General features: G+C 52.5%; 1 protein-coding gene across 1 annotated transcript; it reads left to right on the forward strand.

Moving 5' to 3' along the window:
• Window positions 1–8600: 8600 nt before the first annotated feature.
• On the forward strand, window positions 8601–118651 carry Cacna1i (calcium voltage-gated channel subunit alpha1 I). Its single transcript, XM_032918103.1, is given in 40 exon segments — window positions 8601–8755; window positions 19064–19314; window positions 41439–41550; window positions 42315–42448; window positions 57313–57410; window positions 68960–69119; window positions 75838–76153; window positions 77326–77418; window positions 79972–80284; window positions 83113–83522; window positions 89651–89802; window positions 90584–90769; window positions 91217–91334; window positions 91480–91635; window positions 92059–92152; window positions 92756–92958; window positions 93444–93917; window positions 94178–94278; window positions 94770–94893; window positions 95190–95258; window positions 95719–95903; window positions 96393–96519; window positions 96765–96890; window positions 97832–97921; window positions 99379–99571; window positions 100240–100391; window positions 101636–101745; window positions 102319–102452; window positions 103518–103588; window positions 109373–109451; window positions 110001–110122; window positions 110676–110941; window positions 110943–110984; window positions 110986–111051; window positions 111053–111068; window positions 111284–111430; window positions 112368–112490; window positions 113122–113287; window positions 115172–115368; window positions 116555–118651. Coding segments are annotated over 39 exon segments (6597 nt in total). The 5' UTR covers window positions 8601–8755; window positions 19064–19084; the 3' UTR covers window positions 117197–118651.
• The last annotated feature ends 23123 nt before the right edge of the window (window positions 118652–141774 follow it).

Genomic DNA, 141774 nt, shown 5'->3' on the forward strand with positions numbered 1-141774 from the left:
CTATGGGCGTTTATAATCAGGTTATATGGGCCTAGGCAGGCTGGGGAGAGTGGAGTTGGCATAGGCTTGGCTTTGGACCTTGCTCTCATCCCTCACACTCTCTGCTGGGTGATCTTGGTCCAGTTTTTGCTTTGCATCTGTCAGGGCTATGTGCTGGTCCATTTCACCTCTGCAGCCTCTGTGTGTGTGTGTGTGTGTGTGTGTGTGTGTGTGTGTGTTTGTGTGTGTGTTTGTGTGTGTGTGTGAGTGTGTGTGTGTGTGTAGCTATGTGACAGTGAGGACACAGCGGCCACCTGGAACACATAAGGCCTCTCGTCTGGTATCAGCTTCAGCATGGGATGGTCCGAGTTGATTCCCCGCTGCCTACATCTGATTTGCACTGATTTTCAGGCAGAACCAGCAAACGGGTTTCCTTCTAGCAGGGCTTACCTTCCTCACTGAGGATGAGGATGGTCACTTGAGCTGGCAAAGCACATCCAGCAAGCGGCACTGCAGGAAGCTGCCTGGATCACCCCGAGGGTGTGCATGGCCTCCTCCAGGAGCTGCCTGTTCTCTACACTCCCGTGGCAGCCTGTGCGTGCCTCTGTGATTCCTGGAAAGGCCTCAGGGAAGGCGTGTGTGTGTGTGTGTGTGTGTGTGTGTGTGTGTGTGTGTGTGTGTGATAAGAGATGGATGAAAGGGGCGAGGCAGATCTGTGGCTGGCTTGAGCCCCAGCCTCTGCTCCTTCAGCTAGTTAGGGTTATCTGTGGTAGAGGTTGCTTGGCAGCAAGTACTCAAGAGCAGGAGTGTGTGTGTGTGCACGCATGTGTGCATACATGTGCGCACGTGCATATGTGTGTGAGTGTGTGTGTGTGTGTGTGTGTGTGTGGTGTGTGTATGAGAGACATGCTTTCCCCACTCTCTTCATGGGAGTCACAGCCTTTGTTAAAAGATCAGAGTTTCATCGGTGCCTTAACAATTGCATTTAAAATGACAACCCCAAGGCTGGGGGGTGTGACTCAGTGGTAGAGTACAGGCTTAGCTAGCATGCGTGAGGCCTTGAACTGAATACTTAGTAATTAAAACATGAAAGGAGGACAACCCTGTTTTTCTTCCCTGTCCATTCCCCTTGCTTTACTTTCCCCTATGTGCTGGTCACCATCTGACTCACTAGATGTTTATTGTCTGTAGTTTCTAACCCCCTCATTAAAGCAGGAGCTCCCCTGATAAAACTCTGTTTAGTTCCATACTGTGAGCCATCACTCCCTTCTTGTGATCATTGGTCATCCATCCATCCATCCATCCACCCACCCATCCATCCATCCATCCATCTATCCATCCATCCATCCATCCACCCATCCATCCACCTCATCCATCCATCCATCCATCCATCCATCCACCCATCCACTTATTCTTCAGGCCTCCTAGCAGCAACTCTAGGCTGAGCTCTGGTCTGAACAGACAGGCTCTCCTTGTAGGGCCTGAGCCTGGCAAGGTATAACAGAGGCAGGCCAGCAAGGCAGAGCCAGGAAGACTCTGGTGACTAAAGCAGGGTCTGAGGGAAGAAAGGTCCTTACTAGATGGTAGCCTCAAGAGTGGCCTTTACTATCTACCAGTAGACCAGAGCTGGACAGATGGCTCAGCGGTTAAGAGCACTGGCTGCTCTTCCAGAGGTCCTGAGTTCAATTCCCAGCAATCACATGGAAGCTCATAACTTTCTGGAACTCCTGGGGGATACACCACCCTCTGCTGGCCTCAGTGGGCACTGCATGAGCACTGTGCGCAGACATATACTCACAAGGTGTGTGATGTGTGTGATCCTTGATGAGAGACTTCCAGGAGCTGCAGGAGGCTGGGTGACGCCCACTCCATCTCTGAGCAAAGCCTGAATGTTCCCTACAGTGCCCAACAGAACTGTCAGGGGTGAGAGGCTGCAGGGCTGGGGGCAGGTTTAATGTTCTGGTGATCATGCCAATGGCCATCGCAGGGCCTGCTCCCACCGGTGCTCCATTGTCTCTCCTCGACGGTGGCATCCGAGGCAGCTTCCTGCAGGTCTGATTGCTGGAGCCAGCTTTTGTCCATCCAGGATAAAAGGGAGAGTTGCCAGCTCTTTTATTCTTTCTTTAAGCAGCAGGAGCCGCGGAGAAAACAGAGAGGAGCCGCACGTTTGTGTGTGAGACTCACACACACAGTCTTGGGACAGGGAGAGCAAGTCAGGCGAAGCCCGGGAGACAGATGCAGAGGTGGAGAGAAGGGAGGGCCTCTCTGCAGCATCCGTCCTTCTGTGGTGATCCTTCTCCTTACCATACCGTAGTAGTCCTGAGGCTTCATCAATCCTGCCCCTCCCCTCTCCTCTCCTGGGGTGTCAAGATGCTGGCAACTTCGTGGGGTGGCCTTCCTCTACTCAAACAGGCTCATCCAGGCCACCGAGCTGTCATTCTGCCTGCTGTGACCTCCCTCACCCCTCACATCTCAGGCTCTGAGCTCTCTTCTACAAATGCATTTTCAAGTTGTTTGGGCATGGCTGCCTACCTGCTGGACAGCATCTTTGTGTACCAGGCACCTGGTGTGTGGGGAAAATTCAAGAAACAGTACTGAGCTGGCTTGTCACATGATGTCTCTCTTCTTAATCTGCTTTTTATTTCAAAGTTTTTTTTAAATGGCATTTTGACTGTGTGTGTGTGTGTGTGCGTGTGTGTGCGTGTGCGTGCGCACGCACACACACACATGCACGTTTGAGTTTGTAAGTTGTGGGAGTTGGTTCTTTCCACAATAATTGAACTCAGGCATCAGTTGGGCCATCCATCTCCACTTCTTTATCAGTAAAAAACGAGCTTGAAAATTACTTCTACAGGATCGTATTCAAGGAAGGCAGAAAAGAGGGCTGGGGAATGTGGCTCAGTCATCCAATGTTTGACTATGTGCACAAAGCTCTGGGTTCATCCCCCCAGTACTGCATAATCCCCACCCCCTGTCCCCCATATGGTAACTGTGCCTGTCATCCCAGCTATCTGCTGGTTGAGGTGGGAAGACCCTAATTCAAGGTCTTCCTCAGCTACAAAGCAAGTTTGAGGCTAGCCTGAGCTTCGTGAAACTCTAAGAGAGGCACCCAGCAAATATGGGGTGCCTACTGTCTGCTGGAGCCTAGGAGAGACAAAAGGGAATGGTGCCAACTGTCAAGTGCAGTTTTCAGGGGATAGTTCTGGTGGTTTTCGGATGGCTGTCAGTCTGTCAGTCCTTCCCCTTCTGGTGGCAGGTCCTGGGTGCTGGGTAGCTTTTCCAGTTACGTCCAGACTGGATGTTTTACCCAGTGAGCTTCCAGGGCATCAGCTATCCCTTCTGGCTGAGTGTCAGGTACTTCCCACCTGCAGGACCTGAGGTCCTTTACAGCTGTCCCCATTTGCCTTCTGCCCCTTCAGTCTTGCACCCGGAGGAGGTAGGAGACAGATCGCTCTCCCCGTACCTGCACACACTCACCCTTGCTCACTCTGGCATAGAATCCAGTTTTTGCTGCTCATTAGCGATGTGACCCCTGGCAATTCACTTAATTTCGATGGGCTCTGGCTCTCTCGATCATATGTGGAGGTGCCCAGGCCTGTGACCTTGGGCTGTGGTGGGTTAAGTGGACTAATGAAGCAAGTGGGCACCGGCCAGAGGAGAGGGGTACTGCTTGTTCCTTAGGGGGGTGAGCCAGCTGCACCTCACCCTCTCTGGGCTCTGGCTCCGAATCTTTGAATCTGCTGGCTGGTCCATTTAGGGGTGGGGTGTGCTGGCTGACTCACCCAGAGCTGTTCTTGGTCATACCGGCTTGGAGGGGACTTGGGGAAAGCACCACTAGACTGACCCTTGCATACCCCCATGATCTTTTTGAGACTTTGTGGGATGGGACAATACTGTAGTTACATAAATAGTTACAAGTCTCTCATCTGGAGCTTAAAAGTCATGGGCCCCTTTGGGGTTCTCTTTGGGCACACCCCTCCCTATGACATTGCCTTCTCCATCTTAAGTCTCTTCCCTCCCTGTACCCTATGCTAGATTTTAGGCCCCAAGGGCCCTTGTGGGCTCCATGAGATGTCAGTTCAACCTGCCCATCCCATAAGGGAAGCCAGTGCTTCCTCCTCCTCCTCCTCCCTCCTCCCTCCCTCCTCCTCCCTCCTCCTTCCCTCCCTCCCTCCCTCCCTCCCTCAGCATCTTGCTCCAAATCTCCTTTTTGTTTCCTGTAGTCAGCATTTCCAGGCTTTTCCCTCTGCAGTGCCCTCTACCCTGGCTCAGGTCCAGAGCCCAGTAGGGGCTTTGGGAAGACTGAAGATCAGTTTCCATTGTGAATTTCTTCCTGTGTGTTCCTCCTGCGATGAGCAGCTCCCAGGGACTTGCTAGTGGGCCCCAGAGCTCCTGTCTGGATCTTGCTTTTCTGTGTCAGGCTGTATCTCTACTTGCAGGATAACTGGGGGCACGGGGACTGAGCAGAGCTGGCGAGGCCAGTCTGTCCTCACATCCGTACCCCTTGGGCCAGCTGCCCCCCTTCTTTGGCTGTCAAAGTCACTCTTGGTTTGGAGTCTTGGAAACCTTGGTTGTGGGAGGTTTTTTTTTTTTTTTTTTCTTTTCTTTTTTTTAGGAGCTGGGGACCGAACCCAGGGCCTTGCGCTTGCTAGACAAGCGCTCTACCACTGAGCTAAATCCCCAACCCCGGTTGTGGGAGTTTTTGAGTTTTAAAAAGCGCTGTTTGTCTATTTATTGTATGTCACAATAACTTTATTGTGTGCCACAGTATGTGAGTGGAGGTCAGAGGAACTTGTGGGCGTTGGTTCTGCCTTCTGCTCTATGGGGCCTGGGAATCGAACTCAGGTTGTGAGAATTGGCAGCAAGTGCCTTCACCTGCTGGGACATCTTGCTGCGTTTTTGAGGACTTTAAATTCAGAATTCTAGTTAAGAACACAGATGCTCCAAATTTGAGTCCCAAACATGACCTCAAAAAGGACACCTCGCCTCTGTGCCATCTGACCTGTAAGACAGAGCAAGGGCTGTATACGACTTCTGAAAGGCTTACAAGGGTGAGTCCTTCCAGGGGCTCCCATCAAAGCCAGACAAATCAGAATGATAGTGAGGATATTGAAATATGTGTCTCCATGCCCTTATGATCTTTAAGTCCAGAAAGATCCTAACTTTAGATTCTAGGGTCCGAACTCTGCCCTGGCTTCTTCCAGCCCCAGTTATAGATGGTCCTGCCTCTCTGGTTCCTATAGTTGTGAGAAAGTTCTTCAACAGGGTGACGTGTGTGTGTGTGTGTGTGTGTGTGTGTGCGCGCACACACACATGTGCTCCGTCTAGTGGCACTTTCTCAGAGTACTGAGAAAGTTGGGCTTTGTCCCTGGGAGCCAGCTTGTGCAGAAGCAATGAGGACCTGCTGGCTGTCAGGTGGGTGTGTTGGGGACTCCAGGTCTCCATCTACCTCACCCACCTCCTGGCAGGACTTGGCAGACTCAGTTCCCAGGGCATGGTAGAGCCTAATGAGTGTGTGCGGCTGATGCAGCCTTCTGCAAATACCAGGCACAATATAAATAGCTGTAATGAATAAATGAAGCTCCCGCCCGCAGCCAGCGAGGCCTCTGAGAGGGACCGCCCCAGCCTTGATTCTTGCAGAGACCGGAGTTGCACACCCAGCTTGCAGCAGTTGATGGCTCCTCTCACTCCTTCCTTCCTGGCCTTTATTTGAATACTCCATTACCCTCCAGCTCAGTTACAGTCCTGAGGGGGTGGGGTAGGATGGGCTGGGTGGATTGAAGATCAAAGATGCCCAGGCAAACAAAGGAGTTGCCTGGAAGGAAGTGAGGTGTCACCCTAGGGGATGCATTTTAGGGCTGGGTATCCAGCCCTTCAAGGGACGGTACTGAGGGCCTAGACCTTTGAGCTTACGCCCTGGTAGGTTCTCACGAAGTCCTGCAGAGCCTCAGGAATAGCCAGTGTGGTGATGAGAGAATGGCTGGGATGTTCTTCCCACCCTGAAGTCTGTCTTTCTCCATGCCCTGTTCTTTTTAGCCGTGCATCCCGCTGGCCAGGGTTGGGCATACCTGCCCTACTCCTGCCTCAGTGTCTGCCCTTTCCCTTGCCCCACCCATCTCTGATTCAGTTCTGCATAGGTTCTGTGGCCCAGTTCATGTGTCTCACCTCTGGTGAGCCATCCTTGGATTCCACTGTGATCTGAAGCCCGCCTGTCCAACCTGGGGCCTCTGGCTGGCTGGCTGAGTTCACACTACAGGAGGCCTCCTAGTTTTGTGTGCACTTACCAGACAGTCCCTGGGAGTCTTTATAAAAAGTTGTCTCACCTCCACAGTCTGGACACTTCTGCCAGAACAACCAGTCTCTGGGGCAGCTGCTGTATTTTTCCTAGAGACCCAGCCTCTGGAAGAGACCTTGCCATACACTCTCCATGGAAGTTGGAAGGGTTGGGCAGGGTGTCTCATCTTGCAAGGGGTGATGATGGCGAGGAGCTGGCTAGTTTTTGTCAACTTTTTTTTTTAAGGTTTTTTTTTTTTTTTTTTTTTTTTTTGTTTTTTTTTTTTGGGGCTGGGGGGGGACCCCAGGGCCTTGCCCTTTTTGGGCAAGCGCTCTACCACTGGGCTAAATCCCCAACCCCTTTTTAAAGGTTTTATTATTTATATGGGAGTTCGTTGTCGCTCTCTTCAGACACACCAGAAGAGGGCATCGGATCCCATTCCAGATGGTTGTGAGCCACCATGTGGTTGCTGGGAATTGAACTCAGAACCTCTGGAAGAGCAGCCAGTGCTCTTAACTGCTGAGCCATCTCTCTAGCCCACAGGTTTTTTTTTTTTTTTTTTTTTTTTTTTTTTTTTTTTTTTTTTTTTTGTTTTGTTTTGTTTTGTCAAAAACTTGACACAAACTAGAGTCACCTAGAAAGAGGGGAGCTCAGTTGGGGAACTGCTTCCTTAGATTGGCTTGTGGACACAGCTGTGGGGTATTTTCTGGATTAATGGTAACCCACTTGTGGTGCCACCCCTGGATAGGTGGCCCTGGGTTGTATAAGAAAGCAAGCCAAGCAAGTCACCAGGACAAGTCAGTCAGCAGCACTCCTCGGGTGGCCTCTGCTTCAGTTCTTACCGCCACAATGGGTGTTTTAAAGCTGAACAAACCCTTTCCTCCCCGTGTTGCTGTTGGTCAGAGCTTCAGTCCATCATCCTAGCATTGGGAAGCTAAGACAGACAGTGGGTGCCGTTGACAGCAAAATGAGGTGCCCTGTCACAGGATCACAGGGAAACAAGCATCTGACTGGCATCTGGCAGGATTTTGATGCTTTTCATCTGCCTATATCCACACGAACCAATGAAAAGGGCTCATACTCCTGCACACTCCTTCCTGGAGTCCATAACCCATAAGAGGGTTGGGACTGGGAAGTTGGTACTGCAGAAAGCAAGGGAGGTGGGTGCACATTTCACGGTCTCTCAAGTTGCCCAGGAGTGAGGCTGAAAACTGACTTGCCAAGATGGGCATCTGCCCACCGAGGGGGGGGGGAGAGAGAGAGAGAGAGAGAGAGAGAGAGAGAGAGAGAGAGAGACAGAGACAGAGACAGAGAGACAGAGACAGAGAGACAGAGAGAGAAGAGAGAAGCGGGGGCGTGTAGGTCACTCAGAAGCCTTCTAAAAGGAGGTAGGGTTTTTCTTTTTTGAGATTGGGTTCTCATTATATAGGCCTGGAACTGGCTTTATGGACCAAGGATGATCTCGAATTTAGAGATCCGCCTGCCTCTTCTGGGATTACAGACATGCAACACCCACTACTGGTGGTCTTTGAGTCCATCTTGAAGGGCAGGAAGAAGTGCGACCAGAATGGGAAGCTTGGTGGGAACCTGGGTTTCTGAACGACCTTCGGAGACCCGTTCCACCATTATGCTGGTGACCCCCTCACTGGGCGGCAGAGCAAGCAGCCCAACAGGAAGCCCAGTGAGAATCCGAAGTGTAACAAGACCAACAAGCATTCTGTACCTGGGCTGCTCATTCAAAAGGTCTCCCGTTTTTTACGCATGACGACGAAGCCCAGTGCCAAAAGGGTCAGGACCCTCCCCAGTGGTGCGACCATAAATTGTCAGGAGGTGGCTGCACTCCTGGGAGCTCCCGCCCCTCCGGAGGGGACTCAGTCGCGCCACCGTCACTCAGTCTGTCGCCCGCACGCCTCCCCCTCCAGCGCCCTGAGCCTGCAGCTTTCCCCGAAGACATTTGGTGTCAGTATAAGGACGGCTTTTCCTCGCACGCGGCGCGGCTCGGTCTCGCCGCCGCCGCACGTCCCCGCACCGCCTGGCGCTCCGGCTCCTCCGCAGCCCCCGTCGCGCGCAGCTCCTTTGCGCCTCGAGTCCGGGCCAGGGGCGCCAGTGGCGCCGAAGCCGGGGACCCGGGCGGCCCGACCCCGCGCCCCGCGGCGCCTGCCGCCCCGCACCTGCCCGCCGCGGCCCCGCGCCCCCGCCCCCGGCCCGGAGCGCCGCGCGCCCGCCGCCCGCCGCCCGCCGCGCGCTCCAACTCCGCGCGGTCCGCCGCTCGTCCGCGCCACCCGCCTCGAGCCGCGGCGACCCGCCCGCCATGGCCCGCGCCCCCGGGCCCGCCGCCCTGCATGCGCCGCCCCCCTCGCCCCGGGGGCGCAGCTGATCCCGGAATCCGAGGCGTGGGGCTGGCGGGGCGCGGGGTCCCTCTCCACGCCGGCTTCGGGGACACGCGTCAACCCCGCGTCTCTGCCCGGGACGACCCCGCTGCCCGGCCACGTCCATGCCAAGGTAGGCGAGGTAGTGGCAGCGGATGGGGAAGGAGAGGATCAGTCCCTCGCTCGGCTGCTTGGCGCGTCGGGCTTTCTTTACAGAGGCATTTCTGTTTATTTATTTATTTATTTATTATTTCTGGGGACTGATCCCCCTCACCCGCCCGCGCGTGCCCATCAGGTGGGCGCCACATCTCTTGCTTGGGGGTGGGGTGGGGGCCCTGCGTTGGGACGAAGGACGGGGAACTTTGACCGGGGCCCCTCTCCAAGGCCACGAAAGTTCTCTTGGTGCCAATACCGAAGCCCAAAGCCGGCTCAACCAGCGCTGCAGAAATTTATTCAACAAGTCAGGTTGCTGGCGGGGGCACGGGCCGTTTGTCTGTCCGTCCTGCTGTCCCTCTGCTGCGGCTCTGCGACCAGCTGGATCAGGGCTGGTGCCAGTGTCCGGCAAGGCTGAGCTGGGAGTGTTAGCTTGAGAGGGAGAACCACGGGATTGAGTGAGAGAACCCCAGGCAGGGTTTAACTTTCCTCCAGGCCGGGTGTTGGAGGGCCCTTCCTTGGCCAGTAACCCTATGCGCCCACCCAGGTCGCACTGCATGAAGCCAGGTCGGGTGGAGCGGGCAGTCCAAGGGGCCAAGAGGAGTCTTTAGCTGCCAGGGAGATGGTTATATAATGAGTGTTTGTGGTGATTGGGATTTAATTGTCTGTTGGATGGTGTGCGTGGAGTGAAGGGTCAAGAGGGCTTGGCAGGGGGGTGGGTAGGTCTCTTTTCCGGGAGGTCATAATGCCTGGGGGAGGGGGCTCAAAATAGGTCCATCGGAGACAGCCCGTCAGTCCCTGTGCTGTGTCCTTTCTCACTCAGATCTTAGGCTTCCGATGAGATTGGGGTCCAAGGAGAGACCCTTGAATGTACTCTGGCCTTTGGAGTCTGGGTTTTGAGCTGTGTGTATGTGTGTGTGTGTGTGTGTATGTGTGTGTGTGTGTGTGTATGTGTGTGTGTAGGTGTGAGTGCGTTTGTGTGTGTGTGTGTGTGTGTGTGAGTGTGTGTGTGACAGAAAAAGGGAGAGAGGCAGAGAGAGAGAGAGAGAGAGAGAGAGAGAGAGAGAGCTCGAGCGAACTAGCTAGCTCAAGCCTCTCTGTGTCTGCGTGGTGTGACAGGGTCTGCTTCGCATGTGACTGGTGTCCTAGACTGGAGGGCTCAGGCTGGCCTGAGCAGTCTATTAGTCCTTTCCTCATTGTGTGGGAGATTTGTCTCTGCAGATTCGATCATTGTCTGGAGACTCAAATGTCATACACAAGGGTGTGGGTCCGGGGGCCATGGGGAAAAGGTTTGCTGAAGGGGTTCAGGCCTGTCTTCTGGTCCTCACACACAAAGCTGGAGTCACTTCATGAATCAACACCCGGACTCAGCTTCAAGGACTCATTCAAAACTCTTATCCACCCCCAGGACAAACTTTCTGTTTGGGTTCCAAGTCCAATCCCAGGCAAGGGGTATCAGTGGGAGATATGAGCTAGAACCAAGATTGAGGCAGCAGTTCAGAGGTAGATGAAAAGACATGAAGAGAATATTCTGGGGACACTGCACTGGCCTGGCACCAAACTGGAGAACCTTTCATACCCTCGGAGGCCTGAGTGAATCACTATGGCTGCTCAGAGCAGTGCCTGGGAGCAGGAGGCTCCTCGGGCAGCTAGAACAGCTTGGGGGAGGGGCTGAAAGCCTGTCTGCAGCCCCTCTTATCCTCGACTGACGTCCTCCACTCTTCTTACCTGAGTTCTTGTCTAACCTCCTTGCCTGGCTCTTCCACTTCGCTCTTGAAATCAGTAGCTTCTGCAAGACTGGGCCAGAGAGGGTATCTTCTAAGCCCGCCAGAGGGCGCCGGGAAGTCTCCATCCCCGCAGGTTGACTCCCCTTGACCTTGGGCAAGTGGGTGGGGTTTTGCTGTAGGAACCTCCCGCTCACTCCTTCACCCTAGTAGGCCCTCCACCACAGGGGACTTGCCTGTCACTCACCCACCCTGGGGAGCAGCTACTGTAAAAAGCACCCTGAAGCCTCTAAGCCCTTCTGAACTCAGAGACCTGTCCAGAACACACAGTCTAGTCACATCTCCCTCTTTGTCCTCACTGTTCATCCCATACCCCAAGTGCAGCTCCCAGGACAGACTCTGGGCCATGAAAGGCTGCAGAGGCGGGCTCCCACCCCCAACAGATTAGAGCTCTCTTTCCGAGGCGAGGCTATGAGAAAGACTAGCATGGTTTCTGTCTCTCATCCTTGTCTTGTTCTCCGACTCTCTGGCACTGCTTTTAGGGTGCTTCAAAACGGCCTCCAAAGAGTGGATGCTGGGCTGGGGGTGAAGGTCTAGAGGAGAGAAGATCAAAACCCATTTTCCACCCTTAGTTTTGGCTCCTCCATCCCGTCTCCCCCCTCCTCCCTCTCTCTTTTCCTCACTTCATCTCTTTCCTCCCTCTCTCCTTTCTGGAGAATATTTTCTACCCACATGTTCCCAGAGTGTGCCTTGTGTAGTACCCTCTGTTCACCCTGGTGTTCTCTGGAGTGTTGGGTCTGGGCCGGGGCTGTTGACTACACAGATGTGTGGGTGGGTACATGCTCCTGTGTGAACATCTGGGAATCCCTGGTCTGCAAGCCTCTGGGTCCTGAAATCTGAGAGATGCCGGGCAACTCTTCCTCATTCTAAGCTGTGGGCTGGAGAAGAGAAGAAAATAAACCTGGATTTCTGATTCAGTAAAGCACCTACTGAGTGCCAGGCCTCATTCTGGTCTCTAGAACCCAGAGGTGAGAGAAGGGAACAGGCTAAATGGGACTTCCATGCCTTGAGGGAGGGTCTGGTTTCCCTGGTGAGGTCATTATGGAGACATAGCTGCAAATCTCCATATCCTCCTGTTCTCTGGGAGTGAGAATCAGGCTCTGGATGACTCATGGGGGTGCTGGACACATGGTCATTGGATATCCCTAAGCATGTGCTGGCAGCTTGGGGTTCTTGAACAGAAGAGAGGGAGGAGAAGTGTGTACTTGAGAGCAGAGGGGCCTTGGAGCCAGTGTCTCTTCAGGGTTGGGATGAGAAGAGACCTTTATGTCCAGGGTTCTCCCTGGGCCAGCTGTCCCCTTCTGCTGGCCTTGGCTAATGGTGCATCCTGAGATGGACATCGGGCTCTTGTCCTACCTCCCTGCTGTGCACCCTGACCTACTGAGCAGCAAGGGCTGGGGTAAGGCCTTAGCTTCTCTCCCTCCGAGCTTTTATCCCAGCCGGGAAAGGAATAAGCAGGTCCTTGATTGGGGGCGGGGAGGGCCAGGCCACTCAGCGTGTGGAGCTCAGCTTGTTGTAATTGGGATAATGCTTCCACCTTAGAGGATTTTTTTTGCGAGACTTAGAAGTATCTCTGAGGTACCTAGCATGGGGCCTTGGAGGGGGAAGCTGTTTACCTTTCATTAAAGTACTTTCCAAATCTCTCCCCATTTGTTATCTGCTTTGAGAGGGAGAGCGGCAGCATCCTCCGCGTTTTTTCACAGGTGGAAATGAAAAGGGTTGTGGGAAGGGTGCTGGGCTCCGCCTGGGCTCCTGGGCTGGTGTTCTTTTTCGAGGGATCCACCTCACTCCCATCAGCGACTACCTGCCCCCCAGTTGTTAGTTGAAGTGAGACCCTTAAGCCCTAATTACTGCAAGAGTGAGTGAAGCTACCAGCAAAGGCATCTGCTGGGAGATGTTCAAATGCCCTGTGGAGATTCAGGCCTAACTTCACTTGTGCATACTCAGCTCAGGGTCAAGGGTCACTGCAAACAAATATGATGATGTCTGGAGTCAGGTCTAGGGACAGGGGGACCTGGCCAACAGGCTAACTCTTAATCTGAAGTTGGGCCTCCCATATCCTCCACTAAGTGGTTTCTGACCTTGAGAGAAACCCCTTCCTCCTTCCATGCCTCAGTTTCCTCACCATAGAGAGAACAAATACACTTAACTTCTCTGGATTGTGATTGGGGTGCCTGGCATGCCATACGTGCCCACAAACAGTGTTGGCTGGGACACTTGTTAGATGTCACACCGGGACGGGTGGCCGAGCTAATTCTCTTGAGTGTGCCGCAAAGCTGGGAAGACTAGCTGTCGATTTTAGTGATGGAGGAGTTAGGATGAGTAGGCTCAGCTAGCCAGACCAGAGCAACTTTGGTGTGAGTTCATGCAATTGGAGGGCAAAGGTAAGCCTTACCCATCTGAGCAACTACACAGCAACTCAGAAGACCTGAGGGGACCACATGAGGCATAGGTGCTTAGGTCTGGATTGTGTCTGGGCTCTGGAGCTCCAAGTCTGCATTGAGAGAGGCCTCGCCTGCAGCAGCAGGAAGGTGACCTGCTACCTCAGTGTGATTCTAGCCCTGTCCCTGCAGAGGATGTTGGGTAGGCTCATGGAAGACCAAGAGGGAGTTCTGGGAGATGGACGATTTGGAAATTGTCATTTGAGGAATGGTTGAGGGAGCTGGTGATGAGAGGCCTGGGGCAGATGAGGCCCGGGGGTGGGCGGGCTGTCATCATGCGTCAGCAGGGCTGTCATGCAGAAGAGGGAGCAGACAGGATTCTAGGGGCTCTGAGATGATGCTTGCAAGATTCTGGGAGGCAGTCTTCCCAAAGCCTCAGTAGATTTCTCAGTGGCCCCCAAATCGAGCTTTGGCCTAGTTTGTATGCACGAGGGCTGTGTAGTTGTGTGAAGTCCTAAACATGTATGCATGTGCCTGTAATTTCTTTCTTTCTTCTGCTTCCTCACCCTCTTTTTTTGAGACAGGGTTTCTCCGTGTACCCCTGGCTATACTAGAGCTTTCTCTGTAGCCCAGCTTGGCCTCGAACTAAGAGCTCTGCTTGCCTCTGCTTCCCAAGTGCTGGAATTAAAGACACGTGCCACCACATCTATGGTGCGTGTGATTTCTGTGTGTGTGTATGTGAGCATGTGTCTGTGAGTGTGTGGTATATCGGTCTGCGTGGTTGTATGGTCTGTATGTCTATGACTCTATGTATATGTCGTGTGTGTCTGTGGTATACACAATTAATGTGTTTGTATCTTAAGTACATGCCTGATTGTGAGATTTATCTGCATTTTAGGGGATGTTTGCATGCATCTCCGTGTTACATGTTATCCATGTCTGTGGTTGTGTGTGAAGATATGCGTGTATGTTGTATATATACTATTGTGTATTTGTATATTGTATAGTTCTGTGTGTAACTGTATGTTATACGTGTGAGTATCTGTGCCAATGGTCATTGTGTGTCCATAGGGGAGTATGTCTTAAGTGTAATAATGAGCGTGTGTGCCTGTGCTGTGTGTGTGTGTGTGTGTGTGTGTGTGTGTGTGTGTGTGTAGGTGGGTTGGGACATTCTAAGTTCTGTTGGTTTCCAGAGTGTCCCTCTGTGAAGACCATGAAAACCTATGAAATTACGCACTGTTTCTAGGGCCCCAGACTCCTGGGACTGTAGAAATCTGTGGCTGCTGCCTCTGTGGATCATGCTGCCTTGGGTCTCACTGTGTATGAGCACTGTGCCTGGTGGGGTTACCCCAGCTCACCCCAGTAGCAGCGCTACCTCAGAGCGATCTTCTTATTTCACAGGCAGGTAGCAAGCAACCCCGGGCTGTCATGTGCCAAGGTGGGCTGCGGTCAGAGCTGGCACTTGGACACAGTGAAGGGTGCCATTACCATACTGTGGGCCTCTCTGGTTCTAATGAAAGCAAGACCCCATGATTCTGAGATTCCCGAACTCGCATCTTATTCCCCGAATGATTTTTTTTTTATTGCGTGTTGGAGCAGTGACATCGTCTGCTTTGTGGCTGTTGACTGAAGAACAAATAGATTACTTGATCCTATAAAAATGTCCCTTCCCCCAATACGGCTGGCCTGGCCCGGTCCCAGGTATCTACTAGGGCTGGAGAACTCTTGGTGCTAGCTGGTATATTCTGAAAGGCAGGCTTCCTAATGCTTTGGGAGCCTGAGGGTCTTGTCTGGACCAGCAGCTCTATCTACTGCCACTTGCGTCTGCCTGGAGGGGAAACCTGTTTTCAGGGCACCTGCTGAGCTGTTGCTGCAATAATCTGGTGTTTGGACGAGGGTAGACTTGAGCTGGGACTCATCTCTTCCGCCGCTGCCCTGTGTCAGCTGGGTGACATTAGGCACGGCTGCACTCCTTTGGGTCCTAATCTCTTCCTCCAAGAAGGAACATATTCACGAATTGTGGGACCGGCCCAGGGCTCTTTGATCATTGCCTGATGGTGAGGATGGTGACAGTGGTTTGGAGGTGGTGTTGGTGATGGTGATGGTGGTGATAATGGTGCTGCTGCTGATGTAGTAATGGTGATGTGAGAATGGTGGCGGTGGCGGTGATGATGACGATGATGGTGGTGGTGGTGATAAAGGTGGTGAAGTTGGTGGTGATAGTGGAGGTGGTGATGGTGGTGTGGGTGGTGATTGTGATGACAATGTTGATGGTAGTGGTAATGGTAATGGCAGAAGGAGGGCTGGGGTAGCACCCCTACACATGGTACACATGGGCATGCATGTTCAGACACTTCACCCCCATGGGTTCCACTGAGCCGTCCATCTGTAGCACAGGGGCTTGCTGTAGGAGGCAGGAGGAAGGCTGAGCTATGTAGAGAGAAGCTGAGGCTCCAAGGGACCAGTGGGACCAGCAATGGGAATGGGGTTCCAGCACAGTGGGCCTTTGCTACTTCTCTCCTCCTGGTTTACCGCACCACCACTTGGAAGGACAGTGGGGGGAAAGAGGGTCAGCATCAAACCATAGAGAGTCAAGAGGGAGATGCTCTGCGGGGCTGGAGGAACTCTGAATCTACTGCTGTCTTGGGTGGAGTGTGTCTCTGTCATGGTGAGGCTTGACCTGCAGAGAGCTCAGGTGTCAGTTCCTTGGGGGCTTCTAGCTACAGCGCATAGGCAGCTGGAGAAAGGAGTCAGGCCACAGGCATGAAGGAGGGGGGATTTTTGAGCCAGATATGGGAGCTTTAGGAATGGAGGGTGGACCAGAGAGTGGAGGCTTGGCAGTCACTGGGGAGCAGGTTAGAGAGTGGTTGGAGGCTGTGTGGGCGCTGAGGACCAAGTAAAAGAAATGGAAGCTGGATGAACCCCGGACATCAAGTCAAAAGGTGGAGGATGGGCGGGTGCCGGGAGGCAGGTCAGAGGCTGAAGGATGGGTGCTGGAGATCACGTCGAGGATGTAGGCTGGGTGAGTGAGTGTGGGGAGCAGGCCAGAAGCTGGCTGGACTGAGACGTCTGGCAGGGGGATGAGGATGGAGGATGGCAGCTTAGTGTGGCTAAACAGGGGCCAGAGGACCAGGCGGTAGGTGGATACCACTGGGGTCAAGAGAGGATGTAGCTGCTTTAGCTGCTGTGTACCATCTTTAAGCCCAGCAGCTCGCCCCTCTGTGTGGCTGCACGGAGGGCTTCCGGGATGGGGAGAGGCTGCCATGGGGATGCCAGACCCAGAGCCTTCCCTTGCGTCCACCTAGGGCAATTTCTCCAGCTCCCTTTGCTCACTCTGTGCCACAGCTCACTTTCCTGAATAACGCTTGCCTGTAGAGGGCGTAACATCCGGCTCAGGGCATGCCGGTTCCCAGCCTCAAACCCTCCAGTGACTTCTGTTGCACTTGGAGTCTTCCTTCAGGGGCTCTCCAGTTTCACTCCCTTCTCTGCTCCATTAGCCACACTGGCCTCATTCTTTTCCTCTGTTCCTTAGATGCACCCAGCCACTTCCAGTCTCCTGGCCTTTGCACCTGCCGTTCCTCTTGCCTGGAGTGTCCCTTCCCCAGAACATTGCTGCCAGTGCCTTTTGATTCTCACCGTGTTGCTCTTAAATGGCCCTTCCTTTAGAGAAGAAGTGATTTATTACGCCTCGCACACATTATCCCCCTTGTTTATTTGCTTTTCAATGCTTTTCATTTATGTATCCAACAAATATTTATTGAGCATCTAGTATGTTCCAGGCACTCGTTGTTCCAGGGGCTGGGGTTACAGCAGTAAATGTAACGGGCCAGTCTGTGCTCTCAGGTACAGGCTTGTTGCAGGCTGGGGAGACAGACATCAAATTGCAGAGATATAAGAAACAAAAAGTCTTACGCTACATTTGGAGGGTGACTGGGGTCGTCGGAGAGGGAACTGAGTTGACTGTCTGCCTTTTCTTACGCTGTTGTATGGGCTGATTTAGGGTTCATGGAAATTTACCAGCATAGCCGTGGAGCCCGCACACAATGGGTGCTCAGAACAATCAGGACAAACAGAGTTATGGAGGCCAAGGGGCTATGCTCCCTCCAGTGAGGGGATAGTGTAAGCTGAGGCCTGGAGAGGCAGTGCTGCCCCTGGGGACTCAGGAGGTCCCATCCGGCTGGAGGGATTGCTGGTTGAGGGAGTGGTGGGCTCCAGTACTGGCTCAGTGACTGGGAGACCTAGAGCCACCCCAGGGAGGGTGCCGTTCTACCTGGGTGGTTGATGTGTGGCCAGCCAAGGTGCTTATGTAAGGCTTGTGCTGTTTTTCTGGAATTGGGAGCAAAACTTGGAGCTCAGGAGAAAACACTGCGGCCCTGACCAGCCGGGCGAAGCGGCAGGAAGTATCCGCTCCTGTCCGTTGCCTGTGGGAGCAGAGAAATGTCTGGATCCATCAGCTCAGGGTGGTTCAGTCGCTAGGCTCTGCAGCTGCCAGCAGCAGCGAGGAATGCAGGCTTTCCTACCCCAGCCGGTCAAGCTTGGATACGCCTTCGGGAATGTACAGTCTCAAGGGTGAGGTTATGGAAGGAAGGCTAGGCAGGCCAGGGTCAGCTGCACTTGTCCTAAGTGGATCTGGAGGGCCAGAGCTGGAGTTCTGACTTCTCATCAACCTCTGGTTCTACACAAGCCACTCCTTATTCTGGGCCTCAGTTTCCTTTTAATAGCCTCTGTGAGGTAATTGGGTGTTTCTCAGTAAAGCTGGCCTGTAGTGGAGTCAGGGCCAGAGTGTGATTGGCAGGTCAAGGATACTTCAGAGCAAGGGCTCTGCTCTTACTTAGCTGTGTGTCTCTCCTGGGCCTCAGTTTCTCTACCTGGAAAGCAAAGAGATTATTAGTCCTGTAGATCTCTGGGTTCTCATCCTTACGTGTGTACGTATGTACATGTGTGTGAGCATGATGTTCTTGGCCTAAGAGCACACTGGAGGTCTCAAATATCACTTCCTCAAGGAACCTTTCCTATTTCCTCCTTGTTCCATAGTAACCAACTTCTCCTCTGTGACACATTGCCCTGGGCCTTGAGCTTGTTCACAGTAACATTCCCTCATTCTCCTAAAATATTACTTCACATTTGATGATTTGATAGATAGCTCCAGTCTTTTATATGTTATTTTAAAAAGATTTATTCGATTATTTTAAAATCGTGTGTGTGTGTGTGTGTGTGTGTGTCTGTGTGTCTGTGTCTGTGTATGTGTATGTGCATGAGAGTGCAGTTACCTAAGGAGTCCAGAAGGGGGCATCAGATCCCCTGAAGCCATAGTTCCAGACAGTTGGGAACTGCCTGATATAGGTGTTGGGAACTGAACTAGGGTCCTTTCAAGAGCAGCATGCATTCCTAACTGGTCAGCCACCCCTTTTAAATTTATTGTTTTATTTTATTTTATTTTATTTTATTTTATTTTATTTTATTTTATTTTATGTTTTAGAGACAGGTTCTCTAGCCCAGGTTGACTTCAAACAACCTTTGTAGTTGAGGATGCCCTTAAACTTCTAGTTCTTTCCACCTCTATGTCTCTACGAAGGTGTGCCACGTGCCTGCTTAATGTGGTGCTAGAGATCAAACCTAGGACCTTGTGCATGCTAGGCAAGGTCCTATTACCTGAGCCACATTCAGCCTAGACTTTCTTCATCACCACCATCATCATCGTTATTGTTGTTGTTGTTGTTATTATTATTATTATTATTATTATTATTGGTAGTACTGGGAATTGCACCCAGACCTATGCACATACTAAGCACACTCTCTACCACGTGTCACACTCCCAACCAGAACTCAAGCTCACACTACGGAAAGAAAGACATATTTACATTCTAAGATTTTATTTTATTTCTTTTTAATAGCTGTCACTTGCCGGAGCCCATAGTGACTCAGCTTGCCGGATGACCGTCTGGCTGAGCGATACTGACTTAGGTGCTGCCTCTCTCCACTAACTCATGTAACTACATGAGAGTGAGGGGTGGCTTTCTGGACCCGGAGCTAGGCTCTCTGAGCTGTGTCACCCACCCTGGGGGAGGTAGACTGGGGAGTGGGTGCAAAGCCAACACCCACCCTGTGTCCTCTGCTCCCTAGGGCTCCCTGCTCCACGCTGACATGGCTGACAGCAACTTACCGCCCTCATCTGCAGCAGCCCCGGCCCCTGAGCCGGGAATCACTGAGCAGCCGGGGCCCCGGAGTCCCCCTCCGTCCCCTCCAGGCCTGGAGGAGCCATTGGAAGGAACCAACCCTGACGTCCCACATCCAGACCTGGCTCCTGTTGCTTTCTTCTGCCTGCGCCAGACCACGAGCCCACGGAACTGGTGCATCAAGATGGTTTGTAACCCATATCCTTTAGAGGCCGGCGTGTTTGCGCCCGGCCCAGGGGACGGGGGCGGCAGGGGAAGGCAGGAGGGGTAGAGTTGCTTCCTGGCCTCTGACCTGCCAACATGGTCCTCTAGCCAGCAGAACGGAGGTCTGTAATGAGCTTCTTGGCCCTTTGTGAGTGGGCACAGATAACCATCTGGGGGTGGGTCAAGGATGGAGACTGGACCTGGGGTCTTGCTGCTGGAAGCTGCTGATGGTTGCACAATCTGATTTGCTGCAAAGAACCAGGTCCCTCAGCAACAATCTACACAGGGCCCTGAATCCCTGAGCCCTGATTGCTTCTGAAAAGCCACAGCTCTCGTCACTGTCGAACTGGGGATAGGGTTTCCAGTTCATCGGCTTTGGGACACACATTCAAGGTCCTTCACAGGTTCCTATTACCCCCAGGGTTCAGAACCCAGCCCACTGGTCCCTTGGAGCCCCTTTCTCCACACTCTGCATCCCCTGGGCTCGCCCATGCTCCTGGGCTTCCCATATACCATTTCCTCTATCCAAAATGCTCTTTCCTTCCTTCTTCTCCTGGCCAGACTCGCTGCCATATCCTTCAAATTACAGCTTCAGTGTTGTCTCCTCAGGCAGCCCTCCATGTGGCCTCACATCAAGCCGGGCATTTTTGTTTTCTTTTTTGGATGCAAGAGCTCATATAGTTAAGATTAGCTGTGTAGCAGGACAACCATGAACTTCTGACCCCTCTGCTTCCACCTCCTGGTACTGGCAGGACCGTAATGGTAGAGTCTGGATGGGCAGTATCCTACAGGGCCTCCATAAAGATTGAGGTGTCTGAGCGGGGCTCAGAATGGGCACAGCAGGAGCTGGGGCCCAGGGAGGGAGAAGCTAGGGGTGTGGCTGGAGTAGGAGGGCAGAGTGAGCCTGGGGGATCACTAAAGAGCCATCTTGTGGTCTAGGAGCTACGTTCTCAAGCACAGACTCCAGGGCTGAGCTGTGGCGTGGGACTGGGTATCAGGGATGCTAGTGGCTGCGGACCAGTGAAGAGGGATCACAGCTGTGGCTCTGTGACCTGTGACAAAGACCCACGCAGGGCAGGTGGGAGCTGGTGCATCAGGTAGCAGGGCTGAGATCATACCGAGTATTAGGGACGTCTGGGAAGTTGATGAGAGCCAAGCTGGAGCCTCGGCCTTCTGCTAACCCTAGCTGAGGGCCCGAGGTGATGATTGTCCTGTATCCTCTGAGCTCTTAGAAATCAGAGGGGGTTTTACTAGAGGGAGTGGACCCAGAGGATGACCTTGGTTACGACAAGGACCTGAGTCTCCACTCATGATAGATACCTCAAGGGATCTTGGGTATGACATACCCTGGAATTCCTTTTTCTTCTTTTTGTCTGTCTTTGTCTCTAACCACACTTGTCCCTTTGGGATTTTTGAGATTGGATCTCTTTAGACAGACCTTACTTTTCTGGGATTTATTATGTAGACTGGTCTAGCCTTGAACTCACAAAGATCCACTTGCCTCTGCCTCCCAAGGTTGGGATTAAAGTTGTGCGCCACCGTGCCCAACTCTGCTCTGTAATTTCATTCGATGACACTTTATTTTCTTTAGGTGCCCAGAGGGAGACAGGCCTTTCCTGAGAAGCCCCAAGAAGTGGGGAACAGACACCATGCACACAAACAATTTTTTTTTTTGGTTTCTTTTTTTTGAGCTGGGGACTGAACCCAGGGCCTTCGCTTCCTAGGCAAGCGCTCTACCACTGAGCTAAATCCCCAACCCCACACAAAAAACAATTTTAACAAGTGTTGAAGGAAACTTAAGGGCATGCAGCATGTGAGCAGATGGAGTCCAGGTCAGAGAAGAGGTGACTGTAGGAGGTTTGATGGGTCTTCCTTCCTTCCCTCCCTTCTTAAAAAGGAATTTATTTATTTTATTTATATGAGTACACTGTTGCTGTCTTCAGACACCAGAAGAGGACATTGGATGCCATTACAGATGGTTGTGAGCCACCATGTGGTTGCTGGGAATTGAACTCAGGACCTCTGGAAGAGCAGTCAGTGCTCTTAACCACTGAGTCATCTCTCCAGCCTCCCCCCCCCCCTTTTTTTTCTTTTTAAGACAAGGTCTCTATGTAACCCAGGTTGTCCTTGAACTCACTATGTAGATCAGGCTGGCCTTGGCCTTGAACTCATAGAGATCTGCCTACCTCTGCCTCCTGAGTACTGGGATCAAAAGTGTGAATCATCATGCCTGGCTGGATTTGAGCTGTCAAGGAAGAGAAGGCTAGAGGACCAGGGAGACAGTGGAACAAGGTTAGAGGGTTATCTTGGCAGGTGTCAGAACATTTTGGATGCTGTATGACATTAAGTCACTGGGCCTCTCTGGGCTTCTGTTGGTAGGCTGGTCACCATGGCTCTGGCCTGTGGAACATCTCAGCTTAGAGTCTGATTCTGGTAGGTTCTGGTAGGGCTGACTAGGCTGACATGGCAATGTTGTCCCAAGGAGGGACCAGTGAGTGTCCTGTGCATTGCGTATGTGTGACTTTGTGTCAGCCCTTTTCTCTGATCCCCAGGGCCTCCATCTGGAGAGGAGGGGCAGGTGAGAAGTCTCCTTCCAGCAGGCTTCCAGGCCAACCATGCTTACCCGGTGGGACAGTGCCTACTGGAACTCAGGCTGTCACCTAACTAGACTGGGCAGCTACACTGCTGACCTGTTGGGTAAATAGGCCCTCCAGCCACTCTGCCCATTGACTTCACCCTCCCTGTCTCCTCTGCTCAGAGAGTCCAGTTTGAGTAGGACACAATGGGGCTGGCTCAGGAGGAGGGAAGGGCCCGTGGCAGAGCTGGGTGAAGGTGGCTGAAGAGACGGCTCAGTAGTTAACTGTGTGTCCTCTCTTCCAGAAGACCCACGACCGCTCACAACCACATCCAGCTCTTCCTGGCTAGATTTTGTCAACTTTACACAAGTTGATATTTGGGAAGGAGGGGACTCGACTGAGAAAATACCTCCATCCAAAATACACAAGCCTGTGGGGGCCTTTTTCTTTTCTTCTTCTCCTTTCCTTTCCCCTTCTTTCCTTCCTTCCTTTTTTTTCTTTTTTTTTTTTTTTCTTTTCTTTTTTATATTTTCTTTCCTTTTCTTTTTTTTTTTTTCTCTCTCTCTCTCTTTTTCTCTTTCTTTCTCTCTCTCTCTCGCTCTAACCACTGAGCTAAATCCCCAACCCCCCTTTTTTTTTCTTTTGAGACAAGGTTTCTATGTGTAGCTCTGTCTGTCCTGAAACTCACTCTGTAGAGCAGGCTGGCCTTGAACTCTGAGACCCATCTGAGGGCTGGGATTAAAGGTGTGAGCCACTATGCCCGGCTGGTATTTTCTTGATTAATGGCTGATGTGAGTGAGCCCAGCCCACATGGGGTGACGTCCTCCTTGGCTGGTGGTCCTGAGATGTATAAGAAAGCAGGCTGAACAAGCTGTGGGGAGCAAGGCGGTAGGCAGCACCCCTCCATGGCCTCTGCTTCAGCTCCTGTCTCCTGGCTCTTTGTTGACTATCTTGACTTCCCTCAGGGATGGAGTGGGACCTAAGAGCTATAAGTCAGATTAACCCTTTCTTCCCCAAGTTGCTTGTGGTCATGATGTTTAGTCACAGTGATAGAATCCCTGAGTAAGACAAGCCCCAAGGGATCTGACTCCTTCTTCTGGCCTCGGCAGGTCTCTGAACATGTATGGTACACACATGCAAAAATAATAAAAATAAAGTTCAAAAAGAGAGATTGAAGCTGAAGGGTAGGACACAGTTCAGCTGCACTTCTGTTCTCCCCTCTGCTGTCTTCATTCATCCTCCTGCCTCTCCCTGCATCCCACTCCTCCCTCCATCCTCCTGCCTCCCACTCCTCCCTCCATCCTCCTGCCTCCCACTCCCCCCTGCATCCCACTCCTCCCCCATCCTCCTGCCTCCCCCATCCCACCTCCCCCATCCTCCTGCCCCCCTGCATCCCACTCCTCCCCATCCTCCTGCCTCCCCCTGCATCCCTCCTCCCTCCATCCCTCCTGCCTCCCTCCATCCCCCTCCATCCTCCTGCCTCCCCATCCCACCCCCCCATCCTCCTGCCCCATCCCACTCCTCCCCCCATCACCTCCCCCATCCTCCCCTCCCCCCTGCATCCCACTCCCCCCATCCTCCTGCCTCCCCCCCCTCCATCCCCTCCTCCCCATCCTCCTGCCTCCCCCTCCCTGCTCCATCCTCCTCATCCCACTCCTCCCCCATCCTCCCTGCCCCTGCATCCCCCCCATCCTCCTGCCTCCCCTGCTCCCACCTCCTCCATCCTCCTGCCTCCCCCCATCCCTCCCCCCCCATCCTCCTGCCTCCCCCCCTGCATCCCACCCTCTCCTCTCCATCCCTCCTGCCTCCCCCCTGCCTCCCCCTCCTCCCCTCCATCCTCCTGCCTCCCCCATCCCCTGCCTCCCCATCCTCCCCTCCCCATCCTCCCCCATCCTCCTGCCTCCCCTCCTCCCCCATCCTCCTGCCTCCCCCATCCCTCCCCCCCCATCCTCCCCCATCCTCCTGCCTTTCCCTGTATCCGACTCCTTCTACCCTCCTCACCCTTCATCCCTCCCGTCCTTTCCTCGTCTTCCCTCCATCTTTCTCCTCCCCTCTCCACTCTCCCTTCCTATATTTCTTCCTCCACCCCAAGATCTATTCCTCCTCTTCCCACACTCTATCCTCCATCTTTTCTCCCTGCTCCTCTCCCTTTCTTTTCTCTCCATCCTCCTCTTCACCCTCCTTTACCCTTTCTCCACCCTCCTCTTTTCCCCTCCTCTTGCTTCCTCTTCAGTCCCCCTTCCCTTTCCTCACCTCCATCCTTCTCCCATTTGCTTCCCCTCTTTTCTTCTTCCTCCTCCATCTTCTGTGCCTCCACCTCCCCATCTCCCTCTCCTCTGGCACCCACTTTCTCCATCTTCCCTCCACCTCCTCCACCTTCCTTCCATCCTCTCTCCTTCCCAACCCATCCTTCCCCTCCCTCCCTCCCTCCCTCCCTCTCTCCTTTCCTTTATTCTCTTTCTTGGGAGAGTTTCCTCAACCCTGGCCGTCTGCTGCTGTTAGTGGAAGCAGCTGCTGCTCCTGTACTGGGGTGGGGACCGAGTGGGTGAGGACTGAGTCCCCACCCCACTCCGTGACACTTCAGGTCACAGTTGGGGTCACAGCTGGGTGGTGCCAAAGCAGAGTGAGGTCAGGGATCCCATGCTCAGAGAGTCTAGATGCCTCTGTGACTGGGTCTAAGAGTTTACAGGTAGGATTTGAGGCTAGGTGACAGGAGAGCTGGACACGTCAACAGTGCAAATTTTGCAAAATTTATGCTCCAGATATGTGAACTGGGTAGCAGGGACGTTGCCTGTCTGGGGTCCAGGGACCTGGGACTTTGGGCTGTGGTCACAGAGCTGAGGCTGGTTTCCTAGTAGACAGGGTGGGTGGGAGCCAGGAGACTACTGTTGTCAACAGGGGAGTCTGCCACAGGACTCGGGGCCGTCAGAGTAGGCGTCCCGTGCTCAGAGACAGCCTGTCTTGGAGACTTGGCTTCTATTGGGTGTTGAGATCCGACATGCTTTCCTGGTCGGAAATGTCTCCCTCCCACAGTCCGTGGGAACAGTGTCAGGCAGCGTCTAACCTAGTCCTCCTCAGCGGGAGGAAATTAGGGTAGTATTAAAGTGGTGCCCTTAATGCTTATGTAGTACTGAACTTAGTTCTCCTTGGTGGGAGAGCACGGTGGGGAGATGTTTAACCTAACCCTCGTCAGGGTTAATCTAACTCTGCTCATTAATGGAGCCCTGCTTGGATTTCAGGCTGTTGGTGTTTGAGGGTCTGGACTATGTTGGGTATTGTAGGATTGGTCATTCCTGATCTCGGGCATGGACTGCTGGACTGTCCCCTTGGTTACCGTGACTACCGTGACAACCCTTTGCATGTGTAATCTTTGCAGATGGTCACCTCCCCACTAAAAATTGAACCCAAAGGGTGAAGGCCTGCAATGTCAGGCCAGGCAAGTGGGAGCTGCCTCCTCATGACCAGTCCCAGGCAGGGCAGGGCAATGGGGCTCTGCCCCTGACAGTCCATCCTGAGTTCACATCCCTGGTTCTTGGAGCCCTGGCCCAGGGTTTTCTGGAACTTGGTGCTCCTGACTCAGCTTCTTGCACGGCTTAGAGCAAGCAGGGCCTGAGTCACTGCCTGACTCACAGTGAGCCACCAGGTGGTGGGGACCCTCGTAGGCGGGGATCCCGCTCACCCAAGCGTCAGCTCACTCCCTGCCTGGCCTGGGCCTGGACCACTCGCCAGCAACTGGAAGGCCTCTGGGTTTGGGATGCCAGGAGAAAGATGGGGCCGTTTGACTCATGGGGAGAGAAGAGTGGCTTGTGGAAGTGGCTGGCCACCTGAGTCACACAGCCTGGGACTGGTTCTCAGGCTCATTGCTGGACAGACATGGCCAGAGTTCCCCCGAGGATAGTGTCCCCTTCACAGACATGCTGAAGACGAGAGTCATACGTGAGGGGGATGTTAGCAGTGGAGTGGCACAAAGGGGCAGGGCTGATATTGGGAGTCTTGGGGTGAACGGGCTCTCATGCATGGATGCATAGCCCTGGGAACACTTTGCCCACAGGAGATTCAATAAGATGCCAGGCGACAGGTCCTGTAGATGGAACCTCACACCTTCAGAGGACATTGTTCCCAGGGAAAATCTGATTCGATCGCTGTTATTAACACGAATCAGTGCGAGTCTGGCAGCTCATGGCCAAGCCAATGTCAGGGCAGACATTAGCCGACCATGGCATCTGTCACCTGCTTCCCTCCCCAAGCCATGACTAATATGGGTACCCCCCTTTCTACCCCCTGTAGGCTTACAAAGCCCCTCTTAAGGGTAAGTGATTGCATTTGCTCACAGTCACCGTCTATCCTGGAGACCTACTTTTTCACCTCTGTAATGGGGCCGTGACAGAGGATTAGAGGTGGCTCCTGCCAGGCCTCCGGTGTCTATCCATATGCCATCGGCTGGCTGGAGGGTTCTACCTGCAGCATTGTCTTTAGCTATCCTAGCCATCTTTGAAGACAGGTGTCTTCATAACCCCATTTTACAGATGAGGACAGTGAGGCTCCTAGAAGTTGAGTTTCTTTTATCCAGTCAGGCTACATAGCCAACATGTGGCAAAGCTGGCATGAACCTGCCATTCTGTTACCCCCCTGCCCCAGCTTTATCCAGAACTCTGGATAAAAAACTGCCTGAACCCAGTTCTCTACACTCTGCCTGGGGGCCAGAAGTTTGCTTGGCAGTTCCGGGCAGTATGGTAGATCAGAGTTCCCAGATTCTTGGTGTATATCCTCAGGAACCTTCTGGCTGTGGCCAGCTGGGCATCGGCTGGGCATTGAGGCTGTAGCCCCTCCCCTTCCTGTGTGCTCCTGGGCCAGTGACAGCTAGTACTGAGGAGAGTAAACATGGCCTCTTCTCTACTTGGGATCAGGCAGGTTCCACCAGCCACTTGGTAACCTTGGATAAGCCCCCTCCCTCTGAGACCATTTAGTCTCTTCCTGGTTGCAGAACGGCAGGACAGGCAGCAGTCGGTCTGGAAGGGAGAGCCAGGCCTCCATTCCTCTGCTGCCATGTTTGTGGGGCTCCAGGCAGCTGTCTGCTGGGGCTGATAAAGTGGCCAGGGGCTGATTCTGGTATTTGCCCTGACTGAGCTGGCCCATCTCTGGGTAGGAGTGGGGCAGGTTTTGTTGTGGTTACAGCCCAGGAGGCTTATGGTGCTCATGAGAGACTCAGAGCATCTATCTATCCATGGAGTATGGGAATCATGGGACCAAGGTCAGCCACTGACTGCCAGGTGTCTCAGGTCATGGTGCTGGTCACTGTGTGGCTCTAGGAGTGAGGACTATGAGACATACCAGAAGAAGGTGCTTGGGGACCTTGGTGACAAGTGGCAGATCCTAGTGTGTTCTGGGGTCTAGAGAGGGGGGTGGATGCTGGGATGCTATAGCCTTTGGTGCTGATGTTGGGCACAGGTGACTCAGAGGTGATGCCAGGGTGTCTGTATCTCCGTGTCTGAGTAGAAGACCTGAGCTTGGCTCCATGCCCGAGTGGCCTTGGGTGAGACCCCTTCCCTTGCCGAGCCTCTGCTTGTGTGTCTGTGTAATGGGGCTGTGGCGGAACCTGGTGGGGAACACTGGGATGGAACAAGAGTTCCAGGGCCAGCAATGGGCACACTGCTAAGTGCTGAGTGTTCCTGTACACATTCAGAAGGCCTGGGAGAGCTACAGGGCCTGAGGTAGCTGGCTGGGTACTGAACACTGGTGATGGGCTCAGGAACCCAGGGGATGCAGGTGGGAAGTGTGCTGCCCTAGGGGAAGAGAGAGCATTGTGTGTGTGTGTGTGTGTGTGTGTGTGTGTGTGTGTGTGTGTGTAAGGAGTGTGCTAACTGTCCATTAGCTGGGAGCAGGGTGGGGAACCTAGGAGAGTGTAATTCGCTCAAGACTACCTGTTGAATGTGAAGAGGTAGAGTCTCTTATATATAATTATTATATACTATATATTATATTATATAGTACAAGCAAGCTGTTCAGTTAGAGCTCAGCACTATGGACCCTCTGTCCAGGTTTCCTGGCTCATCTCCTTCTGAGTAGGAGGGGCTCCCGACAGGGAGCTGTCCCCTCCTCCTCCAGTCCTGGCCTAATGGGACAGTCCAGACGGTGGCGAGTACAGCCCGGAGAAGCAACACATGCCCGGGAAATTGTCCGTTTCCTCCATCTGGTGTGGAGAAAGTTGTTTTTCTCAGAGATAAAAGTCAACGTCAAGTACCATCCCCCAAGATGCAACTGGAGGCCGGAGGAGAGGCTGCACTCCAACTGGTCACCAGGGTCCCAACAGTCAGTTAAAGGAGGCTGGTTGGGCTAGGGAGATTCTGATCCCACCGGGTGGCCTCAGGGGCTGTGTTGGAGAGCATATTTGCATTTGCATTTGGGAATTGCTCGGGGGTGGGGGTGGGGTTGGGGTTTAAGGCTGCCTGTGATGGAGTCCTGGGGTATTGGTGAAACTTAACTGCAGGAAAGGGTTTTTCCAACTGGGTCTTGCTGCATGAGTAGGAGTTTCCGGAACAGTTGAAGGAATATGTTGCTGATAGAGGAATAGTGGGGATTTGTGGGGCTGGTATAGTGCACTAGGCAAGGGCCGGAGAGCAAGGTCTGACATAACAGGGCAGGACTTGTGCTTGTCACACTGGGAGGTGTGGTGGGGTATGACAGGTGACCAGCGGGGACAGACCACGGGCACACCCACTTTTCTTCCTTTTCCTTGTCTTTTTAAAAAATTTATTAAATAATGTCTTTTATATGTGTGTGCACGTGCATATGTGCATGCGCCCTGGCATGTGTGTGGAGGGCTTCTGAGAGAGAGAGACAGCCTGAAACCAGCCAGGAGGTTCCTGCAGTGACATTGTTTGACCCCATTGGTTGTTCATTCAATGGGAGTTGGAACTTGCTGGCTCGGAATGGAGGTGCCCATGGCCACCAAGCAAGTCCAGGTACTCAAGGTGTCTACCGAGCTCCTGGTCAAATGTGAGGGGCAACCAAGTCCAACCCTTTAGAAGGAGGGTGGTGGGAGAGCTGGGAAGAGGAGTCCTGGGACCACAGGGATGAATGAGATCATGAGGTCAGCTCATCCTGACTTGGGAGCCCAGCAGATCCCCACTGTGTGGATCAGGAGGAGGCCAGGGATGCCATTGCTAGGTAGGACCACCCAGCCTGAGGTGAGACTGATGGAGATGACAAGGAACACATGAACATGACATGGACTGCCTGGGAACTTAAAGCTGATTGGTTTCTAGTTCGCTCTGGAAGCCTCTAAGCTGACCCTGACCTGCCCCTTCCCTCAGACCATCAGGATCCTGTTGGGAGACAAATAGCCCCATTTGTTTTTCCCTCAGTGAACAATAGTCTTTTTAATCAGTCAGAATGTCTTTCTGCTTATCTCCCTGCAAGTTGCGGAGGGGAAGCCTGTCTTTTGTGGCGTGGCCATGTAGAGCTATGCGGTGCTGGGCCTGTACCTTAGCCTCTCTGGGCTTGGTGTCCATGTGAGGTTGAAGCTGCAGTGGGAGAGGTTCCGAGACCTACTCGGATCACTGCCAGCTGCTGGTGGTGATGAGACCCGACTGTCTGTCCCACAGGCCAGGTCTGTTCTCTGTAGGGTACAAGCATGGTGACCCAGAGGGCAAACAACTCTTTCTCTGGGCATCAGTTTGCCAACCCATACAATTGGGAGCTGGAGGTTGCTCTCAGGCTAATTTTGCCCACAGGGGACATTTGACAATGTCTGGAGGCACACCTCCTCCCATGCATAGGACAGCCCATAGAGAAGGCTGCCTTGTCCCCAAATCACTGGAGGTGAGGTTAGGAAGTCTGGTGGGGAAGGAGAGGACAGTGCGAACTGGGTCTGTCAGAGCCTGAGGATGAGTCTCGGATGGGTGGGAAGGCTAAGCTGGTCCCGAGCAAAGGGTTTCCTGGACCACCTGGGCCTCATTCCCTGGTGGAACTGCCATTGCCCACAGTGTCACATGTCCAGCACCTTCCAGGAACCCATCTGTCCATCTGTCCTCTGCCCACACACCTACCCACGAATCCATCGTTTGTTCATTCAACCACTCACCCAGCTACTCATCTATTCATCCATTTGTCAGTCTGTCCATTCATCTGTCTGTCTATCTGCCCATCCATCCATCTATCTACCCACCCATCTATCATTCATCTACCTACCCACCTATCATGCATGATTCATTCACCTACTCATATCTACCCATTTATCTACCCACCCACCCACCCATCCTTCCACTCAGCCACCCAACCATCCATCCATTCATGTACTCATCCAACTACAGGTCCATCTCTCCATTTGTCCATCCATCCATCCATCCATCCATCCATCCATCCATCCATCCATCCATCCATCCATCCATCCATCCATCCGTTCATCCACCTACCCGTCCTCTTACCTGTCTTCCATCACCGGCTCTACCACAGCCACCTACAGCCTCTCACATGAATGCAGCATCCAAATAGATGCTTCTGCTTAACCTAACCGTCTCTCATGTTTCCTCCGTGAGGAGGTCCCTCCCTTCCTCCTACCCACACATGCTTCAGCCCTTCCACTCATCTGACGGTTCATATCTGGTGAATGCTAGTTGGCCACACCTGTCCCCATTTTTAATGCCTCCTGTCACCTGCTCAGTGCCAAGACAAACCTGTGTTGGGACACTGTTATTCTCCCCACAGATCCTTTTCAGAGTCTTTGGTATGCAATGTATGACTCCCCTTCTGCTAGTTAGAGAACTTCTTGTATTCAAGCTCCATATTCTGTTGATGCATGCTGCTTTCCCAGGCCTGGACCCACATCGCTGCACAGAGCGGATGTGTAGGGAGGCTTTTGACAGAACGCCTCTTAGCAGGCAGGGTGAGGCGGTAGAGGTTGTGTAGGCAGTGATGAGCCTCAACAGAGGTGAAGACAATTGTCGCCAAGTACCCAGCCAAGTGTCGAGGGCTGAGAAGCAGAGGCTGAAGGTGGTGTGGTGTGGGGCATTTAAGACTGTGGTTTCGGAAGAGCTGCGGGGCCACGTGTGGATGATGCATCTTGGAAGGCCAGGCTGAAGGAGAGGGCTGTCCAGAGACAGTGGGGTATGAGGAGTAGGAGGAAGGATGGCTCTGGTGGTGAAATGGACACATTTTCAGGGTCACGAACATGGAAGGAAGCTCAGAGGGCTGTGGACAGTTGCCTGTGGTGGAAGGAGGCTCCAGAGGCTCCAAGGTTGGTGGAAAGGTAGAAACACACAGGAACGTGTTCTGGCCAGAGGAGAGGGGTTGACATGTCCTCATGTCATGATGTGTGATGAACATGGTTGACAGAAATCTTTGGTGCAGAATCTGGGGTTCTCGCTTGGGCTGACAATGAGTACAGTCTCGGGATAACCTTGGACTCTATCCCATGGAAGGCTGTCAGCGCTGGGGTCAGGGAGAGGAGACACAGGACCCAGGACTGGCACCTGAGACCTGATATTGGAAGATTAGAGTCCAGGAATTGGGAGGACCACCAGACTGGGGACTTGGGGCGACTTCTCTGGCCTGGGGGTTCCTAGAACAGGAACGGTCTTAAGCTTGGGCTCATGAGCTCTTGTGGGGACAAATTGAGTTTCATGGACCTGTGGCTCAAATTTAGCATTTCCTTTTATAAACAGTGAGGATTAAAAAGACAAACACTGGAGCCACCCCCTCTACTCCACCCCCTCACCCCCGGCACAGCCATAGTTCCTACCACCTGGGAGAAGAGTCATCAGTGTTTCCTGTCACAGCAGGGATACTGCAGGGCTCTTGGATTAGCAGGTGCATCCATCATGGTGACAGAGTAACACAAAACCTCAGACCTACCACTGGACTTGGTTACTTATTGTGTTGGTAACAAAACGTGTAATTGATTTAATTAATAAGCATATTTTTCTTGGTGTGGAGTGTCTTCATGCCTTCAATCTCAGTTCTTGGTAGGCTGAGGCAGGAGGATTTCAAGCTTGAGGCCAGGAGTTAGGCACCTTTAATTCCAGCACTCAGGAGGCAGAGGCAGGTGGATGTCCCTAGGCTCAAGGCTAGCCTGCTCCATGTAGTGAGTTCTAGGACAGTCAGAGCTACAGACAGAGACCTTGTCCCAGAAACAAGAACAAAACAAAAACTGTTAAAAGTGTGGGCTAGCCTGGCCTCACAAGTAAGACCCTGTTATAGTACCTATACATCTAATCCTATATCTATATCTTGATATTTTTGATAATTATTTTAGTATAGCAGTTCATTCTCTATTCCTATGTTTTTAGGACATTTGCATTCAAAACTCTTTTTGAAGCCAGGTATGGAGGTGCACACCTATAATTTCAGCACTTGGGAAACAGAGGCAGGCAGATCTCTGAGTTTGAGGCCAGCCTGGTCTACATAGAGAGTTCTAGGATGGCCAGGGCTGTTACATAGAGAAAGACTGTTTTGAAAAAACCAAAAATCGAGCAAACAAAACCCAAACTAAAGAACCATCACCACCACCACACACAGTAGCAACAAAAACACTGTTCTGGGCTAGCAAGATGGTTTAATCTGAAAGGTGCTTGCTGTCAAGCCTGGGAACCTAAGTTCAGTCCTTAGAACCCACATTGGTGGAAGGAGGGAATAGATTCCTATAGTTTGTCCTCTGACCCCGACACATATGCCATGCCCCGCTATGAATAAATGAATAAAAGAAAAAAAATCCATTATTTCTGTGTTTAAGACAGAAAAGAGAAAGAACTTGTGTTCTCAAAGGAGTGGGGTTGGTCAGGTCTGGAGCTACTGGCTGGGATCAAGGGAGAGGAGGTTGTGAGCACACCATGTGTGTCTGTGTTTGTGTGTGTATGCATGTATGTGTATGTATGTATGTATGTGTGTGTGTGTGGGTATGTGTATATGTGTGTATATGTGTGTGTGTGTATGTGTGTGTGCTGTGTGTGTATGTTGCTGTGGGAACACACTGGTGAATATTAACAGGCATGCGTGTTCTGGGGCAGATGTGGTAAAGGACAGGTCACTGGAGGAGGAGCAGCATTGTTTCTACTGGGTCTCTGGTATCAGGGACCAAGTGTCCTTCATTCTGGTTTCTAGGCACCAGGCCCAGAGGGAGGCCTCAGCAGAGGAGTGTTAGCAGAGTAATGAGCCTCGGGTGTTGAATAGGGAATGGTAGATGTGACAAAGGAGAAGAGATGGCGTTCAGGACGGGAAACTGACCTGCAACACCCCCCCACCCCCAGCCTCCATGGTGCCTCCTCAGAGCTGCTGCCGACACCCTGGGTCCCAGGGAAGACTTGCGGGATAGGATGGTCTTGTTCTGTCATGAGGAGCACAGGGTGGCTGGGGTGAGGCACCCAAGTCTAGTCAGTAGTGCTAGTAGATGCCAGCAGATGCGTTCACACTCGGCTGCTGAAAGTCACGGTGAAGTCTCCTACTCTGTAGGTACAGTTTCTTTGAGGTGGGCTCCTAAGGCCATGTTCATCTCTGCATAGCTGTGGCCCTGGTGTCTGCCCCACCCTTTCTTCCCTAGTAGCCAAGTGCTATGTCTGGCAAGTCTTCTTGGCCAGAGCCTCTTTCCTGTGGGCTACTGTCCCTGAGTTCTCTTCCAGACCGGCATCTTTGCGTACTGTTGCCTCTCCCCCTCTGGCTGACTGTGCCAGGCGCCATTGCTTGCCGGGCATATGGGAGTCAGGGAGTCATAGGTGGGGGCTCTGAGAGGGAGTTGGGGATGGGAAGGGAGAGAAGAGGGTAGACTCGACTTGTCATTATTTTAAGGGACTTCAGGGCTTGTATGCAGAGTCAACCAGGCGAGGCTCTCTGTCCTTCAGGACACTTCCTGTCACTGGGAGCCTGCAGGCTGAGGGGAACCGGTAGCCTGTATATCAGTTGACTTCCTGGAGCAGCTTTCTGCACGAGCTCAACTGCTGCGCCATTTGTATTGCTGGGCCAGTTGCACAGTCTCTAGATCTTCTTTTCTGTGACGGGAAAGTGAGTGTGGCCGTCTCCCTGTGGCACAGTGAGGGTGGTGAGGCCCAGGGGATTTACAAACACATACCAGAAGAGGTATCACATGGGGCCAACCCTAGCTAGTACCTTCCTTAGCTGGGACTGCCCATAAGTCACTGAGCAGAGGTGCAAGGGCTGCTGGGAAAATCTCATTGGATGTCAGAGCCAATGGGAGCCCCAGCATGAAGCTTGTGAGTTTGTTCATTTATCTTTGAATCAGGGCTTTATATATTCCGTCTGGCTTTGAACTCACTAGGTAGCCAATGACGAGCTTCCTTGTGGCCTTCCTTCTGTTGGGATACAAGGATATATATATATATATATATACACACACACACACACACACACACACACACACACACACACACACACACATACACTATATATATATATATATATATATATATATATATATATATATATATATGCATGTATGCTTGGGATTGACTCCAGGGCTTCGAAATTATGCTAAGCAATCACTCTACCACCTGAACCCCAGACCGTTTGTTTAAGATTTATTTTTATTTTGTGTATGAGTTTTCATCTGCACTTATGTCTGTGTACCACATTTGTGCTTGATGTCCACATTGGCCAGAAGAGGGCATTGGATCCCCTAGCACTGGAGCTACTGTGAGCTTCCATGTGGGATCTGGGAACAGAACCCAGGTCCTCTGGAAGAGCAGCCATTGCTCTTAACCACCGAGCCTTCTCTCCAGCCCCAGCTGGTGTTTTAATTGTATTTTTATTTTTCCATGGAGAGATCGTTCTTTTTTCTTTCCCTTCCTTCCTCTTCCTTCCTTCCTTTTTTGTCTCCCCCCCTTTTTTTTTTTTTGAGATGATGTCTCAAACTTGAGATCCTCCTGCCTCAGCTTCCTGAGTGCCAGGATTGCAGGTGTGGGTGCCCCTGCCCAGCTTCTGTTTTGCTTTCTGTTGACAGGTGAGACCACACACCACGGGGTCTAGACAGGTCCCTACCATTGTCTTCTGTGGCCACCACTCCCATGAGACTGTCTCAGTCTTTGGAGGTGACCTGAGCCTCTTCATCTACAGGATTTCCCGCCTCCCTGCTGTTCCGAGAGTCTTTGCCTCAGTTCGAACTTCATCGACGGACTCACATGATCTCTGTGTTTTTCTTTTCACCCAGCAGAGATCCCTCCGTCCTGTGTATATTGGATGCTCATTCTCTTTCCCGATTGTGTAGTATGCCGCTGCAGAAGTATCCCGAAGAAGTTTCTCAGCCTCGACGTTGTTGACCACTGGGGCTGACTGATTCTTTGTGACAGGGGCTGTCCTGTGCAGTGTAGGTGTTGAGCAGTGTCCCTGGATGTCACTGCTTGCCTCCCAAGCCTGAGTCTGTGCTTAACTGCAGTAGACATTGTTAAACAGCTCTTCAGAATGGCTATTGCCCATAGAGATTAGTTGAGGAGATTAATAGATAATCAATGAATGAATGAATGAATGGTCTTTATTCTCAGGCATTCAAACATGGCGGCCACCGTCCTTATGGTGAACACAATAGGACCACATGTCAGGAATGGGGACATTCTGGGGACCTCCAGGGAATGAAGTGAACTTTCTTTACCTCAGTACACTGATACACAGCAGGTACACAGCAGGTGTTCCAGAGAGGCTTGGGGACCTGACCTTAGGGAAACAGAACTGGCTCAAGATCTGAGGTGCCTGGGGCCTGAGCTCTCCACTGTCCTGGAGACAGACCAAGAGAGCTTGACAGGGAGACTGACTGTCTGCTGTGCCTGCTCCCCATCATGGAGGACTTGGCCCCAGCCGCCTTCTTCCACTTGACATATTTAGACAACTGAGTAGAACCCTGGGAAATGGATAGATTTCAGATTTGGCAAAAATAAAAACAAACGTGGCCACCCCCGCCTAGCCCAGTGTCCCTCCCCAGCCTCCCCTCCCCAGCTCCCCCCACCCCAAGTACAGAAGTCTCTCATCAGCAATGCAGGAAGGAGGGTGGTGGTCGCCATGGTAACCATGCAGGCCTCTGGCAGCTCTCTGAGAGGAGGCTGCCCTGCAGGGCCTGTTAGGGAGAGTGGCACTGTCCCTCTACTGGGTCACTCTTCTGCCTGGGCCTGGCAGGTGTGTGTGTGTGTGTGTGTGTGTGTGTGTGTGTGTGTGTGTGTGTGTGTGTGTCCCCCTTGTATGGTGGTGGAGTCCCTGAGTCCACCTACCCTGACACACATTCTGGCCTCCTCAGGCCTCAGTGCCAGGCTATGGAGTTTCATATTGATTCAGCTTGATCTTTTATGGCTGAGGTGGCAAACACAGCCCTGTCTTTCTCTCCTGAAGCTGCCAGTCAAGAATGGTAAAGCAGGGTCCCTTAAACACTCAACGTCAGGGAGCCCCGGGTCTGAGGTGCTGAGCCCAGTGTGGCCAAGATGTGGTTGAGAACATGGGATCTGGAATCAGCAAGAGGCCATACAGATTCTGCTATGACACTTGCCACGACGGTGGCTGCCTCAATTCCCTTATGTGCCAAATGGCCGCAGCCGTAGTGTCTGCCAGGTTAAGGGACTGTCCAGAGACACCAGGTACTTTAATCTCGAGCTTGGGTTTCTGTGGGCTGCCTGCTTCTTTTCTTGTCTTTGTTTCTGAGGCAGGGTCTCTGTAGTTCAGGTGTCCTCTGACTAGTGGTCCCCCTGCTGTAGTCTCCTGAGTGAGCACTGAAGTGGCAGGAGTGTTCCCTCACACCCAGCCAGGCTGAGCCTCTTTGAAAGGCTGTGTGTGAGCTATTGTAAAGATACCTTCAGCCTCCACGGAAGGCCATATTAAGAGAGAACACCTGTGTGTGAGAGAACCCTGGCTTTGTTGTTAGGCTCCTCCTTATAGACCCTGCTGTGCTGGCTCTGCAGGCTGGGACCTCCTAGCTCCTTACTGCATGTGGTGACATTGCAGTTTTGTCTGAGGTAGTATGTTTGAAGCCCAGGCTGGCCTCAAACTCACATTCTGCCTCTACCTCCCTGAGATCAGGATCACGCGCAGGCCTATGCCTGTCCTCTCGGCTTGATGTCTGGTTAGAAAGCTCATTAGCAGATACTCTTGGTCACCTGGGAAGTGTTTGTGACTGGCAGGTGTTCACGAGACACCTGGTATACAGCAGGCGCTCCACATGTGCTCATTAATTCCCTGTGAGGCCTTGAGGACTTTGGGAAGCAGTGGGAGTGTGGAGAGCTGGGAAGGGTCCAGGATTCTGGAGAATTCCCCCCAGGTCTGGCTGATGGTGGGTTGAGGTGTTGGAAGGTCCCTGCCACCCACAAGGGTGCTAGAGTGTCTTCTCTCGAGCCTGCTGAAAAGCCAGCTTTGCTACTAAGGCAATTGCATTGATCGGATGGACACTGATTTGCCCTGCAGGTTTCTCAGGGGTTCCTCGGGTGGTCACCACTCTGGGGCTGTTCGGGGTGACAGGTAGTGTTGGGAGAGGCAAGAAGCTGTTTTGACTCAGGGGTCCCCAATGGTCAGGGTGCTATGAGTATTGTTGCTCTTCTGGCCAAGTCTCTGTCCCCATTACCCATCATGCAGTGGGGTCATGGATCCCATGCTGTCTTGGGATTAAAGGAGGCTACTCTGCTCTCAGCCCTACAGGACTGAGAGTCTCCAGGCAAGGAAGGCAGAGTGGTTGGGGGTCTTCTTTGCACATCCTTAAACACCAGTCCAGGGCTTTGTTTCTGGCTGTGAGGGGCAATGGGGAGAAATTGATTACTCTGCTTTCTTGTGGAGACGGCATTCAGACCCCACCCGTTTTATTGCCTGACTTCCCCCGTCTTCCTTCTTGGGGGTCTCCATCTTCCCATCCATTTTTCCAGAACTCAGCCCGGCCTGCTTGAGCTCCTTGGTACTTATGAGTAATGGTGGGAAAGTGGGTATCGGACCAGGCCACCAAGCAGCCCAAGGCTCTGACTGCTCTGACAGCTCTTACCCTCGCTGCATGCATGGCCTGGTTTATCTTCCAGGACGCCTGGGGCCTTTCATCCCTGAGCCAGCGGGAATGTGTCAGGAGCCACGGGCAGCAGTGCCACGCTGGCCTGACTTCTGAGTCTTGGAGTTCTTGGATGGGACCCAGGCCTTGCCATCTGGGATTTCCCCTTGCGCCTGAGGCCAGCAGGAGCTGAGGGCCCAGGGGCTGGACCTGCTCTGCCTGCAGGGCCTCTGTGCCACGTTCAGGGTGGCTGAGCTACAGAGGAAGCGGTTGGAGCTTTGAGTTGCTCAGCCTTAGATGCAGTGTGACTTTGTAGAAAGTCATGTAGGCTCTCCAGACCCACTTCCTCGTCTCTCCCTGATGGGTGGTGGCGACAGTTAAGGTCATGTCCCTAGGGTGCCTGGCATGAAGCAGTCATAGCGACCGCCAAGTTCATCACAGTGGTATGTGCTAGACCGGGTGGGTGGAAGGCTGGGCACCAGCCTGAGAGGGGCGGAAGGTGGAAGCTTTTGGAATGCGTGGCACGCGAGTGAGGTTATGAGGGGTGGGCAGGGTTTGCCTTGGAGGAGAGATAAAGCTATGTAGGGGGATGCTTGCCCGTAACAAGCTAATGTGCGCCAGGGCCAGCAGAAGGTTCGGGCAGTGAACTCACGGAGATCAGAGTCCTTGGCTTTACCTTGGCTTTACCTGTCAGGCTCAGGGGTGATGGAGAATCATGGAGGCTTTTGAGCAGGAGAGAGATTAACCTGGAGGGGACAGACTAGTTTGGGGGCCAGAAAAGACAGGTATAGTTGCACATTTAGGGTTGCCTCAGCAACTGCTTACTTCCCGCCAAGACAGGACCTCACGCAGGCTGAAACAGCTTCAGACTCATCACGTAGCTGTGGACGACCTTCATATCTCTCTCTCTCTCTCTCTCTCTCTCTCTCTCTCTCTCTCTCTCTCTCTCTCTCTCTCTCGCTCCCCCCCCTCAGTTTTTAGGGTTTCTTTGTGTAGTCCTGGCTGCCCCTGTAGACCAGGCTGGCCTCGAACTCAGATCCTTCTGCCTCTGGTGGGATTATAGGGTTAAAGCCACTGCCCTGGGACTTTCAACTCTTGATCCTCCTGCCTCTGACTCTGGAGTGCTGGGGTTACAGGTGTGTCCTGTTACACCTGGCTAACTCTGTTCCCTTTGTATTGCATTTAGTTTTATTAAGGAGCCTGAGGATTCAGTGCCTGGCATCACGTGGGGCCCACTGGGGAGGCAGGAGCCAGAGCTGCAGCTCCAGGGAGGCAGGGGCTCTGCAGACACAGGACCAAGGGCTGGGAGGGGACACTGGCCAAGCTCCCACTGATGTCCACATGATCCAAGGAAAGGCCTTGACTTCCCCCACCTGTGAATGGGCCTGTCAAGTGCACTTGGGTCTGGGTCCCCTGGAAGGACAGAGGCAGCAGAAACTGGGCTATGAGAGGGAGGTGGGGAGTGGGGGGGAGGGGATCAAGGGGAACGGGGATGCTCGCTGGTAATTAGAACGTTTGAACTTCAAAAAAGTTAATTAATGACAAAGCTACTGCTAAAACAAGGCTGGGGCTCAAAGGGGGCCTGGCAGTGACTGAAATTAATTACAGGCTATGGCGGGAGAGTGGCAGCTAGGCCAGGGACAGGAAGGAGCAGGGCAGGGAAGAGGCCATGGAAGGCAGCTTTCAAGGTGAGCAGGGTCTGGGGAGCAGAGGGGGTTGTTGCCATGGAAACTAGGTCAGTTCTCTTAGCAGGCAGGAGGGGTCCAGTCTGCTGTGGTTGACATCTGTCTGTGGTGGGCTGGTGTGGCTTCATGGGTTTGGGGTTGAGCTGGTGTGGCCAGAGCCTTCAGAGAAACTCATGTAAATCTCTTGGCAAGTCTTGGTTGAGCATCTACATGCTGTTATGGTTAGAGCTGAGAGCATGGATCCCAGGGACCCAGACACTGCTCAAGAGTGGGCGGAGACAATGAGTCTTAGACTGCTTAGGAGGACTGTTGGGGGAGGGGCTTCTGGGGAAGAGGTGGGTGGGACTGCCTGACACCAGACTGGGAAAGCGGGAGGCCACAGGCTGGAGGGAGGCAGTCAGGGGAAGGAGAGGAGGAGGGTAGGTCTTGCTGGCCAGCTTTGGGGAGAGCTTCTGAACTTATGCCAGGAGAAGCCAGGGGCCAGAGCAGTGGCTCTGAGAAGAGATGTCTCCCTGATTTTTTTTTTTTTTCTTTTTCTTTTTTTTTTTTTCGGAGCTGGGGACCGAACCCAGGGCCTTGCGCTACCTAGGCAAGCGCTCTACCACTGAGCTAAATCCCCAACCCTCTCCCTGATGTTTTTAATGGCTCCCACGCTATAAGGAGGGGTCCAGACAGCCTCTGTGAACCTGTGAGGTGCCCCTAGGCTCCAGTGAGGAGCTGCTGTGAACTTAGAGATGGGAAGGGACTTGCTTGAGACCCCAGAGCCACAGGGCTCCAGGGACTGGAGTTCACATTCAGGCCCTGGTCTCCGGCACGGCTGGCTGCTCTGACAGCAGGTGGCAGCTCTGTACCCAGATGCTAAGTGCTGGAGTCAGGGACAGGAGTGTGGGTACAGCTGGTGGCAGGGGCTGTCAGTCTCCTTCCTGGTAGATGAGAAACTACTAGAAGGGAGTGAGTCATCTGACAGGCTCCTTAGTCTGGCACTTCACCCCCGAGTCTGACCTCAGTCATTTATGCTGTTGTGTGGTTTCCCTTCTTCTCACCATGATTCACTTTTTGGGGGCACAGATCTCCTTAACCCCAAGGACTTGTGTAAGAGAGGAGGGGCCATTTGGGAGGATATAAGCAGGCTTTAGCTTTCTCATATGGTGACAGCTAGGGGCGCTGTGAGTGACACAGCACCAAGGTCCCTTTGAGTTTTAAGCTCTCCCATTGGGTAGATTGAGATAGGCAAGAGTGGATGGGGTCAGCCCTGGCCTAAGAAGGGTTGCTAGCAGGGAGGTGGGTGTTAGGAGGTTCTCCTCTGTCTTGCCTGTGGGATCCCTTTATCCCACTGGGCCTGCAGCTGATCGAAGAACTGATCTCTAGATGCCCTGGCTCCAGGCTGCAGCATTTTGCTGCGGCAGAACCTGGGAAGCCAACTCTCTGGGTGGGGCTGATCCGGGGACAGCGGTCAGAGAATGACTGTGAGGTTCAACCTCACAGAGATGGGCAGGTCAAGAGAATGCGTCCAGTGGGTCTCAGAAGTGCAGACCCATACCTTGGATGAGAAGCACGAAGCCTCTGCAGGGGGATGGGAGGGGGAGAAGAGAAGGCTAGCATCAGAGGTATTGAGGCTGGGGACCTTTCTGGGAGCTACTCCTTCCTGGGTGGGACTGGAAGCATCCTCTAGTGGGATGCTTCAGTGGTTTCACTTGGTTCCTTGCAGGGCATGGCGTTGGTCATTCCCAGGTGGCGGGGCAGGCCAACTGCGTGGTCTTTGAAAACTTGGACCTGGGCCGTTGTTGAGGGGTCCACAGGGGTGGGGGTAGGAGTAGGAATGGTCTGTGTGTCTGTTCCTGGGGTGTCACACATTCAGGAGTGTAGCACCCTGGGCCACGCTGTCACCGATTCGCCCTTGACTCCATACACGTGGTTCGAGTGTGTGAGCATGCTGGTTATTCTGCTGAACTGTGTGACCCTGGGCATGTACCAGCCATGTGATGACATGGAGTGCCTGTCGGACCGCTGCAAGATCCTGCAGGTGAGTCTCTCGGTTGTCTCCGCCCTCCCTCCCAACTGGTGCTCCCTTCCAGGCTCTGGGCTCCACTGTAGCACAGCTCCTCACCTCTCCTGACTAACTGCCCTCCAGCCAGCTTTGGTTCCCAGCCGAGGCTCCTCACCCCTTCCCATTCACACAGCGGAAGTGTAGTAGCCTTGGCTCCCTAGTGCCCTCTTCCCTATGGCCTCTTGGATTTCTCCCATCCTTCTCCCGGGTAGGTCCTGATGTGGCATCTGCATGGTTTTGGGCATGGTGTGAGGGACCGTAGAGCAGGGCTCTGAGATGCAGTAGAGTATTTGACGCCCATCCCTGGGAACCAGACCAGACTTTCATTTTAATCCTGGCACAGAGTTGCTGTGTGACCCAGGGCAAGTGGCTTGACCTCTCTGGACTTGTTTCCTTAGCTTGTAAAGTGGCCTACCCCATGTGTGCCATTGCGAGAATTAGGAATGAGAGTAGTTCTTGTCTGTTCTAGTGCTTAGTGATTATTAGAGATCATGAGGGAGAGCCTGGTGCTCAACCCCAGGGTCCTTGCCATTGCCTGGGCTAAAGCCATGAGGAGAACAGGCTGTGTAATCCTGGGCAACTTTATCCCTTTCACTGGTCCCTGGTCTCCTCTTTGTGAAGATATTGAGTGGACAAGGGCCTCTGAGCTTTTCTTCCTGTCCCATGTTTGACAGTAGCTCTGACTTCCACTCTTGCCACAGAGTTCACTCTGCCCTGTCTGTCTTCCTCCTGTACCTCAGGTCTTTGATGACTTCATCTTCATCTTCTTTGCCATGGAGATGGTGCTTAAGATGGTGGCCCTGGGCATTTTTGGCAAGAAGTGCTACCTCGGGGACACATGGAACCGCCTGGATTTCTTCATTGTCATGGCAGGGTAGGTAATGACCTGGTTTTTGGTGCATGCCAGCTTTCATATAGCTAACCAAGGGGCTTCTGGGAGATGATGCGGATGCTGTGTGAGAATGGAGGGCCCCTGGCCAGGGGGCAGGAGAGACAGTGCTCTGTGGAGATGGCCTAGACAGACAGCTGTCCCTTCCAGTGGCTGCTGTAAGCATCTGTTGTGTGATGGGCAGCTTAGACTGAGTGTTTTATGCTGATTCATTGCATGCCTTTGGGAAAGGCAATTAACTTTGAGAAGCCTCTATTTCCCCATCTGTAAAAAAGAAGTAAAGATCTCAACCTGGTCAAAATGCGCATCAAGGAGTGCAGGCTGTCACCAGCAGCAGCTGCAGCACCAACACCGTTATCATCATTGTTATATCATCACCTTCACCACCATAACCATTGTCACTGTCATCACCACCACCATAACCATTGTCACTGTCATCACCACCACCATAACCATTGTCACTGTCATCACCACCACCATAACCATTGTCACTGTCATCACCACCACCATAACCATTGTCACTGTCATCACCACCACCATAACCATTGTCACTGTCATCACCACCACCATAACCATTGTCACTGATATTACCATCACCAGTCACTGTCTCTGCCACCACCATAACCATTGTCACTGTCATCACCATCACCATTATCATGGTCACTGTCATCACCATCACCATCATCACAGTCACTCAGCAAGTCAGAAATGGAGGGCAGACTTAAGCGACATGTCTAAGGAAGCCCTGATGGCTTTCAGTGGGAGGATTGGTTCACCTAGGAATCCTAAACAAGACTTGACTAAAAAAAGAACAAAGCCACAGGCCACAGGCCGAGGAGCCAGGAGAAACTAGGTTCCACTTTGCCCATTTGGAGCAGCGCTCCAGGCTTCCTCCCTGCTCCCCTGGAGTCCGTCCAGCAGCCAGGGATGCAGAGGGCTCTGTTGAGTATGGGTACTGCCCTGAGGGCCAGGTGAGAAGGAGAGGCCATATGCGGGTCAGTCCTGCCAGACTCACCGTCTAGGACAGTGTCCAGCAGCTCTGCTGGGGTCGGGGTCTGTCCACACAACATGCTGTGTTTGCCTGAGAGCATTTAACCCAGGAATCCCATGGAACCAGACTGGGGACATGGGACTTGACATGGGAGGTAAAAGACACACAGGCACTAGCCATGCCTAGTGGTGGCTCAGCAGGGCAGGAGTTAGAAGAGAAGGCGGGTGGCCATGAATGGCTGTGTGCCTGTCAGTGTGTGGGGGAGCTCATGTATGTATTTGTACTTGAGTATTCTGCCATCCATAAGGGGCAGCAAAGCCACCTGCAAGTGGCTGAGAGGGAACTAGAGACACCGAGGCCCTGGAGGACGCTGAGTTCTTGGGCTCTGTCCTGAGATGTGATGGTTTGTCCCATTGCTCTGCCTCTGGTGCTGCCATTCCGGCTCCCGGCCTCTTGTCCCTAGGGATTTGGACCCTGCCTGGAGGCAGGAAGATTTCAGATGGTTTCTTGGGTCCCAGGTCAATGATGCCTTTGTCAGGTCTGTTCTCATTTTGGGCTGACTGGAGAATACCCTTAAGTAGAGTTTCAAAGAAAAGGGTTTGGAGAGTATCATTTTTTAATCTTGGCTGTGCAAACCCATCCCTTTGATCTCGGAATGGGAAGGACAGTGTGTGCCTGCTCTTCATAGATTGTGATTTTACTCTCTTAGAACCGGTGACATTGTACCATGTGAATTGATAACACGGGGCTGCAGGGGACCAGTGCCACCCTGCTCCCTTTTCTTGGAAGCCCAAAGCTTTGTCTAGCCAAGCTGGTTGTTTTCCTCCTTGTCTCCAGAATTTGGACTTTCTCTGGGGTGTCTAGAACTCGTAGCTCTAGTTTCAAGCTCTTTGTTGGCTCAAAGTGCTTGTCCAGCTTCTTCTTCGGTTTTCTAGCTCATTCTCCTCATGCTCTGTCCTCTTCAAATTCCTGTTACCCTCCTCTCTCTTGTCTCTGTATCTGTCCTGGGTTCACTGGATGGGAGGGAGTTCTAGTCTTAGCTTTGTGAGTCACCCCTGGGCTCTCAGCAGGGTCCTCTCTCCCTTCCCGGCCTCTGCTAGAACGGTGCCCTCCTCTGTCCTTCTCATCCCCTGGACGTCTTCTTGCTCTTGTGTTTTTCTGGGTTTCAGGACAGTTTGTGCCTGTTTTTGTTTTATGGCTATGCTGTCTACCCTCTTCTTCCTGGGAATACCAATGATGCCTCCCTAAAGCCCCTGATTCTGGAAGGAACCTCAGATCAGTGCGTCATTTTCAAGTTAACACACACACACACACACACACACACACACACACACACACACACACACACACACACACACACCCAATGATGAAGAAAAGTAGCCCTTGTGTAAAATCTTAGAGTGCCCCGGTGTACTGCTGGTTATTATGCTAAATGAGGGATAGGGGAGATAGTGGCCTGGCCATAGCGTCTGGGAGTGTAGAAGAGGGCCTTGGGGGACCACTAGAGCTAAGGGTCAGCCTGGTGATGGCCTCCTATAAAGGCACCACAGGTTGGTGAGGGGCAGAAGCCTTTTCTGTTGGGCAGAAATGGCATCCATCTCTGCCTGGTAAAAATCTACAAATTAGCTTGCAACTTGCCAGCATCCACACCTTTTAATTAACAGGAAAGAGTAAATCAAACAAAGGCATTGTCCCCTAGATACTGAAACACTATCAGGTGAGTCTGTTAGCTCACGCTAACAGGGCCTCCCTGTGTAGCCTTGCCTGGCTTTGAATTCAGAGCTCACCCGCCTCTGACTTCCCAGGTGAATGGCACACCAGGCGCCTTTCCCTAACTTGTCCCAGGGATGTCATTCCTTTGGGTCTACCCTTCCCACCTCAGGCTCTCTTGCTCTGCCCATTAGACCTCAAGCTCAGCTCTGTTTCTTGTTCTGCTCTTGTCTGCTGGCACACCTGGATCTCCAAGCTGGAGCAGGGGGAGGACTGCCAGCCTCAGCACCCACTGTCCCGTGACAGGCTCTTCTGGCCACAACCCTCAGTATCGGGGAAGGCTGGCATAGAGCTGGTACGGAAAGCACATATTCAGAGTCTTCCCGTAGGAACAGGATTGGTCAGGGAGGCCCCATACTGTCACTTTCATTGGGACCCCTGGCAATGCAACTCATCTATTGACTTCATGGGGGACTTTCTCCCAGAGTCATGAATACCTGCAGGTCTACCCCTGTCTCCAGGGTCTTCACTACAGTGGGAGTGGTGTGGTGGAGAGGACAGGGTGAGGGTTATAGCTGGTACTCCAGACCCCACCCTTCTCACTCCCACCGAGTTCTCCCCACCCCCAGAGCTGCCCACCCATCCTCCAAAGTCCCATCAGTACTGTAACCATTCCGTTTCCAGAGTAACAGGCCTGACATCCCCAGGATGTTCCCTCCCTTCCCGCCCCACCCCTTCCCCAAATTACTGGCTGCCTCTTCCAAGCCCCGGAGGTTGACACAGAACCTCTGAGTTGCAAGGTTCCTTAGAGGTCACAGCGCTTTTGTTTCCGACTCAGTGGTGCTGAATCGAGATCAGAGGCCCCATCCCTACACTGCCCCTTCGTGGAGCTCACTAACACTCGAATTAGAACAGAATGGAAGCGCTAGAAAGTTCTTTCCCTGAGCTAAAGTGTGTCTTTCTGTGGCCCCCACCTGTTAGTACTGTTCATTCCTGGAGGCAGAATTTATTGAGGAGCTGGTACCAGGCTTTAACCCATGAAGCGGGGACACAAGATAATGGAGCCAAATGCTCTTCTGACGTCATGGAGCTCAGAGAATAGACAGAAACAAAAGCAAAGCAGACATCGCAGGTACAACCTAAGTGGTTCTGCAGTACGACCTAGAAGGACCAGGCTACCGCAAGAGCCATTATCCATCAGGGTTGGAGTTAAGTGGCCCTCAAGACCTAGAGCTGAGGTGGGAGCTGTCCAGCAGAGGGGAGACAATGGAATCTTAAGAGGAGGGCCACAGGCTGTGGAAGGAGAGTAAAGGGAGTGTGGGATGCGTTGGGACTGAGAGATGAGGCTAGGAGACAGGTCTGGGGCTTCTCACATGGGGAGAGGCCACAGGGAGGGGGTTTATGTATAGATCCTCCCCAGGCCTCCAGAAGCCTAGAGACGGCTTCATTTTCCCTTCAGGATGGAATGTCCCAGGCCCACCCGCCACTTGTCCAAGGACAGCAGGTTTTTTGAGTGCCTTGCTGGATTCTCAGCAAGCTGTCTTTCTTGCCTGGAGGACAGGATCCCAGCCTCCAATGACAATGGCTTTGAGGCCGATGGGAGAGTACCATCCCAGTAAAGTGCAGGCTCTGCTAGCTTGTCTTCTGGTCACGTTTGCCCTTTAAGCCAGGTCTCTCTCACCTTGAGATGAATGGCAGGTGACTTTTAAACTCAAACAGCAAACTTGGCCCCTTGCTTTCATCGCAGAGGAGTCCCTGGAGGAGGGACCTTAGCTGTCTGTTCTCTGTGTCACTTCCTATGTGTGCTTGGCCTGGGCTGAGAGCCCTGTCATCCTTGTTTTCCTCCCTGTGACAGAGCAGGCAGCCACCTGCTCTTCAGGTATAGCCGAGCTACCCTATGTCCTTTTCACTTAGGCAACTCTCTCCTGCCTAGTCCGAAGGTCTGAAATATTCAGTTATGTACACCATGATGAATTCCCTCCCCGCCTCCATGGCCAGGCATGAAGTGACCAGTGCCAGCAGCAAGTGGGGAACGAGACACCTCTGTTAAAACTTAAGGGCTTGGTTGGTTCTTTGGGAAACAGGGGCCTGGATGGGGTTCTTTGGTGAATGAGAGCAGGGAGCATATGTTAGCACTTTGAATCTGAAGCCCTTGAATCCTAAGGACTATGACATCCTGGGAAGGGCCTCTGTGTAGGAATGAGTGCTGCCTGAGGGACAAGGGCATGTGCTACAAAAATTCCTTCCCAGAGGAGCTGCAAGCACTGATTATCTCTTTTCCTCAGGTCCCACTGACAAACTGAGGGTTATCCCAGCTTTCCTTAGGAAGGGGTGGGGAGGGTCAGGTCACAAGACCCTTTACCTGAATATCCAGCTACTCGGCACCACTTCTGTATGCGTCTCTGCCTTAAATACATGTGGTAGACCAGGGGAGACTTGGGAGGAAGTTCTAACTGCTGGCTACAGAAAAGCTCACATCCCCATTGGGTAAAGGCTCTCCAGGCACGATAGGTTGAAGGAGGGGGATAGTCACATACAGCAGCGTGCAAGTTGGGATGGGTGATCTCCTCAACCTTCAACCACAACCTTCACATCTCTCCAGGCTTCAGAGAACAGCAGCGTCATGGGGGCAGCCTCTTGGGCTCCACTCCAGGGATGTGGGCCTATCAGGTATGGTGGGACCTAGGAATCTACATTTACACAGGGGTCCTGCTGTGGTGGTCCGATGCTCTCAGAGAGCGAGCTCCTGTGACCTCCATAGGAAGCGCTGAGAGATGGAGATCTTGACTGCCCAGCTCTGGTTATTCCTGATAGTCCTACCATGCAGGAGCTAACATCCTTGGGGTTTTCCCAGTCATTTCTTCCATGGTCACGAGGCAGTGGCTGGAGCTCTGGATATCTGAATCGAAGGCCACATGGAAGGGCGGAGAGAAGGCCATGCCAGCCCTGCCTGCTTACTTAGGTCAGAATCCCTACCTTTCTTAATGCTCTCCACGAGAGTCAAATCTCACGGCTACTTTTGGCTGCAGGAAGGCTAAAGGAAGCTGAGAGCACATTTGACTTTGGCTCAACCTCACCAAGGGCAGCTACTCCGTGGGGGTGGGGTCATGTGAGATCGGAGAAGAGGATTCTTGGCGGGCAGTGTCCTTGTTGAAGCTGTGGTCCCTGGTTACCACTTCCAGCTCTGTCCAGGCTGGCTGGGCAGGGTCTGCACTCTGCTGAGGAATCTGAAGTTGGCACCAACTAAACAAGTGCCACAGAGGCCATTGCTTGCCAGTGGACCCAGTTCTACTCAGTGGTCAGAGGGCCATTACTGGACTGTCTCCAGAAGCCTATGGAGGAGCCTTCTTTCCATGTGACTATGTTTGCATTATGTGCGGCTCAGGGAAGCTCCAGAGTTGTCAAGAGGCCCAAAAGGCCCTGTGGGCTGTGTTACTGGCCAATTTACTTTTGGGCTTTATAAGCCTTCTCTCTGCTGACAGGTCCTGAGTCAAGGACAGGGGGAGGTGCTGAGACGTGAGGGAATGATCTATTATTGGGTGGGTGTGGACCCTGGAAGGTTCTAGTTAGAATCTGAGTGTAAATGTTGGTTTCATTTGCATCCACGGCTGGTTAGAACAGGTGATGGTCACTGTGTAGGCCCGTTTCCATGGAAACAAGATGGTAGCCACTGTGGAGGTTGGGTGAGTTGCCAGAGATCCTCAGACCTGCCTGGTGAGTCACACTGGTCAGGTGTGAGTCAGGCAGGAACCTCAGCCATGTGGCGATGGGATTCTCCCAGCTCTTTTGCCATGGAAGAGCCTTACCTTCCATGAATGCACAAGGACGTCCCCGTCTGTGCTGCTATCTCTTAGCTCTGCTGTTCCTTCGGTGCTAACTTTCCTCACCGGAGTTTGCTGCTCAGTGCAGAACGGCAAATCGGCAGTTCCCCACTTACTCATCTGTCCTCTTCTGCTCCGCCCATGAGGTCCAGAATGGAGCCTTCTTGGCTTGGATTGGCTGGACCGGGCTCTATGTTCATTCCTGAGCCAGCCTTGGTGGGTGTCAGCTCCACCTGTGCCTCATGGCTGGAGAACAAGGAGGGCACCTCAGGAGGATAAGAGAGGGGACCCCCAGCCCTGGGCTCCTTGGAGCACAGCCAGAAGCTTGGGCTCATGGGTGATTTGTTGATGGGCTCTTTCACATTCACCATCTTGTCCTCAGCCCCAGGATCCCAGGTTAAAACTGCTCTGCATGTGATGAAGTGGATGCTCACAGAAGCCGGTAGCCTGCTCTAGGTCACCACCCTACACAGGGGTCCTGCGGTTTCTCAGATATGGCTGAGCCCATGCTCACTCAGTGTATGAGGGACTGTCACCTTTTCAGAGGCCAAAATAATCCATTAGCCTGTCCCAAGGTCTTGGGAAGTCTCACTGACCCTCAGGAAGCTGTGAGGTGAATCCTCTGAGAGCAAATGTTTCCTCTCGCCCTTCTCCCACTTGCCTGTAGCATAGCCCTCTTCGGGTGGTACCGAGACCAGCCTGAGCTCACTCAGGGAGGCAGGCAGTGTAAGTGGTGGCACTGGGGATAACTCAGTGCATAACATGCCCACCTTGCAAGCCTGGTGATTAGAATTTGGAACTCTAGTACTCCCGTAAGAGCCCCGTGGGTGTAGAAGCTCACCTGTAATTCCAAAGATCTCAAGGCCAAGACGGAATTCCGGGAGAAAGCTGGTTAGCTAGACGACTACTCATTCTTATCGGGGAACTTTTACGTTCAATTAGAGAATTTGCCTCAGTGAATAAGGATAGAGAACTATCAAGAAAGAGTCCCAACGTGAGGCTCAGGCTTTCAAATGCACACGTGCACCCCACACACGGGAACAGAAACTCACACTACACAAAGACATCGGGCATTACCGAGTGGGGCGTGGGGCTCAGCTCATATCCATAAGACTGAGCACTGAGAGCCACAAAGGAAGGCTCTGTTTACGAAACAAAACAATGCCCATTTCTCCTGAGCACCGTGCATTTGTCGCCCACCCCAGCTAAGGTGGAATGTTTCTTAGAAAGATGTCTTGTAGCATAGCGCTGAGTGCAGACCGACAGTGAGCTGATGGGAGTCTCTCCACCACCTTGGTCCCCGCCCTCCAGGGATCTGTTGTTGTAACCCACCCTAAGACTGCAGCCATTCTTCCCGGTACAGGATCCCCCCTGAACTCTGAACGCAGGCTGACAGCGGTTGTACTCACTTTCCTCCTCAGTCAAGCGGGCTAACCAACCTCCAGCCTCCTGGATGGGGAGGCTTCCTGTGAGGAACTGTGGGTATCTCAGTACAAGCATGCAGTATGGAAATGCCACAGGCTGGCTGGGTGCCCAGAACTATTGTTATGGACAACAGACATCATGTTCCTCATTCTGAAGGCTGGGAGTCCAAGGTCAAGCTTGTCCATGAGTTTTCTCGATTTGTCCTCACGGGATGAGGGGTGAATAGTTGCCTTTGGTTTAATTTACAGGGGCACCAGTTTCACCCCAATGAACCCCAAGGACCCCACATCCTCGTCCTGAGTTTTTGGGCATTAGAATGTTAACATACGACTCTGGAAGGAATAAAAGCCAACTACAGTAACGAGTAAAATGACCTCGACCGGTTGAGGAACTGAGTCAGGAGCCTGGCTGTCATTCCCACAGCTGCAACTCCATCCTTTGCCCCTCCCTCCCCTGCACTCCCTCCACCAAAACCCCTCCCGTGTGCTGGGTGTCAGGCTATCGTCCCAGGCTGATGGTCTAGTTGTCACGTCCAGTCGCCTCCTGACAGATGATCCGCCATCCCCATCCTGTTGTGCCTTCCATGCTGAGAACCCCACATTCTACTACATTTTAAGAGAAAGCCCCACAGCCTCACCAGAGACTGAGGAGGCGAGAGCGAGCACAGACACCAGCCCTGGATGGGGTATTTCCTAGGAAGATGCACCCCAGGCTCTCCATGTTGCTTCTCTGGCTACACAAGTTCTTTTATTCATTCTGCCCTTCAAGGGGCTCATTTGACAAGCTCTCACACGGAGCCTGCCTGGGCTCAGGGCCGAGGGCTGGGCTGGGACCTCGAGGAATCTCTGAGGATCTGGGACATGCAGAATAAGCATCAGAGGATGGAAAAGAGTGGGACCCCAAACAGGAGAGCTCAGCTCAGCGTGGCGGTGGGCCTGGGAAAGCCAGGAAGGGCTCTTTAGATACAAGGACCAGACTGAAGGGGTCTGGAACACTCTGAGAGCTGGAGCTGCTGCCTAACATTGGAGTACAGCAGGTAGTGGCCAATACTGGGGATGAGACCAGAGGGCTTCTAGAATTATGGCCCGGCCTTTCTGCCTGGGTATATGTGAATTTCTTCAGGGTACGTATGGCTTGTAGATAAGGCCAGACTCAAGAAGCTGAGGTTTATACTTATTGACCCTTCCTCATGCCAGATCCCATTTTAGGCCCTGAATCTTCTGTTAGAATTCATTTCTATTCTCTCTCTCTCTCTCTCTCTCTCTCTCTCTCTCTCTCTCTCTGTCTGTCTGTCTGTCTGTCTGTCTGTCACTGGGTGTACTGGGAGCGAGCTGGGACTGGAACACCCAGTAACACGCTCTCTCCATTGCACCACACTGCCGCCAAGGATGCTGGCCACCTCCTCCCACTTGCTGTAGTGGGTTTGGCCACTGAGCCAGCTGAGGAGGGGAGCTCTTGAGCTGTGATGAGATGGGGGTAGGGATAGGTTTTTCCATACATGGCTGTGCCCTCTGAACCCCGGTGTCCTCTTCTGCACATAGTAATCCAACTGTGGGAGAGTTTGCCAGGGCGCATGAGTGTCTGATTGGCAGCTACCGAATGCTTAGGAGGTCCTTCCCAGCTGCCAGGACTGAGTGACAGGTGGCAGGAACCCAAGGCCTCCAGGCTCCCTAACCCTCAAACCTCCAGGGAAGAAACTAGGCAGAATGGAAGGCAGGCCGCTCCAGCCCAGGACCCTGCCCCTGCAGCTCCTGCTCAGCCTTCTGTGTTTGTGCAATCCTCAGGCCACACTGAGGCAAAATGGCCCTCAGCACCTCTGGGTTCCAGGCCACATATCCAGGGAGGGGAGGGTCCTCTCAGCAGTTTCAGTTCAAGGGCTGTATTACCCTCAGGGACAACCTGGGGCTGCATGCCCATTCTGACCCCATGATAGTGACCAAGCCAGGAGGACAGGCCTCCTCTTGAGCAGTCCTGGGCTTCTCCTCAGAGCCAGGAGTTACTAGAAGGAGGCTCTTTAAGCAGGAACCCTAGGGGGTGCCCTGAAGAGTCCTCCTCACGCCCCTCCCTGCTTTCTCCTGACCTGGCCCGTACCTCAGCCTAGCCACTCGGGGGAAACAGAACCAGGCTCAGTCCCTCTTCTCTTGGGTGCTTCCAGGGTAGAAGTGCTTCTTTAAGTTGCTTTACCCAATTAGGCACTTGGGAGCTGGCAGGAGCTGGTGGGGGGTGTTGATTTTTTTTTTTTTTAAAGACTTTTAGCACCGAAGCTGTGTGATAAAGTAACTGTGTAATTAGGAATTAATTTCTCACTCTTGAAACTGATGTCTTACTTGGGGCCTGAGGGAAGTCAGCCCCGTGGTTACCCACGTACTCGGCCGTTTCCTTTTCATCTCATTAGGAGCTAGGACAGGGGCCCAGAGACCACTTTCAGGGTGACGGGGGGGGGGTGGCTTTTGTCATCATTGCAGGTGGCCTTGGGCACAGAGTGGGTGGTATTATTCACATTTAGGTGGGATTCCCCTGAGTGTCTCCAGGGTGTGGGCAGCGGGGGAAGCTGGGTATGAAGGTCAGAGGCGGGGAGATGGACACGCCCAGTGCCACGGTGCATGTGTGGGGCGCTGTTGCTGTCGGCCTACCTTCCTGCACCCCATGCTGAAAATGGATCCCAGGGTCTTGCACGCTCATGCTGGAGAAGCTCTCTGCCCTGTGCTGCAGCTCAGTGGTGCTACTTCAATTCCCAGATATCCCTATGGTCTCTTGGGGCTCCTGGATTGGGTCATGGACCACCCCGAGCAACCCAGCCTTAACTGTTAACTTCCCCTCACTTTCCATGTTTCCCGGATCAGTTCTTGAGTAATCGAGCACTCTGAGTCCCTGGCCCTATAGAGGGGAACCCATCCCGGCCATGACGTGTGGACTGTGAGGACAGAGTCCAACCAAACAGGGGGTGATAGTGGGATTTTGTACTTGGTGAGAAGCAAGAGGAGCCTTCAAGGAAGAGCAGAGGAGGGAGGGGGAGGCTCCGCTACCAGAGAGTGTGTGCCTAAGATGTCCCGAGAGCCTGGATACCTCGAGTCCCTGAGCATAGGAGCAAGGCCAGACTGTGGAGGGCCTTCAAGGCTGTGGTTGGGGGTTTGGGCCTTTTCCCGAGAACAGTAGGAGTCACAGAAGGTTTTAAGCAAGCACACCTCCACCCGAGGCTTAGGTCTGGTGATGCGGTAGGGTTGGATCGGGGGAAGGGAAAGCAGGAGCCAGGAGAACAGAAGGGAGGCTGTCGCGGCTGTCAGGAGACAGGGAGGGTGAGATGCTGTCTCAGCAGGGACAGTGGAGATGTCAGCAGCTGTCCCAGGTTGGACTTGCTGGTGCAAGAGTCTCTGTCAGGACAGCAAGGTTCCCGGGGGCAGAGACTTAAACACACAGTTCCCTGCCTGCCAGTCAAGTATTCTCCTGACACTCCCAGGACTGTCCGGCATCCTTCCTGACATCTTCCCCTCAGGGAAGAATGAGAACCTCGGGGTTCTCCATTGTGCACCTAGTGTGTGCTTCTTATCCACCAAATGCATTGAGATCACTGTGCACCTAGTATGCGCTTCTTATCCACCAAATGCATTGAGATCACTGTGCATCTAATGTGTGCTTCTTATCTACCAAATGCATTGAGATCACTGTGCACCTAGTGTGTGCTTCTTATCCACCAAATGCATTGAGATCACTGTGCACCTAGTGTGTGCTTCTTATCCACCAAATGCATTGAGATCACTGTGCACCTAATATGTGCTTCTTATCTACCAAATGCATTGAGATCACTGTGCACCTAGTGTGTGCTTCTTATCCACCAAATGCATTGAGATCACTGTGCACCTAGTGTGTGCTTCTTGTGCACCTAATGTGTGCTTCTTATCCACCAAATGTGTTTAGATGACTGTACACCTAATATGTGCTTCTTGTGAACCAAATGTATTTAGATGGTCCTTCTCCCTGAGTCAGGAAACAGGTGCAGCAGAATGTTCCAGTACACAGAAGAAGGTTTTGGAGAATCCGACTGTGGGAAGCCCCACAATGTCGTTAGTTCATGTTGCCAAGAACTTGGTTCCATCCCATTTCCCCCTTTCCAATTGGCCGCCAGGAAGCTTGAGATTCAGATTTAGATATTAAATTCTATAAGATCTTCCATGGGGGTAGTTTTATTGTTGTTGTTGGTTTTTGTTTTGTTCTGTTTTTTTTTTTTTTTTTTTTTTTTTGGTTTTTGTTTTATTTTGTTTTGCTGGGTTTTAAATTGGAGAGCCTGAGGGATACACTGATGGGGTCTTTGCAGCTGACGTTAGAGGGTGTATGGCTGCCCGAAAACCTGGAGGGTGAGGTCCATGGTGGAGGGAAAGGGCTGGATTAGTGTTCAGTGTCTCTCTAAGTCTGTTCTCCCTTAGCTTTGAGGGTCCTCATGTCCTACTGGGCTCCAGCTGCTTTGGGTCGTCTAGGGAACCAGAGTTTCTCTCCAAGATGCTGAACCTCCCAGGTCAGCCTTATCCCAGGCCCTGTGCTTTGCTCAGTACTGATAGTCAGGCTGTGGACCTGGGGGTTCTGGAAGGAAGACGGTGGTGTGGGGGGCCATGAGAGGCCCTAGAGTGGGGGACTGAGGTGTTCTGAGGATCCCCTTACTGAGGCTGCTCTAGAGCAGGGCTCTCTCCAAGGTTAACAGACACAGGTTCAGAATAGTGGCTGCACTCAGATGTGGGGGCCTCAGGCAGATGAACACAGAGAATTGGCAAGACAGAGCCCTCAAGCAGCCCCCACCTCTCAAGCCTGCATTGTTTGTTGCTGTTGCTTGATATTTCACATGGGTGAGAAGAGCTCTATGTCACCTCTGTCCTGAGCCAGGCAGCCGTGTCACGTGGGTCTTCGGCACAGTCCATGGGAAGCCCCTGTTTCACACCCTCAGCAGAAGGTATCCTGCACCTCCCATGACCACACCCAGAGAAGAAGGGTGGGCAGGAAGAGGGTCTCGGGAGTGAGTGCAGGGTGACTCCCCATGCTCAGGGTGTGTGTGTGTCAGCAAAAGCATTGCAGGGTGAACACCCGTGTGTGTGTGTGTGTGTGTGTGTGTGTGTGTGTGTGTGTGCACACACGAACGCGCGTGTGTGCGCGTGAGCATGTGGCCGCCCCCACAGTGCCTCCGTCACAAGCATCCCCCAGCTGCTGGGAGAGCTCTTCTACACAATATGAAGATGACAGTTTGGCTCACCCACGCATGGAATCCTCACGAGGCCCACTCCCTACTGCCTGCTCAGCCCTCTTGTCCTCTCCCAGCCCAGGCCTCAGTCTCATCCTCTCTGCTGGCTGCTGCATTGCGCCTTCCCCTCTTCTTCCTCCTCCCCTCCCTTCCCTTCCTCAGAGATCGTTGTCTCTGATTCTAATCTCTGAAACATTTTTGAGGTCACCCCATTTGAATTTAGGCTAAAGTAGGAGCAAATTGTGTGTGTGTGTGTGTGTGTGTGTGTGTGTGTGTGCGTGTGTGTGTGTGTGCGTGCATGCTCAAGTGAGTGTGTGAGTGAATGAGTGAGCTCAGGTGCGCACATGTGGGGGTTGTGCACACAGAGAGGAGCCTTCCAGAGGTCGGGTATGGACAAGAGTTGTGGGGGATGGACCGGGGCATCTCAGGTGAGGCAAGCGACAGGAGGGGGCGGTGGCTCACAACAGTTGGACAGGTTTATTGGGTATGTAGGAAAGCCTTCATTTCCCACCCACACTGGTGACAGGTGGAGCTGGCAGCCTTGCTGGAGCCAGGGTGGGATGGGGGAGGGTGTACTGAGCGACGCCAGAGGTTAGTTGTGGGGGGGTGGGCAGCGGTGTCTCAGCAAGTAGCATCTGATTGATGTGTGGACCGTTGCGTGGGTCATCAAGATCAGCCCTGTGGGAGATCTGGGAAGGCTCCCTGGAGGAGGTGACCACCAGCAAAGCACTGCAAGTGGAATGGGAAGACGGGTGTGGGGGTGAGGCTGACAAGGGGATCAGGGTAGCTCCAAGGCTGTCTCTTTTGTTTGAGTCACCTTCCCTAATAAGTCTAAGGTTGAGACATTTTGAGTCCACAGAACTGGCACTGGTCTGGTGCATTCTGAACTCCATGTGGAGAAGCTTCTGGGCTATGTGTAGGACACATCATGATTCCATCGCAGGATTGGGGCAGCCTCTCCAGGCAGAAGTGACCTGAGGAAAGGTCTTTGTCTGCAGAGCGTCTGAAAGCCTGAGGTGGTAGTTAAGCTGTTCAGGGCTTCCCAGAGTCCAGAGAACACAGCACACCTGCCTTCTCTTGGATTTGTGGCAGGAGATGCCCAGGCTGATGTGAGGTGTGGTAGAGAGGAGCCCCATAGGATGTTTGGTTCTAGCCTTATTCAAGGTGACCCTTAGTATCCTCTGTCGTATCTTACTGGGGCTTTGGCCCCTGCAGTGGTGGTCCCCTCTTAGGTCCTTATCTATGAAGGAGGCTTTATAAAACCATTCTTTGATGTTAGTGGCACCCAGTTTCTATGCAGGGCCAGCCTGAGGCCCCTCACCCCTCCAGGTTTAATCTGACAGACAAGCATCCACATTGGAAGGGAAGTTTCTGAAGTGGGACTGACACAGGTCATGGGGTCAGATGGCTAGGGCTTAGAAGGTGACAGCCACCTCGCCTGGTGCTGGCTGTGCAATAGGGACCCGTCTCTGTTCCTTCCACTCCTGTCGCTGTGACAGATGGGGTATTGCTTTCTCTTACCTTGCTCACAGCGGAGACCGGGGCCTGGGGAACATCACAGCTGGATTTTGGTCCTTTCATTATTCTTCTAGGGAATGTGGGTGGCTGGGTGGCCCCAGCTTGGGACCTGGTCCTGCGTCTCTTCTACACAGTCCCTTACACTCTCCTTTCTCCATAGGATGGTCGAGTACTCTCTGGACCTACAGAACATCAACCTGTCAGCCATCCGCACTGTGCGTGTCCTGAGGCCTCTCAAAGCCATCAATCGTGTACCCAGTGAGTTGATCCTCCCGGCCCACCCGTCACTGCCTGCCCATCTTGACCCATTTATTCACTCAGAGAAGACAGATCACTTCCTTCCTTGGCCAGAACCACGCTCACAGCGCTAGACAGATGTCACTTTACTCCCATTGAACTCATGGGCCAGCATGTGGGACCCGATGGGGGTGGGGGGTTGGGGTAGGGGTGGGAGGATAGGTCTTGATTCGTCTGAGTTCTCAGATAACTTGGACTTCAGCACTTGGGAAGTCCAACTGTTCTGGGGTCAAAGGTCATTTGGGGGTGTCCTCCACAGGCTGTCAGAGGGGGCTTGTGTAAGAAGAGAACATGATTAGCCAAGAAAGAATGAGTTTAGTGCATCTTTGGGAAGCCAATCCAGGCAGGCTTAGAATTTGAATCTGTCACCTACTCACGCATAGGACTATTTACAGCTTTGCCACCTGCCTTCCCACACATCCACGCACTTGTCTGTCTGTCCATTCACCTACCACCCACCCTTCTACTCACCTGTTCATGCATCCACCCATCCACCCATCCCCACACATCTATCACCAGACTTCTTGGACCCGTCAGCAGGAGAATAATGACATAGGGACTTATTAATTTTATTTTAGCTTAGGTGACCTCCCAGCTAGCTCATCTAAATTAATTAATTATCATTCTTGTCCGTGAACTGCTATGTGTCCCGCTGGCAAATCCTCCCTCCTAGATTCTTCTCCCAGAGACCCTCTCTCAGACTGGATGTCCCACCTCCCCTTTCCTTCTCAGCTATTGGCTGTTAGCTCTTTATTAAACCAATCAGTGTGTGAGGAGGGTGTGTGTTTACTGGGGCAGGTGACGAACCATAAGAGTAACAATACCCAAATCCGGACAGTGCCCAGCTCTCTGCCGGTACAGAATTAAAAATTGAATAATACAAAGACGACCTTTGCGCAGCACACCCCAACACCTACCCACTCACCTGCTTATGGATCTATTACTCATTCACTCACCTGTCTATGCATGTAATCATGTGTCCATCTGCCCAACCATCTACCTACCTGTCCTTCCATTCATCTGTTCATCCTCCCATCTATCCACTTGTCTGTCTGTCTTTCTATCTCATTTACTACCCCATCTACTCACACATTTACCTATCAATCCTCTCTCTCTCTCCATCCATCTACTCCTCTACCCATTTACCCATTCACCCCACTTTCCCACTTGTCCACCTAGTTATCCATCCACCTGTCCATCTCCCCACCTACCCACCCGGATACCTGTCTATGAGCCTCATACCCACCTTATACTGAGAGGCTGCCTTGAGTCCACAAGTTCTGAGGTCTGCTCTGCATTTCCCAGATCGTATTCCCTTGATGCTTGAGCCTTATATTTAACCAGGGAGGGTTCTGGGCTATTCTTATTTGGTGTGTGTGTGTGTGTGTGTGTGTGTGTGTGTAGAAACAGCCTCAAAGACATGGTTCCCTTCTCGAGGACACACTGCCAGAGAGTGGCAGATGTAGGATGCATCCTTCACTGTCCTATGTTAGGAATGGGAAGAGGGAGGGACATAGGCTTGGGACTTTTAGATCTATTTGGGAAGGCTAGGAAATGTTCTTTCTTTTCTTTCTTTCATGTGCATGTGTGCTTAGCATGCATGTATGTATGAGCATTTGCATGTGTGTGTGTGTGTTTGCATATATTCCCGTTTTCATGGAGGCCTGAGGTTGATGTCAAAAATCTTCCCTGATCACTTTCTACATCATTCTTTGAGGCACAGTTTCTGAACTGAACGCAGAGCTCAGTGATGCAGCTACGGTGGCTAGGCAGTTCGCTCTGTCTCTGCCTTCTGAGGGCTGGAGTTATGGGCAGGCTCCTAGGATGACCTGACCTTTACGTGGATCCTGGCGATTGGAACTCTGGTCCTCATGTTTGTAAGGCAAGCACTTTACCCACTGAGCCATTTCCTCAGCCCGACATACGGTGAATTTCAGCCATCCAGTGCCTAGTACTGTGGAATACCTCAAACATGTGTGAGGCCCACATGCTCAATAAACACTGATTCATCTTCCCGTGCAGGACCACAGAGATGACGAAGCAGAGAGAGCAGTGCTTTAGGTCCATGAAGCTCAGGATGCAGGGTTGGGGAGGGCGTCTGAACTGAGACCCTGGAACACGCAGTGCTATGCAGAGACCCTGTCTCAAAAAAAAAAAAAAAAAAAAAAAAAGGAGGAAGAAGTGGAGGAGGAGGAGTTTATCCTAAAGTTCTTTTCTGTGGAATATAGCTGCTTTCTGAAGGTATTTTGGATCCTGGGGGTTCGTGTTCTCAGCATTTGCACAATGCTGAGTTCTAAAAAGAGAGAGAGGGAGGGAGAGGGAGAGGAGAGGGAGAGGGAGAGAGAGAGGAGAGAGAGAGAGAGAGAGAGAGAGAGAGAGAGAGAGGTGTGCCTGTCAGCTAAGAGGGCATCTGAGGATCCCCAGGGGGGCCATTAGTTGATAGAAGGTCCTGAGGCAAGGCTTGGAGCCTCCCTTGGCTGTCTGTGCCCAGAGCTTCAATAATTGAATAACTGGAACTTGCAGAAACACGGGGATGCTAGGCTCAAGACTGACCCCTGCCCTTCGCCAGAGAACAGGCAAACTGGTGCCTGGGACAGGGATCTGAGGAACCTGGAGAGGTAGAGTGGCCAGGTTCCATATATTTGTTCATGAGTGACAGATACCATGGCATGGCACACACACACACACACACACACACACACACACACACACACACACACACGTACCGTGTTTCTCCTGTGAATACATGTATTCACACACCTGTCCAGAAACCACCTAGCAGGAGAAAGACCCACATGTCTATCCAGTCCCTTTGGACCTACTCCCATTCGCTAACATCCCGTCCTATGGTTGTGTCATGTTTGTTGGATCCCAGTCCTGACAGAGACCATAATGGGAGATCTTGTATAAATGCTCTTGTGGAGAATGCCCTGTCACATGCCCCTTACCTCCAAAGTGACCAGGCCTCTAGCCTCCATACCAGGAACTCGACTGGAGATGAAGGCAGCCACCTCTGCCACCCCCAGGGCAGAAACAGAAGCGCTGCAGGCTGGGCAGTAAGAGAGGGGCCCCTGCTCTGTGCATGAGTGCTGAGCCCTTCTTAGTGGCTCAGAGCTAATGACTCTCAGACCTGAGCTGGTTCAGAAGTCCCTTCTCCCTCTCTGCCCTGCCTGACCTTAGCCATCGCTTCCCTCAGATACCAGGACAGCTTCAGTGACAGCTCACCCCCACATTCCTGACACAGCCATGTCTGAAACACTGTCCTGTTGACCACTCCAGTCACTCCAGACTTGACCCCACTCCCTGATCTTCATCTGGCCCCTGAAGCGGCCTGCATCTGAGATCCCCACTAGTCAGAGGCTTTTAGACTTTTGCTCCAGCCATATTTCACTCCCCTGGCCTTGGACTTCGAGATTCACCTGCCTCTGCTTCCCAAGTGCTGGGATCAAAGGCGTACCTCACCACCTCCCGGCTTAAACTTAACCTTCTTCAGTAACTGAACCCCAAGAGTACAGGATAGTTAGAAAATGGAGATCCCTGAAGTCCATCAACTCAGCCCTTCATCCTGCAGGAGAAGGTCTATCCCTGGTTGTCCTGTCTTTCACTGGGAGTCACCAGGTAATGAGTGATCTGACCGGGGGCCTGGGCTCTTTAGCTGTGTCTGCCCTGGGATATGTTCTGCAGTAGCCTGCAGCTCTCTGTTTGACCACTAGATGGCAAGCTAGAGAGCCAGCACTGGACTGTCAAATTATCAGTGATTAATTGGGAAATCAAGGAGGCAGGGTTACCTGAACCTTAAAAAATGCAGTGTAGGATAGAGTCTTAACTTGATTATCCAATGAGGGGTCAGAGAATGCAAGCCCTGTTCTCCACTTTGTTGCCAAATGGACCTCAGTTTCCCTACCGGCACAGAGCAGAAGAGAGTCTGAATTAGCTATATGGTTCTCAGCTTCGTATAGTAAAGGAAGGGGTCCCAGAGGACAGGGCTCTTGTTACAGAAATGTTCAAACAATGTCCATTCAGGCTAGCCATGCGGTTCGTTCTTACCTCCAGCCTTTGGCGGATAAGGGAGAGGAGACAGAGGAAGGGGAGAAGGTTGGGGAGAGAGGCAGGGTCTGAGCTCTGGGTCTTTACTGTTCAACCTCTTATTAGTTACAGCTCCTCTCTGGCCTTGGCATGGTGGGGCTGAATTATCTGCAAGGCTGCAAGGCCTGCCTCTGTCTATAGCCCCACCCCCAAGTTACCACAGTGTTTCCCCGAGTCCCATTGGTTGAGTCCTTTCAAAGTAAAAGGACTCATTGCTTTCTCCTCCAGTTAGAGACTTGGGCAGTCACTAGAGAGCATGGAGCCAGTCCACGCTGCATCTAGCCATTGCATTCTAAGCTTGGCTGTTGAAACAGGGTCTGCTTGGAGGACTCTGAGCAACCAAGCTGAGTTGTGCCTGGGCTTAGAGTCACCGGCTCTGTCACAATCTATCTTCCCGCAAGTAACCCTGGGTTGGTCCGAGTTGCCTATAGAGAATAGAGAAGATGCTTCAGGATACCCATGGGTGGGGTGGGGGCAATGCTCCATTGCAGCAGGGAGCTCTGAGCTACAGGGCCTCTCTACTGCACTGTCAGCCCAAGGTTCTAGTTCAGCTCACTTGCTCTGAGATCCCAGCAAACCCCACCCCTTCTGTCTGTGAATCCTCCAACTAGAAAGTGGAGCTAATATTACTGATCTCGGTCCTGTCACGTGGCTGCAGTGGCGTGGTGTGCATGAAGAACTTCCTGCAGAATGTCAGGTGTGAGCAGTAAAGGGCAGGCTCTGGGTTGAAGATGTGGGGACTCGGGGACATCTTTGTAGAGGCTGGTTTTAGAAGAGTCCATCAAGGATTCAGAGGGCTCAAGGTATGGGTGGGTGTTCCCGCAGGCAGAGTATCCTACTGATACATCCTAGAGCTGGGGTGGCAGGGCAGGGGATGCATGTTGTGGGGGACGAGGACTCACCTCTCATCCATCACTCCCCGTACCTGACGGCTTGTGTTATTACCCATCATCCACCTCCATGGGCATCACATCATGTTGACCACATGATAGAAGAGAGATTGCTACAGTGAACTCTGGTCCCTTGTTGGAGGATCTGAAGAGAAAGGACCATGGTGGGAGTGGGTAGTTCACATCTGAGGTTTACTGAAAAATGCCTGGAGTTCACCAAGCACTTTGACCAACTCTGCCACAGTCTCACAGCGATAGGTCACTCCCTCTCCCAACAAACCATGGGATGTTAGGATTACGTGACATCCTCTTTACAGTTGGAAATTGGGGTGCTGAGCTCTCTGCTGAGTGAGGTGAGGGACAGTGGCAGGTTCAGGGATGGTACCCACCCCAGTACCCAGGTCTGCTTTGGCCCTTCCTATCCAGATAGGAACCCAGCTGGATCACTTCAGACCAGCTGTCTTGAGAAGTGACAGGAAGACCCAGGGGTCTTTCCTGGAAGGACCTAGGGAGTTTTATTTGGAACAGGGTCTGGGAGAAAGAGAAACTGTAGGGCAGAGCTGACATGGATGTTTTGTTTTCTCCTCTGGGAGTATGTGGTTCCTTGGGTTTGAGTCACAAGGGATGCTTTCAGTGGACTGCACCCTGGCACATCTGGAGTTCCAGGGTTGCCGATCCTTGGTCTCCACCACCAGGATTGTCTCCTCCTGGGGATGAATAGGTCCTACAGCCTGCAGGAGGGAGGAGGGAGAAAGAGAGAGAGAGAGAGAGAGAGAGAGAGAATATGGGAGAGAGAGAATGAAGAATATGGGAGATGAGGGGACCCTACTGTCAAGATCTGCTGTCTTCTCTGAAGTGCAAGGTGGAGAACATCTGACCAGATGTCTGCTGGGAACCCAAAGGGACTGTGGGACATGCCAGGGGGTGGGGCCAGGGCAGTCAGGTCAAATGCCGAGTCCTGTTCTAGGAATCTGGAAGATTGCTGGACAGGACACAGTGGGTAGGAGTAAGACTGTGTATTGGCCTCTTGATTGGTCTTCATCTGAAGTAGTATTGCCTGGGTCTTCTACACCAGAGCCAAGTATGAGTCAAGCAAAGATTCATCTATAGCTCCTCACCATCAGCTGATACCTGAGCTGCAGGTGGTGGGACAGGGTCCACGGGCCAGGGCTAAAGCACTGCAAATGCTTTGAGGAGATCTCTCAGAGGAGGGTGACAGCACCTTGGGAGGATGTGCGTTGCTTGGGACACTGTAGGTTAGAGTATCCCCAAGGTGTGGGCACACACTACTCAGGTAGGGGGACTCAGGGCCTCCTGTGGGATGAAGACAGGGTGCTCTGGGACTCGGTGTCTGTCTTCAACCTACAGGCCCCTTCCAGGCTGGGCGGGTGCCAGCAATTGTGACCCTGGCAGTCCGACCGTCTGCTGCCTGGCCCGGCCTCCCTGGCCCCTGTTGTGCCTCTGATTAGTTGGCTTGGCAACAACAGGGCAGCAGACGGCTTCTCCTTGCGCTCAGCACTTTCTTGTCCTGGCTGTTCTGTGCCCTCCACCAACCTGGCCGGATCAGAAAGCATGCAGCCTTGGGGGCCAGACCACAGCCATGACACGCCTCTTTCTCTGCTGTCCCTCCCTCCCCGGCAAGTGGGTTGTACCCCGGCTGAGGCTGGCACATGTCCCACGATTTCTGCTTGAGTTGGCCTGGCAGAGTGGCCGAGCTAATCTGAGTTGACAGCCCCTGTCTGCAGAGCACCTTGGGTCTGGGGAAGAAACACCCTACTAGGAAGTGAATCTCCATCTCTCCATCTCCATGGTTACCACAGGACCGCTCCCGAGGGTCTGCTCTGGGATCTCCATTTCTTAGGGTTGGGATGGAGCTGTTGCATTTATTTCCCTGCCTGGCATTTGCCACGACAGTACCAGTTTTGATGCCTTCTAGACCCGTCCCCCAGTCGCTACTCACGCCATACTCCTAGGTCAGATTCTTCTCTCCTGAACCCCACACTCTTAGCCCCAATGAAGTAACTCTACAAGGATGGACAGTCGGGGACCCCAAACTCCACATGTCTAGATGAATCTTTGTCTCCACTGATGGCTGCTCTGTGACCCCCAACCTTCAAGCTATCCCTGATGATTTCGTTCCTCCCATGTCTATGCCTTATCTCTTGATCCCTCCTTCCCAGGATGGCCAGGGTCTTCCCTGTGTCCCCACACCACTCTGTGTCCTCTGAACCTGGCGCCACTGTCCTTTAGCTTACCCCAGTGGCAGGTGTGGACAGGCAAGGCACACAGGGACAGGTGGATCAGATGCCCAAGTGACAATATACTGAAGAGCCACAAAGTAGGCCTAAAGTGGCTGGGGCAACCTCAACCCTGAGGTTCAGGATGGGGAGCCCACTCTTCCTCCCTCCCACCCCAGCCATTATACGGCCACCACTGCCTTCCTGGTCTCAGAGCCTACGAGCCTGTCCTCTGTATGCTATGGGCTCATGTGATGGGACTCACCGGGCATTTGCACAGGATCCCGTGAGCGGTTCCCCGGTGGCCTCTTCTGCCCTGGCCTGCTCTGTTCTCTATGTCTGGCTGTCCCTGCTGCCTGAAACTCGGTACTGTGGACTTGAGTCTTTACCTCCTTTGCTCAGTGTAGTCTTGCTCTTCCGGTTCCCTGACCCTGGCTGGCTGGCAGCCCCCCCTTTCCTGGTTCGCCTACCTCCATAGTTAGTGACATCCAGACAGACAGATCTACAGACTCATCAGGCTTGTCTGTTCTCATGTGTTCTTCATGGTGCAGGGAAATTTGTGGGGTTTTTTTTCCAATTTCATTTTATTATTTTAATTAATTAGTTGACTTTAGAGACAGTGTTTTCCTCTCCAGCTCAGGCTGGCCTCGAACTTTAGGTAATCCTTCTCCCTCATCCACCCTAAGTGGGGGAATTACAAATATTCGTCACCACGTCTGGCCTTATCTGGTTTGGTTTTCAAAGCTGATGAGTCCCTGGGACCTGGAGCACTGTATGGTGGTGACAAGCTTCTTGTTTAGCAGTGGCGGAGGGGAAGGCCTATTCACCTGTCAATCTCTCTTTAAATTTTTATTTGTTTCTTTTGTTTGTATGGATGTTTTGCCTGCATATATGTCTGTGCTCCATGTGTGTGTCAGATGCCTATAAAGGCCAGAAGTGGGTATCAGATCCCACAGAACTGGAGTTACAGATGAGTGTGAGCTGCTGTGTGGGTGCTAGGAATCAAACCCTGCTTCTGGAAGAGCAGCCCTGGTGAGGCATCTCTCTAGGCCCCAGCCATCAGCCTTTCATTCTGTAATCTGTTGTGTCCTGAGGGGCTGTTGCTCTGGGCAGGCCCCGGGCAGGACTGGGGAACATGGGCCTTGCATGCTGACTTGCTGGTTCAGAAGCTGGATTCAGGGTAGTGGTGCCCTGAACCTACAGAGTCCTTCAGGGTCATAGGTACTGTGACTGAGGGAGAGTGGGCTCAAGTCAGGCACCGGCCCATTCCCAGAGACCAGAAGAGGCGACCCCAGAACAGGAGAACCGAAGGAGCGAGATGCCCTTCTGAGTGTGTGCTGGCCAGGAGGGAAGCAGCAAGCTGGGTCTGCAGAAGATACAGTGACATGGACCAGGACTGCTCTGGGAGTGGACCTGGGGCTGTCTTGATAGGATATAGACTGTGGGCCAAGTTGAGGAGGAGGAGGAGGAGGAGAGGGGGAGGGGGGGGAGGAGGAGGAAGGGGAGGAGGAGAGTGTGTGTGTGTGGCATGGACCAGGACTGCTCTGGGAGAAGACCTGGGGTTGTCCTGATAGAATATAGACTGTGGGCTGAATAGAGGAGGAGTGGGAAGAGTGGGAGGAGGAGGATGAGGATGTATGTGTGTGGTGTATATACTTAGTGCAATGGGAACTACCTGCCTATACATGAGGCTACTGTGGCCCTGGGAGGGGTAGGTCTTGCCACCCAGCTGGGACTAGAACCTAGACCTCTTCATCTGGTCTGTGCTGGCTGCCATCAGGGATGGGTCTAAGGCAGATATCCTGTGTCCTTCTTGGCTGGGGGTGGGGTGGGGATCAGGCCCTTAGCTAGACTCTTGGGGCCACTGACGTCATGGGCTATCTGGCTCCTGACCCAGAGAAGGAGGCTGTGTTAGAGGATGAGCACTGTTGACCAGGTGTGGTGAGAACCCAGGAAGGCTGCTTGGAGGAGGAGATGGAGCACGTAGAAAGAGAAGTCTGAAGGTGGCTCTTTCTCCCATGCATGTACCCTTCCCTCTGTCCCTCTCTCCCGTCTTCTTACCCAAGGCCTCCCCTTCTCTGTCTCCGTTTCTGCTGCTCTGACCATGCCTCTGCTTTTTGCCTCTTCCTACCTCCTCGTCCTCACGTGCTTAGCGCCCAGGGTACTGGAGGAAGAGTGTCAACATCTTACCTGTCTTGGCTACTTTACTAGATCAAGTATGTGAAAGAAGGCTTAGCGAGGCACTTTGGGGCATTGCCTGACTCCTAATCCCGTGGTCCCAATTCCCTGGGCAGCCATGGATGAATTCAATTTGTGCTAATTTCCTAGTTCCCTAATTACACCTTGGCTCTGTGGCCCCGGGACTCCCCAGACCCTAGAGAGGAACCCTGAGAGACGAGCTGGGCCCCTGGGCGGAAAGAAACAGAGGGAGAGGGCTGCTGTTCAGGGAAAGGAGCTGGCAGCTCAGAATTTCAATATCCTGGAGAACAAGGGAAGTGTAATTAATTGAGCAACAAAGGCCACCCTTGGGAGCAGCCAGGAGCAGCCAGGCTCTAGTTAGTGAGCCTTGCGCACAGAGAGGAGCCCGCGGCTTCCTCAAGGTAGTCTGGTCCAGTGCCTGGTCTCCATCCACCGCCTCTGTGTGGATTCTAGGATGGCACTTTTCAGAGCCCAGAGCCACTCAAGGACTGTGGCTGCTTTGAGATCTGCTGCTGGGGACAGTGACACAGGCCTCTGAGTACATCCATCCTCCCTGAGCTCCCCTACCCATCTCATTGGAATTCTCTACAGCAACCCAAGACCCAGCATGGCAGCTATGCATGCTCTCAGGCTATCTTCCCCTCAGCCCTTCTGGAAGATTCTTTGTATCCCGTTCGGCCCGGCTCCACCTCCTCCTCCCCACAAATGTATACTTTGCAGTAGTTCTTTTGCTCTGGTCCAGTCTCTGGACCCTGCTGCTGGGCTGTGAGCTCTGAGGGGGAATTCTCTCAGCGTGGTGCTGGCAATCTACCGCTAGATGAATGAATGCACGTGTGTGAATGTGAATGAATGATGGCAGCCCCTGGAAGGCTTGCCGTTGGCCCATTTTGGAGATCGTGTGGGGACATGTTTGGTGTCCTTGCCTCCCCTAGCAAACACCCCTTGTTCCCGTGCTGGGGGGGGGGTAGATGTAAAGCAAGGAGGTGCCGAGCCCTGGCCCTGGATGTTCTCAGTTGGATGATGCAGCTTGCCAGGGAGCCCCGTCGCTTTTCCTGAGAGGACGCTGACCTAGTTTTGTGGGGAGGGAAGATGGGGGTGGACATTAATTATTGATTGGAAATCACTCCACACCGAGTTTGTGATGCAAATCCATGATAATTATCCTCATTAATAACCACCTCAGCATCATGCTGGGATCAATCAAAATCCAACAGGACCAACTCTCCTACCTGTCATCATCGCTCCCCCTGCCCCTCTCCAATCTTCCCCTCTTTCCCAGTCTTGTACATGAGCAGTCAGTCATCCAGCAAACATCAACAAAGCCTATCATCTAGGTTAGGCCCTGCTGGCTTCTGGGACCATTGAGGTGACTCAGACATAGACCCTGTTCCCTGGGAGCTCACAGCCCGGTAGGTAGGACAGGAAAGTATACAGACAGACAGGTGTTTATTGGGGTTAGATGTTGATGCAAATGGAACCTCTTAGGGTTGCACAACATACAAACTGTAACTGTCCAAGGCAGCCTAGGCTAGGAGAGACTGAGATTGCCTGGAGCGGAGGATCGGATGCCCTGATGAGAGAAGGTTGGGAAGCTCCACAGAATGAGATTCCACCAGACTGAGGCAGGTGATAGGAGGTTGTTAGGGTGAGGAAGCCACATAGGTAAAAGGATTGGCCTTGGAAAGAGAGGTAGACTCAGTATCAGGCGACAGTTTAAATTCACATCCCTTCTGCTACCCAGCTGGGGGACACTGAGGAAATAACTCCTGTTGGCTCTTCGAACCACCTGTATAAGACAGATAACATTGCTAGCCCCAAGGGGTTCCTATGGAAGCTGAAGGAGAACTTATTTGTGCACATCTCCAGGAGAGCACTCAGCACCTCAAAGGGTGCTCCCTAAGTGTGTGCTCCTTCACCCATGATCTTATGGAAGCGCAGCAGGGCCCAGAGCCATTTTTCTGGCTTTGTGGGCATAGGGGCAGACATGGAGGCTCCCAGAAGGAGTAGGAGACTCCACCTCTCCTCCGGCTACCCATCAGCCTCTTGGCCTGTTCTTCTTGCTTCTCTGATGCCACCTCCTCGGCCCCTCCTCTCCCAGGCATGCGGATCCTGGTGAACCTGCTGCTCGACACGCTGCCCATGCTGGGGAATGTGCTCCTGCTCTGTTTCTTCGTCTTCTTCATCTTCGGCATCATCGGCGTGCAGCTCTGGGCAGGCCTGCTACGGAACCGCTGCTTCCTGGAAGAGAACTTCACCATGTGAGTCCCCCCACCCCATCTTAATCCGGCTTTTTATTGCTTCGATAAAACACTGGGACCAGAAGCACCTTGGGAAGGAAAGGGTTTATTTCATCTTATAGTTTGCAGTTCATCGTCTAGGGAAGTCAGGGCTGGAACTCAAGCAGGGCAGGAACCTGGCAGCAGGAACCAAAGCAGAGGCCATGGAAGGGTGCTGCTTACCAGCTTGTTCCTCATGGCTTGCTTAGCCTGCTTTCTTATAGAACCCAGGACCACCACAGCGAGCTGGCACCTTCCACAGTGAGCTGGGCCAACCCAAGGGAAGCGTTTTCTCAATTAAGATTCCCTTGTCTCAGAAGACCCTAGCTTCTGTCAACATAAAAACCCGGCCAGCGCTTCCCACTTCTACCCCCCCTTCCAACCCACTCTGTTCCTGCTGACTCTGACCTGCCTCTTGCTAACTCATTTGCTAACTGAGAACTGGGCCAGCAAAGTAGGAGCAGCCAATTTGGGAAGGCTGGATATGAGGAGAGAGGGAGGTTTGGACATTGGAAGCAGAGAAAGTTCTAGAACCCAAGGAGGGGTGTGTGGGAGTGCCATAATGGGACCAGCTCACATCCTGCTGTTGGGTCTAGAGTGGGAGCCAGGCGCCCCTCCAGGCAGAATGTCAAAAGCTGCTTAAAAGATGGGTTTAGTTTCTCAAAATGATGCCTTTAGAATCCTTTCTTCCCAAGTGGGGACGGCAGCCTAGGGCACATGCACACACACTGTGTGTTTGGAGGTAAGGGCACATCAGCTCCCAGTTTCCACAAGCCATTGGGCTGCTCCTGTGTGCTGGGCCCCACAGAGGCTGAAACGGAAGAGTGATCGTGTCTGTTTTAACCTGGCAGATGCATTCAGGGCCTGCCCTTTGTAGAGCGAGGGCGCCTATGGCTAGGGTTGGTTGGTCGCCAAGGCTGTGTCTCTTCTCAATGCGGTGGTGTAGGGGTACTGTATGAGCTGGGATGAGTCTCCCTTTTCAGGATTTGGAACGTTAGAGACAGTGCGGTGTAACAGGAAGTGGAGGTTGGGTAGGGTCTGGTCTACGTCCCCATCGCTATACTGTGGGGAGCACTGGGTGTCTGAGTAGGCCAGAGAAGGGGCACCTTGTTGGATGAGGGCCCCATGGATCGTGAGAGAGTGGCTTTTACACTTGTGTGAGTGTTCGGCAGAGGGCAGTCCTGAGTTGTCAGGGGCAGGAGGAGGGGAAGTCCTTCAGAGAGCAGCATGTGTGTGAACTCTTGGTGTTGGTGCCCCCTCTGCCCATGTGGATCTGTGGCTGGTTCTGGCTCTCATGTCACCTTCTGCAGGAGGATTGCTGCCTCTTCTCCAAGCAGCAACCACACTATCTGCTAAGTTTTCTCGATGGTCAATCTTTTCCTGCAATGATCCCATTTATCGGCTTGAGAATTTGAGGTCACTAGAGAAATGACATACTTGTCTTTCGGGGACCCTAGGTTGTGAGTTCTCCCCTAGACTAGGAAAGATTGGTCCTCACTCTTCTCTCAAGACCTACAACAGTGCCTGTTCACTAAATGAATGAATGAATGAATGAACGAATGAATGGATGAGAACATGAATGACTGAACAGTAATCCTCACAGAGGCAGGTAGGGAAGAAGACTAGTTCTCTTTGGCTCTACGGCAGGAGAATTTATGTGCTGTTTCCTGCTTGGCTGCTCCCTTGTCTCATCTGAGCTCTGAGAGGTGGCTTCAGCCCTTCCTTGGCTGCTATGAGGACAGATGGGTGGACAGCGCTGTGGACATGCCTGGGTCCCCCTTTGGGCCAGTGTGTAGCTGGCCCACCTGGTAGAGGAATTCCAAATGCGAGAGGAGCCAGAGAGTTTTAGAGGCAAGACATAGCTGGCAAGGCCGGGTGGCTCTCTGAAAGCTCTAAGTCTCGTGTTCTCAGGGACAGGGGCCTTGACCTACAGGCCCCACTTGGTCATAGGATGACTGTACTTCAGGGAGAAGAAAGAGGTTGGTAAATTCCTGGCTTAGGCAGAGAGCAAGGCCAAGGTTATCCCAGGTCTGCAACCCCCACAGAGGGAGGCAGGGTCAGACCTCAACTCTAAAGACCTAGCTCAGAGCAGGCCTCAGAGCAGCTGGTAAGGAAGGCTAGCAAAAAGTAGGTCTTTCCCGGGGCTCAGACAGATGGGCTCTGACCAGACCTCAGCTCACGATCTGGTGGGCTAGGCCTGGCCTTAGACAGGAGTGACAGGCACCCAGTGGGGGAATTCCCCTCGTCCTCTTGGCTTCTTTTCCCACCAGCTTGTTGTGTGTGAGGCTTCAGATCACACCTCCAGCCCTTGGCCAACTGCTCTGTGAACAAGCTCCTGAGCCATGCTGAGCTGGGTAGAGCAAGACCCTTCCTAGACGGAACACAGCAGTGCATGCTGGGCCTCCAGGGGCCCCAGTCCAAGTATTACTATACAGACAGGGAATGAGGCCTAGAGAGGGAGGATTTACCCAGGGAGCACAGCAAGGCTTCTTTCTGCCTCTAGGGGTCTCAGAGCATGGATATCATAGCAAACATTTGCTGCCACTTCCAAGGGCAGGTTCTACACTGTCTCTTGGTCTTGACCCTAGGAGGATAAGGGAGCTAAATGTTTATTTGGATTTAGGGTGCTGGGTTGAGAAGAAAGGACTTCTGGGACATTTATGGATGCAACTTTGACCTGATCCTGAAGGATATCAAGAATGATATTTGCTGGTTAATGGATGGGGGTGAGGTGAGGGGGGGCTGAGGTAAGAGTTAATTCGTGACAGAGCCTCCCGATGCTGCCATGCAGGTGGGGGCTGGGACAATGGAGTCTGGACTTGAAGGTCAAATTTCTGCCACTTGCTAACCTCATGACTTCAGCGACTTTGTGCCTCAGTTTCCCTACTACAGAGGTGATTTGAGAATGACTCAAATCAGAACATGTAGAACCTTAGGTCCACACCTGACCCTAGGGAGCACTGAGCCATGGCGTGGCACCATGTGCATTCCACCAGTCTGGAAGTGGGAGGGAGTGCCCCTGTTCATTCATTGGGAAGGCACTGAAATGGCACCTGGAACCATAGGAGTGTGTGAGCTCACTGCAGTCTGTCGCCCCAGCTGATGTACGACAGCCCTTAATAAATGCACCCTAAATGACAGGGTTGGGGAGTCTGGTCCTGGAGAGAGACAGCTGGTATTCACAGGGTGGCTTGTGCATGCTGAGTCTTGAGCGCTGCAGGACAAATTCATTACCTTCCCAACATCCTGCGGGAGAAGCATAGTATCTTTACTTGTTAGTTTGGGTGAATGTGTATGTGTGCCGGGGTATTCATGTGTGTGTCGGTGCCAGAGGCCAATGTTTGGGGGCTCTGTCTTAATCGATCCCCACTTTATTTGTTTATTTATTTACTTATTTACTTATTTATTTTTGAGATAGGGGTCTGTCACTGAGACCGGAACTGACCAATTTGGCTAGACTGGCTGGCCAGCAGGCTCTAGAACCCTCATATCTCTGGCTTCCCAGTGCCGGAGTTATAGGCCCATATCACCATGACCAGTTTTTATGTGGGTGCTGGGGATCTGAACTCGGGTCCTAATGCAAGGCAAGCACTTGACTAATTAAGGCCTGGCAGTAGCAGAGCCATGGGGAAGCCCAGGAGGGGTTCAGCCACACCCCACTACAGTGCAGGAAGGGTTGGGTGTGCGCAAGTGTGGAAACTGGACTGGGCTACCCTTGTTATTGGCTGGTCATCTGAACTGGTGTCTGGCTGCGAGCTAGCCTCTAACACAGCCGCCCTGGGGTTTCTGAGTTCACAGAGAGGGCCGGTAGAAGAGCACGAGAGCAAAGGCTGGCAGGAGGCTCTCCAGTTATGGCTGGTAGTCATCAATCACCCTCAGTGCTAGTTGCACAGACCCCTGAGTCCCAGGTCTCTTGAGTCTTTCCATCCTTCCCCTGTGGGGCTGGGAGACCACCTCCCATCTGGGTTGATGTCCACAGTGAGCTGGAAACCTCCAAGTATATGGTGTGACTTTAAGATGTCCGTAGGTTTGCAGAAGTGATGAAGTATGAAAAAGAACAGCTTGAAACCAAAACTTCGCAATCCCTGTATCCACCAGAGACCTCAAGTCCAGAACGTATAAAGAAGGACTATAAACTGACAAGAAAGCCAAAGATGATTTAATTAAAAACTGGTCCAAGAGACCTCACCAGAGACCTCTCAAGGGGCTACAGCAGTGGCACATGAGTATTTGAAAAGGCTCATCTTTCAGGTCTTAAGGGAGCCGTAACGGAAATGGCAGCGAGACACCGTGGTGCCCCGCCAGGATAGTTAAAATGAGAAGGGCCAGCAATTGCCGCAGACACAGAGCAGGCGACGTTCCGCTGTGTTCCGGGAGGTCCCAGTGGATCTTCAGGGTGGTTTCAGGATCCATTGTGGGAGGCTGGACAAACCCAAGGCTAAACACACCCTCAGCTTGTCAGGTGTACCCTGGGGCTTTGCTCAAAAGAAAGGCTGGCTGGATTGGGCTGAGAGTGTAGCCCAGCTGGCAGAGCGGTATCTTGGCATGCTCGAGGCGCCCGGATTCAGTCTTCCACACTGCAAAGAGGAAAAAAAAAAAAAGCAGAGCCATTGAGCTTTAGCTGTGAGTGGTGGCTCACACCTGCAATTCCTGTGTTCAGGGTGCTTTGGCAGGGAGAGCGTTAGAGGTCACCTTGGGTTGAACAAATACCATCCCCCACACAGAAGAAAGAAGGGTGGTTTGTACCCACTCAAGCACGCAGGCAAGAATGCTTCTGAGTCATAAGGACCCCATACCTAGAAATGACCCAAATTGACAGTTGGATAAGTAATAGCAGTGTGCTCGCTCATAGGTGGGAGTCCTAAGGAGTGGCTGTTTAATTCTGCTAATGGTGTTTTGAGCCTGAAAAACTTGGCCCACAGTCCTGTTCAGGTTTTAACTTTTTTTTTTTTTTTTTTTTTTTTTAAGCATTGCCATTGAACGAATCTCAGAGCCCGGAGTCAGAAAAAAAATTCTCTTGTTTCTGGCTTCGTCTTTCTGTCTGGTCTATTCCATCACAAAGAATTTTGCGTGCGGTATGTGATGGACCAATGGACATCAAGTTTGATTTATTTAATGGGTGTTCAGTCTTCCCACAACCATGTATGGCACAGTCCAGCTTTTCTGCCGGGGATCAAAGTGATGTCTTTATTGGAAGCAGGTGGTCGCCAGCCTTTGCGAGGTTGGTTGTAACATTTTGACTGTTAAAGGATGTTGATGAATTGCCTTCCACAGGGGTGGTGCAGTTTACGCTCCCACCAACCATGCCGATGTCTGTTTATACCCGTTCTTCCCACACTGTTACAAAACCTTGAGGTGGCCATTCAGATGAGAGGAGGCAGTGTTAGTGTTACTTACATTTGCTGTTTCTTTTGTTGTTGTTGTTGCTTTTGCTTTTTGTTTTATGAGACAGGGTTTTCCTGTGTATCCTTGGCTATCCTCTGCCTCTTAAGCACTGAGATTAAAGATATGCGCATGTGCCACCACCACCCCCTAAATTTGTTTGCCTTTTTTTTCTTTTTTTCAAATTTTAGTGAATTAAGTTAATTTTCTTTGACACATCATTTCCAGACAGGCGTACTGGTATGTACTTATAACCCCAACACTCAGAAGGTAGAAGCCATAGGTTCTAGAGTTTAAGGTCATTGTTAGTATAGAAAGTTCGAGGATAGCATGGGCTACATGAGACCTGTCTCAAGCAACCAGCCAACCAAGCAAACAAATAAGAGACATCTTGTTATTCAGTCCAGGCTGACCAGGAACTCAACCCTTAGCCTAGGCTTGCCCCAAATTCACAATCCTCCTGCTTTAGACTCCTGAGTGCTGGCTTCTGTGATTGCCTTAAAACACAGGTCCGGGGTTGGGGATTTAGCTCAAGCTGATAGAGCGCTTGCCTAGGAAGCGCAAGGCCCTGGGTTCGGGTCCCCAGCTCCAAAAAAAAAAAAAAAAAAAAAAAAAACAAACAAAAAAAAAAAAACACAGGTCCGTCTCTATGTGTTGTGGTCCCTACTAAGGGTCCTAGTCCTATAAAACACCACACTAGGCTCCTTACTACAGTCTCAGAGTCCTCTGTCGTAGGGTTAGTTCCTGATCATTGTCTTAATTTTAAACCCTGCCTGGATGATCCCTCTCTGATCCGTTTGGGTTCCACAGATAAAACCACAATGGGGATTTCATTTGTCATTATGTGGTGGGCACAGCAGAGCTTATGAGCAAATGTCACCGAGGAGGTAATCCATGTCCAGAAAGGGAAGAGATTTCAGTCCAGGGCCACACATTCCCTTACCTGCTAGGCCAGCAAAATCCAGTGGCTACTGATTGAGCACTCGCTCTGACTTGTCTAAACTGTGTGGCCTGGTCCAGCCAGGAAGCTGAGTAGTGTCTGTCCCACAGTGTAGCTCAGGGAGCCCTGGCTTAGCTCTGTGGAAGGGAGGCTCCTCCAGGGAAGGTTCTTCAGATGAGGGGACCATGAAAAGGCATCACAACAGACCTGTTAGGACTTTTGTGATCATACCAGAAATGAGAAATGGTGTCTCCCATGTGTTCTGGGCCTGGAGGCAGTGATATGGCCTTGGGCTAATCCTGCCACAGCGTGGCCTCTCTTTATCACCTGGTAGTAACCCTCCCCTGCTGCTCTTTGACCTGCTCTTTTCTGTGTCAGACAAGGGGATGTGGCCCTGCCCCCTTATTACCAACCAGAGGAGGATGATGAGATGCCCTTTATCTGCTCCCTGTCGGGGGACAATGGCATCATGGGCTGCCACGAGATCCCCCCACTGAAGGAGCAGGGCCGGGAATGCTGCCTGTCCAAAGACGATGTGTATGACTTCGGGGCGGGGCGCCAGGACCTCAACGCCAGCGGTCTGTGCGTCAACTGGAACCGTTACTACAACGTCTGCCGCACGGGCAACGCCAACCCTCACAAGGGCGCCATCAACTTTGACAACATTGGCTATGCCTGGATTGTGATTTTCCAGGTGAGAACGTTCAGGCCCAGGACTGGTCAGGTGGCATGGCCGTGGGTGGCATGGCCAGCAACCTCACTCAGCAGGTAAAGCCTTGAGCTGGCCTTTGTCACCCACCTCCTGAGATCTGTCCAGCGCGCTGTTGGTATAGGGCTTCACCCTGCTCACTTTGCAGGCAGAAAGCCCAAGGTTCAAAGGAAGGAAACATGCCTGCTGGCCAAGTGGTGGCTAAATAACAAATTGAGATTTCATTTCACTGGGTCTCACCTCAAAGGCTGTGCTCCTTATAGATGCTCAGGTGGGCTGTATCATAGCAAGGAGTAGTCCTCACAGGGGGACTCACAGCCAAAGCAAGGCCCCACCGTGGTAACAAAGGTCGTTTCTAGAGGGATGACACTGAGGCCAGGCCTGGGTGAAAGTACATAGGAAACACTCTCATGCTCTGACCATCGTACCACCTTGGGCAGACTCTGTCCCTACTTCATCTTTGTACTCTAGAGGGGACTTGGCAGGGTTTGTTCAGAAAACTGGGCCTGTAGGACACTGGGGGGGGGTCTTGCTTGGCCTGCTTGCCTCAGTCTTCTCCTCCTCATTCTGGGCATATTCTTCATACTGGGCGTCCTGTACTAGCAGACTCCTTATCTTGGGTGCCTGACAATAAGCCAGACGCTGTGAGCAGGGGAGCCAGCCCCTGTGTAGGGGAGGTTTTGCTGTCCTCAGAAGGAAGAAGGGGAAGGAAGGAGGCTCCCACTCTGCTCTGGGAAGGGCTGTATGAGAGATTCAGAGCTGAACCCATGTGCAACCATTTTGGGTCTCTTGGTTGATCAGTCCAGAGGGTGAAGCCTTCCCAGAGGGTGGAGGCTGCTCAGTGCTTTGCCACAAGCAAAAATGAGGCAGGCCTTGGGAGGCCCCAGCACCTAGCCTGTCTTTCCCCAGATGGCTCTTAGTCTCTGGATGGCATCGTCGGGGACAGGAAGGGAATGGTCAGCTGACCCACAGCTTGGCTGGGGTTTTGTCACCAGTGTTAATGAGCTGGAGGTGTGATGTGGGCCAATGACATCAGTATCTCTTGAAACCTTGGTTTCCTTATCCGTGCTGCTCCCTACCCCAGTCCTTGTCTTAAGTCCTGGTGCACAGGAGGGCTGGTGTCTTAGCCTCTGCCCCTGTCCTCATGCCCGTTGCAGGTGATCACTCTGGAAGGCTGGGTGGAGATCATGTACTATGTGATGGACGCACATTCTTTCTACAACTTCATCTACTTCATCCTGCTCATCATAGTGAGTATCAGGGCAAGTTCAGGACCATGGACCTTACGCTGGGTGGGGGTGGGGAGAGGGGAGGGATGGGCAGTCCCCCAGGGAGCCCTCAGGGCTAGGGGAGCCTGGCAGGACAGGAGGAGGAGGCAATCCATCCTGAGAAAGGGATATTTTTAAATGCAGTCAAGCAGCCCCAGCCGGTGATTGAAGGGGCTTATCAGGGCTGTGGCTGGGAGCATGTATCATGTCTCCCTGTTTTCACGTCTCATCTCCAGCCTTTAACATCTACCCTGCTGATCCTGCTTGTCTCTCTCTGCCTAATTCCCTAGGAGCATGGCCTTAGCTGGGGGTATAGTTCCAGAATGGAGCTTCTCAGGGGTTCCATCTGGTCCCCATTTTTCCTGGGGTAGACAAGATGCTCTAACTGGCTGCCTGGGACTTCTCCCTGGATATGACATAGGGTAGGAGGTTAGCCGTGGTAGTGGCCTGGTGGAGCTCTGGGCAAGTCTTTGAACTCTGGGTTTTCTGCAGCTCTGTGTGTGACCAGGTGGCGGAGGCAGGGGTCTCTCTGCCACTGTAGGCCAGCACGTCCTGTCCTTTTTTCTGGTGTCCACCCTGTCCTGCATACTGGTGGCTTTCTGCTACAGCACAGTCCACAGAGGTCAGGCTTCTGGGAGAGCTGTGTTCAATCCCCAACATGAAGGCTGGGTTCTCTAGCTTCCTGGTGGTGGGCCAAGGCAAGCTTGCTTTCCCATGAGCAACACCCTGACGAAGGAGTCAGGACAGACTGGCCACTCACCTGTGTCACGCCCGCTGGGATACAGCTCCAGTGATTTCATGGGGAGTCTAGGGCCTTGGACTTGAGAGAAACCAGATGAAAGAGAGAAGGACTCTTCATTAAGTTAGTTTCAACAGAACATTCGGGAAAGACGGACTGAGTTCTTGTGGCAGAGCTGGAATCCAGTCTCTGGGAAAGAAGATCTGAGAGGTCACAATGACATACAGAAGCTTAGGTATTATGATAGAAAGAAGCCATAGGGGCTGAAGGGCCCTTTGGAGGAGGACAGGTGTGTGGGTGACTTCCTGGAGGAAGACGGAAGGCTCAGTCCTCTCCCACAGGAAGCCATTTAGTAGTCCTTGAGGCAGGCTCCTCAGAGTCCACGAGATGGGTCACGTGGCAGCGACTCGTTTCTAGGTGATAAGGAAGGCTGGCTGGGACACAGCCAGGAGCCTGCATACCCCTGCTCTCCAGTAAGTGTGCCCTGATGTTACTGGGGATCCTCGGTTCTCAAGTGCCCCTGTCTCAAGTCAGAGGATGCCGTCAGCAGGCTGGTAGGGGTCTCCAGTCTTCACACACAGCTCCCAGCCTCTGGTTAGAAAAGTCCTGGGCCCACTTGGCTCTTGCCTCCCACTTTATAGATGGGGAACAGAGTTCCAGAGAGGATGAGGCCTGCCTGGGTCACCTGGGGGCAACCACTGTTGAAGGCTGGGTAGGAGCCTTACAGGGTTGAGCCTACAGAGGCCAGGGTCTCTCTGGTTTCAGTGTCCCTAATCAGCCCAGGGGAGAACAGTTTTCTGGGAAATGCTATGGCCGAGAGGACTGCTGGTCGTCTTTTTGTCTAAGAAGCAGCCTATTTCCCGGAGTCCTCTGGGCCAGGAAGAAGCCCTGTCCCCTTTAGCTCTTCAGTTGTATGTAATGGGAAGAGGGCAGCCATCTGCATGTACCGTTGGTGAAAGCTGGAGGCCACACCTTTCCTGCCGGGCCAGAGGTACTCCTTTGGGTTAGTGAGTCCAAGGGAGACAACTGGCCCTGGAGTAGTTAGATACAGGGGGGGACCTGGCTCCACCTCCCCTTCCAAGCACACGGCCCAAGTCCAGGCCGGTGGGTAGGGCTCAGGACCTTTATGACTGGAGGGAAGTGGCTGTCCCTCTTGGCTTCAGCATCTCCCTCCACCCTACATGGGTTGGTAGTGAGGCTGGATCTCGGTCCTGATGGGGCCTGGACTTGGATAAAGTCCCAGTTGGACTTGGGAAGTCACCTCTGCTGTGCCTTCCCCTGCAAGGACTCAGTGATCTTTTCCTGTCCCATCTGTGTATCTGTGTCTGCGTTTCTGTCTCTCTGGGCCCCTCCATCTTCCCTGTATCTCTGTCTGTCTATTCCTACTCCCGACTACGCATCTCTCATGTCTCCCAATTCTGGTCTCTCTTTCTGTCTCCCCTCCCCTTCTCTTCTCTTCTCTCTCCTCCTTTCCTTTCTTATCCCCTTTCCTTCCCCTTCCCTTTCTCCCTCCTTCCCTGCTTTCTTTATGTTTTTGACTCTGTACCCTGGCTGTCCTGTCTTTCTGTCTTTCTGCTGTCTTGTTTCTTCCCCTCTGCATCTCTGATCTGTCCCCTCCCCTCCCCCGTCTCTCCTGTCTCTCTCTGGCCTCCCCCCCATCTCCTGCTCTTGCTAACTCTTTCTCCATCTTTTTGTCCCCTTCTTCTGTGCCTCCCCTCACCCCTGCTGGATCTACCCCTCTCTATGTATCTGTCCCCACTGTCCCTGTTCCTGTCCTTTCCTTCTGTTGGTTACAGGTGGGCTCCTTCTTCATGATCAACTTGTGCCTCGTTGTCATAGCAACCCAGTTCTCTGAGACCAAGCAACGGGAGCACCGGCTGATGCTGGAGCAACGCCAGCGCTACCTGTCCTCCAGCACGGTGGCCAGTTACGCTGAGCCCGGTGATTGCTATGAGGAGATCTTCCAATATGTCTGTCACATTCTTCGCAAAGCCAAGCGCCGTGCCCTAGGCCTCTACCAGGCCGTGCAGAACCGGCGCCAGGCCATGGGCCCGGGGACACCAGCCCCTGCCAAGCCTGGGCCCCATGCCAAGGAGCCCAGCCACTGCAGTAAGTGGCCTTGACTCTGAAGCTCGTGTGCCATGACTCAGGGTCTCATAATGGCAATAGTGCAAGTGGGTCGTGCCTGCTGGGACAAGAAGTATCTGCATCAGTCAGATGTGGAATCCCCAGGGTTCATTTCAGGCCGTACTGTTTCCTTTATGGCCCGTCCAGAACTCATCTGCTCTGCTCACTTCTTGCCCCATTCTCTGTCCAGCCTGCGTGGCCTCGCCCTCTCCCGGGAGAAATTCTTCCAAGTTTTGCAGGCAAACCATTCCCTCGAACCTATACTTGAAAGTTAAGTGATTTATTCACAGCCTTGCGAGACTAGCTTCCCTCTTTGCGGTCACCCATGTCACCTCTCACGCTGGCCCCCGTGACTGTTCCCTGCTTACCAGCACACCTGAGTAATGACATCAGGCCCCTGGCACAAGGGGCCGTACATATCAGGGCACATCGGGACTCTCGTCCCCATACTTCACTCCTCCCTCATGTTTGAGCGGCGCTAGGCTGTTTGTGTAAGTTTGGTGTTTAGCTTAGAAAGGAGGCTCTCTGGGGTGGGTATACAGTTGCTAGTGTGCTTGCAGAGCATGCGTGAAAACTCTAGTTCAAGCCCCGGCATGGTGGAATCCTGGAGCTTGGGACATGGAGCAAGAGGATCAGAAGTTCAAAGGTATCCTTAGCTATTTAGTGAATTTAAGACCAGAGTGGGCTCCATGAGACCCTGTTGCAAGGAGGGAGGGAGGGAGTAAGGGAGGGAGGGAGGGAGGGAGAAAGAGAAAGAGAGGAAGAGAGAGAGAGAGAGAGAGAGAGAGAGAGAGAGAGAGAGAGAGAGAGAGAGAGATTCTTTAGCTTGTTTCTTTCAATAGCCCCGAGAAAGAGGCAGACTAGAAACCATGTCTCCAGTTTTCAGATGGGAAAATCAAGGCCCAAGGAGATGAGGCAGTCACTTAAGTTGCCCAGCGTGTCCAAGTAAGACTCCATGTAAGCGTGTCATATGGAGTGTCAGAGGTGCTGGGCCTTGCAGAGCGTCTGTCTGTACTCACAGATGCAGACAACCCTAAGAGGAGACCACGGAGTTAGCAGGGAGCTCTAGGTTTAGTCTGCTTTCTCCTAGCTACTGCAGAGAAGTTAGCAGGCCCCGGACTGTTCCTCAGAACAGCTGTGGAGCATGGCACGTCCCTCTGCCCTTGTGACCTTGACCACCCCGATGGGGCCTCCCGTCTCCTCCTCCCGAGCAGGACTCAAGAGATCTGTTAGTTTGTGCCTGTGATTGACGGTTGCTGTCTGAGGCCCTGGCTGGTCGATTCCACACTCCTAGCTGTCTTATCCTGTCAATCGGAGAGACCAGCAAAGACCAGACAGTTGTCCACTGTCCTCAGACACTAGCCACTAGATGTGGTTCCAGGTGGCCTGTAGCAGTGAGGAGGAGAGCTGAGGTCTAGGCCAGGCTAGCTCTCACCTTCTGGGGATGCGAGCATAGGGAAGGCCTCTTGCTGTTGCCACTGCCCCTCGGGCTGGAATGCTGTGAAGCCAAGTTTGGCATTTTTTAGTGCTGTGACTTCTCAGGCCTCCATTCCATCTCCTTTCCTGTGGCCAGTGTTGGTGCAGTCTGAGAAAGGCTTTGATCCTCCAAGGCTGGAGGACGACCCAGGTATCTGGTTGCTTTGTAGTATTCAGAGGCCGACATAAGGAAGTGCAGGCTTTCCTACTTTTCTTTCCCTTTAGTGCCTGCTTTCTTTCTTTCTTTCTTTCTTTCTTTCTTTCTTTCTTTCTTTCTTTCTTTCTTTCTTTCTTTCTTATTCAAGCAAAATGTATTTATGTTACTATAATATAGGAAAGCACAAAGAAGAAACCAGCCAGGCCATGGTGCCACACGCCTTTAATCCCAGCACTTGGAGAGGGAGAGGCAGCCAGATAGCTCCAAGTTTGAGGCCAGCCTGGACTACATAGTGAGTTCTAGGATAGCCAGGGCTACACAGAGAAAAACTAAAAACTAAGAGAAATTAAAGAAAAGAAGAGGAGGAGGAGGAGGAGGAGGAGAAGCAGAAGAAGCAGAAGAAGAAGCAGAAGAAGCAGCAGAAGAAGCAGCAGAAGAAGCAGCAGAAGCAGCAGAAGAAGAAGAAGCAGAAGAAGCAGAAGAAGCAGAAGAAGCAGAAGAAGCAGAAGAAGCAGAAGAAGAAGAAAGCAGAAGAAGAAGCAGAAGAAGAAGCAGAAGAAGAAAGAAGAAGAAAGAAGAAGAAGAGAGAGGAAGAAGAAGAAGAAGAAGAAGCAGAAGAAGAAGAAGAAGAAGAAGAAGAAGAAGAAGAAGAAGAAGAAGAAGAAGAAGAAGAAGAAGAAGAAGAAGAACCAGCTGCAGGGGCTGGTTCCTGATACTTCTTTGAAATGGTTAAATAAGCCCAAGGCCAGCCCAGGGGTTGAAGGTCTCAGGCCTTATCTGCTGTCACCTGTCCTGTTCCCTGTCCCCATCTAGCCTGAGTCTCACTGTTATGGAGGGAATTCCTGGGAGCTCCCAGAGTCGGCCTTGGTCTGGTCTTCCTCCTTTCACACAGATGGGCAAAGTGAGGAAAGCCAAAGCCACTATAGCTTCCTCTGAGGAGTGTCCAGACCCGCAGACCCCAGGTCCTCATACCTGTGGGATCCCCATACCTGGGAACATTTGTTGAGGTCATTGTCAAAGGTGACCAACAGTTAGCATGGTCCGAAGGGTGATGAGACTGCCACGTGTTTAATAAGGACAGTTGCCTCAAGGTGGGGTCAGCTCATTTTATGCATTGTCCCTGGGGGAGGTGGGGACCTGGTTTGGATACTAATGCCGCCCCCTGTTTGCTTTTCAGAGCTGTGCCCACGACACAGCCCCCTGGACCCCACTCCCCACACACTGGTGCAGCCCATCTCTGCCATTCTGGCCTCTGACCCCAGCAGCTGCCCTCACTGCCAGCACGAGGCAGGCAGGCGGCCCTCTGGCCTGGGCAGCACCGACTCAGGCCAGGAAGGCTCAGGTTCTGGTGGCTCTGCAGAGGCCGAAGCCAACGGGGATGGACCCCAGAGCAGTGAGGATGGGGTCTCCTCGGACCTGGGGAAGGAGGAGGAACAGGAGGACGGGGCAGCCCGACTGTGTGGGGATGTGTGGCGCGAGACACGAGCCAAGCTGCGGGGCATCGTGGACAGCAAGTACTTCAACAGAGGTATCATGATGGCTATCCTGGTCAACACAGTCAGCATGGGCATCGAGCACCACGAACAGGTGAGCGAGGGTTTGGGCCAAGCGGGGGTGAAGAAGCAGGTGTGAAACACTGGGTTCAGGCTGGGCAAGGGTGGCAGGGCATACCCGGGTCTCCCTGATCCTGCATAGCGTAGAGTCTAACCCTTCCATATGGCTTCAGCACTTTGCCCGAGGCCACAGCCAAGGGGCAGATGGTCTGGGGTATCTGCAGGGTGAGAGGATTACGACTGAGGCTTGATGGTGTAGGACTCTGGTTGAGACTCAGGACCCACTGCTTTTCCTCCAAGGCTGCCTGGAAGTCTGCAGTCTATAGGCCACTCCTGAGGTAACAGCCTGTCAAATCCAGGCTCCATTTGGAATGACCCTACTCCCTGGCTTTTTGGAGGTGTGGCTTCCTTGGCCTCCTCCTCAGCTTGGTGGGGCTATGCCCAGCCCACTGACCCAAGGTCCCAGAGCTAGCCTGCAGCCCAACTTGAACCCACTTCCTGTGGCAACATTGATACCCTAGCAGGGTTTGGATTCGAAACCACCTTGGCTTTGGCATCATCGCCATCCCGCAAAGCCCTCTCTGGTGCCTGGCGTGGGCCACACTCTTCACGTCTGTTCATTAGCCCACCAAGCATAGGCTTCATTCAATTTAGTTAAATGTAGCCCCTGGGGCTGCCACCAACACTCGGTACTGCAGGCTTGCCAGCTATTCTGACTTAATTAAAAAGATCTTTGGGGAGGGCTGCTGGGTGGGATCTCTGTAGGGGGGAAGCTGGTGAGAGGAGAGGCCTATCCTTTGCCTCAAGGTCCTGGACTGTCAGAACGCAGAAACCCAGCAGGGTTTTCCAGCTCTTGGGGAAGGCAGCTGTGGGAAGAGCTGCTCTTGGGCATTTGGCTCTGGTGTCTACACCCTGCTTTACCAGAGTCAGGCAAGGTCTCTGGCTTGTTAGAACCAGCCTAGGTGAGAGCCCATTTTCTCACCCTTGGGAATTTAGCAAGCAGTTGTTAAAGAGTTGCTTGTTTGAAATGGGTTATGGAGAAGGTATTTACACCACAGAGATCGGCAGACACTACAAATCAAGGCTTTTGGGTTTACTTGAGCCCCTACTGGTCTCTGACTTCTTGAGGGGTAACCCCTCCAAGGCAACACCACGGTCAAGGCAACTCCAGCCTGCCCTCCGGCCAGTCACGGTCCCTGTATGAGTCTGCTCAACTTCTTCTCTAGTTCATATCTCTTGTATCTGCCGCATCCACTTGAGCAGACTTGCTTTCCTTAAAAATTTGGTTTTGGTCAGACATGGTAAGTGCATGAAGAAGCAGAGGCAGGTAGACCTCTGAGTTTGAGGCTAGCCTGGGCTACACAGAGAAGCCCTGCCTTGAAACAACAACAAAACAAATACAAAAAAACAAAACAAAACATTTGTTTGATCACACCTTTACCCATTGAGCACACTTTCTACATCTGCCAGAGCCTCTCTCTTCCTTTGGGACAGCAGACGTCATGTGATGCTGAAGTCACCTCTCACCTGGAGTCCCTGCTTGGAAGAGGCTCCTGTCAGTTGGAGGGTCTACCCTGATCTCCTCATCTGCAACCTCAACAGAGAGATATCTTCCCTTAGGGCTATCTTAAGGCTTACTGGGAACCTATTAAGCCCCAGGCCCAGAGAGAGCAGGGTGTCCCCGAGTCCTCATAATATTTCCCAAGCTAGTGTTAGTCACTGCTTCCTGTTTTCACACCTGGAAGGCCACTGCTCAGAGGCCATGTTGTTTGTTTACGACCTGAGCTCCAGCCCTGTTTCTGCAGCTGACTGGGTTGGCCCTGGGAAAGTCATGTGCTTACCTAGCTGGTATCTCTATCTTCTGATAAGCCAGATGCTCCCCAGAGAGGCAGATGTGCAGATTCTCGTGTCTAGTAGGCATCTAAGACTCCGCCATTACTAACAGGTCTTTTGTTCGAGCCTTCTGCCATCAGCCTGGGTAAGTTTACCATCCACTGTCTGGAGCCTCAAAAATTAATTAAAGAAGAAGCTAGGAGGAGGAGGAGGAGGCATTTTTAAACCGTTCTTTTTAAAGCAGCACCGAGTGGCAGCCATTGTTCAGCGGAGCTCTGTGCAGGGCCTGTTGGTATTTTTGTTCCTCGCCCTGGACTCTCAGACATCTCTCTGCGGGGAAACTGATCCGCCCCCAGGTTTATTTTGAGCATCCCCCACTGAGGTGGCACCCACAGTGAGAGGTGGCCCAGGGTTGCAGATGGCGTGCAGGAAGGAAGGGGAGAGTATCATGGAATCCTTCCCCGCTACCTCCACTGGGCCCTGCATCCCACCAGGCCCTGCAGAGAACTCTGCATCACTGCAAGGGGACAGGCGGTGATGTCCTGGCTTGTCACCCCTGCCTCCCTAATTATAGGGAGCTCAGTCCAGATGCTCATGGCCTTTAGCATGGCCACTGCTCCTCAAATAATGGAGAGCTGTCACCAGTAACAATCTGTCCAGGCTCCATATGCGGTGGACATTCCTTATCGTGACTGGCCTAGGAGGAGGTGACCGGTAAAAGGACCTCAGCCAGTCAGGGACTGGCATGCGTCTCATGAAGAGAGAGAGACAATGCCCCAGAAGGGCAGGGTGAACCTTGATGGCAGAGCACTTGCCCAGCATGTCCTAGGTTCTGTTCCCATTGCTAAAAAGAAGAAATCCCCAGGGGCCTTCAGGAGATTTGAGAAGTCCACATCCCCTGGGTAATCTCTGATTGAATTGTGTGACCATCAAAGGGGTCGGGTCACCTTGGCTTCATAGAAGTCCCAGAAGGCAAACAGGGTATGTGTCTCATTCCCACTGGGAAGATGGGCAGATGGGGAAACTAACTGAGGAAGGCGCATAGGCTGCCCAAGTGACTTGGCACACAGCTAGCAGTGCTGGCTCTGGGGGGCAGAGGGTAGTCGTGGATGATGACAACAGAGGTAGGTCCCAGGCCAGGAAGATACTTAGTCTCTGCCTTAGTGTCTCTGACTAGAGCTGGGACTCCTCTCAAGCTAGGCTGGGCCACCATGAAGCCTCACCTTGGCCTCAGTGAAAGGAAGAGTTTTTCATGGAGTGGACAGCAGAGGAGATCCCCTCAAGGCTTAGGGCTGCTACCGGACTCCGGGATGTTTTTGGTTCCAGCTCCGAGGGGAATGTGTTCAAGGCTTCCCTAGTCATGGGTGACTCAAAGCTCACTGTGTAGTCCCTAGTACGTAACCTGAGTTTATGGTGACTCTGGGAAGATGGGATGGATCTTAAAGGATTAAAGCCATCAGTTAGACAAGGACAAGGGAGGGGCAGGACCCAGAGCTTTCAGGAAGGATGCGTGTGGAGGGTGTGGTGGGCAGTCCAGGGGGCAAGGAGGGCTTCTTATCCACTGAGGGCCTCAAGGACGCTTCTCAGCACAGTGGAGAGCCGTGGGAGGCATGTAAGAAGGGAAATGATGTCTGAGGCAAACTTTTCCTAAAATGTGGCCAGGTGATGGCACGTGGTTCAGAGCGGAGGAAAGAGACATGACTCCAGAGAGGACTCCACCTTGGCCTGGTCATGAGCAGTAACTTCTGTTTGAGCCACGCCCTTCCTGTTAAATGTGTAGACAAGATTGGAGCTCAAATGACTGGCACATAGAACGTGCTTTGCATGCCGCCCCGGGGAGGAACTTAGCTGACACCGGACATCACCACAGAGCTAGGCTGGGAATGAGAGTTTCCTGGACTGATTCAAGGACCTTCATGTGCCCTTTCATCTATCCCTGTAGAAGTGGCCTGAGACTGGACAGCCTGGGGCCACTAAGCCCAGGGGCATTGGACTAGGATGAGCCCCCTGTGCCTTCTAGATGTGAGCTGGTAGTTTCTGACCTGGACCACCTGTTCTTTCACAGGGTACATACATGTTGGGCATCCCTGTTAGACTTCTTACTGTCTGTTGTCTGTCTGCTGTGACTTTTATGCTGTTTCTCCTTTCTTAGAGTCTCTCTGACATCTGCCATGTCACTTTGTCTCAGTCAAACCCCACTTTCCTTCCTAAAATAGGATTTCATGTATCCTAGGCTGGCCCTGGACTCAATATGTAGCCAACAATGACCTTGAATTTCTGATCCTTCTGCCTCCAACCTCTGGAGTGCTGCGATTACAGGTGCATGCTACCATAATAGGTTAATGAGGTGCTGGCGATTGCACTTGGGACCCCCATGCATGTTAGACAAGCACTCTACTCACTGAGCTATACCCCACGAGCACTTTCTCTATGTCTAGCACGGCTTTTGCTCACCATCATCTGTCCGTCGGTCCATCCTGGTCCCATCTCTGTTCCTCTCTGCATCTCCCGCCTCATCCCTTTCACTGACTCCACCCCCACCCCTGGCCCCGCCCATCCTGGCCCCGCCCCCGCCACAACCCCCCTAGCCTCCCACTTGTCTTGTCTATATTCATCTGTCTGCCTCTCTCCAGCCTGCCTCTCTCCCGGAAAAAATGCTCTTGGGAGTGATGGATGGTCCGTTAGAGAAAGATTAACAGGTGTGCGATGCCTGGAAAAACAGCTGTTGCGGGGGAGGAGGGAGGCGAGCTACTGACCTTTCTGAAGCTCGGTGGCTGCAGCCCGGTTGGAGGGAACACGTACGCACTGTGTGGGTGCACACAGCTGAGAGCCAGCGGATGGCCAGCTTGGACCCCGTCAGCTGCTACCCTTCTCATCTCGGATTATCTGACTCCGGTGGGCTGCGTGAGCTGCATCGGAGTCCTTCCCACCCACACCCTCCCAGGGTCCTGCTCCCTTTGCATTTTGAGAGTCAAATGTAATTACAGATGGAAATGGGGCCCTCTCCTTTTATCTGGGCTTGAGAGGAACTGGCGGCTTTATTGGATTTCCCAGGCACTAGATGGGAAGCTGGTGGCTGGATAATTTTTTTCTTTCTTCTTGTAAGCCATATGGGATCAAAGTTAGACCCCTGGGGTTCTCTGCTTCTCTGCAGAAGGGGGGTGGAAGGGCCGGGTGTGGAGTTAGGGTGCTGACAAGCAGGAGATGGCTTGCTGTTGTGGTACCCTCCTGTCACCCAGCTCTTACCCTGGCTGGGAGTTTGGCTCTGTTACCCTTCTCTGCTCCCCTGTGTCACCAGCTCTCTCCTCTTGGCGCCAACACTGTCCCCCAAACCATACTCAGTGAGTGTTAGTGAGTACTGGCTTGCTTTGTTTTAGGGTGATTCGTGGGACTCTGCCACTGAGAGGGGAAATCTCTCTTGCAGGAACACATGTTCTAGCACATGGCTCTTGGAAGATCTGTGAAACACGTTCAGGAGTGAACAAATGAATGAGTGAGCAAGCAAGCTGGTTCAGGCAGGATTTCTATGTACTGCAATGGAGTCTGCTATTCTTATTGGGTAGTTCCGCACAAGCCAGTCCCACCACCCAGCCAGTTTTCCTTCCTTGTCAAATGGCCTATGAGGCTTCGAAGTTCAGGGAAGGAGGGATGTGTAGCTATTCCTTTTCAAGGATTCAGGCAGAGCCATTGCTGTCCCCTTGACCGTAAGCCAGACCCCTCAGTGTGGGGGAGGAGAACAGAGGGACAGAGGTTCCTTGCCTGACCCTCAGCCAGAGACTGGGAGTCTATGAGGCCATGTATGGCTACTTATGGCTATAAGAGGAAGCCTCAGAGGCAGGGGCCATGCCTAGAACCATTTTCTTTACCCCATGGCATGATCTGTTTCAAAGCAGGGTTCTAAATGGTGCCATTTGCAAGCTCTTGTCTGCCTCTTAAAATCCTGAGAGACATAAATCCAGGGGTAGAGGGAAGCCTGTGGCTGAAAAACGGGGGGCCTGGGGTCACCGGCTAGTGACATGATCTTCTTGGTGGGTGTTCTCCGAGAGCCACTGTGGAGATGTCCTGTTCCTAGTGCTGTTTCTAGCATGTAGCAGGTGCCCTTCTTTGTCCTCCATTTCCGGCATTGTGGGAAAGGCTGACTCACCTGTAACCCGGGTGGTATAATGTCTCCTAGTGCACAGTTCCAGCACCATGCCTGGGCTGCCTGACTCTCTAGTAGACAGCCCACCTCCCCTACAGGATCTAAAGGCAGCACAAAGTCTTACAGACCATGGTGCAAGTCTAAGGGACTCACCAGGGTCACACGTTCTCCGTCCCCACCTCCCGCAGCCCGAGGAGCTGACCAACATCCTGGAGATCTGCAATGTGGTCTTCACCAGTATGTTTGCCCTGGAGATGATCCTGAAACTGGCCGCCTTCGGGCTCTTCGACTACCTGCGGAACCCTTACAACATCTTTGACAGCATCATCGTCATCATCAGGTAACAGCACCGCCACCCCGAAGCTGAGGAGCAGAAGTGAGGGTCTCGACCCCGAGCAGCAGAGGAAGCCTCTGAGCGACAAAGGAAACCATTACGGGCAGGCAGTTATCAAAATACTGAATAAACTGGTGGTTTAGTAATATATGCTTCTGCACGAGTATGCTCAATAGAGGTGGCAGTGAGTCTGAGGCCACCGGAGTTGCAAATGTGGGGGTTGGAAACACAGGAATAACTATTGCAACGCGAAGATATTAGCTACTTTGATTGCCCAGGAAGTCATGGCTGTGGCTGATTCTCTGGTTTGTTGTTTACATTCATAATCAAAAGAAGTGTGCGACCTCAATCAGAGGTTAGTGACACTCAGACTTGCAAGACTAGACACAGACTGTCACCTCTTTTTCCTTCACACACGCGCACGCACGCATGCACGCATGCGCGTGAGTGAGCGCGCGCGCAGGTCAGAGGGCAACTTTGCAGGAGTCACTTCTCCTACTGTGTGGGTCCTGAGGATTGAACTCAGGTCATCAGGTTTGGTGGCAAGCTTCTCTAGCTGCTGAGTCATTTCCTCAGCTCTAGCCACAGGCTTCTTAATGCCGGATCCATGGGCTCATGACTGAGAAACCCTGTTTTAGGGGCTGCTGTGAAGTAGCACCCAACGCTGTTTGTTAGATGGATGGATGATGTCAGCTGCTTCCGTTTTCCTTACCCTCTCTGCTTCTTCCATCTTCCCGTCTCCTTGGCCACCCACTGACCCTCTCTGCCTCCCCCATACTGGCTGCAGCATCTGGGAAATCGTGGGGCAGGCAGACGGTGGCCTGTCTGTGCTGCGCACCTTCCGGCTGCTGCGGGTGCTGAAGCTGGTGCGCTTCATGCCGGCGCTGCGGCGCCAGCTCGTGGTGCTCATGAAGACCATGGACAACGTGGCCACCTTCTGCATGCTACTCATGCTGTTCATCTTCATCTTCAGGTGAGCCCCACCCCCTGCTGGGGGTTATGGGACGTGAGCTCCACCCACTGCTGGGGGCTACGGTGAGCCCCACCCACTGCTGGGGACTTTGGTGAGCCCCACCCCCTGCTGGGGGCTAGAGGGGGTGAGCTCCACCCACTGCTGGGGGCTATGGGATGTGAGCTCCACCCACTGCTGGGGGGCTATGGGTGAACCCTATCCCCTGCTAGGGGCTACAGGTTTGAGCCTGGGACTGGCAGTTGGTAGAAGATCAGGGACAAAGTTGCCAGGACCTGGCTGTGAATCCGAACATCCAACCCAAGGGCTCTGGGAAAGTCTCTGAGCCTTGACATTCCCCTCTGTTAGCAAGGGCTTTAGATTTACCTCTATCCTGGTCCTGGGTGGTCTTGGGAGTAGCAGAGAGCTGAGGGTGATATGACCCTTGAGCCACCTCCTTCCTTTTCTTAGCATCCTTGGGATGCATATCTTTGGCTGCAAATTCAGCCTCCGCACGGACACGGGAGACACAGTTCCTGACAGGAAGAACTTCGATTCCTTACTGTGGGCCATCGTCACAGTGTTCCAGGTGAGTGGCAGCAGAAAGTTCATGGTTTTCAGGGGAGAAACATCTAGATAGCAGGTCTGGGAGGGGCTGAGGCTGATGGGAGGGCTGTGCTTGGAAGGGCTGGGACTAGGCCTGGACCAGGGCTGAACTGTGTCCTTCTCAACAGATCCTCACTCAGGAGGACTGGAACGTTGTCCTGTACAATGGCATGGCCTCCACCACCCCCTGGGCCTCCCTCTATTTTGTTGCCCTCATGACCTTTGGCAACTACGTTCTCTTCAATCTCCTGGTGGCTATCCTGGTAGAGGGTTTCCAGGCTGAGGTAATTATAACCCTGGGCTAGTCACTGAGCAGGAGACAGGGAGCCTGGCAGGGGGATAGTGTACCTTGAAACTTCAGCAGGTAATAGTCCCTCAAAATAGAGCAGCCAATGAGGCATGAGCTTCCCGTCCCAAGTAGCTTGGGAATAGAGGATCCCCCGTTAACCCCCATCAGGAGCCTTCAAGTCTAAAGCCTCTGGGTTTCTAGAGCCTTGCTTCTTCCTCTGTACTGTTGGGCTTTGAGAAGTGCTGGAAATCAGGGAGACTGGGCTTTGTGGCCAAAATCTTTATTAGCCTCTTGTGTCCCTGTTTCTAATCCAGCTTTCCCATCCGTAAAAGGAGGACGGGAGGGGCCATAGAAAAAACCCAAGGGTGGGCTAGGAAAAGGCAGAGCTCACCTGTTCTAATGTGAACTCATCTCCCAGGGTGATGCTAATCGTTCCTACTCTGATGAGGACCAGAGCTCATCCAATTTAGAGGAGTTTGACAAGCTCCCAGAGGGCCTGGACAACAGTAGAGGTAAACACACTTGTACTTTCCACTCAGGGTCAGGAACTCTCTGTAGATTCCCAGATGGCACAGTGGCTTCCCCATGGAGCCTTGGCCCAGGGACCCAGAGACTGCTACCGACTTGTCTGGTTTTTTGTTTTACAATTATATCTGAAAGAGATGCGTGGTCTCAGAAACAATCATGAACCTCCTGGGTTCCCCTGGAAACTCACCTGCTTCCCTTTCTACATGGAGCTCTGAGTTACAGCCACAGTGTATGTAGCCTAGGTTCAGGTCATGTCTGATACCACTAGGTAGCCTTTTCCAACCAAGCTCAGTGTTTCATGGTAACCCAAGAGGACAGTCCCTACCTATGAGCATGTGGGTGAGGTGCCCTAGCATGGCGGTCTAGGCTGGTCCCAGAACAGAAGGGAAGGGTTCATGAGAACCCTTACAGGCAGGTAGGAAGAAGACACATGAAGTAGGCACCAGCCTCCAGGATTTCCTGATGGAGGACATCTCACCAGAAAAGCTCTCCATCTAAATACAACCACTTCTGATTGTTTCATGGCTTCCTCTGTCTGTCTGTGTCTGTCTGTCTGTATGTCTGTCGTCTTCATCTCACACCTCCAGATCTCAAGCTCTGCCCAATACCCATGACGCCCAATGGACACCTGGACCCTAGCCTCCCTCTGGGTGCGCATCTGGGTCCTGCTGGTACCATGGGTACTGCCCCCCGCCTCTCACTGCAGCCAGACCCCGTACTGGTGGCCCTAGACTCTCGGAAAAGCAGTGTCATGTCCCTGGGCAGGATGAGCTATGATCAGCGATCCTTGGTGAGTCCTGTGATGGATGCTCATTGCTGGAGGTGGGGGGCACTGAAGGACTGTGGCACCAGGTACCCTGGTGAGGGTACCACACTGTCTAGTCTGAACCAGGTCTGTGTTAATGACAATCTTAGCTGCTCTGGGCCAGAACTGGAACAAAAGAGTGGGGTCTGGTGGAGAGACATAGGATTTCATCTTGGCAGCAGTGTATAGACTTTGGGGGGTGGAGCCAACTTAGAGCTTTAGTCTGGCCTCTGCCACCTCTGAGCTGTGTAAAAGCGATCAAATTATCATCAATCCCTGAGCCTCTGCTTCCTTACCTGGAAAGCTGATCCTTATTTGCTATATGCTTTTCTCAAGAGAAGAAGGGGCTTTAGTCTGAGCCATACATCAGAACGGGTAGAGTCCCTCTAACACGGTGTCCAGGATGTTTGGGTCTTGGTGCTAGATTATGGCGTGGGTGGCTGCTGATCCAAGTCCGGCTCTTTCCGCAGTCCAGCTCCCGGAGCTCCTACTACGGGCCCTGGGGCCGCAGTGGGACCTGGGCTAGCCGCCGCTCCAGCTGGAACAGCCTGAAACACAAGCCGCCCTCAGCTGAGCATGAGTCCTTACTGTCTGGGGAGCGTGGAGGTAGCTGCGTCAGGGCCTGTGAAGGCGCCCGGGAGGAGGCGCCGACTCGTGCCGCACCCCTGCATGCTCCACACACGCACCACGCGCACCATGGACCCCACCTGGCACACCGTCACCGACACCACCGCCGGACTCTGTCCCTCGATACCAGGGACTCTGTTGACCTGGGAGAGCTGGTGCCCGTGGTGGGTGCCCACTCACGGGCCGCTTGGAGGGGGGCGGGTCAGGCCCCTGGGCACGAAGACTGCAATGGCAGAATGCCCAACATAGCCAAGGATGTCTTCACCAAGATGGATGACCGCCGCGACCGTGGGGAGGACGAGGAGGAGATCGACTATGTGAGTAGGGAATGCTGCACCCATAAAAGCAGTTTATAGGGCTGAAAGAGGGTCTAAGGCTTTAGGTAGTACAGGCGTGGTGGGTGGGGCTGAGGGTGGAGTCAGAACTGTTGGCATCTAACTTACTCTGTCACCAATCCTTCCTTGTTGGGAGTTGGGAGAGAGTTCGGCGTGCCCCCAGTTTGTTGGTTGGCAGAGTGGGAAGAGATGGGCCGCTCTGTGCAGCACCAACCGCAGGACCCAGTTCTTTGCCTTACCAGACCCTGTGTTTCCGGGTCCGCAAGATGATTGATGTGTACAAGCCAGACTGGTGCGAAGTCCGCGAGGACTGGTCGGTCTACCTCTTCTCCCCCGAGAACAAGTGAGTAGTGGCTGTCTGGGAGTGAGGGACAGAGGAGGAGGGCGGCATGTCTGGGAGTTCTCTACCAAGCTGGGCAGGACACCTCCCCATGACGCATAGAGGAGGGTCTCCAAGGGAAGGGGCGGGTCTAGATGTCCCTCTGGGGCTTTCCTGAGAATCTCTTTTGTTTTTAAGCCAGCTCCATGCTGGGAGTAAGGCTGGACGGATCCACAGGCAGCCTGAAAGCTCAGATGGAGTCCTTTCTTTCCATGAGAAGGAAGATGCCTTGGTGTTGGTGTTGAAGGCAGATGGCCGACCTCATTATCTAGGTGTATGTTTGGGGAGGAGGCTCCAGTTAGGTACCTTAGGCAGATGTTGAATGGCTACAGGAAGGGAGAGGGATCCCTTCCTCCAAGCCATCAAGCCTTGAGTATATATTGTGGTCCTGTCTTCCTTCTGGTCAGAGTGGGAGGCAAACTGAGCCTCCTGGGGGTTCCTTGACTTCCACCCAGGTTCCGGATCCTGTGTCAGACCATCATTGCTCACAAGCTTTTTGACTACGTGGTCTTGGCCTTCATCTTCCTCAACTGTATCACCATTGCTCTGGAGAGACCCCAGATTGAAGCTGGTAGCACTGTGAGTGGCTGCAGCCCTGGGACTGGGCAGAGGGCCAGATATGAACAATGGCGGGGGAGCCCAGGGAGAGCTCAGCCAAGCTAGGAGATGGGGTGAGGAAGGGAAGGGAAGGGGGAGGGGGAGGGGAACGGGAGAGGGAGGGGAGGGAGAGAGCATAGGAAGCTTGCCTATTCCAGGGAAAGGTCTCTAGATCTGAAAAATGGTGGCTGTAGTGGATGCCCCTGGCTGAAGCAGAGTCTGACAGGGCACAAGAGCAATTGTGGAAGACTTGGACTTGGTCTCTCCCACTCTTTCAGGAGCGCATCTTCCTCACAGTGTCTAACTACATCTTCACAGCCATCTTCGTGGGCGAGATGACACTGAAGGTTGTTCTAGGCTTCACTGGGATCTTTCCCACCCCACCTGAAGCCCCTGGCCTAGGCCTCACCTTTCTTGCTGGTCTGGTCCTCAGGAATATTCCATAGATCTCAGAGGTCCACTCCTGTTGGGCTCTAGACTGTGGATTGAGCTTCTGGGATTAAAGGGAATCAGTGTCTCCCTCTTATCACCAAGCCCCACTAGAAAGGCTCACTGGGGTAGAAACATTACCCTGGGATGCTTCCCAGTGTGGGTGGCTCTGGTTGAGGTCTTGTGGTCATGCTATGAGACCATAGCTTGCAGACTTCCCTAGGCCCAGACCCTGTTCTTTCCTGCCTATCACCAGCCCTCAGAAGAACCATTGTGAGCCATGCCTCATCCTTACCTCCCTCCCTTTGTCTTGACCCTGGGGGGAGCCTTCTGGCCCCATCCCCCCCTCCCAAGGCTTGACCCTAACCCCACCCCCAGGTGGTTTCTCTGGGCCTGTACTTCGGTGAGCAGGCGTACCTGCGTAGCAGCTGGAATGTACTAGATGGTTTCCTGGTCTTTGTGTCCATCATCGATATCGTAGTGTCCGTGGCCTCTGCTGGGGGAGCCAAGATTCTGGGGGTCCTCCGGGTCCTGAGGCTCCTGCGTACCTTACGTCCTTTGAGGTACGGACCCTGCCCAAATGCATGGTATTGATGTACTGAATAGGGAAATCGCCCAAGTGGGTTGTTTTTTTTTTTTTTTTTTTTTTTTTTGTTTTAACTCTGGCTTGACAATGCAGGCTCCCAAGAGCATGTGCCAAGCATATCTTGCTGCAGGGAGGAGGAGCCAGAGAGCCTAGGGCAAGGGCTAAAATTGCCTCCACTACGTTCTCTCCTCACTGCCATCTCTGGGTGCCATCTCTTGGGCATGGGGTGCACTCTGTGGGGATTGGTTGAGGGGGGCCAAGGGCCCTTCTACGTATTGATCTAGGTGGAGATTGGTGCTTACCCTCTGTCCTAGCTAACCTGGCTACTTCAGCATCTTCATTTCCTGTTGGAACCTCTCCCCACACCCCTTCCCTTCTCCCCCAGGCCTGGTGACCATGGGCTGAGTTGGGGCTGTCTCTCTGGGCTGTGGCTCACGGTACCCTGGTTTTCCTTGCCTGCCCGCAGGGTTATCAGCCGGGCCCCTGGGCTGAAGCTGGTGGTAGAGACGCTCATCTCCTCCCTCAAGCCCATTGGGAACATCGTCCTCATCTGCTGTGCCTTCTTCATCATCTTCGGCATCCTGGGGGTGCAGGTGAGGGGGTGTCACTCTGCAGGGTGGGTAACAAGAAGCTGAGCACAGCCTCTTCATGTCTACGGCAAACTACTTGAGTGCACTAACCTGGGACCCAGGAGGCCTTGGTGGAGCCAAGTGAGAAAGACAGATCCAAACCTGGGTTGATGGAGCAAGGGGCAGATCATGTGGGTCAATTCCTGGAGCTCCCCTCCTCTGACTGTGCCCCCTTTACCCCAAGCATGCCTTTCCCTCCTTTCTCACAGCTTTTCAAAGGCAAGTTCTACCATTGTTTGGGAGTGGACACCCGAAACATCACCAACCGATCTGACTGCGTGGCCGCCAACTACCGCTGGGTGCATCACAAATACAACTTTGACAACCTGGGCCAGGTGAGCTCTTCTAGGGTCACAAGGGTCACAGACCTGACTCCAGTCCTGCAAAGTGGATCTGGGCGGAGCTCTGCTCACAGGAGAAGTAAGGCTGGGAACCCTGGGTGCAGAGTCTGCCAGCACATGAAACATAACAGGTGCTTCACAAACACTGGTTTTGACGTCCCACCCAAGAGACAGTAATGGGAGTTTTAGAGGCATCCACGCTTGGGTGTACACCCCAGCTTTTGTTTTGGGGGGCGGGGAATAGAGGTGTTCTCTTTAAGTCTCAGTTTCTTCCTCTGTCAAATGGGAATAAGACAGCCCAGTAGGCAAGCTGAGCTAATGACTAGTATGGGAGAAGGGCCTTGGCCTTAACCATACTATAGGTGTGTGAGTGGGTAGATGGCCTTAACACCTCAGTCAGCAAGCAAGTTCCTACTTTACCTTTGGTTCCATCTCCTAGACACCTGATGCATTTGCATAACTTTCCAGGGAAGAGCTGCCTTCAAAGAGCCTCCTTTTCCTATCCCCACAAAGCCTTCCAGGCAGCTATCCGTTTGCAGAGAGGAGGCTACCTGTTTCCCCAGGGTGCTATGCAAGAAGAGGCAGGGTCCAGGCTGGTGGTCCTCTCTGGTAGCGGGTGTAAATTTCCTGATGCTCAATCACGCTCTCACCTGAGTTAACAGCAGGGGCTGGGTGGATACCCAGGGCTCCTGGGTCAGGGCAAGGGAGCTCATGGGCCTTCTCGCTGAGCCTCTCTCAGACAGTTACTGCTAGAACTAACTCAGGACTCTGCCTCCAGATCTCCTTCTACCCCCATGACAGCAGCCCCAGGGCTCACAACAGGCACACAGTAGGTCCTCAGAGAAGGCCTCTTTGTCCTGGTCTCCTAGAGGCAGAACAACAGAGGGCAGATGAGTCCATGTCTCTTACCTCTATCCTCTCCCTTTGTCTTCCAGGCTTTGATGTCCCTCTTTGTCTTGGCCTCCAAGGACGGCTGGGTGAACATCATGTATAATGGGTTGGATGCTGTTGCTGTGGACCAGCAGGTGGGTATAACTGGGGCTATGGGGATGAAGATGGTGGGAAGCGAGGAACCTGTAAGTCACCGTGGTTCTTGGTCTCCTAGAACCAACCTGGTTCCATCTGGATGTAAGGGGGAGTTGAGGAGGGTCAGAGATGATGAATACTCTTGTGTGTGTTTCTCTACTCCTTGTTTGCCTGTCCCCCATTCCTAGGAATGGACCTCTACCCACTGTTCTGAGGTTGGCTGCCTCCTGGTCACTTTGGGTTCTGCTTTGTTTCAGGATGGTTAAATGGGAGTGTGGATGACTGGCAGGTTGAGTGGGTGGTAGATAAGTGGATAGAGTATGGATAGATCGATAAGTAGATGGGTGGGTGGCTGGGTGGCAGGTTAAGTAGATGGAAGGCTGTGTAGATGGATGGATAGATGGATAAGGGGACAGGTGGGTGGGTGGATGGGTAGATAGGTATGGGTGTGGGTGGGAAGGTAGATAGATAGGTAGACAGGTGCATAAATGAGTCCGTGAGTGGGTGAATGGATATATTGATGGATGGATAAATGATAAATAGATAGGTAGATAGATAGATAGTAGATGGATGTGTGGGTGGTTGGGTAGATAGATGATAGGGTTTAAGGATGGAAAGGTGTGTGGGTGGCTAGATAAGTGGATGAGTGAATAGGTTGATGGGTAGATAAATAGAATGGATAGATAGTGGGTGAATGGATGGTGGATAGATGTATGAGTGAGTGGGTATATGGATGGGTGGATGAGTGTGTGAGTGGGTAGATGGATGGGTAGATGGGTGTGTGAGTGGGTAGATGGATGGATGGGTGAGTGAGTAGATGGATTGGTGGATGGGTGAGTGGGTAGATGGATGGGTATAAGGGTGTGTGAGTGGGTATATGGATGGGTGGGTGAGTCTGTGAGTGGGTAGATAGATGGGTATAAGGGTGTGTGAGTGGGTAGATGGATGGGTAGATGGGTGAGGAAGTGGGCAGATGGATGGATGGATGGGTGAGTGAGTGCGTGGGTAGATAGAAGGGTGGATGGGTGAGTGGGTAGATGGATGGGTGAGTGAGTGGGTAAGTGGATTGGTGGATGGGTGAGTGGGTAGATGGATTGGTGGATGGGTGAGTGGGTAGATGGATTGGTGATAGATGGCTTGGATAGATGGTGAATTAATTGCATGGGTGAATGAGGGCTAAGTCACTGAAAAGACAGCAGACCAATGTGTGCAGGAGACAACCACAGGAGCAGGGAAGGAGAAGGCAGGGAAGTAAGGCTGACCTCCTTACTCGTGTCAGGCTCAGGCTAGACAGTTCCCATTTGCCCAGGCTGGGCAGTTTTCATTTGTTTCCACCTTAGGCTTCAGAGGCAGGCTGTCCTAGCTCTCCCATTTCACCAAGGCTCAGTGAAACCCAATGCCTGTGGTCTTGCTGTGTAGACCAGCCTCCTCAGCCCTCACTCTGCCTCCCTTGCAGCCAGTGACGAACCACAACCCCTGGATGCTGCTGTACTTCATTTCGTTCCTGCTCATCGTCAGCTTCTTTGTGCTCAACATGTTCGTGGGCGTGGTTGTGGAGAACTTCCACAAGTGCCGGCAGCACCAGGAGGCTGAGGAGGCACGGCGGCGTGAGGAGAAACGGCTGCGGCGCCTGGAAAAGAAGCGTCGTAGTGAGCAGACGATGGATGCTGGGAAGGGCAGGGTCTCTACCCACTGCTGTGCCTCCCGGGTGGTGCCCTGGGGTGGGTCTGGTCCAGGCCTGCTGGGTCTTTGGAACTGGAGGAGAGCAAAAGATGTAATCCATGCGTTGCCTATGGCCCAGCCCCTTCCCCCAGCATCTACTTGGCCAGGTGACCTGAGCCCATCAGTAATGATACCCTGGCCACCTGGGTAATTCTAGGTGCTTTGGTGCAGGCAGAGACAAAGGCTGTCTCTCCCATGGGCACCAATGAGTGGGAACTTTTAGAACACATCTGACCTCTATCTTTCCTTGTGCAAGTTGTTTGCAGTTTTGGGGTCAGTCATCCATCCCTAGATGGCCAGCCTTAGGACCCCTGTCTCTGCCTATCAGGCCTAGAGTCCTTGTCATGAGACTCTTTAAGGGGGGTGTTTGAGAATAATGTGTGTCCTAACATCCTGCTTCCTACCACTGATATCTCAGGGTTTTCCTCACAGTGGCCTAGCACTGGGAGAGGAACACAATCATCCAGGACCTGGTATAGGCCAGCATGCTCCTCTCTTGCTTCCTCCCTACCCATGGCCTCTCTCTCCTTTGTGCTCTTCTCTTTGTTTGGTCCAATCCTGTATGGTCTGTGCCATTCTCTCATGCTCCCTACAGAGGCTCAGAGGCTGCCCTACTATGCCACCTACTGTCCCACAAGGCTGCTCATCCACTCCATGTGCACCAGCCACTACCTGGACATCTTCATCACCTTCATCATCTGCCTCAATGTTGTCACCATGTCCCTGGAGCACTACAACCAGCCTACAGTGAGTCTTGGGGTCACCGTCTAGTCTAAGGCCACATGGGGGAGAACCAGTTTTAGCAGGATTCCCACCTCAGGTAGAGGGTTGAGTAGAGGGCTGGCATCCATGAAGTCCCTCTATGGTGGGCTTACACCAGGCCCTTGTGGGGAAGAGGTGCAGGGCAAGCTGGTAAGTTAGAAGCTAGAAAGAACAGGGATGTGGGGGAGGTCGCATTTGTGGGCAGCCTAGAGCATGAGTAACAGTGGCTGAGGTGTGTTAATATGGTCTCTGTAAGGCATGATGCATGCTTTAATCCTCATTGTAACGTCAATGTTGGGAGAGCCTTGGTCAGGTTTCCCAGATGAAGAGGTTGAGCCTCAGAGAACAAGCAGCAGAGCCAACAGGCAGCAGAGCCAGAATTGGAGCTTAGATTTGTGTTCAAAGTTTACAGGGGCCTCCACTGCCCACTGAGTATCCTGAGTCTAGGGGATGGCTTTCTGGGGGCGGGCCCATGGCAAACATCCTCGGCATAGATGCGAGATAGCATGTGGCAGAAAAATGTGAGGGGCAGGTGCTTTCTAAAAGACTCTGCTTGGCAAGTTGACAGGAAGGGTGGCGCCAAGCCTCCAGGTGAGGAATTAGCATCTTATTTCAGTGGACAGAGAAGACGGTTATGAAGTGAAAAGAAAGGGAACCACGGCAGAGTGAACAGTAATTATAGAATTCCAAATTAATGTGAAGAAGTGGGATTATTACAGTTTACAATGACCAATTATTTATCTGGTGCCCAACCCTGAATACCTCATTTAATTATCACAGCACCTTTCTGATAGGCAGGAGGGATTGTCTTATAAAAATTTTAGTCGAGGAAACTGTCGGAAAGGTCAAGCACTTTCTCAGGTCACGGACCAGATAAGGAACAAGAGTTAAGCAGTATTCAAATCAATGAAATGTGGTTTAGGGATCCTTAACCACTACCTCATTCTGTCTCCAAAGAGGAGCAACTGGGCCAGGTTAGGAATAATAATAACAAGGTTACGGTGTTCCTGGGAATAACATTGTAAGGAATAAGGAAATAACAATGTGAAATGACTATCACACGCAAAGACATAAGGAATGAAAAGGAATATAAATAAATAAAAAGTAACAAAGCATTATACTAAATGTAAATGGTCTAAACTCTCCACTTAAAAGGCAGAGTCTTTGGTTATAGGAAGGTTCTGGAGCAGATACTAGTACTGGATCATGCTTCTCTTGTCCCCATGTAGTCCCTAGAGACAGCCCTCAAGTACTGCAACTACATGTTCACCACTGTCTTTGTGCTGGAGGCCGTGCTGAAACTGGTGGCATTTGGCCTGAGGCGTTTCTTCAAGGACCGGTGAGTGACTGGGTCATACTAGGACAGCAAGCTTGGGAAGAAGTCTTGACCTTTGAAGCAGCCTGAAGGAGCCAGTAACATCTGGATATTAATAGTCAAGGTCTCCTGGCTGTTGACTAGATTCCTGGGCAGGAAGTGATTAAGGCTCAGTGAATGGATTCAGCCTGTCTTAGCTCATCTCCTGTGGGTCCTCTGTAACACAAAGACTGAGCATGGTCTGCCTTATGCTAACTTTTCTTTTCAGAGGAAGCAACTGAGGCTTAGAGAGCACAACAGAGTGGCCAAATGTTACCCAAAAGGATCAGATAGTTTAGGATTTAGACTTAGAAGCCAGAGTCCATGCCTTCTCTCCTATGGGAGGCCAGAGATGTTTCTTCAGGGCAGCTCCCTGTAGAAGGGAAAAAGGGGGCCAGACTCACTGACACCAGAGAGGGTGGTAGAAGGAAGGGTATTTGCACATTCTAGTGGACCCCATAGGAGTGTGAAACACTGGGAGTCTGCCTTCCACTTAGGTGTGTCTGAGCCATTATGCCTCCCCATCCCCACTCCCACCCCAACTTCCCTGCTATACAGATGGAACCAGCTGGACCTGGCCATTGTGCTGCTGTCTGTCATGGGCATCACACTGGAGGAGATCGAGATCAATGCCGCCCTGCCCATCAACCCCACCATCATCCGTATCATGCGTGTTCTGCGTATTGCCCGGGGTAAGTGGGAGACAGGACAGGGCAGAGACAAGCAGGTGTGGGAAGGGGACTCCCTATTGTCTGTGGGGGAGCATGTAGGAGTGGGGTGGGAGACGCAGAACACATGAGCAAGAGGGACTCTGCTGAGTAGGGCAGAGTAGGATCTAAAAGAAGACCACGTGTCACCCCTGGTGTCACCCCTGTCCGTGCACAGCCTCCTGCATGCCCGGCTGCCCATACCCATGCCTGTGTAGACCTCTGCTTCCTCATGGCAACAAAATCCATGTGGTCCAGTCTCAGGATGTGGCACAAGGACCCAGTTCCGGCTCCGTGTGCTACCTGGCCTTTCTTTAGCACTGTAGCAGGGACATAGTCCTCGACATGTCTGACAATCTTCCTTTCCTCCCCAGAAGCCCTTCTCTCATCTCGAAGTTTTTCCTACTTTTTCAAAAATCTTAGCATCACAGCAATGGCGGGTGCTTCTTGCTCCTCTGCCCACCTCCTGCTTATTGCCTCTGAGTTCTAAGGATGGAGAGCTGTGCAGAAACTCTGTGGGTGACACCGGAGCCCTTTTTAGCTCGAGGGGATAGGAGGGAATGTGGGCCCTTGTGTCGACCATCTTTGCTTCCCCTCACTCCGCTGTACATGTTCTGTGGTCCTGAACTTTTCTGAGCCCATTCTGCATTCTGTTTTGTGCACATACCCCTCACTCTGCAGCTGTAGACACGCTCTCCTTAAAAAAATACTTATTAACGTATTTCATATAAATGGGTATTTTGTCTGCATGTGCCCTGCACACCCAATGAGGGTATTGAATCTTGTAGGACTACAGTTATAGACAGTTGTGAGCCGCCACGTGGGTGCTGGGATTGGACTCAGGACCTCTGGAAGAAAAGCTAGTGCTCTTAACTACTGGGCCATCCCTCCACACCCTGCAGCCATATTCTTATGTAGTGCCCAAGAGGGAACTCTGATCACACCCTGCTGTGTTCCCACTCCTCTCTGAGTTCATATGAATGCACACACACACTCACATGTACACATGTATACCCTGGACTGACAGCTAGGGCTGAATGTCACCCACAGTGTTGAAGCTATTGAAGATGGCCACAGGAATGCGGGCCCTGCTGGACACAGTGGTACAGGCTCTGCCCCAGGTAAGAGCTACACCCTTCTGGAGCCCTGCCTTAAAATGTAGGGTTCATTGTGTGGGGCTGGACCCTGGGGGATGTAAGCTCTAATTTTTCTTAGTCTCTGACCTGCCAAAACCCAGGACAGTCTTTTCCCTGGGAAGTTGTTTGAACCTCTCCTGCTTGTCTTTGGGAACTCAAACCATGGTCACCCAGTATTCACTCTATGTCCAGCCCTATGAGTACATGAGGATGTATATGGTTCTTTGGAAGAACCCCAGGCTGGTGGGGAGAGAAACAATTCAAGGTCCTGTAGGAAAAGACCTGTGTTATGTTCCAGGGAGGGAGGAGGCACAGGTCACTCCCTGGGAATTTAGGGAAGGTGACTTTTGATCTAGACCTGGAAAAGTGGCTTCGATGGTCCGTTATCATTTGAGGAATGATTCGTTTTCCATACAGCCTTCCAGGAGGGGAGGTACAAGCCCCGGTCTGAGTAGGAGGACAGTAATTAAGTAGGACTATGTTCCTGGTCAGTGGGAGGCGAGCTGGGGTCGGGCTCACAGAGGCGGGTATTTTTCATCCTTCTAATACTTGGGCAGTGTTAGTACCTTCTACCACACCCAGTCATGTCTGAGTGCTGTGCTGAACCGACCCTTGCCCACGATCACACTCACAGTGATTCATGTAGGGAACTTTATGCTTCGTAGAAACCAAAGGCATATACGCAGCACACAGGGAAGCAGGAGGTAAAAGTAGGTTCTCTTGGGAACCTCCTCTGGGTCTACCAGTAAGTTCCATTCCTGAGTTTGGTGAGAGCTTCCTGGTGTTGTAATGTAAGGTCACCAGAGACCACCACACAGACACCCTGAAGGCTTCATTGCTGGCTGGTGATTGCATGAGGAATGTGCCCAAAGCACGCAGCCCCAAGTCTTACATATCTTTTTTTTTGTTGTTTTTTAATGCACAAAAGCACACCTCATTGACACATGACAGTTAGCAAGAAGTGGAACTCAGAAGCCAAAAAGAAAAAAAAAAAAAAAGGCAACGTTAGTGCATCTAGGGACTTCCCTGGAACTAAGGGTCAGGTCTTTGATGGATTAGGTCTCTGCTCCCATTTTGGCAAGTGTTGGGGTCCTTGTGCTGGGTTTTAAGGTCAGAATGGTGCCTTTAATGTGGTCTCACTGTGCTAAGGTCTGGGAGCTGGCCTGTGACATTCCTTTCTGTTTCTATGGGCATGGGTCAAACTGTAGAGTCATCTTGGGGAAGGGAGTTACATTGTCCCCTCAGCGCTTCAACAGAATCTATTCTCTGGTTTACATAGTCAAGGAGGCAGCAGAATAAGATTCCGGGTTAGGAACAAAAGGATCAATGGCCCAGCAATGGCCATGAGTAGTTATCCAATGAGCCCAGGAGAGCAAGGATCGATACCACTGGTTAGATTCTTGGCATCTCTTTTCTCTTTTCTCAGTGTTATTTCTGGCTATGGCTAAACATTCTCTAATTACCCCTGACTGGTTGGCACGGAAGCAACAGGTTTCTCCCAGTGCCATACAGAGACATCTTGTTTCACGAGGAAAAACCTCTGCTAAGGAATCTACCTGGGCTTCCAGATGGGAAATAGAATTTTCCAGATGGCCTAGGTCTATGTTTGCTTGAGTACTGAGTTCCTTAAATTTTTTATCCCCCACAACTAGGGCTGGAGTTCTAACTGCAGCAGAGCCTGTGGTGCCTGCCCCTACCAATAGGGGAATGAGAATGGGGATAGCTTGCCCGCCACACACAGCTTCAAGCGGGCCTGGCCACTTCTTCATTATAGGCAATCACCTGTGGTGGGACACCCATGAGGACTCAAAGGAGCGGTGTCTTCTCTGGGGTGAACAATTCAGAAGATGCACATATGGTTAAGCTGTTAGTACAGGCGAGCCACGTAGTACCTGGGGCTTGTTTGCCAATCTCGGAGTTAATCTGCTGTGTATGGCTACAGTAATCTATATAGGAGGAACAACCTAGGGGGTTTCTTGGTGACATTAAACAAGCATTCTTGGATGACTCTGAGGGTGAACTTAGGATAGTCCCATTTACAGTTTTCAGGGTTGGAAGTGGAGCATGTTGTTTGATAATCCCAACATAGTATGGGGGTTTGGGACCCAGGCATAGCTGTGTCTGGTAGGGAACCAGTTTGGGAACTGATACACCCCTTCTAGCATATCAAACACTGAGGGGCTGACTTCCTCTAATTCCTGGGCTCATATCACCAAGATGGGCCAGTTTGGGCAGATGGGCCAGATGACCCTACGTGGGAGTTTCCTTTGGATAGTACATTTGCTGCCCGGCTCTCAAACACGCACATATAGCCTGACTCTCTGGGTTCTGCTGGATTCCCAATAAAGACCTTCAGTTTCCTGCCAGGGTCTAACCTTTATGGCTATGGGACTGTGTTGCCCAAGATTATTGAAATTACAGGTAGATGGTGACAGTTTTCTCTCTAGAACCACGTGTACCCCTAGAAAGACTTGGCTTCACAATCCCACTGAATACAACGGTTTTTGCTCGACTCTTAGTTTGGGAGGTGTCAGCAGAGCAGACATTAGTATGGGGTAGGTTGAAGCCCTATATCCTCAAAGGTGGACCTGCAGCCCCAAGAGCAGACCTCTTTGCAGCATCCTTTCCCAGTTGCATCTGGTTGTGGTGTTTTACAAAAACCCACCTGGAAGGAATGCGCTGGTCTCAATGGATAGACTGGCTATGAGCTCCCCAGCTGGTCTTCCTCAATTCCCGTACCCAAGGGGGTTGGGCCTTTCCCCACAGGGAGACGAAGAAGACACAATAGAATGATCATAGATATCAGTGTTACCTTTAGTGGGTCGAAAGGTCTCATGACAATCTATGTATCTATCTTTGTTTCCTGTAGCCTCCCTCAGCCGGGTGTAGTAGATGCAATGAGATGGCATTGGCAACTTTCACTTCTGTAGGGGTGGTGAGGACCATAGGGTATGGGCTTTTCCATGTTGGCTCTGGACTCTGGGTCAGGACCCTCTTTACCTACAAAAAGTTCCACAAAAGGCTGGAACTTGTGGGCAGACTCACAGATGGGCAAGACCATGGGCTCTTGGGCCATCTGAGGAATAGACTCTGGGCTTGATGCAGGGCCTGTAAGGACCTGAGGAGGGACTGGTTAGTAATTCCCACCTGATAAACATCTCTTAGCAACCACATGGCTGCTACTATGGCCACAGTTTTTCATTTTTGAGTTCCTTTCTGCCAAGGTGAGCAGTCTCATTTCTTAATAGAGACATGGGTTGTGGTAACCAGCATCGTCTTTCCCTCAGTGAGATGCCTGGGTTAACACCAGAAGCATAGCCTGTGTACTGAGGTTCCCCAGCTGAGGGACTGGGCTCGCAACGTACTATCCAAGGTGACAACTGCACCCCAGCATACCTGATTCTATCTTACACCAAAATGTTCCCATAGTGTACAGTATCTCTCCTGCTTCTCACAGCAGGGCACCTCTTAGGTCAGGTCTGACAGACTGAACAGCACCAGTCATTTCCAGGCAACCATAGAGGGGCTCTGTTGGGTTACGGTCTGGCAGAAGGCTGGCTGGTTGACGGCTGAGGCTCTAAAGAATCGGATACAAGGCTGGTCTAGAACTGCCTGGTGAGGTTCAGGCATTGGACAGTCACTTCTCTGAGGTTCCCCTCAGGAGGGGCTCTAGAGAGCGTGGAGTGGTTAGGAAGACGTTTCTGGCCCAAGTTCAGCTTGTTAGCATCGCTAGTGTGTCTGGAGAGACATCTGCTCACAAACTAGCCAACAGGCAGAAACACGATCAGATCTTTTGGATAGATTACTTTTAGGCTTTCTCTGGGGTCCCAGTGCTGAGTTAAATACCCTGGGCCTTACTCACATACAAACAGAGATGTCTACTAGGGCCAGTGCAGAGATGAGGGCCTTCCTCCAAGCCTCAAAGTTCCTTGTTGAGTCAGTGCACTGCAGTGCCCAGGTGTGGCTGACAGTACTAAAGGCTCAGCTAGCTCTAAGATCCCAGGCATCCTCTAGCGGCTACCCCCCGACCTTCCCTTGCCTGTTTCCTTGTTTTAGGAGTGGGGATTGGTAAAATTGTTAAAATCTGGCTCCAGGGAAGCCTTCCTTTGCCTCGTATAGATGGAGACGGCATCAGGGAGGGCCCTTCAGGGGAGGTGACCTACACTGGACTTTGAGAGCTGAGGAGGAGGGACTAACCACACTAGTCCAAGTGTTTTCCCTATAGAGGGACAGGATATGCCAAGACCCAGCAGCCCATTTCTACATGGAGTCAGGGAGTTGAAAGGTCAGACTGGGAGGGGAGAGGGAGGGTGTGTCATAGCAGGCCTCCAGCTCTGGGACAAAACAAATAATTTGGGGGCTTTGTGCTGTGAACTCTGTATGCCTGCCATAGGAGCATTTGGACAAGAGGGCTCCAAGCAGAGCTGCCTTTGTGAGGAGACTGGAGGGGAGACTGGAGGCAAGGAGGCAGGCGAGGAGGCTGCTGGGGCTTTCAGGCCCTACGGGGCTGAGGGTAAAGGTAGGAGATTTTTTTGAGAAAGATGGGGACAGTATCCACTTCCATTAAATGCTTGCGTCCTTGAAGAGCAGGGTATCATTAATTAGCCAAGCACTGCAGTGCCAAGCGGCTGACCCCGCTCCATCACAGTCTGTGATCAAGGCGTTTACTTTATGGTAATTACCTCAACCGCCTCCTCACTTAATTCGCAGGAGTCTTTGGAGGGTCAGGAGGGACTTTCTTTGTAGGGCAGGAACGCCTTCTAGCCTCATCCATAGCATGAGGTAAATGCAGTCTCCCACTGGTGCACAGATTTGGAATCTGGGGCAATCTGTTCTACAGGAGCCATGGGATAGGGGTGGCTGCACTTGCTGGAGGCTCCTGGCATCATGGGATGTGTGAGTCCTCCACTCCTTCCTTTCTGTGACCAGCCTTGCACTGGTCTGTGGAGGCAAGTGTTACATCATCCAGTTGTGTCCCGGGGCCAGCAAAGGACAGTTTGCTGGGCTTGAATCCCCGAGCCGTGCTCACTCATGTGAGTAGTCAAACTAAATAGGCATTTCCTCTTGGTCTGTCTTGTTTTCACTCGAGAAACGGGGAGAGAGACAGCACATTGACTTGTGTGTATATGTGCACGCGCGTGTGCGTGTGTGCATGTGAGTGTACACACATGTGTGTAAGAGTATGTAATTGAGTTGTTATTGTTTGTTTGTTTGGTTTGTTTTTTTGAGGCAAGGTCTCTCTCTGAGCCTAGAACTCATGAATGAACTCCAGAGATCTGCCAGTCTCTGCCCTCATAAGCAGGGCGTATGTACACCCCTGTACCCTGCTTTTATGTGGGGCTGGGGATCTGAAGCAAGGTCCTCATGCTTCTACAATGGGCACTTAACCCACTGAGTAACCTCCCCAACCCCCTCATAGGATTCTGGGACAAGTGATGTGCTCATGGCAAAGCCATTAAGCATCCTATTATTATTGCAGGAGTCGTGCTGAACCCTGCCCTTCAGGCAGTTACAAGGGGATAGCAGACTTGAACACTTAGCAACAATGTAGCTAACAATATAGCTGTAACAGTGTAGCTGCCCAGAGCCTGGCCCTGCCTCTGTCCCCCTGGCCCAAAGTCCTTCACCTCTACCCTTTGTACCTCAGGAATTCCCTTCCCTGCCTCCTCCAATTCTGGAACTCCTCTTCCTGACTCTCCCAGGCCTCCCCCTTCTCCTTTTGCATACCCCAGACCTCCAGCCCCCAGCCCAGCCCACCTCTCCCCGCAGGTGGGCAACCTGGGCCTGCTCTTCATGCTGCTCTTCTTCATCTATGCTGCTCTGGGAGTGGAGCTCTTCGGAAAGCTGGGTGAGCGACGCTGTCACCAGAGGTTGGAGGAGATGCCTCAGTAGCAGGACTCCTCATTCAAACCCAGTCTTAGCATGGGGTCGTTTCTGAAGCCAGGCTCATGAATGTACATCAGACCTGTATGGCGGAGTCCTGGACTTCAACTTTCTGGTCTTCTGGGAAGCCTCCATTCTCTGCTTCTAGCCACTGACTGTCCTGAGCCAGGGCTACCCCAGTAACAGAGACCAAGGCAAGGGAGAGGGCAACCTATCCCATGCTGAGCCCCGTCCTCCATATAAGGTCAATTTCAGAAATCAGGGATTCCTCCAAGGGACTGGCCCTTACCCCACCCATCTCTCTCAGGAGCTAATTACGAATAGAAGCCAGATGCTCCTGAGACTGAGCCCCTAGCCAGTGTATTACTTCCTTGAGCCTCAGTTGTCCCATCTGTGGGCTGGGCACAGTCCACATGCACTGCTGAGGGTGGCAGGGGGTACTCTGAGAGGATGCTCAGGGGAGGGCAGCTTGGGGTGCGGTGGGTGGACAGGCTGATCACCTCTTCCCCCTCAGTCTGCAATGACGAGAACCCGTGTGAGGGCATGAGCCGGCACGCCACCTTCGAGAACTTCGGCATGGCCTTCCTCACGCTCTTCCAGGTCTCCACAGGCGATAACTGGAATGGAATTATGAAGGTATTCATGGGCCAGCTGAGGGGAGATAAGGTAGTTTCAAGTCCTGGGTGCATGGTGGTCCTACTGATGATCCAGACATAATACCCTCTGCATGCCCAGTGTCCCACTGTACACGGAGGGGAGTCAGGGACTTCTTTGAATCCAGTGAGATGGAATTGTGGTCAGGTCAGGCAGAACGTTGTTGGTAGGCTGGCCTGAGAAGCAGCAGTGAGTGCCTAGGGAACCCCAGGCCTCTTCTCAAATTTACCTGTGACTCTGAGAGGCAGAGAAAACCAGATTAGGATCCTAGGGACTTGGCTGAAGTTGAGGCAAGCTCATGTTCACCATAAGCTAACAGGAATGAAGGCAGTTAGGACTCTGGAGAGGCACTGATCTAGGGCCCATGGTGTGTGTGTGTGTGTGTGTGTGTGTGTGTGTGTGTGTGTGTGTGTGTGTGTTAAGTGTATGCCTGACCTCTGGTATCCCTGTGTGTCCTCTGTGCTATGGAGGTGAGGTGTGTGGCTGGGCAGGTATGTTGGGTGGCATTGACTTCACCAGCCTGTCCCCGTGGTAGGACACTCTGCGAGACTGTACCCATGATGAACGCAGCTGCCTAAGCAGCCTGCAGTTTGTGTCACCGCTCTACTTCGTGAGCTTCGTGCTCACAGCTCAGTTCGTGCTCATCAACGTGGTGGTGGCCGTGCTGATGAAACATCTGGATGACAGCAACAAGGAGGCCCAGGAGGATGCAGAGATGGATGCTGAGATCGAGCTGGAGATGGCCCATGGCCTCGGCCCCTGCCCTGGCCCCTGCCCTGGTCCCTGCCCCTGCCCCTGCCCCTGCCCCTGTCCTGGCCCGAGGCTGCCCACTAGTTCACCTGGGGCTCCGGGCCGAGGATCGGGAGGGGCAGGTGTTGGAGGCGACACCGAGAGCCACCTGTGCCGGCACTGCTATTCTCCAGCCCAGGTGGGCAGGGGCTGAGAGGTGAATGGGGCACAAAGGGCAGGGGTCATGGGGTCAGATGGGTAGCTGGTCTGGGAGGGCTCCCTCTGTGTTCAGCTTCAAGATAGGGCGATCCTGTGAGGAGGAGCTCAGTCCCAGGCTGTAGGCACAGAGAATGTCCAAAGTCCAGGGGCCCAGCCGATAATCCCACCTGTCCCCACCCTGCCCCGTCCGCCTAGGAGACCCTGTGGCTGGACAGCGTCTCTTTAATCATCAAGGACTCCTTGGAGGGGGAGCTGACCATCATTGACAACCTGTCTGGCTCTGTCTTCCACCACTACGCCTCACCTGCCGGCTGTGGCAAGTGTCACCATGACAAGCAAGAGGTACTGACAGCCCGGGAGGAGCTGGCTCCCTGGGAGTTACCAGGGAGTGAAGTGCTGGGGGAAGCCATGGCTTTGGGCTCCTAGAAATGCACCGATCCCACTGGTCAAAGTGGTTTGCCCGTGAAGGGCAGCACTGGGTTGGGGCCAAGAGAGCCCCAGAGAAAGTCCTCAGCACCCTTGGATATAAAAGGTGCTTAGACATAGGAGTCATTCCTCCATGTGCTGTCGGGACAGGTTTTTGTCCCTTGCGTGGCATTTTCCCCTTTCTGAGGTAGAGGGGGTCCCTGGTGTCTGCTTCTTGTTCTCTGTTGACCGCGGGCATCCTCCCTCTCCCTACCCCGAGTATCCAGTTCAGGCTTCCTCGGAGGCAGCTCAATCCCGCTCTCCTCAGGAGCCATCTCCCAGCCTGAGCGTAAGAGTCCCTCCTAGGCCCCCGCTGAGTTCTGGGATCAGTGGCTGTGAGGTTTTCTCCAGAAGCCTTGGGTAGAAGCTGATCACGTGGGCTGCTTGATTCTCCTGTCCTAAGGCGGAGACAGATTTCTCAGGGTAGCAGGTCATGCCGATCTTGCAGGGACATCTGTAAAGGACCAAGTTGTCCTCAGAGGAGTCACACCCAGCCCAGTTCTGTAGACATTTGGTCTGGGGCCAGTGGACAACAGAGCTCCGTAGCTCACTGTACCATGGCTACTTTTGTGCTGAGACACTAAGGTGGGCCACTCAGACCTGGTTTCCGTTCGGGGTGGCCTCTGTGCCATCACCATGTGTCACCCAGGCTGGGATCCTACACAGAATGGGCCCACCACCCATACCCGGCAGGCCCGTGAACCACTCTGACCACTACCCCATGTCCTTTCAGGGACCTGTTGCTCAGCGCTCCAGGCCCAGGCTGCCCCATCCCAGCCCCAGGGTGACCCGAGGCCACCACCTCCCCCTGCAGGTGCAGCTGGCTGAGACAGAGGCCTTCTCCCTGAACTCAGACAGGTCTTCATCCATCCTGCTGGGGGATGACCTGAGTCTTGAGGACCCCACGGCCTGCCCACAGGGCCCCAAGGAGAGCAAGGTAAGCAGCTAAGTGTCTCCTTACATCGCACTTCATGTGTGATGCCAGGGTACACAGTTTCTCTGGCTGGGTTGGGCTCGGGCTCAGGTTAACTGAGGTTGTATCTTATGCCAGACACGATAGCAAGTCACAGGTTGGGGCAGCATGAACTCATAACATCAGTGTGGATATCTGGCAGCTCTCAAGGGACTTATAGGGCTGGGGAAACTCTGGAAAGAGAGGCCCCAGCCCTTTGCTCCTTACGAAAGACCCCAGGAAATGGCCAGAGAGCAAGAACTCTTTTCCCCAAGTATGAATGTGGAAACTGAGTCACAACAAAGGGAGGGGCCCACCTAATGTTCTAGTCTAACACCTTTACCCCTGCTGCATTGAGTGAGCCTTTGATTATGGACAAGAGGAGGACCCAGTATTGTCTCAAGGCCATTAGACATAGGAAGGGAGGGGCGGGAGAAACCACAGCCACCTGGGGCATCCAGCAGGGCTTCCCAGAGGTGAGGACTTTCCATTTGAGGACTGGAAGGTGGTGACTGCTGGTCAGGTGGAGGAGGTAAGAGAAAGGGCATCCTCGGTAGGGATGGAGAGAGCCTCTGCATCCTCCAACTTATTGATCATCTACCTCCCTTGTCTGCAGGGTGAACTAGAGCCTCCGGAGCCCATGCAGGCTGGAGACCTGGATGAATGCTTTTTCCCCTTTGCCAGCGAGCCAGTGTCCACAGGCCCAGAGAGCCTGCTGTGCGAGATGGGGGCCATTCCATTCAACCCTGTCCAGTCCTGGCTCAAACACGAGAGCAGCCAAGGTGAGAGTCAATGCCCTATCAGCTCTTGCACCCTGATCCTAAGAGACTGCTTTGTGGGGGAGGGGGAGGGGGAGTGGTAGGGGAGGGGGAGGAGGAGGGTTGTGGTTCTTCCATAAAGAACCAAATGGGAAGACTCCAGCCTGATACAGTAGTGATAAAGATATAGAGTCAACGAGTTAATGATAGCCAAAGCTTCGCATGGAGCTTATGTTCCATGATGAAAAGGAACTGGGCTGCCACACACAGCTCTTAGTGTCTGTCAAGCAGAAGGAAGACTTAAAGATGGAAGGTGTTTGGGTGGAGTCTAATCTAAGAGGCAGGCTCCCCCAGATATTCACACAAGGTGACACATATGACCGAAGGACATCTTTCTGTGGCCCTTTGACAAAGGGATCTCTACCCCAAACCTTCTTGAACAGCAGGTTTGTATTTTGGGACATGGATGGACTGTGGGCTCAGGGCAAGGGACTAAGCTAGCTTGCCTGTCACTTGGGCTCCCTCTTGGAGGATGACAGGAATCTGGTTGGCAATACTGGCTGCGTGGGGGAAAAGGGAGACAGCTCAACGGAAGAATGACTCCCTAGGCCCTGAGCTCATTCCGAGATGTCTTCTGTGCTGTCTGGGTGACTGGCTTCCCCATGGACCCTGTGTAAAGCCAGTGGCCTCTCATGGACATGATGGCTAGAATGCTAGGGGTTTCCTGATCCTAAAAACCAGAGCTCAGGGTCTGACTGCAGGTGCATTCTGATGAAGTGTTCATTTAACCATTGGTTTGGATGTTACTTCAATACACTGGGCGACATAGAGCAGGAACCTTAGCAGGACACAGCCCGCACAGCTGCCCAGTGTCTACTTCCATATTCCAAACCTTATATTCCTTCCGCATTCTATGTAGGCAGAAGCAGCTGCTACTGGTCCTGGCATACAAAAATCTGCCCTGCCTCAGGCTCCCCCAGCCTGGCCTCGTCCCTTTCTGTCTGCAGCAGAGCAGACCAAACCCATTTGGAAGCTAATGTACCATCATTGCAGGGCCTGACCCATGCCTGGAACCCTGCCCCACACTGCCTAAGAGGGGCCTCCAGGCCTGGCCATGTAAGATAGTCAGAGCTTGAGGGAAGAGTCTAGACCAGAGTCTTAGTGATTGAATACCTACTGTGTGCATGGTGCTGGGCTAGGTGTTCCAAATTTGCTGTTGTCTCCAGAACACTCCTCTGGTGTTGTTTACATTCTCACTGCTGTGACCAAAGGCCTGGTAAACGCAATTTAAGGAAGAGTTTGGTTTGGTTCATGGTTCTACGGTACAGTCCATCATGGCGGGGAAGGCGTGGCAGTGGCAGTGGCAGCTCAAGGCAGCTGGTTACCTTTGCATCCACAGTCAGGAGGCGGGGACAGATGAACACTAGTGCTCAGCTCACTTTCTCCTTTGTGTTTAGGACCTCAACCCGTGGGATGGTGCCACCCACAGTTAGCAGGACCACAGCCTGTGGGATGGTGTCACCCACAGTTAGGGCAGTTCCTTGCACCTTCAGCCCAATCTAGAAACTTCCTCACACTCATGCTCAGAGTATCTCTCCTTGGTGACTCTAAAGCCCATCCAGTTGATCATGACAATAATCCCACTCCCGCTGGGTGGGTGTCAGTCCCCATTCCCAGAGGAAGAAGGCCCAGGAGTCAGGCCCAGAGTCTGGTCTGCTGAGCTCTGAAAGCAGCACTCTGCTCAGAGCCAGTCCTTCCCAGAACCACACCAAAAGTGTTCGTTGCTCTCACAACAAGGAAACCAATGCTTCACAGTCTCCCAGCCAGTGTCAAGTAGCCCAGGTGAGGGCTGGCGCTCTGTGCCCGCCCCCTGGGCTGCCCCCAGCATCCCCTCTTCCTCTCCTGCAGCACCCCAGAGCCCTTTCTCCCCGGATGGCTCCAGCCCTCTCCTGCAGATGCCTGCTGAGTTCTTCCACCCTGCTGTGTCTGCCAGCCAGAAGGGACAGGAACCAGGCATGAGTGCAGGAACCCTGCCCAAGATTGCACTTCAGGGGTCCTGGGCATCGCTGAGGTCACCGAGTGTCAACTGCACCCTCTTGCGCCAGGTACAGGCACCTCCTGGATTCTGAAGAGTGTCCTGAAGCCATGGGGGACTGGAGTGGGGAGGGGAAGGGAAAGAACCGCACAGCCACGGCAGTTGAATCTGGGAAAGCAGGGGGGGGTGCTTGAGAGGAGAGGTGACCCCAAAGATGATCATGAGCAAGCCCAGCTCCTGAGAAGGATCTAGGTTGTCAAGGCAGCTGAAATGGGGGGACCTAGCTTGAAAGAAGGAAATAAAGAGTGGTGCTGGGGAGGCTTTCTAGGGTGACACAATGCTGGGCTCAGGGACCATGCCTTGAATGGTATGTGTGGGTGGCAGGGGTATCATTGCTGGACTGCTTGTATACAGATTAGAGATTGCTTGATTGCAGAGGGGCAAGTTGGGAAATAGGAAGACTTGGTTATATTGTTTCCTGTGTCAGGATGACTGGAGCCACAGCCCCCATGGCTCGGCACAGAGGGCCTCTGGAGCACAGGACAAAAACCTACCAGCACCTATGTAGGCCATGCGTAATCCTATACAACACAACAGTGGAGTATGGCTTGCAGCCTTCTAGCAGTTACTAGGTTAACCAGGCTCGGTTAACCTCAGGACTCATTAAACTGTTCACTGCAACAGTCAATGGACCAGGTCTCCCTGCCTCCCACGGAGGGCACTGTAGGGTTTAAAGTGTGTGAATGTGATGTGCATGTGTGCGTGTGTGCGTGCGTGTGTGTGTGTGCATACAGAAGGAGAGATGGCGAAGCACATGAGTGCTGAGAATATCATCTGTGTGTGTGCGTGCATGCGTGTGTGCATAGGGGCCATGGCTGGGAGAGCAAGTGAAGCTAGAGGCTTACCTAGGAGAGAGACTGGGAGACCCTGGAATGAGGCAGGGCTATGGGGGGACAGGCAGAAGAGCTTAGGGACAAGGGACAGTGCTGGAGATGTAGATCAGAGTCAGGTGGGGACTCTGAAGGCCAGGCTTGACATGGGGACTAAGAAGGACGGCTCAGGCTGTCCAGAGGGGACAGGGAGTCTGTGGGAGGTACCTGTGGTCACTGTCCTGAGAGACCCCAGAAATGCTGGCGTGGCAGAGAGGATGCTGTGGGATCCCGGGTCCCACCATCAGACAGTCCACTAAGGACCAGTAAGCAGACCAGGGAAGAGAGATGGTACGGGTGCCCTCATCCCTCCTTACCTCCCTGCAGGCTACTGTGAGTGACACGTCCTTGGATGCCAGTCCTAGCAGCTCAGCGGGCAGCCTGCAGACCACACTGGAAGACAGTCTGACTCTGAGTGACAGTCCCCGGCGTGCCCTGGGGCCGCCGGTCCAGGTGCCTGGGCCACGGGCTAGTCTGTCACCGGCCACCCGGCGCCGCCTCAGCCTGCGGGGCCGTGGCCTGTTTAGTCTGCGTGGGCTGCGGGCCCATCAGCGTAGCCACAGCAGCGGCGGCTCCACCAGCCCTGGCTGCACTCACCACGACTCCATGGACCCCTCTGATGAGGAGGGCCGGGGGGGCGCAGGTGGCGGGGGTGCAGGCAGTGAGCACTCGGAGACCCTCAGCAGCCTGTCACTCACATCTCTCTTCTGCCTACCACCCACGCTGCCACCACCCGGCCTCACCCCAGCCAGGAAGTTCAACAGTACCAGCAGCCTGGCCGCTGGACCTGGCCGTCCTGGCTCCACTGTCTCAGCCCGTGGTCTGGTCAGAAGCCCCTCATGGGCTGCAGACCGCAGCAAGGACCCACCAGGCCAAGCTCAGCTGGTCTCAGGCTTGGGCTCCTCAGCACCCGGGCCACAGCCACCTCCCGGGGAGTCAACTGATGCTGCGAGCAAAAGGAAGAGATGAGGGGCCGCAGGGGCTGCGGGGGACCTGCTACCCGCTATCCTCCCGCCTGCCCCATCTTGCCTTCTTTTACCTCAGGAGCCAGGGAGCAGACAGCAATACTTTGCCCACACCTGGGAGTGGCATAGGGGCCAGCCAGCGCCAGGCCACTGGGCAGGCGACCGAGAGGGTCTGAGTTAGCCGAGGCTCAGATGTGGCCCCATCCGAGGCCCTTCCAGTGCATATGCAGATATATACATATATATATAGAGACAGACATATATTTATTTATTTTTTTTACTGAGAGCTTATGAATTCCAGAAAGTGCTAAAGTTGAGGGTGTAGGCCAGAGCCCAAACAGGGGTCTCGTCTGTTGGTTAGCACACAGGCCTTCACAGCGCAGATGCTTCTGCTGGGCATCGGTGGCTGTAGTTTTAGGGGTCTCCCCGAGTTGAGAGCAGCTTGGGAGGGCGTTCAGGGCCCAGGAGACAGAAGAGAAGCAATTCAGGGTGCACTTTTTTTCCCTTTTAAGAGACTCTACTAAGTTCCCCAACCCCTACCCACACGTCAGGGTATCAGTCTTGTCCCTCTGACTATTGTGTTGTTGTGAAGTCTTTCGTTAGACACTCCGGACGCAAACTTTCTTAGCCAGCTAGATGTTCCCTTTAGAAAAACCAGGGGGGATTTTAGTCATATTTCTTAGAGCAGGGTTGGGGGACAGGGTAGTTCTAGGCTGGGCAGGGGGCTCAGGGTGCAGTTTTGACTTCTGCGAGCACTTTGGGGGACAGTTCAACCCCAGCTCCCCGAAGGCAGCAAACAGGAATAATTCACACAAGAGAGAGGGCAGGGAAAGGGGCCAGTGGTACTTGGTCCACGGAGACGCCTGGGTACTTGCTCGGGAACTTTCTGTCCTTCTCCACTATGAAGGCCTCATACTTCAGCATTCCTGGGGATTACGGTCACCTACCCTGAGCAGCCCCACCCTTGCCCCAGAGGTGTTTGGGGGTAAGAAATCTGAAGTGGGCTGAGAACACCCGCCCAAAGCCTGGCTCTAGCCTTTCCCTGCCCCAACACTCAGCCTCTAGCCAGTTACCCGGACATTCACGTCCTCGGACTCATCGCTGTCTCAAGCTGCAGGCTGGGTCTCACAATGGTCCTGCTTCCTGAACCAGTTCAGGACGGGTGTTTTTCTACCTGAAAGGCTTTCACAGGCTAAGCTCTAAAGTGGCTGGGTTTAAAATCAGCTGGAAGAGTGTGGCCTCCTGCTGCTGGCTGCTGTTCAGGGCAGTATCATGGGGTGCTTGCTCACATTACTAAGGGTCACCATGGGCCCTGCTAAGAGCAGGAGTGTGTCTTGTGTCTCTGCTCCCAAACCCTGAGTTCTCAGAAGTGGGCTTCTAGCCAGGTTAGTGAGCAGCAGCTGCTGTGTTTGTAGGTTCTGGGGTGTTCCTACCTAGCACAGGGGTTCCCGTCTAGCGCAGGGGTCTTGGGATCAGAGCATTGTGAGGAAGTAAGGAATGGAATATTGAGGGGTGTGCCTGTAAAACCCTTCTTGGAGGTGAGGCGTGGGAAAGTGGTTACTAGACCCACTTTACACATGGGTAAAACTGAGGCTCTTGGTTAGTGAAACAACCATTTGGCCCTGGCATCAGTGAGGGATCCTGGCCTGAACATCTGGACCCCCCCACACACACACACAGAGACACACGGTTGCAAGGAGGCATGTAACTGGTTGTGGCTGGGCCCATGCTCTTCAGAGATGGTGTTTTATAGCATCCCATACCCTCTGCTTTCTGGGTCCAGTCAGTCAGTTACTTCAGCCTTCAGGATGTCTCTGTGTGGTTCATGCTGCTCTCCACAATCAGCACTCTCCCTATCTGGGCTCTGATGCTGGGGAGGGATGTTCAGGCATCCACGATTTTGCACTGTGACCCCAGAGCAAGCAGACACATTGAAGGGTGTTCTAGGGAAATGGGCAAGGTTTAATTAAGGGCTGTAGCTAGGCACAGCAAGGCATCCAGAGAGAACCATTAGTTGGGCCTAGAAGCACAGCAACCTTCCCCAGGGTGGGTTTCCCTAGGATCAAGATCCCAGGTATTTGGCCTTGTGTCTCTGAGGAGGGGATTGGGGACTACGGGAGCTGCTAGCTCTTGGCAAGATGAGCTGGAAAGGGTTGGGGTGCCCCTTCTTTGACCTTGTGGCTTGGGGCTGTGGCCTTAGGCCAAGCCTGTCCATCATCAAAGCACAAACTTCCCCAATCCACATGGGCCGGTCTGTGAGGAGAGTGGGAACCTAGGTCCCAATGCCCTAAAGCTGTTCATTTGCCTGACCGTGTGGTGTGGAGGCCGCAGGGCACCACGACAGCTGTAGAGAAGGTTCTGGAGCCAGATAGGGCCTGCCCTGGCTTCTTCCTGTCTTCTGCTCTAGTCCTGGCTTTTCCTCAGAGGAGGATGAATCGTGAGCAGTACTCAACCTGTCTGCTTGCCCCTACTATTTCTTCTGGAGCTCCCAGGGTCACCTCCGTGCCCTTTTGCTGCCTGGGGTAAGGGCTTGGGGTCTTAGAAGCCGCCGTTTTAGCTCCCCCACCCACACTTTTGCTTTGTTTTTTGTTTTTTGGTCTTTGTGCAATAATCGATGTCCCTGGCGGAGCCAGGGCTGAACTGGGGCCTGGGCAGAGGCAGAGGCCATCTTGTCCAGCCAGCCCCCCAGCCTGGCTCTGCTGCTGTGACTCACTTCCAGTCACTGTACAGTTTCTACAGTGTGAACGAACTTCCCCTCCTAGTTGCTGAAGGCGCTGGTCCCTGCTGGCCCAGATGGCCCGGGCATAGGGAAACCAAGCCACACCGCCAGCCAGCGTTGTTTTGAATAAAACCCCAGAAACCTATTTAGGACTTTCTTCATGTCTGCTCTTCCTTCCCTGGAGGGTTGGGGGTGTGTTTATTCCCACCCCCAACGGCAGAGTGATGTCCCCATCATATGCTACAGCTGCAGGGTCTCAGGTTTTGGGGGATCCCGAGACCCTGTGGTAGGATTCTCTTGTGGCCAGCGTCTGGGTGGGGCTTCAGAGCTGGGAAGGAGGCAAGGAAGGTTAATATGCTCATCCAGGACACGGATTCCTCAGTTCGTAGAACTGGTACCACCAGGACTCATGGCCACAAAGGACAACTCTCAAGAACAAAAGATGGGACTGGAGAGGTGGCTTCCTGAGAAACTACCTCCTGCTTGTCTTTCTTGGTCACTGTTCTGTGGAGAGACACGGTGACTAACAACTCTTACAAAAGAAAGGATTCAATTGGGACTGGCTTACCAGTTCAGATGTTTAGTCTATTATCATCAAGCACTGGGACACACAGGCAGACATGGGACTGGAGAAGTGGCTGAGAGTTCTGTACCTGGAGTCACAGGTAGCAGGGAGAGAAAGACGCTGGACTTGGCTTGGGATTTTGAAACCTCAAAACCCACACAGAGGATAAACTTTTTCCAACAGGACCACACCTCCTAATCCTTCCTAAGTAGTGCCACTCCCTGATGATTAAGCATTCAAGTACATGAGCCTATGGGGGCCCTTCCTATTCAAACCACCACATTGCTCTTGTAGTTCAGTTCCCAGTACTTACATCAGGTGGCTCACAACTGCCTGTAAGTCCAGTTCCAGGGATCCAACAGCCTCTTGTGGCCTATGTGGGTTCCTGCTTGCTTGTACATATAGATTCAGGCCACACACACACACACACACAAATCTTTAAAAAGAATAAAGTACAAGAGAAGACAGGTGAGAGGGAACAAGGAAATGGGAGGAAATGAAAGTACAAGAGAAGACAGAGGTGAGAGGGAACAAGGAAATGGGAAGAAATGACAGGATATAAGTTTTAAAGAAGCCCTGAGGTATGTTGGCTTCAGATGTTACTGGATCGAGGGATCCAGCCGAGGCACTGGGATGGTCTCTCTACCTCCTGACCACTACTCCTGTGTTTGCTTCTTCCTGAGGCCACCAGCAGCCCCAGGCTTGGGCTGCCCCATCATCCCTCTAGAACCTCTCTCTGGGAAGCCTGGTAACATCCTAGGGCAAGATCCTTGTTCAGCCTTGCTCTGAATTGACTAAAGTACACACCATACCACAGAGACACTGGGCTGGTATTGGCCAAGCCTGACCATGCACTCACTCTGGGATCCAGGGCAGAGATGGCTGCTGAACATAGATAGCTATGAAGTAAGGTTGAGGTCCTGCCCTCCTGGTGAGCTCTTGGCAACAGTGTTTTGGTTTTTTTTGTTTGTTTGTTTGTTTGTTTTTGTTTTTTGTTTTTTTTTTTTATCTTTGCCTTCAACAGGAGGCCACCGGCCCTCTGACAGACTGGTCACCTGGATGTTGCCGGCTGGAAACACAAGAACTACCAAGCTGTCAAGTGGAGGGCCAGGGCGAACACCTGTTTCTTTTGAGCATTTCCCTATCCTAGCACATGTCTATGCCTTAGGGACTGATCAAGACCTGGGGGCACCAGGAAGTCAGTCATGGCCTCCAGCAAGGCACCTCCTTTCCTTGAGGACTCTGTAGACAGAGGTGACCTGGGGCCAGGACTCTTGTCCCATCCTATCTCATTAGCACCTTTGGTCTGAGTACCTTCTCTCTGAGCATGAGTTCCCTATCTGTTGACTATGGCAGCATTTGGAAAGAATAGAAACCAGTGCATTGTGACAGGATGGGAGGGGACAGCTGAGGTGTGTGACTATGGTGCTACCCAGACCACCAGGCTTTTCCTCCAAGCCTGTGAAGATGTTGGACCCCTTTAGGGGTCTTCCCAGCTCCAGGCATCTGCCCTCCCTGCTGGGGCAGGGGTATGTGTGTAGGGAAATGTATGTTTGCTTGTTTGAGGATCTGTGTGTGTGTGGTGGCTGACAGTGTGTGTCTATGTGAGCATGTATATGTGTGTGCGGATACAGACACCTGCTTCAAGGCCTCAGGTTGACAGGACCTGCGCTAGCTTGGTCTAGAAGGAGCCATGTCCCAATTTTAGATGAAGCAAAGCAAAGCACTCTTACCAGCAGGCTGGGCCCCGAGTCCAGGTATACATTCTTGGGGTGTGTGATTCAGGGCCAGTACCCCGATCCTGAGCCTTGTTCCTGGGGCACCTACCTGGTACCATGGCTGGGAGAAGAAGCTAGTAAACTTTTCTCCGGCAGCTTCTCCTTGGCCTGTTGTTGTGGACCTGCTGATGACACTTCTAGATGCTCCCTGGAGGCCTCTGACCAGTTGCAGCTTCCCCTTCACACTCCCGGCCCTCTTGGGTCCTTGCCTTCAGAAGGCACACCAGTTGGTGAGGCTCCTGGAACTCTGAGTGTGGCCTCAATGCCCCCCTCCACCTCCTTGGACATCAGTCCATAGCTGAGGTAGCATCTTTCCAGAGTGGCTTTTTCCTCCTCTTGTCATTGCTACCCACTCAGGCCCCATTATCCCACATGGTCTTGATTTTCACACCCTTTTCCAGACTTGCTCCACCAGGTCTCCTGGCTACTTCGCTTCTCACAGCCCTGAGCTATCACTCTGACTCCTTTCTCCCTCATCCCCTGCCATCTAGTTCCTCTCTCCTATCTGCTCTCTCTGCCCCTTGAATTCCTGTGCTCCAGACTTCAAGGAGACCTCTTAGAGTGGATACAGGGCTGTGTCTTTGCTCTCTGATGTGTACGGGTGCTGTCGCGCTCCAATGGCATGAAGTATGGGGATTCACTTCCTCTAGAGTGGTTTGTTTCTGAGCCCTGGAGGACAGCTCTGGGCTGGGCTGGATGAGAGTCTGGATGGACTTCAGATGGGTGAGTGGGTGAGTGGATGGATGGAGAAATGAAAGGGGGAGGATCAAACAGGGACAAAGGGATGTGACTACTTGACTGAGGAAGGGTTGGTGGCAGCATTCCCAGCTTTAGGGTCAGTACTCCAGGCAGCAGGGGCAGTGTAGATGGAGGGAAAATCAAGGAACTGGTAGTTGGAGCAGTCCTGTGGCTGGGTGAAGTCCCACCCAGAAGGGAAAGTTAGAGCCAGATGTAGGAGAGCCTGCCAGGACTCTTCAGAGCCCTCCTTTTGTTGAGATCCCAGAGTGGGGTTGGGGGCAGAGGATCACTGTGTGCCACTGGCTACATCGTTTCTCTCTCTCCCTCCCTCCCTCCCTCCCTCCCTTCCTGATACTTCCTTTGGCTCCACTTTGTCTCTATGTCCTCCATCGGCAGCTTTAACTCTGCCTGCTCCCTTACTTTATAAGTAGCAGATCAGAAAGGCGTCCACCAGTGCAGGGTCAGCCCATTGAGCTGCCCACACATTCAGTGTCTTCCTGCTACACATTTACCAGCCAGTGGGAGGAAGAGGGACAGTATGAGGGCCATAGCAGCTGCTGGGGCCACAGCAAAGCCTCTAGTAGGTCCTGCCTCAGCTCCACCCACCACAGCAAGGAGAATGATGGACAGGTGAGTGTGTGGCTCCACCCACTGTGGCAGGGGCAAGCATACCTGAAGCCCAGGCAGGGGTAGCTCCTGGGTGAGTGTCCTCTTCATCTTGTCTCAGCTCTGTTTCCTTTTCTACCCATTAGCAATGGGATTAGAGGCCAGTAGCTGCCAAGGAGAGACTGGCGTAAAACAACAATCCAAGACCGTTTTATGAGAGTGACAAACCTTAGCCATCAGCACTTTCCTTTTTATTTAGACCTGAATTCATGAATTTTAACCACATAAACACGGGCGTGTTAGGTATTAATATATGTACCATTATGCAAAACCAGTGTTATGGCTGTAATGAAAATTAGATTCTGCCTCAGTGGTGGTGTTCTAGGAGGGCAGGCATCCTCTGGTTTCCAGCACTGTGACCTCTGGTTGCTGTTGCCATGGTAATGGTGCTGCCATGAGAATGTGTGGACCTGAGGCTGGGCTTGTGGGGTAGGGCGAGGGCAGACCTGTATTCCAGCCCCCCTTGTCAACCCTGCACCTCAAAAAGGAGAGGGCTAGTGGCCAGTCTGAAGACTAGGGCAGGCAGTAAGACAGTAGGGGTGCATCTCCCCCTGCCCCCCACTATGCCTACCTTCCCCTCCCCTCTGCACAGTCTTCACATCTTTCAGTAAATACTAGTTCAGGGCCCACTGTGTGTCAGACCTGTGCTAGGTTCTAGGGACATAGCAACAGGTGCCTGTGCATGTGGAACCCACCATGTCAGAGGGAGGGACAAGTGGTTTGGTGCCCATCTGACATTTGGATTTAATAGGCTATCCTTTATGCTCATCTGAGTCCAGGCAGCCTGGGAGAGCAGAACTGACCTGCCCAGGTACTGAGCCATTCATGTGGCTGTTACCTCTGCCCAGGTCCGGCAGGGAGGCAGCTTGTCCTATGTTCCCTACGAGCCCTCCTCAGTCTGAGCATGGGGTGCATGACATCTGGGTGACATACCACTCGATGTCACTTTTGTCCCTATACAGTTAAATGCCAAGGCTCTGGTGGCTCCAAAGACCTGTGTGATGCCTGCCAGGCCCAGGGGATACTGGTCCTTATCCATAGCCCAATGGAATTTCACCCAGACCTGCTCTGCCCCTACACCCACCCTCTGCTATGGCTCTCCAGAGCTGGTCCACTCTTCTCAAGCCTTAATGGCCCAGTCAGGCATTGCCGTCTTGAGAAACCTGCCCCAGCACCACAGAAACCACGTATGGGGGTACATGACTGTAGTCCTAGCACTTGAGGGGTGCTGACATGAGAATTAACAGTTCAAGACCATCTTTAGCCATATAATGAGTTTGAGACCAGTCTGGAAATACATGAAACCCCATCTTAAAAGACAGAAACAATTTAATCATACGCAGTTTTATTGTGTTAATTAGACTTAACACAACAGGACGTGGCACCATCACCATTTAAACCATCTTCACTGTCACATTAAACATCTATGGAGTCAGGCAGACTTTTCTACCATCTGTACAAAAACCTTCCGTTTTTCCAAACTGAGACTCTGCTCCCCTCAGACACTAGCTACCCATTTTGTTCTGTGACACTATTCCCGGGGAAACTGGACCAACGTCCACTCACCCCGGTGATGCCACCAAGGTCCAAATTGCTGAGCCAGGCTCACTGGGGTCACTCGCAGGAGTGTGGGCAGCACGGAGGCAGCTGCATTGTCAGAAGCCCAGCAGCTCACCAGAGCTGGACCCCCAGAAATCTGTGGCTTGACAGGTCAAAGAATCTCCCCTCCCCCACGGCCCTTACAGCTTATGCATCTGGTAAATTTCTGAGACTTGTGAGTTGATGACTTCCAAGCTTTACACAGCTTCCCTCTAAGGCAGAATTTCAATTCTGAGGAAACCTTGTAGGTGGCCTTTTACTCTTCTGTGGGTTCTTCTTTTTCTCACCCTTTATTCCCCCACCACCATTATCACTAGATGGGAGAGAAAGGATATAAGAGAGAGATAGAGAAAGATCTGAATCTAATTTGTTTCTTCTTTGAGCACAAGTACTAACAAACCACAACCAACCTCCCTGAATGGCCAACAACCGCCAACCCCATCTATTGTGGTTCTAGTTAGCATTTATATATTTTTGGATAAATTCCCAGAATTCCACACATCACACAATCAGAGTTCCTACTATCTGCAGCTGCCAAAACCACGCCACTGCTAGAGCATGAGGCAAATTGTAGTCAGCTGCTGCAAAGAGGCCCCATATCCCCACACCTGATTTTAAAATGAAGAGTCTGTTTGTTTTTTGTTTTTGTTTTTGTTTTTGTTTTTTTTAAAGAAACCAAAATCCCATTACAAAACCTCTACACAACAACCAGGCCCCGAGGACCACCCTCTGTTCTACTTTTTCTAAGCATCTTTTCTAAGTACCTCATCCTGTGGAATCACAATGTCTTAGTTAGGATTTTACTTCTGTGAACAGACACCATGACCAAGGCAACTCTTATTAGGATAATATTTAACTGGGGCTGGCTTACAGTTTCAGAGGTTCAGTCCTTTATCATCAAGGTGGCAAGCAGGCATGGTGTAGGAGTAGCTGAGAGTTCTACATCTTCATCTGAAGGCTGCCAGGAGAAGACTGATTCCCAGGAAGGGAGGAGGAAGGTCTCGTTGTCTGCCCCCACGGTGACACACTTCCTCCAACAAGGCCACACCTACTCCAACAAGGCCTGGGCCAAGCATATTCAGACCACCATACAGTGTTTGCCCTTTTTTGGCATCCTGTTTTGAGGTTGATAAAGGCTGAGAAGCCTCCTCCTGTAATGTGCATCCACTGTTTACCCACTGTTGATAGGCACCCAATTTGCAGCCACCTTTTGCCTGTGGTGAACAGAACAGCCGCAAGTGTGGATGTACAACTCTCTCAGTTCCTACGTTCCCTTCTCCCACGTACATCACCCAAGTGGGATCATGGGATCATGGGGTCAATGGCAAACCCTGCCCATTTCAGCACAGGGTTGCTGTGCCATTTTCCATGGTGCTGGCTCTCCTGCTCACCACAGCATCACAGCACCTCACGGGGGTGTCTCTCCTTCCCTTTCCCTCCGCTGGCTTTAGCTGGTTTCTGCCTGCTTGCCTCAGGGAGGCGAGTGACTTTGTCAAGACTTCCTGATGTTTATTTTCAAAAGTCCAAAGGAACACAGGGATCTGCAGAGGAAGGAGCATCTGCCTGCTGACCCCAAGGGAAAGGAAGGACACAGTGGGCATCCACCTACCCAAGGGGGCATTGTCTACTCTGGGGTCATGTCTAGCCTGAAAAGAATCTGGAAGCAGAGTCCACACAGGTTATGCTTTGGAACCACACCACGGGAAACTCTCTGTCTTTGGGAGACAGATAAGTGGGTTCGTGCTTCTTTGTCTTTCCTTGTGGGTTGAGGTAACCCCCACTGTAGGCAGCCCTGGGCGGTTCCCAGTTCTCCAAGCAGGCTGGGGTCTGGTCTCCTCAGGGCAGCAAGGCCAGGCTGGGTCACATGCTGGTCCTGCCTGTTTAGCCAGAGCCTCCTTATCTTCAGGACCAGCCTTGAGCACCTGAGGATGAGGCTTTTGTACTCCCCCTTGCAGATGCGGAGGTGGAGAGCAGCGAGGAGTCCTGCTGGTGCTGACATTCTGATTTGTCCCACTGCAGGCCCAGAAGCCTTCTATGACCTTTCTCTGTTTTGTCAGTCACATCCTTGATCTACTCAGCCACAGCCTCTGTCTGGCTCCCTGCCCACTCCTGACCCACTCTTACGTCTGGTCATAGTGTGCCATCCTGGTCACTTCAATACCTTAGGGCAGCCCACCCTGTTCCCGTCCCGCTCCACTCAGGAGCCCCCTATGCTCTTTCTCCTCAAAGTCTAGTCTCTCCAGCATCTCCAGAGAACGTCAGGACCCAGGACCAGTCCTGAGGAATGGTGGATAAAGGGTGGCCTTCTCTGGGTAATCCAGGGACAGCATACTATACTGATGTTGCAAGTGTGTATGGGGGGGGTGTTCTCCCCATGCACAGAGAGCACTTGAGGGGGCGGGGCTCATTTCACATGTTACCAGGTGGAGAGCATTCATAGGGCTGATGGGAAAGGTCAGACACTCAAAGCCTTGATAAGCTTTAGGCTCTGGCTTTATACTCCCTATGGATGGGAGATACCAGATGCCAATGGAGGGACACTGGCCTGGGTCCGTCACAATGTACTGAGCAAGAAAGGCTTCGCTCCAGGGTTCCAGGCAGCAGCTAACATGGCTGCTGTCTTAGTCAGGGTTACTACTGCTAACGATGAGACACTGTGGCCAAAAGCAAGTTGGGGAGGAAAGGGCTTATTTGCCTTACACTTCCACACCATGGTTCATCATCCAAGGAAGCCAGGAGAGAAACCCAAACAGGGCAGGAATCTGGATGCAGGAACCTCGAGGCAGGAGCTGGTGCAGAGGCCGTAGAAGGGTGCTGCTTACTGGCTTGCTCCTCATGGCTTGCTCATCCTGCTTTCTTATAGAACCCAGGACCACCAACCCAGGAATAGCCCCACCCACAATGGGCTGGGCCCTCCCCCATCAATCACTTATTTAGAAAATGCCCTACAGCTGGGTCTTCTGGAGGCTTTTCCTCAATGGAGGTTCGCTCCATTCTGATGACTCTAGCTTGTTTGCAGCCGTCGCCTCCCAGAATCTGTGGTACTACTCAGTTCACTCTCCTGAGGGCATATTGGAGTCAGTGACTCTTTTCCAAAAAAAATTTAGGAATGTAGACAGTGACAGGATGTCACTACAGTCTGTTCCCCCCTCCTCACTTTTAAAGGCTTGGTCACATGTAGTCCAGGCTAGCCTCACACTCATTACATAACTGAATATGCCCTTGAGCCTCTGATCACCTACCTCCACTCCAAATGCTAGGATTGCAGATCCGGGCCGTCGTGCCTGTTTTAGGTGGTGCTGGGGATTAGAACCCATGGCTTTGTGCATGCTAGGCAAACACCCTACCAACTGAACTACATACCCAGCTCAATCTGCTTCCTTCTTTTTTTTTTTTTTTTTTTTTTTTTTTTTTTTTTTTTTTTTTTTTTGAGCTGGGGACCAACCTGGGGCCTTATCTGGCAAGCCTCTACCACTGAGCTAAATCCCAACCCCAATCTGCTTCCTTCTTATCTGCCCTTTTGCTCACACATTCTTTAGGGGAGGTGACTTGCTGGTTCAGAGCCACTTGTAGAGAATTCCCTTTGGACAAGGAATCAAACAGTGGCCTTTTCTAGTCAGCATTCAGTGAAGCATCGAGGCCTCTAGTGAGAGGCCTTCGAGCAGCCTCCCACTGCATCTCAGTGGCTGGGAACAGAGATGAGGGGCACCTGTGGCTGAAGTCAGCTACGAATGCCCTGCTTCAGGAGACTCTGTGTAGGCTCTGAGGGCTGGGTGAATTGTCGGTGAGAAATAGGGAGGTGCCATGTCCTTTCTTTGAGCGTGGCCTCTTAGGGATCTGTGGTTTAGATGTCTGGCTTGGCTTGGAAGTTTCTCTGGGATTCTCACTTCCATTTCCTTTTCCCTCCTCCCCACCTCCCCTCCCCCCTCCTCCCCTCCTCCCTTTCTTTCATCTCCCCTCTTCTCCCTCCCTTTCCCCTCTTCCCTCCTCTCTACTCCCTCTACCCCTCTACCCTTTTCCTTCTTTCCTCCCTCTCCCTTCTCCCTCTGGGTGGGGATAAGACAATTATCGTTTGACTCTGAAATGGCTCCTACTGGCCCATGTTTTGAACCGCTTGTCCCCTAGCTGGCTACCCTGCTTTGGGAGGCTGTGGAGCCCTCAGGAAGCAGGGTCTACCTGGTGGAAACAGGCCACCAGGGGCCTTTGGTTCCTATCTGCCCCCCACCTTGCTTCTTGAGTCCACCATGATGTGAGGAGTGTCTGCCTTACATTCCCACCACCATGATGTCCTTGCTAGGCACACAGGGCAATTGTGGAGCGAAACTGTGAGCTAAAATAAAATAAGACCCCTCTCCCCTTGTGTTGTTTCTGTCAGGCATTTTAGTCACAGCAACATAAAAGGATCCTATGTGATGCATGTGCGCCATGTGCCACCTTAAATTATCTAGTCCGTGATGGGCCGTGTACATGATGGTGGCTGTACTGTTCAGTCTGAGTGTGCAGGCCGCTGTACCACCCAGCTGTAGGCAAGTACCTGTGTCATATTGCACACTGGCACAACCTCCTAAATGGTGCATCTGTCAGAATTGATCCTCATTATCTGTCACCATGTTTTTAAATATTGGTGTGGGATTGGCTGGCAGAAGTGAGGGGATGGCAACTTCAAACACCAAGTGGCCGGATGGGGCAGGGCAGGGCGGGGCAGGGTGGGGCGGGGCGGGGCAGAGCGGGGCAGGGCGGAATTGTCTTGTCACAGGTTTAAGCAGAATCCCCATTAAGGAATGGGATGGGGTTATTCCCATCATCAAGGGCCCACCCCTTGGCTTCCAGGAAACTCACTGAAGATGAAGACATTGACAAAACACTTCCTAGAAATACCTAGATTTATTAGTGTTTGATTAAACAATCAAGCCCAGTAACCCACCATGTTGCCTTGGAACCAAGGGTCACAGCTTGGCTCAAATTTCAACTCCAGCCTTGCTAGTGGCAACCAATCTGACACATTTGGATCTCATCAGCCAGAGGCTGTGACACTCCCAGGAGGCTGTGAGGAGGGCAATGGAGGGTGTGAGTGTCAGGTCCTAGCTGGGTCTCCTCCTGCTTGCTTGTCACCACAGACACTGTTCAGGAATGTCACCAGCAGCTGGAAGGCAGTCCAAACCTCCACAGTGATCAAGGGATTGATGGTCTCTTGACACGTTTGCACAGAAGGCACTGGCTGCTGCCAGGCAAGCTGTCACCTGGACTGAGACCGTGGACTGAAGTTTTTTTTTTTTTTAGCATAGATCAAGCCTGCCAACTCCAGGCCCCAAGCATGCCACACCATTTTCAGGAGTGGCCAGACTACCCTCCAGGGTCCTAGCTGCTCCAATCTAGGCAGTGCCCCACCTGGTTTTCTGTCCCCAGTGCTCTTGCCACAGGGATCATATGTCAGGCACAGTGCCACCCAAGCCCTGTGACCTCAGCTTGAATGGGCCATCTCCTGAGGGACAACCTCTGAGACCCACAATAGCCATCACCCTTTTGTCTCAGGTCACCTATCTTTTCACCCATGTCTACCCAGAAACTTCTTGAAAGCAGAAAACCCTGTGGCCTAACTCAGGGCTTCAGGCAGGGGCTCCAAGATGCTAGGAGGTATGGAAGCCTTGTTGGCTCCATCTTCCCATTTCGGCAGCAGTGGAGTGGGCCCCTCAGGCTCTGTGACTCAGACCTGCCTCTGAATCTCTAAGCCTTGTGAAGATTTCAGCTGAGATGGGATAGCTGCTATGTTGGGTACACAAGCATTTCCTCCTGTTCAAGTGATGTCCAGTACTGTGGGTCCTCTCCTGTTAACAGGGTCAGTGGCCTAGGGAGCACTTATTTCCAGTATGGAAAAGTCTGTGTGTGGGGTATTTGTGGGCAAGCCTGGAAACAGCACCTACCACTTGTACTACAGTGACCGCACTTAGCTGCAAGGGAAGCAGGAATTGGGATTCCCAAATAAAAAAAGGTACAGAAGGCAGATGAGGTGCCAAAAATTTCTTTATTCAGTGCAGGGCTAAGCTTGCAAGGAAGTAAAAGGCATTTCCAAGAGTCAGAAATGAGCAGGGAGCAAGATCTGACCTCTCCATGCCCTGAAATTGTCAAAAGAGAGCAGCATCCCTGTTGTTGCTCTGGGTTTTTATATTTGCTTTTTTATATTTGTTAACTCTGTGTGTGTGTGTGTGTGTGTGTGTGTGTGTGTGTGTGTAATGTGTATGTGGAAGCCAGATGCTGATTTCTGGTATATCCCTCAATTTCTCTATCATTTTCTCCTCTTCCTCCTCTTCTTCCTCCCCCCATCCGCTTCCTCCTCTTCATCCTTCTCTTCTTCCGTTGGATAGGATCTCAATACATAGCTCTGGCTGGCCTTGAACTCAGAGATCCATCTGCCTCTGCCTCCACATGGTGGGTTTAAACGTGTATGTTACAGCGCCCAGCCTTTTACCTGATTTCTTGAGACAGGGTCTCCCAAATGAACCTGGAGCCCATCAATATGGCAAGAGTGGCTGGCCTGGGAGCCCAGGGATCTTCCTGTGATCACCTCTCCAGCCTTGGTGTTACAGGTACTCATCACTGCACCCAGAGTTTTGCACGGGTGCCGGGGGCTGAAGTCAGGGCTTCATGCTTGTGCAGCAAACACTTGACTGAGTCATCTCCTCGGCCCTTGCCTTATAAATCTTAAAGAGACTATGGTTGGAGATGGAAGTTAAAGGCACTTGGCACTTCTGAGCTTCTCTATCTACAAAGAAATCACACACACACACACACACAAACACACATATAAACATAAACACATGCATTTACATGCACACATACAAATGCACATGCGTGTGTAAACATGCACCCCCTTTCTTCTTTCCTAGTCAACCTCTCTCCTCTTCTTCGTTGGAAACTTTTGTGGCCTTTTAGTAACTTTCTGATGTCCACCAAATGCCAAGCCAGTGCTGACTCTGTATGGCCCCTGCTCCCTTTGCTTTGGGCTTTTCCTAAAGATCTGGTCACGGGACCAGTGCAGCATCTTTGAGCTCCTCCTGTGCCCTTCAGACCCTATCTCTTTCTCCTCCACTTTCCACTCCAAACCCATGTTTCTTGGGTCTGTTCAGGGTCCCAACAAAGTCCTTTGCCCTCTCTGTTGAAGCTGTCAGCCACCTGGCAGGGGCCTTAATCAGAACACCATGGGCAATTGATCCCAACAAGCTTAAGACATCCTGTTCCAGGAGAAGGCCCTGCTGACAGCAGAAGCAGCTGCTGTGGCTGCTGGCAAGCCTCCTGTAGAGGCATCTGCCAGACCTCCCACCCCTCATGCGAGATGGGCCCTGGTAGAGACGCTTGCTGGGTGATCAGGGGATATGACTACCTCCCTCCCCAATCAAAGCCTGGGGGCTTCCCTGAGAGATATCCAGAGCATTCGGGAGTTCCAGGGTAGCAGAGGTGGGCAGCCTGGGGTGCTCAGGTGGCTGATTTATGAGGGCAGATTAAGAAGATGGATGGCCTGTCCCTTAGCCAAGAAATGAGTCTTGTTGTAGTCCTTTGAAGGGCACGGAGGCGGAGGAGGGAGATGCTTGCCGAAGAGAGCTCAGCGGAGTAATGAGGAATAATGGTTTGAAACAGAGCTGACTACCGGGAAGGTACCTTGGCTACGAAGCCTGTGAGGGATGGCAGTGTCTCCCACAGCAGCAGCGGGGCCTGCCTTCTTGGATCATGGGTGCTGATGGACCAGGCACGGGAGGCCCATGGATGAGGCAGAATTGAACAATCCCAACAGCGTTATCTGCAGCCTCTGCTGGTCCTGGAGCTGTCCTCTTCTCTCTGGGTCACTGAATCCTGAAATGGGCCAGGCCCAGTCTGTAGCCCATCAGTGGGAGCACCTGAGGCTATCTGTGGGAGGAGGCCAGGCCGGCTCCCAAGATTGACAGGTGTGGTGGGAGGAGAGCTGCCACTGTGGTTTGGGCCTCATCTATCCTTAGTGATTGTCCTTAATCCGGATCCTGTAGGAGGGGCTGGTAGGTGTGAGCACAGGTGACAGAGATCGCCTGAAGCTCAGGTGAATGTTAAGGAGGGGGCTTGCAGACGCCATGCAGGCCCATCTCGGAGCTCAGCTTTCTGCTTAAAAGTCCTTAGAGGAACCCCTAAACAAACTACTACAGGGGACTGACCTGCTTCCTGCTTGGTGAATGCCCAATGGGTAAAGAGCCAGAAGGCTAGGAGAGCTTCACTGGGCACTTCACTGTGTTCATGGAAAGCATTTTGTGAGAAGTCTGAGATACACTCAGGAACTGAGGAATCCCGATCATTCTTAGAGGAGCAGGGGGTATCTCAGAACCAATTACAGACACCATGAAGTAACCCGACAACAAACTAATGCCAACAGCACAGCACTTGGGCCTTCCTTGGGCTCAGATACCACCCCCAACCCCCACAGGGCTCCATCCATCTCTGAGTAATTGGGCCATGCGTGCCAGAGCCAGTTCCCGCCTGGCGGAAATGGCTGTGACTCAGTTCTGATTCAATGCCCAACCTGTGGGCGTGGGCTGTGCTGGTTGAGGTATCTTCCCTGGAGATTTGGGACCCTGGGAAGTGTGGGCTGCAGGGACTGGGGCCCTCATTCATGCCCTGCTGTGTGGTCCAGGTTGACTGAGTGTTTACTTGGGCGTGGGATGCCTTTGGAGGCAGAAGTGAGTCTTCCCAGCAAGGAAAGGAGGCCTGGCGTCCAAGGCAAACCATGTGGCTGCTACGTGGGCTTGAGCCCTGGCAGATCGGACTCCAGGGCTCCTTCTCTCATTCTTCTGCTGCTGCTCCCGAAACCTTGTGTGTGTGAGGGGGTGCAGACCTCACCAGGAGAGGCAGATCTGACTGGATCACCTGCCTCGTGGTCAGTCACGAGACCTTATGTGAATTGCTCCATTGATCCCGGCCTCATTTGGAAGAGGAGAACCCTCCCTCGGGACTTCTGCCTACAAGGGTGGGCCTCTGGACAGCCAATGCCCCTAGGAGATGGTCACATGTGCCTTTTGCCTTATGAGGACCAGCATGGATAGTGCGTTCTCCGAGTCCTTCCGGGCTCTCATCCCTACAGGACGCCACTGTTCCCCCAGCCTGCCCAGAAGACCCGTTCCCGCACTTAGGTGCCTACCAGCCCTGCTCTGTACTTGTTTTCTTTCTGGATGGTGGAGAGCAGCCGCCGGGGCACCAACTCCTTTGTCAGCTTTCGGTTCTCGTTGGAAGGTGGGGTGTGATAGACTGGGTGAGCAGCGACAGCCAAAGCAGAAGGTTCACCCTGCCTCCGTGCCAGTCTGCCGGTTCCCACAAGCCCTGTCAGACGAGCCTTAGTCTTGCTTCTCAGGGTGACCTTCTGGCTCCCTAGAGCTCTGAACAGATCCAGGGTGAAATGTTTAGCTGTAGGGCTGCTGGGAGGAAGTAATAATAATATAGGAGAAAATAATAATAATAATAATAATAATAATAATAATAATAATAATAATAATATAAAGCCAGGAGGAGGCAGAAGCTGCCCAGCACACCCAAACAAGATTTCTCACTAGTTGGAAAGATGGAGTAGGAGTCTAGCCCATAATGAGAAAAGTGAATTGAGTCTTGATTAAGTTGTCTGGGGACCTGAAGCCATGCTGCAGTTCCAGCATGTTCTGACCTTCACCGAGGTCCCCAGTACGTTCAGCATCCAATCCAAAGAGGCTCTGCCCAGGGTGGGTGGGCCTAAAGTCCTCTGTTTGCCTTATCTACCAAAGACCTGTAGGCTGCTCCAACGTGCGATCTGTTCCTCCAGCATCACAGACGGCATGGGAAGGGGTGTGCTGGTTGGAGGTACCGAGTCTGCTCTTGTGGCTGCAGCCCTTTGGCTGGTCTGTGACATTGGGTTTTTGGGACCTTTGTGTTGTGGCTGCTGAATGACCATTAGTGTCCAGCCTGTACAGCGGTCTCAGGGACACTCATTGTGAGCTAGTTGGGATCTTCCTGAAAGCCAGAGTTTCCTGCCCAGGCAGAGGGTGACAGGCCAACTTCCTCAAGACCAATTGTGCCACCAAGCTACTGGTTGCTCCAGGACACTTGCTTCCCCATGGTATACTATGGGATGGAAGCAAGGCTATAGCCCAGCTCAGGCCCCCACTCACCCCCTGCCAAAGTACTTGTGTGTGAGTGTGTGTGTGCATGCGTGTGTGTGTATGTGTGTGTGTGTGTGTGTGTGTGTGTGTCTGTGTGTGTGAACTCTCACTAAACCTAGAGCTCACCATTTTGGCTAGGCTGGCTAGCCAGTAAGGCTTTAGGATACCCCTTTCTCTCCCCCAACCCCCCTAGAGTTCAGATGCCTGCCACAATGTATAGGTGCTGAGGATCAAAACTTAGGACCTCAGGCTTGCAGGGCAAGCAAGGACTTACCCCCTAAGCCATTTTAATTGGAATGTCAAGGCCTTCGCAGGGCTCCCACAGAGTCAGACTTGGTTAAACAAGACCTGTGTGAGCAGCCCAGCTCCAGGGTGGGCAGAGCCATTTCTCAGCTCAGGCACATCTTTGTGGAGAACATCTTTTGTTTTTGTTTTTTTAAAAAATGCACCCAATAAACAAAACACACACACACAGACACACACACACACACACACACACACACACAGACACACAGACACACACAGACACACACAGACACACACACACACACACACACACAGATCCTTCATTAGAAGCTTCTCCAGTGACATTAGCATCATAAAGGTGATCAGTGCCATTTATCCTGTCTTCAGAACATAAAAACAGAATCCCAGGGCCAGACTGCAAGATACTGATGGCATTTTTGTTACCTGGAGCTGACAAGCAGCACCCAGTCTTCCAGAAGCCTCTGGGGACAGCCCATGGCTATTATTAGGGAAGGTTCTACTCCTTAAATTAATGACTGGGTTTAATAGCCCCAAGGGGGGCCTCTCCCTCCCCTGGGCTCTGCTTAATGGTTTTGGCCTGCTGCCTCCTCAGGCTTCTTTCTCTTGACTGTCACTGCCTCTCCAGTGCTACCAACAGGCTGATGTTCCCCTGGGCCCTGGGACCAGGTCAGCCCTGGCCTTCAGCTGTCTGTGCTCAGGCTCTGAGCCAAAGGAATCGGCATTATGCTCTGGGAACTTTGTAGCCTCGATGCCTCTGTGGTAAGGTGGCTCACTGACTGAGTGGGGGAAGTGCTGGCTCCCTGCCTGTTTCTCCCGCCTCTAGCATCTAGGGTGAACACGAATCCTATTCCACCTGTCTCTCACCTTTAGCAGATCCCGGTGCCATCAGAAGGGGCTTAACGTCTCAGTCCTCTGTCCACTCTTTCAGGCCGGTCAGAGTGTCCTCTGTTGTCCTCTGACCCTCCACTGAGCCTAAATGCTCTACTCCTCTATTGTCTGAGCTTTGTAAAAACTCTTGTCTTTTCCTTCCTTTCTTCCTTCTTTCCTTCCTTTGTTCCTTTCTCCCTCCCCCTCCCTCCCTTTCTTTCTTCCTTCCTTTCTTTCTTCCTTTCTTTCTTTCTTTCTTTCTTTCTTTCTTTCTTTCTTTCTTTCTTTCTTTCTTTCTTTCTTTCTTTCTTTCTTTCCATAAGATCTCATATAAGCCAGGCTGGTCCTGAACTCTTTTTATAGCCTCCGTTAATCTTGCCTCCATGTCCAAGAGCTGGGATTATGGGCGTGCATCACTATGCCCAGTCTATTCAGTTACATTCAGGACTTGAGTTCTATCAGACAGGAGCTCTACTGCATTGAGGAGCTTCTCAGCCATTAGACTCCTCGGCTCTTGCAACCTGCTTCTTGGAGACCAGCTGCCTTGCCCTGAGGGCATGAAGAGACCCCCCTCCCCCCCCACACCGCTACCACCAAGAGTTCTCTTCTAAAGAACAAAAAGGTCCAAGAGCAATGTTGTCCATCAAGCAGTCTTTTGGGCTCACATCCTGCTGGGTACCACTGCCCTCAGTGGATTGTATCTGTAGAAGGGCCATGCAGCTCAGAATCTCTGTTCACACCAAGACAATGACAAGAGAATGACATCATTTTGGTCTCGGCAGGGAGGTTGGGGGAGGACCTCAGGGTGCTAGGGTGGCATCAAACTGGAAAGCTCTCAAGTGACTGGGCAAGGGAACCCCACATTCTAGGAGTCCATGAGGAGTACCAGGGATGCAGATGGCCTTGTCAATTTGAGGAGGAGGAGGAGGGTCAGGGAGCACTGCTGTCCCCTGACTGTGCCCCTGATCATCATGATGACGAGGTGGAGCAGCAAGCCTGGCAGGCTGTGCAGTGTCACTGTGGGAGGAAACCCTCCTACTGTCTAACTTATGTAAGCCTCAGACACAGCGTGCTCGGTGAGACACTGTGTTCTTGTCCCCTGCTCAGGAGCCTCATAAGGACAGTAACCTTGTGCTGGCTATAGAGTGAAGCTCTCTCCATTACCCATGGCCCCTGGGGCCCAGCAGAGAGCTCAGATGACAGGGAAGGGACCCATAGACCTGCTGGGTGGCGCAGCCCATGCAGCTGCCCTGTTCAATGAGTTTCCAGTGCCTTCCATTTCTCAGTAATATTCCTGTGCAGACCCACCCTCTTGGCTGCTAGAGAAATGGCTCTCAGGGAAAGAAGGCAGCTCATGGGCCTTTCTCTAAGACTTTTGTTTCTAGCATTGACCCATCTCTGTCGCAGTCTCAGCCTCTAAGCCATGGACTTCGTAGGTCTTGGAGAGGAGACTGGAGGCCTGCATAGGGAGCACAGGAGATTTCACAGAGGAAGAGGACCTAGATCTATCCTGAAGGCCGGGTGTGGCCCAGCACTTGACTCAGAGTCTGGAGCAGAGGAAAGAAAGGATGGATGAATGAATGAGTGGATGAGTGAATGGATGGATGTATGGATGGATGAGTGAGTGAGTGAAAGAGTGGTTGTCAAAGCCTGAGTGGGGTTGGCTATGAGACCTATCCGGAAGCTTAAGGGAAATGGAGGGGTGTTGGGGCTGGCAGGATATCCTAGCAGGCTGTAGAGTTGAACCAGTAGGTGGTGTCCAGGGAGACCTGTGACCTTTGACCTAGCAACTGCATTCCCAGGAAATTATTGAAAAAATATACAAAGCTACTTATAGCAGTTATGGAAGCAACCCAAGCTTCCATCAAGATGGGGTTGAAACTGAGTATCCCAGAATTCCAAGAAGCCATTAAGGAGACAGACTCCAGCTGGGTGGCTCGAGAGGGAAAGATCTGTAAGGGGCATCCAGACTGTCCTTAAACGAAATGGCACATGCACAGCCAAGTGTGGCAATAGAAGAAAGGAAGAAAGGGAGGAGGGAAGGGGGGGGAGGGAGAGAAGAGGGAAGAGGGAGGAGGGAAAGAAGAGGGAGGAGGAGGGGGAGGAGGGAGGGAAGAGGAAGGAGGGAGAGAGAGGAGGAAGGAGTTGGGAGGAGGGAGACTGTTTTGGTTGGGGTTAACATGGTCAGTGACTGTCTCTGTGGCCAGCCGTTGTGATTTCCTACATGATGAGGAAAGGAGTGACTGAGATGTCATCATGGTCACAGCCTGGTCTGGAAGCTGCTGACCTTGCAACCCCAGCCACAGCTCATAAGAAGTCAGATGCTGGTCCTGGGTTAGGCCTCTTTCACTATCCCACGTCTCAAACTTATCCCAGGTTTTAACCTCTTTCTCTCTTGCAAGGCTCCCAGAGACAATGCAGGCAACCGGTGTGTGTGGAAATCCCCTGAGTGGGTCCTGCCACAGCAGCTCTCTTTACTCCTTGCCTCGTTCCCAGTGCTCACTGCCCACTCAAGGCCTCTCCAGGCTGTCATCCTAAACCCTGCCTGCCTTTCTTCGAGTGTCCCAATTCTTAGGTTGTGGGAATAGGTCCAGATCCTGAGCCAGGGTCCTCACAGCTAGATGAGCTTGAGCAAAGTTGCTTCTCCCTTCTGAGCCTGTCAAATGTGGGCAAGAACAGACAACCTGAATAAAACCACAAAGCTAAAGCCCCCTGCATGATGGCTAGCATTCTAGCAGTCTTTCACAAACACCAGCTTTTATGCTGTGGTAAAGACTTCCTCAGGCCCCAAAGCAAGACAGACACATGCCGGTTCCTCACCTTTGGATTTCTGGCAGACACAGCACCAACATCCTGGTCCTCACTGGGTCCTCCTGTCTGTCCTCCTGAGTCCTATTAAGGGTCAAACACTTAAGGCCACACAGCGAGAGGATTGCCGACCCTACCACCCATCTTCCTTCTAATCTTGAGCTCATGCCTTTGGAAAGCTGTGCCCTTCCCCCATCCAGGACCACTTCCCTAGGATTTTCAAGAGATGATTATGAATTAATGAATGAGATGCCACAGGCTGACTTGGCATCAATTATGCTTTGGGAGGTCCAAGTAGGGCACTGGGGTTGAGTAGGCAGGGTCAATGATACTTGATACTCAATGAACATCAAGTCGAAATGTTTTTTTTAAAAAGATTTATTTATTTTATATATGTAAATACACAGTCACTGTCTTCAGACACACCAGAAAAGGGCATCGGATCCCATTATAGATGGTTGTGAGCCACCATGTGGTTGTTGGGAATTGAACTCAGGACCTCTGGAAGAGCAGTCAGTGCTCTTAACTACTGAGCCATCCCTCCAGCCCAAGTCGAAATGTTTAGCCTCCAGGTGCTGCTCCCAGAGGGAGCAGAAGGCAGGAGGACCCTTATTATTTTAAGCTTGATGCCTCAGCTATGCCATCAAATAGGTGCGAAAACCTTAGAAGGCAGTGATGCTGTTGTAACTGTTCCTGAAAAAGCCACATCTATGTTGGAAATCCAGAAGACTGATTGATGGATTGCCCGGCTGTCCTGGTTGTTGGGAGATGAAGTATTGCAGACTGAGAAAGAAAATTAACTTGGGCCACCTAGAGAGAAGAGTGTGATCACAGAGCGCATGAAGCCTACGGCAGAGGCTTCCCCTCTGGGCTGTAACCCCCACCCCACCCCCACCTGATGCTCCCACCGGTGTGTTCGGAAAATGTCTTGCTTTATTACTAGATCTGTTGGTGACTATAAAAGTCCATATAACTTCTTCTGCAATAGGATGCTCTTCAGGTGTGTATCCAGACTGCTCCCCATACTTAGCCTAGAATAAATGATCTTTTTTTTCCCCTTTGGAGCAAGAACTGTCATTTGCATCGGTAGCAGGATGTGTGGTCATTCACTATTTGGGTTACCCTAAAGCCCTATCTGTGGAAGATGGTCCACTGTATCATGAGTAATGACAGGCTTTCCTTGTCTTCCTTGTTGCTGGAGGTAGAGCACACTTGAGCTTGGACTTGGGAGCAAGACTGAGGGTGGGGGGCCTTTATCCTTTGCTTTTATCTAGTGGTGGCCATGTTGGTTTCCAGGTCAGCTCCTGGTGTAGAAGCTGCTGGTGGTGTGAACTCTGGGCACCAAGGTTCATTGAAAGTAAGTCCCTGGAGGGACAGAAAATCCCCCAGGGTGGGGCTAGGGCAGCATTGCTCCTAGGTGTGGGGAGTACAAGGCTGTGTCTGGAAGCTAGGGCATGTCCTCTGATGCTGTGTTACTGACTTAGGGTCGGTTCTGAACTTAGAATCAGGAGTCCCAGGTGACACAGAGGCGCTTGCCTGTTCACTGCCCTGCCATCTTTGCTTCAAGTTGACACTGATCTGCACCTTTGTGTCCTCCATTTGGGCTTGCTTTAGTAGCTCAAAATATAAGTGGCCACGTGGCTTGAGATGAGCTCATCTGCACTGAATGGCTTTGGCCTTGCCTTTGGGCAGCTCTGCCGACGGTTTGCTCTTGAACTTGTTTCCCTTTTCCTAGAGGAAGAGTCACTCACGTCACAGAGAAGACCTGTGCAATTAGCCAGAGATATGCTGGTATTCTAGTTTGCTTCCTGCAACTGTGATAAAAACGCCTCCACTCAAAAGCAACTTAGGGGAAGAAAGTTTATTTTGGCTTGTGTTTCTAGGTCACAGGCCATCATGGAGGGAGGTCAAGGCAGGAACTTGTGCAAGAACTAAAGCAGAAACCACAGAGGAAGGCTGCTTCCCAGCTCATGCTCAGCTAGGTTTCTTATACAATCCATCTGCCTAGGGGATGGTGCTGCCCACAGTGGACTGGGCCCTTCCACATCAACCACCAATCAAGACAATTTCTCACAGACATGGCCACAAGGCTAATCTGATCAAAGCAATTCTTCAGTTGAGAGTCGTCCTTTCCTGGTGATTCTGGGCTGTGACTTGTTGCCAATAAAAACTAACCAGCACAACTGGTTTTAACCACCAGCTTGCTGGGGAGAAAAAGCAGTCCTGCTCTGAAGTACTAGCTAGGTACCATGGTGTAAACTATACCATTACGGCTGCCACTGTATATCTCTCTCTCTCTCTCTCTCTCTCTCTCTCTCTCTCTCTCTCTCTCTCTCTCTCTCTCTCACACACACACACACACACCATGAGGATCTAGAGTCATATGAACTTGCTCAAGAATGCCAGAGTCTCTTTTTCCCTAGGAATGTGTGC

Source organism: Rattus rattus, chromosome 1 (genome assembly GCF_011064425.1).
Source record: "Rattus rattus isolate New Zealand chromosome 1, Rrattus_CSIRO_v1, whole genome shotgun sequence".
In the NCBI taxonomy this organism is placed as follows: domain Eukaryota; kingdom Metazoa; phylum Chordata; class Mammalia; order Rodentia; family Muridae; genus Rattus; species Rattus rattus.